The following is a 144179-nucleotide window of genomic DNA, read 5'->3' as shown; positions in this document are numbered from 1 at the left end:
CCCACACTCACCTGGTTTAAATCACTAGACTCCATTATAACTCGCTTCTACTGGAAAAATAAAACGCCAAGGATAAAACTCACTACACTTCAAAAAAGTAAGGTTCAAGGAGGACTAGAAGCACCAAATTTCCAATATTACTCAATGGCTAACCAACTGCAATACATATACAAATGGATTCGCCCCACCCAATCTGATATTGTATGGCTAGATATAGAACAATCATTATGCAAAGAATTAAATATAGCTGACATACCATTCCTCACCAAATCAATTAAACAACACACATGTTTTAAGGCAGTAACTATAGCCACCACTCTGACAGCCTGGTGGAAATTTCACCAAATCACTAATTCTACATTAGCTCCATCTAACCTCACCCCACTGTGGAACAACCGTGACTTTATAAGCAATAAAAAAACATTGAATTTTCACACATGGGCGGAAAAGGGTATCACCCACATTAAGCATATTTTCAAATCTAACACATTTAGACCATTTCCGGAACTGGCTCAGGAGTATGGCATCGGGAACAAAGAATTTTTAAAATACCTACAACTCAAATCTTCTGTTCTGACAAAAATAAACATCAGAGACACAAATTTAGAACTTCCACCGGCAATATCAGACTTGGTCAACATTTCCTCTCCAAAGAAACTTCTCTCTAAAATATACAAAATGATCTCAAATCAACTTCAGACCATATACTTACCAACAATAAAATGGGAAAACGATCTATCAATAGCCCCTGATGCCAACTTCTGGACCCAAATCTGTAAAAACATCTATCACATGTCCAAAAATTCGAATCTTCAGTTAATACAATACAAAATACTTCACAGAACGCATTACACGGGCAATAGATTAGCTAAAATGGGATTCACATCAGAAGTTTGCACACATTGCAATCAAAATTCTACAGATACATACATTCATGCATGCAACCTGGCACTGCACTCCAATCAAACACTTTTGGGAAGAGGTCACACAGGCACTATCAACTATAGTTGGCTGCCACATCCCAATGTCGCCTTCCCTTTGCTTGCTGGGGGACCTCACAATAATAACTGATAAAACCATAAACTCTAAAATACTCCTCACAGCTCTAGCCATCGCCAAGAAAACTATCCTCATGAACTGGAAAACCAGAAATAAATTACACATTAACATCTGGAAAAATCTTATAACAGACTTCATGGCAATGGAACTCGCATCTCCCCTTCATAATAACACATCTGAAACTGATCCCTGCCGTCCAACACTTTCTGACCTCTTACAGCTATGAATCCTTTCTCTGTTTTCAACTCTGACTTCTCTCACCTTCTTACTCAACCCACGAATATTCATATTAGTTGTTTAAACTTGTTTCTGTCATCATTGTTATTGCTATCTTTACTGTTACTGTTATGATTACTATTTTCACTTTTTTTTTTTTTTTTTTTTTTTTTTTTATTGTTGTAATTACTGTTGTTGCTGTCTTTTGCTCTCACCGTTGTGATCACCACTGCCATCATCATTGTAATTTATTATTATTATTAATATTATTATTATTATTATCATCATCAATATTGCCATTGTCAATGCTGTTTTAGAATTAGATATCATTGTCATCACTAGTGCAATAACTTCCCCCTTATCTCTTCATGGGTTTTTAATGCACCACAACGTAGAATAAAAAAAATAAATAAAAAAAAAAGGATTAAGGATATATGGAAAAACCTCACAAACACCAAGGCAGGCTAGACAGGCGAGAAGTGGTTTCAACGGGACAGCATCTCTGTCCCAATTTGAGACACTCTCGCACTGTACTCCCTATTTTAATGCACCTTAGACATTGCACATAATACAAAAAAAAAAAAAAAAAATAGGAAAAGATATGGACTGATGAGATGAGGGGGAAGGTTATCTTATATTTTCTTATATTATATTATCTTATTATATCGTATTTTATGCAGGATTGACAATGGCAATTATTACATAGGAGGAAGGATGGAAGTAAAAAATCTACCAACACAATATTGGCAATATGGTGGTAGTGGGAACTGGGATGGTGATGGTAAAGACAATGGTAATACATAATAAACGGTTACTTTGTTTACGCATACACACACATACACATAACCACACTCACACCCGCACACATACACCAGCCTTTCTCAAACTTTTTTCAGTCGGGGCACCTTTCAAACGTGCATAAAATCTCAAGGCACCCCAGTGTAAAATATAAATTAAAAACACTGCATAACCCAAATGTAAATGCAAATGTCCTGTTTATTTAGACAGAACAGTAATGAACAGAGCATAATACGAACTGTAAATAACAATAACAATAATAATAACAACTTTACAGGGCTATCACTTTTGTGAAAAAATCCTGATCGATTTTTGAGACATAAACGTTCATTGAATCGATTGTAAAATCGAATTTCCATGTCTAAAGACGTTTCCATTTTCAGCGCCAAATATAGGCAAATCCACGGACAACTAACAGGTATTAGGACGAGCGTAAAGAGTGCGCTTGAGACGCACAAGTCAGCAATATTTCTGATGATTTATTGGCATGAAGTTTCGTGCACAATGACAAACAGGAGTGCAAGATTCTCGAAAAACAATAAGCAGAGTGGACTGCCATAACATCAATGAAAAACATTACTGCAGGCTTCGACATGGCTGTGTTTACGATTAGAAATGTCAAACAAATTTCGCCTACGTCGGCGATTGTAGGCCGGATCTGCATGAGACTGTCTGAATACCGGCAGAATTCACATTTTTGTTGTAAAAAGAGACACATTATGCAGAAGTGTAGTATAGTTTGTATGTGTGTTTGTCAGAGCCTGCAGTTGCTGTGTGACGCGCGTCGCGGTCGGTGTTGTTGCTATAACGCGGTGCTATCCCAGATAGCACAAGTCTATTTGATGTTATATTTACATCTGGAAGACGTATTTTTAAGAGTGTTTGCTCATCTGCAAGACGTCTATAGGACGTTTCCTGTCAGATGTCAAATAGACGTTTAGAAGATGTCTTTAAGATGTAATGATTTAGAATGCATGTTAAACTGACATCTTCTAAACGTCTATTTGACATCTGACAGGAAACGTCCTATAGACGTCTTGCAGATGAGCAAACACTCTTAAAAATACGTCTTCCAGATGTAAATATAACATCAAATAGACTTGTGCTATCTGGGATGGGTTGCGTCACTTGCGTCAAGTTGTGTGTGTGTCTTGCTTCGGTCTTGTGAGACGGATTTTTATGGTTAATTTTATATATATATATATTTATCTAAAAGAAATTTACAATTTTATTAATACGTTCATATGTTTAAAAAGAAGAAGAATGTATTTATGTAAATTCAAATATATATATATATATTTTTAGCCTACGTAATTTTTTGGCGGCACCCCTGACAAAGTCAGGGGGCACCCCAGTGTGCCGCGGCACCCACTTTGAGAAAGGCTGACATACACACTTAAACACTTAAATCACTCTTGTCACTGCTGGAAGTATGGATTTACAAGATTGCTCACTACTGCACTATGTTGGTTTGTTTGTATGTATGTCTGATTGTTAAAAAAAAAAAAAAAAAAAAAAAAAAAACATCAATCATACACAAGAATAAAGGCATGGCATTATATTTATAATAAGAAAACTATTTATTTCCTTGTAGCGAGAGTGTCAGGCAACGCGTTATACTCGCAGTATCAGCCGCGACTGACTGCATGAGCGTCCAGCAAGCGTCTGTAATCTGCCAGTCTGATCACGGCCATTTGACTGGTTATATTGGGATAACAGTCCCCAAAACATCAAGCATACTAAAGAACATAATTATATCAACAGATGCATAATAAATGAGCTAGAAAGGGAGGAACACAAAACACAAAAACTGTCAAAAATCAATGGTTTCTGAAACTTGCCAAAGACAGACTGCCAGACAACTAGCCAGCCAATGACAGGTCACGTGACATGCCAGTGGCAGCCCTTGCCAGCCAGCTGAAGATTTAACCCCCACTCTAAGGCCCCGTCCACACTACTGCGTTTTCGTTTAAAAACGGAGACCTTTTGCTACGTTTGCACCTCCCGTCCACACTAAAACGGCAAAAACCGAGACCCAAAACGGAGAAGTTTAGAAACGCTGCCGATCCGTTTTTCGTTTTGAATCTCCGGAGGGCGTTTTAGTGTAGACGGGTCAAGACGGAGGACTTTAGAAACGATGACGTAGTAGAGGCTCACGCTCGGCTCTATGATTGGGTGTCATCAGTCATGGCGTATATCTTTGCTAGCAGCTGTTGTACAAGTAAATTCTGCATTTTACAGCGCTATAACTGCCTACATGCGCCGGAGTCAAGCTATTATTCGAGCGATCTGTGACAATTCCCCGTGTGCAGCGGCGGCGTTGAGCGTACATGGAGCGTAGGTTTGGGGTTAACCCAGAGCATGGTGGGATAATTTTATCAATGAAGTTGTGTTTACACCGGCACGCGCATGCCCAGTGTTGGTGAATGGTCACGTGATCCGCGTTTTCAGTCGTTTTAATGTGGACGGAGATCAATTCTAATACGCAGCTAAAACGCTGGTGTGGACGGAGATCGTATTCGTTTTAATTATCCGTTTCTAAACTAAAACGCAGTAGTGTGGATGGGGCCTGAATTATTGTAATCAATCCACCATAAAAAACATGGTTTCTACACCTTTACAATAATAAAAACCATGGTTAATTTAGCAAATGTCCTTAAAAGAACAGCTTTTAAAGAGAAAAAAAAAGAAGAGTTCTCTCATTATTTAGCCTACTCACCCTCATGTTGAAACTGTATGAGTTTCTTATGTAGAACCATAATTAAGATATCTTGAGAAATGCCTTATTTGTTTTTGTTTTTCTCATGCAATGAAACATACAGTTGTTTTATTCCCAACATTCTTGTGTTTGACAAAAGTAAGTTAGACATTTATTTTTGGGTCAGCTAGGCCTGTAAACTCAAGAAGATAAAACATTGTCTGTCCAGGGTTTGAACGTGTGCCTTGAGCAGAGTGTACATGTTCTGCCTCTATTTCACGTGTATTTTATGACAATACTCACCATCTGAAGATCGTGTGGCTGGGTAATATTTACTCCCAAAATGCCTGGATCATGAAGGAAACACACACAGCAATATTAGCTAGGCCTATTTGTTTTTACTTAAGCTACTAACAGAGACATTTGCAAAAGCTTGCAAAATTGACTCACCAGCTCCATTATTTTGACTGATCGATAACGTTAGCGTTAAATCCCGCGATCAACAATTTAAAAGCCTAGTTTGCAGATTCTTCTAGACTCGAGTAACGTTAAAGGAGTGTGGTTCGAGTTCCTCTGTCTAAAGAGAATGTTCTCAGTTCACTCATTGTAAAGCTCCAATACTGAGTTTTTTTTTTATCATAAACTAAGTTAGCTGACAATCTGTATGCTAGCTCAGCACATAATTAGCCTAATACATTGGAATACCGTACTAATATCAATATTGCTCTAATCGCGTTTAGATTCTCAATTTAATACACTATTTTATTAGAATTTGTATAAAATAAAAAGTTATTTACGTTAACGTTACCTTCCGTAGATTGCAATATGTCTGTTGTTCGTTGTCCATATTCCTTGTTTGTTCTTCATTTACATCCCGCAACTCGCTCAAAATAAACATTTAGCAGTCCGATGTAAAATAATCCATGTTTTAAACAATGTAAAAGCCACAAAACCGAAGTAGGTCCCGAGCAGCAGCACACACACACCCACTCACTTCAACGGACGTATATTCAAACTTGACTCGTAAAGGCGCGCATAGTTGGATCATTCTACGGAAATGTCCATTTTCCTGTCCCTAGCCTTTACAGAAATATTACACTTAAAAAAAACACTTTAGAATTACAATTTCTTTACATTTTAAAATAAAACGATATGTTATTTGAACAATTCCACCTTCTTGAGCCATCAAGTGCAATATTTTATTTTTTATTAATTATATAGAATTCCAAGCACCACAGAAGTGCTTGTCCCCACAGTCATGTACAGAGGGAAATGCTTTATTTTGAGGTCATTAACAGGTTTTTACACCATATAAAATACAATAATGTATACATAACTATCTAATATATTATGTAAATTACATAAAAAAAACTAAATGCAGAATAAATATTATAAAATTTATAATGAAAGTAGTGGTCCCCTGGAGTTGTGTCACTGGTGTTACCGTTAAACAAAAATCTCTTATTTTGAAATAAAAATCACACTGATGACATCACTTCCTTCTTCCAATTTCCTGAATGTCTATGAAGAAAGGCCCATAATAAATCCTCTGTCTCTTTTCAGTTAGCAGAAATTTTCTCATTTATCTCCTGATTTCAAATGAAGCTTTTAGTTGAAGTCACTGGTATGACCTACTTTATTGTTAGGTAATTGTAAAAAAAAAGAGAATACAAATGGATTAAACTACTTAATTTAGTGAGTATACCATGATTGACAACATGTGGTTTGATACCTTGCAGCAGCCATTTTGTAAAATGAAATTTTCATGAAAATTGTCACTGGAGTTACTGTCACTGGTGTCACCTTTCTTATGGGTAACACCAGTAACACCAGTGACTCCCATTTATCAGATAAACTTTATTCAAAGCTATTCATTTAGATTGTATGCCAAATGTAACAAGTCTCATCTACTTAGTTATAGTTGAATAATAATGATATTTGGTCTTATGTCATTGGTGATTCATTGTATCACTGGTGTTACTGTCTTTTTTTTCTGTCACATTAAATACAATGCCACTTGTGACATGATAATAATTTTACATCCATTTAATTCTGCTACACTCAAAAGTTAAGATTTAAAGGATTGCATCATTACTTGATTTTAACTGGATTTCAAATATTTCCATTGTTATAGCAAATACAAGGTTGCGCAAACGAACTAACCTCATTCAAGCACACTTTTAACAAACCTGATTAAAATAAATAAAACATAATCTCCTTATTTGTTGCATTATTATTATTTTTTGCTAACTCTGACTACATGTGCTGAAAAATTTTTGAAAGAATATTTCATAAAAACATTTAATATTGCCAAAGAAGTAAGGTAACACCAGTGACAAAAAAATGGTACACACTGTCTTTAAATAAATATAACAAAAATATAAAAAATCATTAAGCTGTCATTTATGCATATTCATAAATTCAAAGGGTAATCTAATAATGTGGTGTAAGTTTAAATGTTAGAAAAAGAAATACATTTTAAGACATCTTGCCATACCAAAAGTGGACGTTTCTGTAGAATGACCCAGTTGTCATTGGCCAGATTCCTGGATGACAGTCAGAATAACCAATCATGCTCAAAACAACTCGGAGAGACAGCCAATAGTGTGAAAACATTGCAATTACAGGACAAAATGAAATGTTTTAAAAGAAAGAATAGGAAAAAAATATACACGTGCTATTTCTTTAGTTGTATTTGTAGGCTGGCTGTTATATTTAATCAATTGTTTAAATGTGTTTTCATTGCAGTGCATGATTAAAAATGAAAGATAAAAAATGAAAGATAAAAAATGAAAGATTAAAAATGAAAGATTAAATTTACAGTAACTTGTATACCATATATACTAACATTTATTTATCACTGTTCTGATAAACAGCAATTTAGAGCAAACAGTATAATTAAACAGAGCAAACACTGCATATCTATTCATACAATTCTGTATGACCTATGTGAAAAACTAATGGATTGGTATCATGGTGGTGACATTAGAGTTACATTCATGTGACCCATAATGACCCTTTGCACTTTCACAAATTCTTGACCTTTCCTTTAGAAACACTCTAATGCCTAATAAATGTCAACATGCTTTGTGGTACTGTTACACAACATGTTGGTTTAGGGTTAATCCCTCTGTCCAACGCAACACTTTGCTAACATTGGCATAATGAAGTTACAACATAATACCCTGGGTTTCACAGGCAAGGCTTAAGCCTGTAGTCCAGACTAAAATGCACGTTTGAGCTGTATTACCTGAAAGCAACTTGTAGGCTACTGACATTTCTTATGTTAGTGCCATTGTTTTGTCTCAAGATGCACACCAGTAATGTTTTTTTTCTAAGGTACATTTTTAAAAGCTATAATTGAATGCCCAAATTTAACTAAGGCCTAATCCTGGCTTTATATCTAAACCCTGTCTGTGAAACCGGGGGTTAGAAATTAAGGGGTTATTTAACAGCATGGATACTCCAAGGCAGTGTTGCCAGACGTACGATAATTATCGTATTTGTACGATAATTTCGACCCCTGTACGATGTATGATCAATAATGAAAAAAATCCCATAATGTACGATAATTTGGTCGTTGTAATCAGGGCTTCTATACTCATTGATCTAGCTGTGGATTCTACGTCTACCGTGAGAAGAACGTGAACGTGGTGTTACGCATGTCTTCCATCTCATCTCACTTTGTCTTCTCGGCCAATCGTGGAGAATGACTCTCTCATGAGCACAAGTTAATGTTCTTTTTGTATATTGTATACAAAGTTGTATATCATTAACATGTTTTGCAAGAAGAAGAAAAAAGTAAAAATAAATAAAGTTAACGTTCCTTGCGCGGCGCTAAGGTCGATATTTTAGCAATAAAGTCATTTTCATGCCGTTTCAAAAAGTTGTTGGTCAATAAATAGCTGTATTCTGTACGTTTGACTCGTGTACGATAATTTTCTTCCAAATATGATCATTTTGAGCTTCTGGTACGATACTTGGACATTTACAATCTGGCAACAATGCTCCAAGGTGTTGACTGCAGTGGTTAGGTCTTTAGCATTGATAAAGGACAAAGATCTTCTCACTGTGACAGTCTGTAATGTATTTTAGCAATGATTGTTTGTATGGATTGTCCCTAAGCTAGAGCTATTGATGCATTCAAGACATGTCATAAAGATCGTATTTACGAATTGAACACACATGAACGCCACCACAATGATGAAAATAGGAAGTTATTTACTGTAAAATTGTGATTTTTTTTTTTTACAGTGCAGTATGAACATCTGTTCTGAACTAGTTCTGGCTGTCAGTGGACGTTTAGATTATGGCCAGATTGGACATCTTTATTCACGTCATTTATGGACTGTTTCTGGATGTCAACGGACGTCCAGATTATAGACAGTATGAACGTCTTTTCTCAACTAGTTCTGGCTGTCAATGGACGTTTAGATTATGGCCAGATTGGACATAATTTCTCATTGTCATTAATCAACTAATTCTGGATGTCAATGGACGTTCAGATTATGGCCTGGACGGACGGACGTGATATCAACCTGTTTTGTATGTCCACAGACGTCGCTTGCTTATGCCTCTATTTCCACCCGATTGCCTCATAGACAGTAAAGATTGCCTACGAGCTTCTCCTCCTGTCTATACGGTAACTTCTCTACTGTGTGACAGAGAGTCCCGTGGTTATGACGCAATCGTTAGCCTATTTTTACAAAAACGGCTTCTACGGGGCCATAACGTAAGATACAAAGTAATGGAGCCTTTTATACATTGTCGTGTTTCTTTAGAAATAAATGTATCAAGGGGGTAATCCATCCGCCGGAAACTGAAGCCTCCCGGGCGCCGCCATTGTAGCAGACCATCACCCACTGTTAGCATTCCAATGACTCCCATTCATTTTGGCGTCACTTTGACAGCGAATAACTTTACATCTGAGGCGTTTAAAGACTCCATTTGTCCATTATTTATTTCTAAAGAAACACGACAATGTATAAAAGCCTCCATTACCTTGTATCTTACGTTATGGCCCCGTAGAAGCAGTTTTTGTAAAAATAGGCTAACGATTGCGTCATAACACGCGACTCTCTGTCGCACATAGAGAAATTACCGTATAGACAGAAGTAGAAGCTTGCGGGCAATCGGGGGGACGTGGAGGCATAAAGTCAGATAAAGTCAAGGGAGAAGCCCATAGAGAGTCATAAAGTGTCTCCTGCTGCGAGTGCGAACTCATGGACAGCTAATACTCACGCTCTCCGTCTCTGCGAGATTCGGAAGGGAATTATTCAGATTTCACTCGGCACATCTACTAGAAGACATACAGGTTGCTCACGTGACATTACGTCATCAAGCTCAGTTTGAGCCTGCGCAGTACGTCTGGCGATCAGCTTTTAACGGGCTTCAATTTTCTCCGTTGAAATCAATGGGGTCGCTGTGTCCATTTCTTTTGGTCTTTATCAGCTTTGTGGCACCTCCATGTTTACGTACCGTAATTCCACAAATAGACGAGCATCAATATCTAGACGGCGGCTAGCTTGACCGAGCGTTTCCAGATGACGGCTCACTTGACTCACATATTGCCCTTATTTCAGATGTCCTCCAGCAGCACATAAACACGGTTTATAAACCAGCAAACATCTTCAGACTGCTTTAGAAGCTCTTCGGCACAATGATAAAGCTCGGGACACAGAGGGTGAAAATGAGAGAATCCAGAAGATTGGATGAAATAACAAAACAAAAACACTTTGAAAAAGCCTGATGTTGGTGCAGATGCTATTCAAAGATTTGTCCATTTTTGTAAACCAAATACTGATCCTGTAGATAGAAGTTTGTATGACTAAACGAAAGAGCAACAGATATGTTGTTCATTTATATTGAATCACAATAATGCTTAATCACACCAATTGCCATCCTATTTGCTGTATTATGTTTTGTATAACATGACTGTGTGTGTTGTATGGAAATTATATGAAATCAGTTTTATCTAATAGGACACACACTGCTGTCCTTACTCTCTGTCCGCTGTAGAGAGCGGCTTTTAAAATCCTTTACATCACTATAGAAGAGGACTTATATATATATATATATATATATATATATACATACAGTGTACATGGACAAAAGCGGTGTAATGGTGGTTTAAGTCTTACTGTGACAGTAATTGGTGTGGATCTAATCTAATGGACCACAAGTGAGGACACCATTGATGGTTTTGTAGAAACTGTTTTCTTCCACCAACTCATGAACCATTTTATTTTCATTACATCCACAATGAGATATTTTATCTTCATGGCATTTAGGGTGAGATGGTTGTGTTAGCGGGTAACAGTTTTTGGACCTAAGGACCAGATGTTTGAAAGAAGACCCGGAGCCAGAATTATAATACATTTAAGAAAAGTTTTACTGAAGATAGTTTGCAGTTTCATCAGAAGTCAGCTTCAAGACTCACACAGGAGTTTGTAGGTCGCTCCGTTACAGTTACAAAGATCACAGCAGTTATACCCTACAACAAGGTCGCAGATTTGGGTTTCTGGGCGCCAGCCAGAACCACAACTCAGTCAATCTCCAATAATGCCAGTGGTTCCTTAACCTGTAAGCAAGAGGACTAACACACACACCGACACACAGCTTCTTCAAGGTTGGATTTGAACTATAAACAGAAGAGTCTTCTCAAAACATCAAGATAATTACGTTCTTTCTCTGAATTCAAGTAAGCTTTTCGTTTTGTGTTATTTAGTATATCTCAGTGCAAGGGATACAATAATATCTTCTTTACAATAAGATCCCCCTTCCCCATATACTGTATAATACGCCGAAGCACCACCTGAGTCTTCTCCTCCCATTAGTACCAGTGATGCTTGATTCCACTTCCCGCGTCCTGAGCAGACATCAACAGCTCAACTGGGTTGTAGAGTAGGTTGCCAGGCTGAGGTCACATATGGGTTGATATGTGAGAGATGAGTGTGGAATATGGGAGACTCCGGGAAAAAGGTTTTGACTGTGTTGACAGGTATCATCAGGTCATCAGACTTCTTGGTGTTGGTGCTCATTGGGCTGTTTGCTAATGAAAAAGGAAGAGTGGCAAATGGAAAAAGATAAGTGTATACAAGTATTAAAACATTGCAAGTGCACCACAATGGAAAATAAGTTTAAATAAAACCATTTATACATACGTTTGAGCATTCCAAAAACTTTATTTTCAAAGCACTCCACTTGACTCTGACAGGAACTGGACCGTTTTACGATAATAATAAAAAAGAAGAAAAATTATTGTAAATACCACCCCATAAAAATAAAATAAAAAAATCAATTAAAATTAGAAAACTAAATTAGAAAATGTGTTTGTAATACAACAATACTGACAATTAGGAAAATATTTAAATTTCAAGGAAAAAAAAAGTTATTTTTGTTTTACCTATTAGTCATAGGTAATACTTGCCTATTTGATCTCTAGTCATTTCTTCCTCCAACAACAGTACAGGAATATCCCAACTGTGAGTACAGCCAGAACAGGGACAGCAACATATAGCCACATGGGACGACCTGGTTCAGTAACGGCTAGATAGATGGATACATATTATAGATGATAATATGTATATACAATCAAAATAGTCTTAAATGATCCTATATTAAGTGATACAAGGCATTCTTCCTGGTTCTGGAAGCACTGGAACTCAAGTTTGTATAATTTTTGGTGTATGTAAATTTATTCTCTTTTCTTTCTGTTTCTTTTACTTTGTGATATGGACCTAAGGGTCTGGAATAAAAAAAAATGTAAGCCTTTATTTCATATAAACTTCATTAAATAGACATTTTTAAGACCCAATGAATAGTCAAAATAGAGTTTTGTGGCATTTTGGATCACAAAAAAGTGCAAATTCTGTCATCATTTACTCTGCCTTATGTCGTTCCAAACCTGTATGACTTTCTTTCTGTGGAACATAAAAGAAGACATTTATTTATTTTTGTCCATACAATGAAAGCCAATAACAGTTGACACACTCAAAAAAATATAATCTTTTGTGTTCCACATAAAAAAAGTCATACAGGTTTGGAACGACATGGAGGTCAGTAAATGACGGCAGAATTTACATTGTTTGAGTGAACTATCCCTTTATTTACTGAATGAATTTTATATGCATTTAAAATGTAGAATCTTTCTCTTCTGAGAATAGCAGCCTATAAATATTGATTATTGCAATGAGGGGTTCAAATTTCTGTCCAATGAATTGCTATATCTGCAATAAAAACATCAAGTGTCTAATATCAACCTCTAATATCAAGTGAGATATGGTGCATGGCTGAATGTTCAAGAGTCTGAATGTGTCTCATCAGCCTTTTGAACAATCATTGGCCTAATATGAATATATTGAAATTCTATACTCACCATTAACAAAAACATTTAGAAAAGTATTATGTATGGTGTTATTGACACCATAGAACTTCAGTTTATAAAGACCAGAGTCTGTGAGTCTGGTGTTCTTGATGGTGAGAGATCCAGTCTGAGGGTCAAACTGCAGTCTGTCCTTGTATGTTTTATTACATATACCGTCATATATATTGGTGTTGCGCAGCTGAACTGTAGCCGAACAAGTCTTATTAGGTCCAAAATTCTCCCACTTTATTAGATCCGTGGGGTGTTTTAAAGTAACACCAGTCTGTAGAGTGACAGGTTCTCCCTCAGTCGCTGATACTGCCTCCACTCCATCCGCCTCGACAGCAAACACACCTGGAAAAAGAAAGACAAGTGTCTCAGTCACTCAATTTACTCACAACTTCTTCTTTTTTGTATCTTAAAGTAATTATTCTTCCCATTCTCCATTGGGAAGTATTCTATAAATATGCCATCTGCAAAGACCAGGGTAACTTATCCTCAACTAATATAAATATGACCCAAAAATCTCACATAGGCTGCAACATCCCTCCACAATACCCTTCCAGTGACAGTGGAAACATTGATGCTTCACACAAACATCTTCATCTTTGAAGAACAATGTTTCCATTAGGACGGCAGTAAACTCAAAGCAGTTGGAATTGTCTCCAAATGCTAAATAATTTTGAAAAACAAAAAACTTGTCAAAAAACAGGACAATATCATGCCATTGTTATATGCTCAAAGACATACATTTTATTACAATCCTGTTACCCCTTGTAGCCAATAAAGGGCAGCAAGTACACTTAAATTATACATCAAATCTTTATAATTATATTTAAATGGATGTATAATGACAAAATTGACCAATGCTTAAACTTTCTTATCAAGTCTGGTACTGGTTGGATTTTCTTGTGTAATACTATCCAGAGGATTACTTTACTAATCTACTAGGTAGGAGTCATGCATACATGAAACTGTCCGATCCATAGGAATCTGTGGATTATTATTGTGACAAAAGTAAGAGAACTATGACAATTGTTCAATGGAAAAATGTGTCGGTCACATGTGGAAAGAAAGCACAAAAGTGTCTAAACCACAGCAGTGGGCGATGCTTTGCACTCTCTCAAGCACAGATAGACCTTTAACACATTCAGGCCTTTTTTTCCTCTTCTTTTTTTACCTTTCAGTTCTGTCGTGCATATGCCCACACAGAATCTGTTCCTGCAAAACTTCTCAGAGAGCTCTGGAGATTTTATTCAAATAAATATTAGGGATAATTTGAACATGCTTTCAAATATCAATAAGAGTGTATTAACGCGATGTAACTTGTTTTAATCAGCACAGAAAATACAACAAATTGTTAGCTGTGTCTACGCATCCGCAGTGAGTGCATCACCAACATAACACCACAAAACCACAGGACTGAGAAAGTAACACCCACTGGACGGTTGCAGTAATGAGAGTCATTGGCTGAACCTGCTCTTCCTCCACTAAACTTTACAGAGACTCAACTAAAGTGATAGTCAGTCTTATACAATGCCCATGTGGACTGTCATCTTGTTTTTAATCTGTGTCCATGGTGAGTTATTTAATATTACATTTATCATTAGTTATTTTGCCTCTGTTAAGAGTTTTATCCTGATGAGTCTGCTAATGATAAATCATTAATATTTACAACTTGTTGCGGTGAAAGAGGAAATACCTGTGAACATGAAGCGTAAACTGATCATTTATCATTTATTAATATGGCACACAGAGGAGCTAAGTGGAAACAAAATGAAACTATATCCTGTTGCTGAACACTTCCTTTGTGGTTCTTTTGAAAATCAATTAAACAATTCATTTTAACTGCTGTTTCTAACCACCAACCTCTTTGAATGTGTTCCAGATGCTCAGACAGATGAAATGATTTCAGTATCAGTGATGGAGGGAGATTCTATCACTCTGAACTCTGATGTTACTGAAATACTTAGATATGATCGTATTATGTGGTTTTTTGGACCTTCAGAGACTCGTATTACTGACATTTATGATCAGGTCATCACTATATATGACCAAAGTACGAGATTCAAAGACAAACTGCAGCTTGACAGTCAAACGGGATCTCTCACCATAAAGAACATCAGAACCACAAACTCTGGACTTTATAAACTAAATGTTCTCAGCCAACGAGGGGTTTCACACAAAACATTCACAGTTACTGTATTTGGTAAGTGAAATATACCTCCTCTGTTTGGTTTTAGTAATCTTTCAGAAGTGAACTATTCTGGAAATGTGATGCAGTTTGTTCACTCAATAGTTAATGTTAAATGTGTTTTTTTCACTTTGGTGGTTCCTTCATCTTCTTTTTGTTTGTTTTCTTTTTGGTATAAAGCACCTGTTTCAACACCTGTCCTTCAGACAATCCCACAAGTTAGCCATGATCCAGGTGAGTCTCATAGCATTAAAGCATGAAGATTATTTATTTTAAGCTCACTGTGTTAAATATATTTTAATTAAAACGAATAACTGCTGTTTTAATACAATGATTAAAGGAAAAGTAAGCAGAGCCAACAATTCGACAAGAAATTAGCAGGTTACTACTAGAGCTCTGAGCAGCCATAACAGCATGGTAATTCAATTGTATTAATAACAAGTAGCATGCAGACGATTCTACAAACATTTGTGAAAGAATGGGTCGCTCTCGGGAGCTCGGTGAACTCAAGCGTGGTACCGTGAAGTGCAATTCTCACTAATAAATATTCCACGGTCAACTCTTAGTGGTATTATAACAAAGTGGAAGCATTTGGGAACAAAAGCAACTCATCCACTAAGTCAACGCATACTGAGGTGCACAGTGCGGAGAAGTGGCCAACTTTCTACACAGTCAATAGCTACAGACCTCCAAACTTTGTGTATCCTTCAGATTAGCTCAATAACAGTGCATAGAGAGCTTCATGGAATGGGTTTCCATGGCCGAGCAGCTGCATCCAAGCCTTACATCACCAAGTGCAATGCAAAGAGTGATGCAGTGGTGTAAAGCAGCCGCCACTGGACTCTAGAGGAGTGGAGACGTGTTCTCTGGACTGATGAATCACTCTTCTCTGTCTGGCAATCTGGTGGACGAGTCTGGGTTTGGCAGTTTGGAGAACGGTACTTGCCTGACTGCATTGTGCCAAGTGTAGTTTGGTGGAGGGGGGATTATGGTGTGGGGTTGTTTTTAAGGGGTTGGGCTTGACCCCTTAGTTGCAGTGAAAGGAACTCTTAATGCTTCAGCATACCAAGACATTTTGGACAATCTTATATTATTAATTCCATATTAAACCCTAATGGTTAAGAATGGGATGTCATTAAAGTTCATGTGCATGTAAAGGCAGACATCCCAAAACTTTTGCCAATATAGTCTATATCAACATGTTCAGTTCACCTAGTTTTGTCGTGGCTATGACGTATTAAGTTGTAGGAATGTGATTATGGGTGCTTCTCAAACAGTAGGCTGTGTCCTACCCTCTATCCCAATGTCCATACTATTCATCCTAAATAGTATGTGAGATTAAAATAAGTGTGGCCCATAGTATGTTGACTACGGTTGCTTTTCAAAGTGTGGATCCGTGCTCACTATAACGGCTAATATTGCCCACAACCCAATGCGCTTTGGAGGAGGATTCAGTTCAGAACTACAAACACGAATAAAAAGTGTTAAAAAAAAACCTGCGAATGACGGTTTAAGCCACTGGCGTGAACCGGAAGGAGTACCAATTTCACTTCAGTACTTTGACATATTTTCTGAGTGGAATGGTATATTGGTGCTGTCCCAAATGGGATCCCACAATCTTCCTCCAAGTCTACTCTTTTGTAACGTAACGTCGCTTTGACATTTGGGTAGAAGTTTGTTGCGGAGCTCGCAGGATTGTAGGCTCAGCAGAAGTGCACATATCAGCCGCAAAGGGGGGCACTCGCGAGCACCCTTCTGAAACCTTAAATGACAAATGGGACACCCTATGGTCTTGTCACATGCACACGGCGGCCATTTTAAGTCCACAAGATGGTAAGTGCACATGAACTGTGTTATTTGGGACAGGGACAGTGAATGAAAAAAATAAGAGGGAGTGGTTTGTTATTTTTCCTGCTGGAAATTGATTGGATCTTGAAATGTGGGTGCTATGAGATGCTTGCTGCACATTGCAGTAATCTAGATCTAGGTAGATATTAGAATATCATATTAATAAAAGCTGGATGACTTGTGTTGCCAAATGACATGCAATTAATATTAGATATATTGTATAATGGAGAGAAAATGCTGTATTACTGTTACTACAAATGAAGCTCGTTAAGCAATGGTTTATGCACTGTAAAAAACTTAACTCATTATTTTGAGTTATCTTTTTGCATGTTTTTTTTTTTAGTTTAACTTACTTATTTCGATAAGTTGAGGACAAGAAAAACTTAAAATTTCTTGTTGTCTGGACAATCTAGTTATCTCTACACAAAAAAATAAGTTGAAATAACTAAATTGCTAAAATATTTTTTACAGTGTGCCACTTGACAAAATAGTGTTGTCTCTGAGGTTCAAACATGGTACTTGTGGTAAATCAAGAAAACAAGATTCAAACAATAAGACTAACCGTATAGAGCTATATAACAATGATTCATTTTTCACACCTGTCTAATAAAACACATATTAAAGCGTCTTTGGTGTCTGTTTCCATGGTTTCTTTAAAGTAAAACTGGAAATCGAGGGTAACGTGGACATGATGTCATTGACAAGATACCTAATGAAATGGGTTTAAATCCTGAGAAATTCGCTATTTGAACCAATGTAGGGAACATTTGGGATAATGTAAGAACATAAGTCAACAAAATATATAATATTGTTTTTAATGTTTTTTGGATATTTTAATCTAAAAATCTTACATGTGCCTTTAATCTTACATATTGTGCCTTTAATGTTATCCACATCATAATTCATCTGAAACAACAATGTGAACTTTTATAAATATTAATTTGTCCATTAAGCATTTAAAATATGAGGAGAGTTTGCCACAAAAGACCCATACTGGCAGGTCAACGTCCTACATCTTTTGGGGCAATACTTTTTTTTTTTAAATTAGGTAAATTGGGATGCAGCACTAGAAAGCCTTAATTTTAATGCAAATATAGCTATTTTAACAATAATGTAAGCCATTGGGAGACAACAGATGGCTGTCATTCACTGTATTGCATTAAGTGTATTGCATTGCCAGTTGATATAAATAAAGCCAGCAAGCAAGGGATTTAATCCAGCAGGTTTTGTTTTAAACACAAACCACATTAACAATTCTTTCATGGTTAATTTCAAGTCAGACATGACTTGACACACAATGCTATCGGATGTCTTGCGACTGCAGCAGGTTCAACATTTGTGAACATTTTGAGCCCATGAAACCCATTTAGTTCTGCATTTTTCATGGAATTGTTTATGAATAAGAACAAATAAGTGAGATCAAATAAAAAGTTGTACATGAATTACTGTACAGATTTAATATAGAACCCAATAGTATTTTAACTTGTTTCGTACTGAACAATCTTCCCTTCTCTTTTCCAGCTCCTCTGCCCATTCCTGTCATCACCAGTGATTCTTCACAGTGTTCATCATCATCATCATCATCATCATCATCATCAAGATCATCAGTGTCCAGATGTTCACTGGTGTGTTCAGTGTTGAATGTGAGTGATGTGACTCTCTCCTGGTACAAAGGAGTTAGTGTATTGTCCAGCATCAGTGTGTGTGATCTCAGCATCAGTCTCTCTCTGGAGGTGGAATATCAGGATAAAAACACATACAGCTGTGTGCTCAACAATCCTGTCAGAAACCAGACCACACATCTGGACATCACTCAACTCTGTCAACCATGTGAAGGTAAGTGAGGTGTTGCCATATTTATGATAAACAAGTCATTGGCATTATTGCCTTTACTTTAGCGTCTAAGTGCAATAGTCTACGCTTATTACAAAGCACAACTATGTGCACAATGTTTTCTTATTTTTATTTAGACTCTGTCCAGTGTTGTGGTTTCACTGAAGCTGTGATCCGATTGGTCGTCTCTGCTCTGGTGGGCGTGGCTATTGTTGCTGTGCTGATTTATGACATCAAATCTAATCAAATTAATCAGGAGAGGAGAGCACATGAACATCACCATCAGTCCCTCACTGATACAATATAGTACAACAGTTTCATTCATTACCCTCAAATACAATTTACCCTGAAATAATGGGTTATGGTATGTCCTCCTAGTTTAGAACAGCAATAAAGACACAAATACCACATCATTTGGGAAGATATATTAACTAAACAATATCACACAAGCAACAGTGCACACATCCACAGTATCAGATCATCACTTTTTACTTCAGTAACATCAGTGGAATTACAGAATCTCCCTCCATCACTGAAACTACAGTGCATGCGTAATTATTATGCAAGTCGATATTCTGATCATATATTTTAAAAAGTTTTATAGACCGACAGGTTGAGAGTGACTCTTAAAGGACCAGCACATCCTCTTGTACCTCTGCTTGAAGACTTTATCTTCCTGAATCAGTAAGTCCATCTCCTACCCGGACCAGTTTCAGGATCCTTTACCTTAGCAAAATTTCAAACCTAATTCTTCACCTTAATCTTTTGCAGTTAATATATTTGTGCGTGTTTGTGTATGTGTGACCCAATAAGCATGACAATGATCATGCTTTATTTTTGACATTTCTATATTCCTTCCTTCTCATGGACATTTGACATTTTTTGTGTTTTCAGTGCGAGTTAAATCCCTTTTATGGCCCATTACCTATAAACCTGCTGCACATCTGAATAAAAAGGCATTTTTCACTTTAATCCCTAATTAGCAATTATATATCACTTAAATATACCATTTATATATATATACAATTAAGAGTAGTTAAGACTGATGTGGTTTGGAATTGGTAAAATGTGCTTGAAAAAAATATGATCAGAATATAGACTTGCATAATAATTGTGCACGGACTGTATTCCCATTCCTGTCACAGCACATTCATGACAAGTTAATAAACTAGTGCTAGACCTGCCTATTGCAAATAACTCAAACTATACTAAACTTTATGATTATTTCTGTCTCTTTATCTTCACTTTCTACTGCAGTCCCTCTCGTTCACCACCAGAGGTCAGCACTGACACTCTTTTTCTTTTGTACAGCTTGCCTGTTTTCTAGATAGTTTCTTTGCCTAATGGCAATGCCTACTATTTGGACCATTCTACACAGGGTAATTTGTTAATCCCCAATAAAAGTCTTTGTATGAAGATCATTCTGCCTCATCTGTGTCCCCAGTGCACAACCACACAACGAAATGTAAATAGCAAACATAAGTTAACAACACAAAGGAAACAAGCCACAACACAAAAAAATGCACACACAAATATCCTCCTAAGACATAAGGAAAATATACTTTTCACCTCTGTAGCAGACATTATTTTTTAGAGAATTCCTCTGACAGGTCTGTAATTGTATAATAATTATAGCATATGCTGTGTTTTTGTTAGAAAAACTACTTTCTAAACCTGCCAGACTTTATAACTGTGTCCACAACAGTTATCAGTGAAACAAACACCTGATTCACCTCCATATTTGTCAAATATGTTGATCACACATAAGCACAATCTTTTAAGCTTTGTTGTCGCCTACTAAAACCACACCTTTAAAGTAGAGCTTTTTTTGTTGTTGTTTTTTCGATTCGCGTGCCACAAATTCCAAACCACGCCCTTGACTGATTATATTACTGTAACTTGAGAGAAGATGCTTGACAATGCCCATTATTTCTGTATTGTATTGCCTGTGTAAGCAGATTTACATGCTGGTGATGACATGGAAAAAGGGTTGATTGTCCTTTTTTTTTTTTTTTTGCATTTTGCATTTTGTACCGGTTGTAAGATTACAAGTAAAGTAATGTAATATTATTTGTAGGCTTTTAAATGTTGTATTGATCCACAACTACAGTGCACTGTAGGCTGTACAAAAAGTATCTTTAAAATTCATATGTAAAAAAAAACGCTGTGGTTCCCAGAACAGGACAGCAATAAACATTAATTTAACAATATTAGATATAACATAAAACGCTAATGTATAACTGTTAAAAAAATAACCAACACAATCTCATGAGAGTGCGTATATAGGCTACCACGAGTTTGATTTCTCGTGCCATTTAGCCTATACGCCAAAACTGCGTATCATATCGCAAAAAAACGTTAAGGCGCGGGAAGATGTTTTAGAGATGTTGGGGGTGCTGGTTTTTTTTTTTTGGGGGGGGGGGGTCAAAAGCGTATCGGTGAGAACACTCATTTAAACAGCATACACACAAACAAACATACAGCATACAAACATAAACAGGAACTGTCACAATGCCTTGAATCATGGAAAACCTTCTGAAAAAAAAGATTTTATTTTGAGTGTGTCATCCTTTGCCGCGGCGCCAGATAATTTTTAACGCAGGTGCTGAGGGGGTGCTAGATCATTGACAGGGGGAGCTGCGCAATTTATATATATATATATATATATATATATATATATATATATATACACACACACACATACACACTATTATTTAAATGAGCAATATTTATGATGAGATGTGCTCCAGTTCACGTGCAATGCAATCGCGCCTGCGCCTCCATATCATGATCATATTGTCTGCTAAATTTGCTTCCTATTTATTATATCCAAGCAATAGGTTGATGAAAAATGTATTAAAATGAAGATACAATTTATACAAAACGAAATTCACTTTAAAGAAAGGCTTTCTACAAAACAAAACTTAATTTAGTGGTCAAAATCATGTCTGACCCATCATATCTTCCGATATATTGCGCATCTTACTCATGCCGTTCAATTTTCATAATCAACATAGATGTAAAAAAAAAAAAACATTATAATATTTTAACAAATATGAAACTAAATGCGCTTATTTATTGGCTACAACACATATAGGCTAGTGGGCCTACAGACTCTCTAAATATTGAAATTAACATTAACAATGCTGTAGAAGTGCAGTTTATTAATAGTAAATGTTAACTAATCTAATTAAGTGTTACCGACTTTTTATACACGGATTCAGAGGTCTCGTGAGTTCAGTGTTGGACAGGTCAGTTATTTTAACTATTCATTAGAAATACAGCAACAGCCGGCAGTCTTTTACTCCAAAATGCTGGCCGAGGTGTTTGGACACATCCTGGATTCCCCGCCTGAGTGTGAATGGGCGCATCGAATTCCATCTGCCAAACCACAACCAGGTCAGAGACCGCGGGCGGTCATTATCCGGCTCCACAAGTACCTCGTAAAGGAGAAAATTATCCGTGAAGCTCGGGCCAAAAGAGGCCAGTTGAAGTTCCAATCCCATTCGATCTCAGTTTACGAGGATTATCCACCTGAAATTGTGGCGCAACGGAAGGAATATAGAGAGGTGATGTCGGAGCTGTACAAACGCGGACTTAGACCAACGCTTCTATTCCCTGCAAAACTATTTATCAAACTTAAGGAGGGAGGTAGGATGTATTTTTCTTCGGCTTCAGAAGCAAAGCAATATGTTAAGACATTGCCATAAACTGGCTGGTTGGTGACTTGTATTGATATTTGAATAGGCTTGAGAACTGTTTTTTTTTCTCTTTTCTTTTTTCTCTCTTGATGAACAAAAATGATTCATGCATACCCAGTGACTGACTAATTATTTCTACTTATAATGTGGGTGTTGAGATTACCATCATATGGTGCAAGTGCGTTAGTTTGTGCCCTACATAAATCTACTTGTGGTTGTGAGTGGGTGTGGAAGTGTGGGTGTGTGTGGGTTTGGGTGTAAATGGAGTAAGATGCAAAAGAGAGTGCATCTAGGCAAGTGTGTATGTATTCCTTTAAATTTTTTGTTGGATTTAGGATTAAATGCTTTATGTGTATATGCTTTATCATGGATGTTGGATGTAGGACTAGGTCTATCGCTTTTGGATGGGTTTGGATGAATTGGATGATCTTGATGGGGAGGTTCGGCACTGTAGTGACATTGGTGCACATATCACTTGCAAGCAATATGACCTAGAAAATCTGAAATACTTAAGTATGAATAATAACTTCTCGGTGGTCCATATTAATATCAGAAGCCTATAGCTAAACATTATGATCAATTAGTGTCAATGCTATCCATATCAGATCCACTGTAAAAAGTGCTACACCCACCAAGTAGGTTTTATATATTTTAAATATTTGTAATCTAGTTTATTTTATTGGTTTTATACAAAAAAGTATCAAAATACTTCCTCTTTACTCAAAATATATCAGTTTTTATATAACAATATATTTTAAATAAAACCCATGCAATTTATTTGGGTAGTTATTTGTATGTGGTTGATGTGTACAATAAATGTTATAAAAGTGAGTTGACAATGCACAATTTATTTGAGCAGCTGTCGATGTGACAGGTGTGTTCATCAAACGTAAATATTTTAAATTTTATAAGTTGGCATTATCCCTTTTTCACTGGCGGGGACTCCAGGCAGATGCAACATCTTCCTCGTCACTTCAACTGTTTGGTCGCTGCAGCGGATCTGAATTTCAGGGTCTGATTAACACGGTAAGTTGAGCAAATTTAGCCGAATGACTGGTGATGTAAACTAAAGTCACGCAAAATCGCTTACTCCATTAGGGAGCTGAGGTTAGGTTTGCAAATTGTATAGCTAGCTATCCTGCACACATGGTAAGCTAAGATGGCTGCACAGTGTGGTCGATCGGCAGACAACAGCAGTGTTTAAAAACACATACAAGTTATACATGTAATAATTAGTTGCACAAATGCCCTCAGTTATATTTTTAGATTGCACAGATTAAATTTCGGGATCATATGCGATCGAAACGGTCGCAATTTCGAGCCTTAAGGCAATAGTTGTGCGGGCAAATAAGGGAAAGTAAGATGTGGTGTTTTATGGACAACACTTTGTTTTGTGTGTTGTGTGTCTTTGACAGGACTCAGAGATTATGTTATTATACTTTTGCATTACTAAAGCAAATGCACAGATTAGACTGTAGAGATGTATGTTTAGTCTGTCTGTCAAATTTTAGAGATTTGATCCACGTTATTTTAATGCTGCATAGTCAATTAATGACAGATTTTTGGTCTAGATTTTTAAACTACTTCTAGCCTATTACTTAAAGAAGTTACATTTACAGCTGATTTTTTAACCTCATTTCTAACATCTAACATTTTCCTGGTCTTTAGATACCCAAGCACTTTTGTTACCTGGGGTCTTCGAGCTTCACATCCAGGTAAGGATTTCAGAACTTGAGAATAGATTCAATTACAATTTGATCAGATTATACGTGTTCTGTAAGTCCAATAGACGTTCAGGGAACCTCCATACAAGGTTAAAAACTAGTTCAAATGTGGACATATTTTATGTAATTTAATGTCTCATTTAGACAATTTAAACTGTTTCTGGACCAAATAAACACTTTCAGGATGCATTAAATTAAAACTCATGTTTATTTCAACGTAATTTCTAATTGCAAAGCAACTCACAGACAGTGTGTGTTTGTCCAAAAATCATGAAATCATTACTGTCTACTTAGGGCAGGCAGCTTAAGGTCCCTGGTTCGAATCTGATTTCTCTCACGATCCAAATATGTATAAATTACAGATGCTAAGCTGTCTAAAGGTGTCAGTGCGTGTTTGTCCAAAAATCATGAAAAGAACCTTCACTGTCTGTGAATTGCTTTGCAATTACACATGGAAATTACATTGAAATAAATGTGAGTTTTAATGTAATATATCCTGAGAGTGTTTATTTGGTCTAGAATAAGTATAAATTGTCCAAATGAGACCTTAAATGATGTTGAAAATTGTCCACATTGTCCACATCTGAACTAGTTTTCAACCTTGAATGGAGCTTCCGTGAACGTTCATTACAGAACACCTAAAAAAAAGTCGTAAAAACTTTCATTCTGGCTCCTCAGTGGACGTCTTTTCAATGTACGTCATTGTGACAAAGACATTGAAAAGATGTCTTTTGGACATCATTTTGCTTAGTGGGTTTATTAATATTGTGATGATATGGGTTGATTGCGTTTGCTCTTGAACACTTATTTAATATTTATTTAATACAGATATTTAAACTCTGTAGCTTAATTAACAGTAATGTGATGACCAATCAGGTACAGGCAAGGACAATTGCATTTGTTTTATTGTAATGAATGCTTTGAACCAGAAAAATACAACACTCATGCTAGAGTAGATCATGATATTTTAGTACCCACACTCTATGGCATTGTCATGGTAGACTTCACTCTGGTCACATGTTCTAGTCACAGTATCCTTCTTGTATCTACCACCTTTAGCAACAAAAGTACAATTTGGACTTTGTGTCTTATCTCTTCTACCTGTCTGCTAATATTTATCTAATTTCCTATTTGTCTGACCAAACTCTTGTTTCTTTTTTGTCTCCACCAATAGAGTCGGGCTGAAACAGAGGTGCACGCTGAGCTTGGCAGTTGCCCACTGAAAATTTACATGTGCCATCACCCCGACACGATTGGGATTATCATATAAGGACAGCCCGTGGTCAGAGGTGTGCCAAACCTGTCGAAAGCATGCTGCCTCCTGTTTGAACTTACCTATGCTCTCGACCTCAAGTATCCCTCAAAACTGGTGTATACTTGAGAAATATCAGAGGCTTTTTGTAGGATTGGACCCTGTGCGTCCTAAACCATCATCATGTCATTTTTGACATTGCAGTTCCAGTGTGATACAATGTGATGTTATGGCTCACATTTACCTTGATCCAAACATTTCAGATTGGGCAGTTTGGATATTTCACTGTACTGTTCAGAACAGGTTGAAAATACACTTCTACAGTGTTTGTTTTATATTAGAGTGTACATGTGCGGCCACATTTATTTGCTGTTTTGTAGTCACTGTTAAAAGTGACACTGGTTGACATTGAATAAATTATATATTGTCTTCAATCTATCTTCTCATCTTTTTCTTCTTCAATTGAATTTGTAATTGTTATTGACAATTAAAAAAAAATATTAAAATGTTTATTCACATATGATTAAGTTAATTTTACTAAGAAAATAAAGTTCATAAAACCTAATTAAAATGAGTACAGGTTACTTGTAGCAACCCATAAATAAGTTACCTGTACCAAGAAAAGTAGGTTTATCTAACTGAGTAATACTAGTACTATTAGTTAACTCAACTTGATTTTGTTGCGTTTGTATAAAGTAATGTTAAGGTGTTCAATATACTTAAAAAAGGCTGCAAGTTGAATCAACATAAAACATCCAATGCAGCCACTTGCCTCACTTTTTATAAGTTAGATCTAGGTATTACTTTTTACAGTGTCCCAGCAAGCAATTTTGCGTCTAAAAGACGTCTAATAGCCGTCAAAACACAGCCCAGACGTCTAGGCTAAATCAAGGCTAAATTTGGGCTGTCAGTGAAAATCTAATAGACGTCTAACCATAGCCCAAGAATAAGACGTCTAACCATAGCCCAAGAATAGACTAGTCATCAATTAGACGGCTATTGAACGACTACATATATACGTCTAATAGACATAATGCATATGGGTCTAGGCTAAAACAAGGCTGAATTTGGGCTGTCAGTGATAGACGTCTAACCATAGCCCAAGAACTAGTCATCAATTAGACGGCTATTAAACGACTATACATGTAATAGACAACAAAATGATGGCTAAAGGATTCTTTTCACTCAAATATAACAGGTTCTCATAAATGACAATCCATCCAAACAAATTAAATGAAGGTTTTATTTAGAAAAAGAACATTAACAACTTACAAAGATCAAAACATAAAAATAACCAAATCAAATATTAAAAATACAATATAAAATGATAAAAAAAAAAAAAGGAACATCAACACCTTAAGTGGTTTTCAAACTTTTTCAAGAGGGACCCTTTTTTCTTTCTTTTTTTTTAAGCGACCCATAGGCTTGTGCGCAGAGAAAAAAAAATCTCAGCACTTTTTTTACCCACTTATGATGATGATACACGTGCACTTGCTGATCCTTGACGCGATTGCAACGCAAAAAGTAGATTCTGAAATAATTTGATCAAGCTAGGCCTACATACAGGAATTTTAACCAATTAATAGCCGTTTGCTGCATGCTTAAAAAATACACAACATATTCCACAACAAACTCTTTCAATGTAATATTCATTATATAGCCTACAGAACAAGAATAAAAAAAAAAAAAAACTAAACAAACCAAAACGAAATCATTTAAAGCGAAAGTAAAAGGGGCATTATGCTCACGGAACTCTCTCATTAGAATCAAAATGTTTCAACATTCGCGATGTATTTGATAGGCTTTGTAGCAACTTCACTCACGTTGCAATATCGACAGGAAAAAAATCATCCTTTCACATGCGCAAAAATGTGCTTGGAAACAGCACAGTTGAGCGGTGCTTACGCTGAATGGTGCGAATAATATTCTAAATTCGAATATATATTCGAATAGTTTAAAAAAACAAACAGATTTTCGAAGGTGAAAATTAATATTAGAATGTGGAAAAACACGCCCGCGGTATCAGAGGCGCGGCTGTCTGCTTTGCGAGTGGGCGCTGCCTGAGGGATCAGGGACAGGTCACAAGAGTCGCACTGGCACAGCACTGCTGAAAGTTTTTTTTATTTCTTATTCTTATTTATTGCATGAATAAGGTGGGTTAGATACAGCAGTTTCATGCACTGCAGGCTTCCGCTGGTTTGATTATTTACCGTTTCATGTCAAGGAAAAGTTCCATGTTCACCACAGCTCGCTCGGAGCGTTCAATGTCGGTTCTAGCTACTGTAAAACTTCAATTAATGTTAATATTATTTGTTTCAATCACTGAATGAAGTCTGCTTTATTCGGGACAAGAGTCGCGACCTTCAATTGCTTGCGCAAAACTCTTGATCATCACTCAACATTTGTTTATTGTTATTGTTCATTTAAACCGTTATGCGCAGAGAGCGTAAGATGAGGGCGAGAGAGAGAGAGAGCCTGCGAGTAGTTATGTCTCTTTGTATTAATTTGTCCTGTTATTGACGTAATGCGCGTCATTGACAAAATGCACAACCAGATGTTCGAATATAGTTCGAATATGTGTGTTTTATTTAGAGGGAATATTCGAACGTAATTTGAGTAATTTTGACAGCCATAGGAAGGAACGACGAGTGTTTGTGTGTGCTGCCGATTGAGCGAACGTGTGTGTGTTGCGGATGGAGCGAACGAGTGCGTGTTTTGTGTATTAGAAGGGTGGGCCTGCTAATCTGGTCCCAAGCCGGTTCGCAGGACGAGAGGGCAACACGCATGTCAGGAGAAGCAATCAGTTTGTTTCGTTGTTTCATTATTATTAATATTATTAGAAAACGGAATTATTATTTTTTTTTTATCACTCAATGGCGACCCATTTTTTAATAGGGTTTGAAAACCACTTAAGATAATAAAATATAAAACACTGCTGCTGCTGGGAAGTTGGTCATCACGGCATCTGCCAAATAAGAAAAAAATAATTTGCACAATAAAAGCATTGTTGACAGTTTAACCTGAAGTGTGCATGGGCTAATACATTCACCTGTAGAGTGTGTGTGTGTGTGTGTGTGTGTGTGTGTGTGTGTGTGTGTGTGTGTGTGTGTGTGTGTGTGTGTGGTTTAGGTTTTAATGCACATCTGAGCGATTTGCATTATTGATATACTGCTGGATACTTTTTATAATTGCTAATTTTATATAGCCAATCATTTGTATTTGTATGCTGTATTATAAAATTAATTTGAAAGCTTCAAACTTGAATGAATGAAGGCATTTTGAATGAAACTTCATCTTATTGTGCTTGTACAATGACAAATATTATTCTACTCTATTATCTTATGCTATCTCTGTATGTAACAAGCCATTGTTCAGACAAATTCAATATTATAATTCAAATCAATGATGGACTTTGTCAAAGATGAGAGCTTTAGTGAGGAAATGCTATTTTCATAATGATCTAAAGAAAAGAGTGAAATATAATTGTGGCTTTCATAACACTTTATAATAGGTTGCACATGTTTCATGTTTACACCTTTGGATTCATATAATTCGAGTTTAATAAGAGCACATGGAAACATGGGGTTACACTATACACATGATACACTGTTACCCGCTAAAATGTCACGATTCCAACAACACATGATAACAAATAATTTAGCTAAATAATGAGCACATGTCAAAACGAAAACACAGATACTTACAAGACAAAAGTAGGAATGTATTTTACCTGTTCTCTTCGACCGACAGCTGAATGCAATGCTCTGGCTCGTTCAAAATGTAGTGTTACGTCCACCCCTGTCTAGGGTAGAGGATAACGAACAGAAATACGTAAACATAAATAATTGACTTCAGAGCCCCCGTCTCCCATCCCAGTATTGATCCAACACAAAACGATTTTCCAAATCAAAGGAATTTATTCAGGAAACATAAGTAACGAAGAACTCAAGACTTTACAAAGGAAGAAAATTACCTCAGGAGGAGGCTAATGCCAAAATAACAAACAAAACAAGTCTAACTATTTTTAACAACTAAATAACCTAAACACCAAAATAATGATGTAAATAAAAGACAATACTAAACCTAACTTCCTCTCTAAATATAAACAGGAGAAAAACAAGACAAATTAAATGGCGCCTACCTCCCTACACCTTCCTTAACTGAAAAATACTAAAGAAACAATACAACAAAAAACTTGAAGAAAATAACCCACCCTGCACTCAGGGAGTAAACAAAAGAAAAAGAAAACCTATAACAGTCCAAACAACATTGCACTGATCTCTCACCTCAGTAAGAAGGTTTACTTAAGACACAAACACAACATAGGGAGAACTTCAACACATGACTGGAACAGGAGAAAGGGTCTCTGCAGAAGAGAGACGGAGGAGAAAACCTCCCGCCTCTGGAGCACTGCAGAACTGGTCAGCTTTTATACCAAGCACACGCCGGCAAGAGCGAATCAGCATAGGGAGCTACACAGGTGCGCTGATTACCCACAGGTGCCACTACTTAACCTATGGGAGATCAGAAACAGCAAAAAGACAAGCACTCATAACACTGACAAGGATACGTACTTTGACGTAACACCCCCACACTCAAATTTACAATTCCACTGAATTGTAAAAAAAACCACAACAACTCATTAACCCATAGGATTATATACTCTAGATAAGGCATCCGCTACCACATTCTCAGAGCCTTTTTGATGTCGAATATCTAGGTTGTATTCCTGGAGTATTAAAGACCAGCGCATCAACCGTTGGTTAGCGTTGTACATCCTGGACAAAAATATAAGCGGGTTGTGGTCAGTGTACACAATTACAGGAGTGTTGCTACCTCCCACATAAACCTCAAAGTGTTGTAGAGCTAACATTAAAGCCAAAGCCTCCTTCTCGATGGTACTGTAATGAAGCTGACACTTTGAATTTTTTTTTGAATAGTAGGATACAGGATGATCCACACCTCCAGAATCCTCCTGCATCAGCACCGCTCCAGCCCCCGTAGCACTAGCATCCACCTGTAACTTGAAAGGTAGATCGAAATCTGGTGCAGAGAGAACAGGGGCATTACAAAGAACATCTTTAGCTGCTAGAAATGCACATTCACACTCAGGAGTCCACACAAAACTCTTAGAAGCACTGACTAGATCAGTTAGGGGAGACACAATGCAAGCAAAATTTCTACAGAATCCCCTATAATAACCGGTCATTCCCAAAAACCGGCGTAATTGGCGTTTGTTTGTGGGAATAGGGAACTCTAACATGGCAGTAATTTTAGCTTCAATTGGTCGCACTTGTCCCTGACCAACCTTCTTCCCAAGATAGGTCACAACTGCTTTTGTGAACTCACATTTTGTCAAATTCAATGTAAGGGAAGCCTTTTCCAAGCGTTGGAAAACACACTCAAGGGACTTTAGATGTTCTTGCCATCCATCAGAATAGATAACTATGTCATCCAGATACGCTGCACAATTTGGCACGTTAGCCAGTACTTTATGCATCAACCTCTGGAATGTCGCAGGTGCCTTATCTAGAGTATATAATCCTATGGGTTAATGGGATGGCTGCCGCGAAACAGTCGTTCCGAAGCTTTGCGAGATCCCGAAGCGCAGATGTTTCGAAACACTGATTCGAAGCGTGATTCAAAACACCCATGTCACGTGACTATGGCCAAACGAAGCCTCGAAGTGTTTCACTAGTGTTTCATCAGGTGTGATCCGCCGAATCAGCGTTTGATTGACATGGTCGGGAACAACAGACCACACAATCGCACATCTGCATAAAAGTGAAATCAACGCATATTGACCTCGTGGGTTTTTGTGAGAGGAGTTTGATTTTGAGATAGCGGATTTTTGGTGATAGTGACATTTATAGTGCGATTTGTTTAGTTATATTTAGGCTTAAATGTATACAACACATTGACTGATAGGCTAGAGACACAGAGTATAGTGACACATTAATAGATACATAGCTTTTAATGCTAGATTAATAGATAGATAGATACAGATAGATTAAAGATAGGCTACATAATATAAATACATTGATAGATTATAGATACATATTATACATATCTAATTACATACAGTGGTGTGAATAAGTTATTACCCCCCATGCTAAAGTTGCCTAAAAAGAGGAATAAAAAATCATCTTTTGGAAATTGATCTTAATGCCTTAATTAGAAAAATGAGGAAAAATCCAACCTTTAAGGACACCAATTTTCTTTGTGTATGAATAATGTATCATAAATAAATAACTGTTCTTCCTTAAAATACAGGGTGCATAAGTCAGGCCCCCCCTATGTTAAATTCCCATAGAGTCAGGCAGATTATTATTTTTAAAGGCCAGTTATTTCATGGATCCAGGATAATATGCATCCTGATAAAGTACCCTTGGCCTTTGGAATTAAAATAGACCCACATCATCACATTCCCTTCACCATACCTAGAGATTGGCATGGGGTACTTTCCATAAGATCATCTTTCAATGCAAATCAAACCAGCTATTAGGCTAACTGAAATAACACCATGCCAATCTCTAGGTATGGTGAAGGGAATGTGATGATGTGGGATATTTTATTTCCAAAGGCCAAGGGAACTTTATCAGGATGCATATTATCCTGGATCCATGAAATAACTGGCCTTTAAAAATAATAATCTGCCTGACTCTATGGGAATTTAACATAGGGGGGGCCTGACTTATGCACCCTGTATTTTAAGGAAGAACAGTTATTTATTTATGATACATTATTCATACACAAAGAAAATTGGTGTCCTTAAAGGTTGGATTTTTCCTCATTTTTCTAATTAAGGCATTAAGATCAATTTCCAAAAGATGATTTTTTATTCCTCTTTTTAGGCAACTTTAGCATGGGGGTAATAACTTATTCACACCACTGTATGTAATTAGATATGTATAATATGTATCTATAATCTATCAATGTATTTATATTATGTAGCCTATCTTTAATCTATCTGTATCTATCTATCTATTAATCTAGCATTAAAAGCTATGTATCTATTAATGTGTCACTATACTCTGTGTCTCTAGCCTATCAGTCAATGTGTTGTATACATTTAAGCCTAAATATAACTAAACAAATCGCACTATAAATGTCACTATCACCAAAAATCCGCTATCTCAAAATCAAACTCCTCTCACAAAAACCCACGAGGTCAATATGCGTTGATTTCACTTTTATGCAGATGTGCGATTGTGTGGTCTGTTGTTCCCGACCATGTCAATCAAACGCTGATTCGGCGGATCACACCTGATGAAACACTAGTGAAACACTTCGAGGCTTCGTTTGGCCATAGTCACGTGACATGGGTGTTTTGAATCACGCTTCGAATCAGTGTTTCGAAACATCTGCGCTTCGGGATCTCGCAAAGCTTCGGAACGACTGTTTCGCGGCAGCCATCCCATTAACCCATAGGATTATATACTCTAGATAAGGCACCTGCGACATTCCAGAGGTTGATGCATAAAGTACTGGCTAACGTGCCAAATTGTGCAGCGTATCTGGATGACATAGTTATCTATTCTGATGGATGGCAAGAACATCTAAAGTCCCTTGAGTGTGTTTTCCAACGCTTGGAAAAGGCTTCCCTTACATTGAATTTGACAAAATGTGAGTTCACAAAAGCAGTTGTGACCTATCTTGGGAAGAAGGTTGGTCAGGGACAAGTGCGACCAATTGAAGCTAAAATTACTGCCATGTTAGAGTTCCCTATTCCCACAAACAAACGCCAATTACGCCGGTTTTTGGGAATGACCGGTTATTATAGGGGATTCTGTAGAAATTTTGCTTGCATTGTGTCTCCCCTAACTGATCTAGTCAGTGCTTCTAAGAGTTTTGTGTGGACTCCTGAGTGTGAATGTGCATTTCTAGCAGCTAAAGATGTTCTTTGTAATGCCCCTGTTCTCTCTGCACCAGATTTCGATCTACCTTTCAAGTTACAGGTGGATGCTAGTGCTACGGGGGCTGGAGCGGTGCTGATGCAGGAGGATTCTGGAGGTGTGGATCATCCTGTATCCTACTATTCAAAAAAAAATTCAAAGTGTCAGCTTCATTACAGTACCATCGAGAAGGAGGCTTTGGCTTTAATGTTAGCTCTACAACACTTTGAGGTTTATGTGGGAGGTAGCAACACTCCTGTAATTGTGTACACTGACCACAACCCGCTTATATTTTTGTCCAGGATGTACAACGCTAACCAACGGTTGATGCGCTGGTCTTTAATACTCCAGGAATACAACCTAGATATTCGACATCAAAAAGGCTCTGAGAATGTGGTAGCGGATGCCTTATCTAGAGTATATAATCCTATGGGTTAATGAGTTGTTGTGGTTTTTTTTTACAATTCAGTGGAATTGTAAATTTGAGTGTGGGGGTGTTACGTCAAAGTACGTATCCTTGTCAGTGTTATGAGTGCTTGTCTTTTTGTTGTTTCTGATCTCCCATAGGTTAAGTAGTGGCACCTGTGGGTAATCAGCGCACCTGTGTAGCTCCCTATGCTGATTCGCTCTTGCCGGCGTGTGCTTGGTATAAAAGCTGACCAGTTCTGCAGTGCTCCAGAGGCGGGAGGTTTTCTCCTCCGTCTCTCTTCTGAAGAGACCCTTTCTCCTGTTCCAGTCATGTGTTGAAGTTCTCCCTATGTTGTGTTTGTGTCTTAAGTAAACCTTCTTACTGAGGTGAGAGATCAGTGCAATGTTGTTTGGACTGTTATAGGTTTTCTTTTTCTTTTGTTTACTCCCTGAGTGCAGGGTGGGTTATTTTCTTCAAGTTTTTTGTTGTATTGTTTCTTTAGTATTTTTCAGTTAAGGAAGGTGTAGGGAGGTAGGCGCCATTTAATTTGTCTTGTTTTTCTCCTGTTTATATTTAGAGAGGAAGTTAGGTTTAGTATTGTCTTTTATTTACATCATTATTTTGGTGTTTAGGTTATTTAGTTGTTAAAAATAGTTAGACTTGTTTTGTTTGTTATTTTGGCATTAGCCTCCTCCTGAGGTAATTTTCTTCCTTTGTAAAGTCTTGAGTTCTTCGTTACTTATGTTTCCTGAATAAATTCCTTTGATTTGGAAAATCGTTTTGTGTTGGATCAATACTGGGATGGGAGACGGGGGCTCTGAAGTCAATTATTTATGTTTACGTATTTCTGTTCGTTATCCTCTACCCTAGACAGGGGTGGACGTAACACTACATTTTGAACGAGCCAGAGCATTGCATTCAGCTGTCGGTCGAAGAGAACAGGTCAAATACATTCCTACTTTTGTCTTGTAAGTATCTGTGTTTTCGTTTTGACATGTGCTCATTATTTAGCTAAATTATTTGTTATCATGTGTTGTTGGAATCGTGACATTTTAGCGGGTAACAGTGTATCATGGTAACATGCACGTGTAGCCTAGTGTAACCCCATGTTTCCATGTGCTCTTATTAAACTCGAATTATATGAATCCAAAGGTGTAAACATGAAACATGTGCAACCTATTATAAAGTGTTATGAAAGCCACAATTATATTTCACTCTTTTCTTTAGATCATTATGAAAATAGCATTTCCTCACTAAAGCTCTCATCTTTGACAAAGTCCATCATTGATTTGAATTATAATATTGAATTTGTCTGAACAATGGCTTGTTACATACAGAGATAGCATAAGATAATAGAGTAGAATAATATTTGTCATTATACAAGCACAATAAGATGAAGTTTCATTCAAAATGCCTTCATTCATTCAAGTTTGAAGCTTTCAAATTAATTTTATAATACAGCATACAAATACAAATGATTGGCTATATAAAATTAGCAATTATAAAAAGTATCCAGATATCAATAATGCAAATCGCTCAGATGTGCATTAAAACCTAAACAACACACACACACACACACACACTACAGGTGAATGTATTAGCCCATGCACACTTCAGGTTAAACTGTCAACAATGCTTTTATTGTGCAAATTATTTTTTTCTTATTTGGCAGATGCCGTGATGACCAACTTCCCAGCAGCAGCAGTGTTTTATATTTTATTATCTTAAGTGGTTTTCAAACCCTATTAAAAAATGGGTCGCCATTGAGTGATAAAAAAAAAAAAAAGAATTCCGTTTTCTAATAATATTAATAATAATGAAACAACGAAACCAACTGATTGCTTCTCCTGACATGCGTGTTGCCCTCTCGTCCTGCGAACCGGCTTGGGACCAGATTAGCAGGCCCACCCTTCTAATACACAAAACACGCACTCGTTCGCTCCATCCGCAACACACACACGTTCGCTCAATCGGCAGCACACACAAACACTCGTCGTTCCTTCCTATGGCTGTCAAAATTACTCAAATTACGTTCGAATATTCCCTCTAAATAAAACACACATATTCGAACTATATTCGAACATCTGGTTGTGCATTTTGTCAATGACGCGCATTACGTCAATAACAGGACAAATTAATACAAAGAGACATAACTACTCGCAGGCTCTCTCTCTCTCTCGCCCTCATCTTACGCTCTCTGCGCATAACGGTTTAAATGAACAATAACAATAAACAAATGTTGAGTGATGATCAAGAGTTTTGCGCAAGCAATTGAAGGTCGCGACTCTTGTCCCGAATAAAGCAGACTTCATTCAGTGATTGAAACAAATAATATTAACATTAATTGAAGTTTTACAGTAGCTAGAACCGACATTGAACGCTCCGAGCGAGCTGTGGTGAACATGGAACTTTTCCTTGACATGAAACGGTAAATAATCAAACCAGCGGAAGCCTGCAGTGCATGGAACTGCTGTATCTAACCCACCTTATTCATGCAATAAATAAGAATAAGAAATAAAAAAAACTTTCAGCAGTGCTGTGCCAGTGCGACTCTTGTGACCTGTCCCTGATCCCTCAGGCAGCGCCCACTCGCAAAGCAGACAGCCGCGCCTCTGATACCGCGGGCGTGTTTTTCCACATTCTAATATTAATTTTCACCTTCGAAAATCTGTTTGTTTTTTTAAACTATTCGAATATATATTCGAATTTAGAATATTATTCGCACCATTCAGCGTAAGCACCGCTCAACTATGCTGTTTCCAAGCACATTTTTGCGCATGTGAAAGGATGATTTTTTTCCTGTCGATATTGCAACGTGAGTGAAGTTGCTACAAAGCCTATCAAATACATCGCGAATGTTGAAACATTTTGATTCTAATGAGAGAGTTCCGTGAGCATAATGCCCCTTTTACTTTCGCTTTAAATGATTTCGTTTTGGTTTGTTTAGTTTTTTTTTTTTTTATTCTTGTTCTGTAGGCTATATAATGAATATTACATTGAAAGAGTTTGTTGTGGAATATGTTGTGTATTTTTTAAGCATGCAGCAAACGGCTATTAATTGGTTAAAATTCCTGTATGTAGGCCTAGCTTGATCAAATTATTTCAGAATCTACTTTTTGCGTTGCAATCACGTCAAGGATCAGCAAGTGCACGTGTATCATCATCATAAGTGGGTAAAAAAAGTGCTGAGATTTTTTTTTTTCTGCGCACAAGCCTATGGGTCGCTTAAAAAAAAAGAAAGAAAAAAGGGTCCCTCTTGAAAAAGTTTGAAAACCACTTAAGGTGTTGATGTTCCTTTTTTTTTTTTTAATCATTTTATATTGTATTTTTAATATTTGATTTGGTCATTTTTATGTTTTGATCTTTGTAAGTTGTTAATGTTCTTTTTCTAAATAAAACCTTCATTTAATTTGTTTGGATGGATTGTCATTTATGAGAACCTGTTATATTTGAGTGAAAAGAATCCTTTAGCCATCATTTTGTTGTCTATTACATGTATAGTCGTTTAATAGCCGTCTAATTGATGACTAGTTCTTGGGCTATGGTTAGACGTCTATCACTGACAGCCCAAATTCAGCCTTGTTTTAGCCTAGACCCATATGCATTATGTCTATTAGACGTATATATGTAGTCGTTCAATAGCCGTCTAATTGATGACTAGTCTATTCTTGGGCTATGGTTAGACGTCTTATTCTTGGGCTATGGTTAGACGTCTATTAGATTTTCACTGACAGCCCAAATTTAGCCTTGATTTAGCCTAGACGTCTGGGCTGTGTTTTGACGGCTATTAGACGTCTTTTAGACGCAAAATTGCTTGCTGGGGAGAGTTCCATGTCTTTATTAAACTCACCACAATTGATTATAATGATTTATCTGTCATCCACCCTCGATTTAATGATTTTTTTTTTTTATTGGGCTACTTGGCCCGCTCGACCCGTGTATTATGAAAGGTGTTTGAAGGCCAAACAATTGGATAACAATAGCTTGAAAAAAGTCTGATGTCCATCTACAGAAGCCAATAATAATAAAAATAGGATTATTTTTGTTATTTAGGCTACACACTTGTCATGTTTTATAGCCTACCTGGCTACCTCAATAGCATCCAGGTTTATATAAGCCTAATTGATTTTTCCATAACGTTACTCTTGTATAACGTTAGTGCTGCATATTATGGCCGTTCTAAAAGCTTGGCTTTTGTGATAGACCATATTTACTATTACTTCCGGGTCACGTGGCCAACCTGTCTGTTTAATGTAGATCTTCAAACGGAAAAATGGAAAAAGGAATTTCAAAAAAACAAAATCGGACCGTTATTTGATTTTGGTTTTGTCATTTTTCGTTTTTGGATTCAGAACCAAAAACGGGAGAGAACGGCTCTTTTTTTTTACCGTTTCTTTGTTTTTGGTTTGAAACGACAAACGAAAAAAAGGTGGTTTCTCGTTATTTTGTTTTGTGGTTCAAACGAAAAAAACAAACTATCAAAACGTACACGGACCCGGCAAGCAGAAGAGCAAAGTTTTTTCACCGCAGTGAAAATGTTGTTTTTGAAAGTCTAAATGCCAACAAATATGGATTAAAGCAGAATATGTAGGCTAGTTAGATCAAAAACATGTTCAGAATTTTGGAAATGATTACATCTATCTTTTTTTCAATACATTTTGGACTTTACAACGCTCTGGAGTTTTAGGAAATGTTTGAATCACACGAATCGAAACAATTATGCAGCCACCACTGGAATCAAAACCAATGAATACATTGATCTGTTTTGTGAGGATAGGTAATAACAAACGTGAGGCTATTAAGGAGGCTATTTCATCAACATTGAAGTAGGCTGTTATTGATAACCGCCAGGCTATAACGGAATGACAGCAGTTGTCGAATTGGAGTTGTCCTTTTTACGAACGAGAATTATTTCTAAATCCCTCTCCAAGTCGCAGTCTCAGAGTCAGTGTCATATGAAGAGGTGTAAAGTCCAGGGGTCAGGAAGTAAAAGTCCTGCTGTATGTTTATTGAACTCAGCCAGCTGATTTCACTAATTAGTTCTACCTACTGACTGAAAAACTGTGCTAATTAGCAAATCCAGGTGATTGGAACAAAATAGCCTACTGAGGAGGACTTTTACTTTCTGAACCTGGACTTAATCATCCCCTCATCTCATTCACGCTGCCAGCTAAAGCTAGGTTTTAGTTTAGCAATAGCACATTTAAACAACTAAGAAAATAAGTTTCTAATGGAAAAACCCCGGGAAAAAATAGCAAACGCTGAAACGATACCGTCTGCAATTCGTGCTGTCAATTTGACCATTATGGCCATTCAAGGTAGAAATAATCAGAGCTCTTTTGTTTTGTAATTTAAATGAAATAACAATGTTAGAATAAAATATACATAGGCTACATAAAAAAACAAACAAAAAAAAAACAGGTATAGTCTAGTTAAATGGGTGTTATTTCAACAAACACTTTTTTTTTATTACATTGCAAAATATAAAGACTATCTAAATGACTGCTTTATTAGGATAGTTTAAGTGACCAACCCGGTGCGCATTCATCAATCGGAATGAATTCAGCCCGTTTGAAACAAAAGTTGTGCATGTAAACAGCCACTGCACTGTTAGTAATATGAATTATTCAATCATGAACTGTAAATTCCCCTACACTGTGAATAAAGCATTGCCCTCCGCTAATTGAGGTATACACTCTTAAAAATATGGGGGGGGGGGAAATGTTCTCTAGACACGCCCCTGGTCGGTATCAACTAAAATATCAGTAAACACTCTCAGCAGAGCAGACTCAGTGCTATGACAAGATTTAAAACTTGACTGAAAATTTTCAGAATTATGGTTTGTGTTTTGTAAAGACTGTTGGCACAACACAACCTTTAGTAGGCTTAGAAATAGAATAATTTTTTTTTTGTGCCAAAAAGGACGAAGAAATTTCTTTACAAGTAAATAAATATTAAACAAATATTTAGGCCTATATTAGGGTACTAAATATTTTTTTATTAAATCTAAAATAATAGATGCAACACATCAAACGAAAATAGGGAAATTATTATAATATTAGGCTACTAAATATTATTTATAAAATTAAAAAAAATTATTTAAAGCTTTTAAGACCACACCCATGACCCACGAGTGAAGTTTAGGTTGAAGCTTTTGTAACCCAACCACCCTTGATGAAACCAGTCTGGATTGTTTGGCTTGAGGAAGCTGTCATTTATTTCTGGATTTCCTCTATCGGCAGATCCAGAACTCGATTTCAGCCGCATTCTGAGTCTGACATTCGTTTCTATCCAAGGAAAGTGTTATTAGCTTGGGGAAATATATATTGTATTGAAATCTTAAGTTCATGTCCAACTCTAAATTGTAAGGAATTTATATCTTTGATTTTATAGTAACACTTTACAATAAGGTTAATTTGTTCATTATTCATTATTAAATTAACTATCATGAGCAACACATTTGTTACTGTATTTGTTAATAATACACATGTTAATTGTTGGTTTGTGTTATTTCACATTCAGTGCATTAACTAATGTTAACAAATACAACTTTTGATTTTAATAATGTTTTAGTTAATGCTGAAATTACTATTAACTAAGATTAATAAATGCTGTAGAAGTGCAGTTCATTATTAGTTCATGTTAACACATTTAACTAATAAAACCTTATTGTAAAGTTGTACTGATTTCATGATAGCTAACACATGCATATAATACATACATAAAATTTACAACATCAACATGAATTCCTCATATTCTTGATTCTCACTGTTTTGTTTGGTAAAGTAAATAATATTTAGTATTATTATAATAATTTCCCTATTTTCGTTTGATATGTTATGCATTCTAATTGTATCAACATCTTTTCATATGCCAAGGAAATAAAGGATAAAGAGAAAAAGAAACCAAGAAACTCTTCTTTTTTGTGCCCTTTTTGGTCCTTCCGCCGGTCTGTGCATGCCACTGTGTAAGTTGTGTTTATCAAGAGTACCATGCAGGGGCGGAGCTAGACTCTCAGTACAGTGGGGGCGGAGCTTCATCATGGGGCCCCCTGCTACCAAGTCATTTTAAAATTAAAACCGTAAAAAAACCCGTAAAATATCAGATGAATGCATATGTAATAATGTGTCACTTGTTGAGCCAAGTAAGCTTATATGTTAAATAAAACACAAAGACTATCTCCTTATTTTCTTTTTAATGCGCCCGATTTATATTTTCTCTCCATTTTCGTAACTATCTACATTACATTCGCACCTCACGCCACCCACTGTAGGCTACTCCCTGGATAAATATTGCCTAATTTTTGGAAAAAACGAAAAACCTATTTGAGAAAGAAACAGACAGCAGGGGTTGCATTATGCATTTGGAGGTTAATCTGTCAAACTGACTCAAGAACGAAATAACGAGGTGAAAAAATAAAGAGAGCGTGGCTCATTGGCTTGTCAATTCCCATTATGCATATAGTTGTTAAATTTTGCTGATAAGTTTGCTGTTTGTTTGACTGAAATACAAAATGTAACTTCATACATTTAATTTGTTTTAATGTGTCTGCTTAGAATGTAGTGTTTTGTTGCCTGGATTTCTAAAATATAAAACAAAAGACAGTCTTTCTTGACCTCACTCCAAATGTTTCTTCAAATTTGACGTAGTGTTTTTGTAAAGATTGTCCCACTATAGCACAGTGTACAACAAACCATTGCCATCTTTAGCTGACACAAACTCAAAATAGTGACGGGGGTGATGCGGTGGTGACGCGTTCATGTAAGGTGGCGCTGCCAATAAAGCACATAAAGCTGTCACAAAAGTAGTGATTATGAATGTCAAATATAGCAAGGAGACATTTTAATTCTTTATTAATAAACAAGTGTTTAATGTGTGTCGGCTGCAAAGATGAACTTTTCATATACGGATTACATAAGCAGAGAGCAGGGCCGGGTTTCCCGATAACGATGTATCTTAGCTCTTAAGAGCGCTCTCTACGTGCAAGTTTACGAACGCTCGCCGCAATTCCACGCGCGTTTCCCAAAAATGCACTTAACATGAACGCGCGAGAACGCGTTCGTGCTACTTAAGCGTCGCTGTCCATTCGCGAAGTGCTGAAATATAACCTTATGGAATCGTATTCTGAACGTTTAACCTAATAATCGTCATTTGTTGTGGATTAGAAATCAAGACAAGTCTATATGGATATAAAACACCTATACAGGCTGACAAAATGGCTGAACAAAAACGAAAAAAACAAGAAAAGAGACCTTTCAAAAAGATAAAATGAATGTCCTTTTAGAGGAGATAGAGGGAAACAAAGATTTCATTTTTAACAGTTTTAACCCTTTGATGCGCAAGCTATGGATACCCCTTCTAATGCGCAACATGGGTCTAAAAAGACCCGTATTCATTTCCTATGTTATTTCAGTCATGGCTGAATGTTTCTTTGCTGAATCTTTAAAATATATGTATTTTATCATTTGTTATTCCAGGTATTGATTAAATATCTTGTTTTTGATTTCCACAAATCATTATGTTTATGTTTCCTTTCTTACTTTATAAACAAACACAGTTTTTGTATTTCTACATCAATTTTACATACACGGGTCTAAAATGACCCGTATTCATTTCCTATGTTATTTCAATCATGGCTGAGTGTTTCTTTGCTGAATCTTTAAAATATATGTATTTTATCATTTGTTATTCCAGGTATTCATTAATATCTTTGTTTTTGATTTCCACAAATCATTATGTTTATGTTTTCTTTCTTACTTTATAAACAAACACAGTTTTTGTATTTCTACATCAATTTTACATACACGGGTCTAAAATGACCGTATTCATTTCCTATGTTATTTCAGGTGGCTTTGACAGTTACAGATTTTAAAATCAAAAGGCGGGGAAAAAAGGACCCTAAACTCTTAACACATCGAACCATTTCAGCATAATGGCTTATTCAAGACTTGTAAATGTACATGTAAATAAGCTTTAAAGGGGCATTTGGCAACTATTTCAACTTAATGAAACCGTTTAGAAATCATTTGGATGGTTTAATAATTGTTCTGGTGAAAATGGTGACTTTCCCTGCTCCCCCCAACGTTCCTAGGCGGAAAACCAACCTTGCAACATGGGGACTAACGTCCCAGTAAGTTGGAAACAGGAAGTCTTGTGAGAAGCGAGAACGAGTGAGAAACACAAAATGCTTTATGGCAATTCGACATAAACACACGCTCCGCCCTCAATGTGTATGATGTATTACCCACCTCGGTATAGCTCCACACGATAAAGTTGGCCGGCTCCGATAATAACAAATGCACATGAGCAGCGGTAGAAAGGGGGAGGAGGGGCCGTAAGTGAGTTTTTTTACAACATTGTTGTGAAATATACGTCCCACAGCTGTAGGGGGAGCTCGTTGAGAAAACATGCGACAACAAAAGTGAAAATCAGCGAAGAAATAGCTAGAGTTGCTGAGTTCCCCTTTAAAAACCCATCTTTTTTTAGTGTAGCTAACATTAGCTAGCTAGAATAGAATATGTCGACAGCTAGCTAGCTCATAGTATTGGATATGTTTCTCTTTCTCACAAGTAATTTCTCACTAGGATTTCATGGTCAAGTAACCATATTCAAATATTATGTCCAGTTATCTTTTACAAAATATCAAATATTTTCTGTGGTTAAAATAAAATAAGACTTGCATCAAATATACAAAAGCAGCAGTGTTGAGTTGTGAAATGTGTGGCAGGTGAATAGTATTATGTAACAATACTATAGTAATAGTATTTATGCAGTAAATATGTCCCTACTTGCAAATATGTGCAAATATCAAAGGTTTCTATATGGGTCATTTTTGACCCATGTATGTAAAATGTATGTAGAAATACAAAAACTCTGTTTGTATATAAAGTAAGAAAGAAAACATAAATATCAATATTTAATGAATATCTGGAATAACAAATGATAAAATGCATATATTTTAAAGATTCAGCAAAAAAACACTCAGCCATGATTGAAATAACATAGGAAATGATACGGGTCATTTTAGACCCATGTATGTAAAATTGATGTAGAAATACAAAAACTGTGTTTGTTTATAAAGTAAGAAAGGAAACATAAACATAATGATTTGTGGAAATCAAAAACAAGATATTTAATGAATACCTGGAATAACAAATGATAAAATACATATATTTTAAAGATTCAGCAAAGAAAACACTCAGCCATCACTGAAATAACATAGGAAATGAATACGGGTCTTTTTAGACCCATGTTGCGCATTAGAAGGGTTGTGATACAAAAACTATTTTTATTCAAAAAGTAAGAAAGTAAAAATAAAAATAAGGATTTGTGATGATCAAAAACAAGTTAATTGAGGAATACCTGGAATACTGAATGATGAAATTAATTTCTTGCAAAGATATAGAAAATTAAAACTCAGTCGGGTCTATTTAGACCCATGTTGTGCATCAAAGGGTTAAAGGACACCATACAAATAAGGAAAAACAAAACATCTGGAAGGACATTGTCACATTGCAAACTAACTGCAACCGTGTTCAAAGATCAGGGAAGGAGGTCCGCAAGAAATGCCCAATACATGGCTGGTTTTCGTGCACGTCAGCAAGTCATTGACAGATTTTTTGAATGCATCCCTATTTTGCCCAGTCTTTAAAGCATATTTCCCAGATTACTTATTTTATGATTTTTTGTTTTTTGTTCATTCGTTTAGATGTGTATTTCTATTTTTTCTTCCCTTTTTAATTATTTCATTTATTCATTTAAACAAAACACGAGTACAACAAAGTGTACAATAAAGTACAATCAAAACCTAGGCTATACTCACGTTGCAGTGTAATCTGTTGAATCTCGATAAAAGTGTAATCTGCCGGTTGTCCTGCAGGTGAGCTCATAACTATGTCCTCTTACGATGCACTTGGGGATTTACGATTACTCCAGAGCACTCGTAGTTCTAAGAAGATTTTCAAGTGCTACTTAAGTGACGATGCTTTTGGGAAACAGACCATAATATTAAGATCAGTCGTACGATCGTTTTTACGATCAATTTAGGCTTACGATGCTTTTGGGAAACGCAGCCCAGTCTGTTTTCTTTCGTTTTGAATTGTTCTGTTTAAAAGTAGACATTTCATACAATATAGATCAGGTGTGTGAAGCAAGTAGGCTACCTTATACGCTGTGTTTCGGTTCATTTATGACTCACAAGACGAGCTCCAGTTCACACGCCGACGAGCTCCAGTTCACACGCCGGCGCCCTCCGTGTCGTGATTATTGTCTGCTATATTTACTACTTATTTATTAAATATATTTGGTTGCAATTGGTTGATGAAACATTGATTAAAATTGAGATACAATTAATACAAAACGAAATTCACCTTAATGAAAGGCTTTGTGCTTTTGTTTGATGTCTCTGAAAGTTTTAAAGCAAGTCTTTCAGTGCCGCGGCGCTTCCAGAGCGGTCGCGTCCGTAACGAACTGTCACGTAACATTGTTTTTCCCTCATAAATGCGTACATGAAAAATAAGACAAATTGAATATTTTATGTTCTGTGGAGAGCCAAGCCTTCTTCATCCGGTGGGTAGTAGCCTATTACTTTTTGCACTTTTTTTGCCACCTAAAAGTAAAAGTTTTTTGTGTCACGTCCGTTATGGATGTGCATTTCCCTCATATTGAATATAAAACGCACGTGTAGACTGATATTTTTCTAATGTCTGGAAAAACATAACGCATTACCGGCATCACTGCTTGCAAGGGCCCCGTTCCTGTCCAGTGACGCAAGATCGGCTGCGTTTGAGGGCCCCCTAATTGGCACGGGGCCCTGGGGCGGCCGCACCCATGCACCCACGCTATCTCCGCTACAGGTACCATGATTATAATCAATTAATCAACGTTTATGATCACTCATGGAAATGCAATTTTGTTGTTTTTATTTCTCTCTCTCTTTCTCTCACACACACCTTTTGTATAACAAAGCAGAATGAAACAAAGAAAAAGAGAGGAGCACCAAGCAGGCAAATCAAAAATGATGCATTTAATTATGAAAAACATTTCCCATATAATAATAGGAAGTACTGTTTTATTAATTTATATTACTATGCAGAATAAAAAGCAGAGACATGGAAAAGGTGTATCTCGCGACGCGAATGGAAGTCAAAAGTGTGTCTGTTCCTAAACCTGTAACGCCGTTTTCACATGACATTAGTTTACAAGCCGACTAGAAAATCACAATGAATGGATATCACTGAGCGGAAAGCTGTTCTCAGTTGTGTGGCCATATTTTAACTGGGTTCTCACCTCGCCTATCTTGTTCTGTTACTTAGTTATCAATAGTTAGATATATCCATCACACACTCGCTTATTCTGCATCTGTTCCTCACTCTCACATTTCCTGACAGTTTCACCCTCGAAACTTCTTGAATGGCAATAGCCTAAACACACCCTCAGCCACACTTAAATCAACCAAATCAGCACTTCTAAAATAAACAAAGTCACAAATCTTACACACCTCTTTCTCTCTGCATCACTCACCCTGTTCACTTTAAATAAGGATTTTGGGTGATGCGGTTTACAAATGCGAAACAAGTAAGCTATACTCACTTTGGACAAGTAAATCGAATGACAGCAGAAATAACCAAGACAGAGTGTCCATTTTCATCTGATCGAGTATTAAATCCGTGTGCAGCTTTCCTTTCAGTGAACGCGACTGCTTGCCTGTCTGTGGCTCGGTGTCTCTGCTTGAGAAGAGGGAGAAAGGGGGAGGGGGAGTCTACATGCACGTCAGCATCCTGACACTATAGCACACTTTTACTGCTGCCTGCTGCCTGCTGGTGATGACTAAATGAGCCGGACATTCCATTCGCTTCTCAAAGAGTCAAAGGCTTATTTCATGCTTTTGTCTGCTGCAGTTTGTATTTTAGCAAATCCGTTGTTCTGTTTTTTTCATGAATGACTTTGCCAACACATTGCTTGTGTCATTCGTTGAACATTTCAGTAAGTTGTATGGCCCAGAATTTGTAGTGTACAATATACATGGATTGATTCACCTTAGTGGAGATGTCAGACTTCATGGTCATTTCTTTTAGACCTAATATCTGCATTTCCTTTTGAAAATTACTTGCAAAAAAAAAAAAAGATCAGAAAACCACACAGCAGTAATTCGAAGGGTGTCTGAAATGGATGCTATAGACTCAAAAAGCAGCAGTGAAGTATCCTACAACGATTGAAAACACAGACAAAATTCATGCACATGGGCCAGTACCACAGATGTTTGATGGAACTATTGGGCAGTTCAGAGAATTAAGTGGGGATTGTGTGCTCATTAAAATTTCAGAAGGTGATACCTGTATTGACATTAACAATGTTGTTCTGGTACAAAACATTATTTTGTTTAAAGGTAGCACATTTGTTGTTTTTAGGGAGTATTCAAAGAAAGAAAGCTTGTTTGACTAGCTACTAGATTCCTGTGAATAAGGAATTTTTGTTGTTTCAGATCTGTCATTGGAGCTGAAATGTTCTAGCTTAGGCAAAATAATGAAAATATACATACGTATGTGAGGTTGCCGCTTGAGCGACAGGGCAGTTTGCTGTTTTCCCCCTTCTACATTTCAGATGAAGTGTAAGTGTGTGTGTGTGTGTGTTCTTCTTCTTTTTCCCCAGAATTGTAATAAGAGATGTTGTGCTATGCTTGGACACAATCTAAGGAAGGTTTGACAGAGTCATAATTGACTTTCTGTATTTGCCTTTGTCTTTTTAAAATAACTTATCCATGTTTGTGTTTTGCTTGCAGAAATGATGTTTTATTAACAAAGTTCGGGAGGAGCACGTTCAGATAATTAAACCTAATTAAACACACGTGGAGCACATTCAGATAATCAAACCTAATTAGACACGAGTGGTGCTTAATCAACGAGTTAAGCGCTGTGTATATATACAGCAAACTTACCTCCGTTCATTGACAGTTTAACAGCATTTGGCCCCGCAGTACCTTCCTAACATGCCCGAATCGAGCGCTTCCCGTTTGATGAAGAATCTTTCGTCCTTCAGGATTAGGAATCTTTGCCACAATCCTCTGGTATTATCTCGTGGGCGTCAGGCCAAACAAATGGGTCCTCGCCACCGCGGGCGAAACATCAGCAATCTACTTCCGCGTATTTCTTTAAACTGTCCCATTCAATAATTCCTGCCATAGAGAAATGGTCATAAGGCAATGCCGCCCTCTTAATTCGAAGGAACGGGTCTTCCTCCAGCGTCAGGCCGCCCCAGCAGGCCCTAAGTAAGCCGCGCTGCAGATTCAGTCCCGGTCAGTCCACACTCAACATCTGCCGGGTCAACTCTGTGAGTGCTTGGCTCAAAACCTTTTCGCTTTCTGTCCCTAATTGAACTTCGTATCACTTCAGTTGTTGAATCACATTTTGATCGGGGGAACGCGCGTTTTAAATAGTTTCCGTACAAATGATTTGCCGTTCATTAACGCGATGCTTCTTTTTGGTAAACTCACACGTAAACAATAGGTCGCACATTACGTGCAGATTGCACACAGAATCATTAAGAACCTTTCGTTAACACTGTCCTGCAATTTATTTACAAAAATCGCTTAGAAACTTAAAGTTATAGCATAAATGCATTTTTATTTTTATTTTTATTTTTTTGAAGTAGGTAGGCTAGTTTAAAGCCACAGTTTCACTATTGGTTTTTCTGATTCAGAACGAACAAATCGGCAGGTAATATGACCCATAGAAATGATCAAAATAAACGAAATAAACGGAGAAAATAAGAACATTTTCGTACGTTTAATAATCGATCTCTCAGCCCCGCACAGTTTCTGCTGAGCTCGGGATTCCAATTGCACAGGTTAAAACCATGGGTTCAGCCTCGTCCATTTGAATTCTGGGCATTAACTTGGATACAGTTGTTTTCCAGGCCTCACTGCACAAGAAAAAATCGATAGGATATTTTGATCTCGCCCACCTTCCCACTGTTCTAAAACGCGAACTGCTATCTTTGCTCGGCCACTTAAACTTCAGATGCGCATAATCCTGCAAGGATTTAATCTCTCACCACCTCTTCGCGTTTTTGATTAACGCGCAAGAAGACGAGCATCGGCCCACCAGGCCCCAACCTACTCCTCCCTTTGCTCAGCCTCACACCAGAGGAACTCAATTTGTCCAGGTAAATTTCTCCACTGCCGCAGCAGTGATGTCTTCTCCGCTCCCGCAGGAGCTCATTTCTCCAGGTAAGTTTTCTGCTCCCGCAGGAGCTCTGTTTCTCTGGACACAAGTTTGACCCATGCTTTTTGCTTAAAGTTGAAGACCCAACTTTGTGTATGTTTTGTAAAATTCCCTTATCTGTCAAACATGTTTTATTAGATTGTTCTGCCCTTCATGCAAGCAGAATGCTCTTTTATGAAGTTTCTTCATTGAAGGACATATTTAATGAGATTATGCCTGAAAAGGTTTTAGATTTTTTATCATGTTAATTTAAATATATATATTATATAATATGACTTGTTGTTTATATTTGCTTTGTTTTTATTGTATTTATATGATATTTGTATTTTTGTGATTGAATTTTTGCCATGAAAATAGCTCTGGATGCCGACATGGCATTAAATAAAATAATCTGATCTGTTTCTCTGGCTATTTTCTCCACTGCCGCTGCAGTGATGTCTCCTCTGCTCCCGCAGGAGCTCTTTTTTTCTCCAGGTAAGTTTCTCCACTGCCACAGCAGTGATGTCTCCTCTGCTCCCGCAGGAGCTCTGTTTCCCTGGCTATTTTCTCCACTGCCGCAGCAGTGATGTCTCCTCTGCTCCCGCAGGAGTTCTGTTTCTCTGGCTATTTTCTCCACTGCCGCAGCAGTGATGTCTCCTCTGCTCCCGCAGGAGCTCTGTTTCCCTGGCTATTTTCTCCACTGCCACAGTAGTGACGTCTCCTCTGCTCCCGCAGGAGCTCTGTTTCCCTGGCTATTTTCTCCACTGCCGCAGCAGTGATGTCTCCTCTGCTCCCGCAGAAGCTATGTTTCCCTGGCTATTTTCTCCACTGCCGCAGCAGTGATGTCTCTGCTCCCGCAGGAGCTCTGTTTCCCTGGCTATTTTCTCCACTGCCACAGCAGTGATGTCTCTGCTCCCGCAGGAGCTCTGTTTCCCTGGCTATTTTCTCCACTGCCGCAGCAGTGATGTCTCCTCTGCTCCCGCAGGAGCTCTTTTTTTCTCCAGGTAAGTTTCTCCACTGCCACAGTAGTGACGTCTCCTCTGCTCCCGCAGGAGCTCTGTTTCTCTGGCTATTTTCTCCACTGCTGCAGCAGTGATGTCTCCTCTGCTCCCGCAGGAGCTCTGTTTCTCTGGCTATTTTTCCACTGCCGCAGCAGTGATGTCTCCTCTCCAGTACCTCACTATTCAGAATTAATATTCCTGTTAAAACCCCTACGTGATGCCTCTTTCTCTGTCCAGCGAGCATTGGTCTCCCAGCGGACGTTGCATGCATCTATGTTTCCTCTTTCTCTGTCCAGCGAGCATTGGTCTCCCAGCGGACGTTGCATGCATCTATGTTTCCTCTTTCTCTGTCCAGCGAGCATTGGTCTCCCAGCGGACGTTGCATGCATCTATGTTTCTCTTTCTCTGTCCAGCGAGCATTGGTCTCCCAGCGGACGTCGTATGCATCTATGTTTCCTCTTCCTCTGTCCAGCGAGCATTGGTCTCCCAGCGGACATTGCAAGCATCTATGTTTTCTCCTTTTTCTGTCCAGCGAGCATTGGTCTCCCAGCGGACATTGCAAGCATCTATGTTTCCTCTTTTCTGTCCAGCGAGCATTGGTCTCCCAGCGGACATTGCATAATTCTGTCCAGCGAGCATTGGTCTCCCAGCGGACATTGCATAATTCTGTCCAGCGAGCATTGGTCTCCCAGCGGACATTGCAAGCATCTATGTTTCCCCTTTTTTTCTGTCCAGCGAGCATTGGTCTCCCAGCGGACTTTGCATGCATCTGTTTTCTCTTTTTCTGTCCAGCGAGCATTGGTCTCCCAGCGGACTTTGCATGCATCTATGTTTTCTCTTTTTCTGTCCAGCGAGCATTGGTCTCCCAGCGGACTTTGCATGCATCTATGTTTTCTCTTTCCCATCCAACAGGTATCGATTTCCCAGCGGACAGCAAGAAATCTCCAGTCCGGGCTTCCAAAAAAACGCGCCACTCCACCGTCAGCCGGTAGGGCCCATCAGCCCGACGCTGTGAGCTGCTCCCGTCGGAAGCTACATGGGCCCTCCTGGTTGGGCATTCCCAAATCTTGTCAACCAGTAGCGCCCGTCCGCCCAGCGCAGTGAGCTGCTCCCGCCAGAGGCAACACGGGCCCTCCTGGTCAGGCGGCATAAATCACGCTGTTCATCGGCCGGTAGAGCTCGCCTGTCTGACGCTGTGAGCTGCTCCCGTCGAGAAACGGTGCGAGCCCTCCCAACTGTTGTTCCAAATTACGACTGCTCCCCGTTCGTGAGCCAGCAGGCCCTCCTGGTCAAGCAACCAGGCTTATTCTCAAAACGCCAGCCCGCCAAATTCTCTGCGTTTTGGGGGGTCTTTAGTCTGGCGGCTGTCCTTTGCTCTTTTTGCCTTTTGGGGGAGTACTCTGGGTTCGGGCAAAATTCCGAGCTCGGAGCCCTCCCCCCGGACAGCACGCCAAATACGCATAATCTTTACTCTGTTTAATTGATGTAAGTGTGAACTCGTGAAATGATGTTTTATTAACAAAGTTCGGGAGGAGCACGTTCAGATAATTAAACCTAATTAAACACACGTGGAGCACATTCAGATAATCAAACCTAATTAGACACGAGTGGTGCTTAATCAACGAGTTAAGCGCTGTGTATATATACAGCAAACTTACCTCCGTTCATTGACAGTTTAACAGCATCCCTCCACCACCCCATCTCCTCACTTATAGTCCTAATACTCTTACAACAACGGGGGGAGTACTCTGGGTTCGGGCAAAATTCCGAGCTCGGAGCCCTCCCCCCGGACAGCACGCCAAATACGCATAATCTTTACTCTGTTTAATTGATGTAAGTGTGAACTCGTGAAATCATGTATATAGGCCTACTGAGGAAGTGGAGGTTGTGGCAAACATGGGTGAAAAATGTTGTGTGTGTGTGTGGGAGGCTCCTTACAAGGGTAAAGGAATTCAAAGGGCAAACAAGTGTTAGGAGCAACCCCATGAGTCTTTGTCTTTATATTAAGTTAAAATTCTGTATACTGCAAGTATGTATAAATCCTTTTTCAATACAATACATTCAGTTAAAAAGTTTAAATAGTAAACAACTTTTTGTTTAGATGTTTGAATTCTGTTTTTCATGGAAAATTATAGTTAAGCACGTCGGAAGCTGCCTCTTGCTGAACAACAGACCCATGGGCGTAGGTTTGGTCTCAGCTTTGGTGGGGACATCCCCCCCCCCCCCACCTTTTTTTTTTTTTTTTTTTTTTTTTTTTCTGTCTTTCCTGCATACAAAATGGTTAATTAATTTTGTAGTCTATCCTATGGCTAGCAAGTTTAACCCTCCTACCAGATATTGTTATTTGGATATTATCAACCAAATAATGATTCATTATATTTGAATAACCAACAGTGTTAACTTGCCTTTTTAACATTGCCAACATGTTTTTCCAGCACATGCGTCTAGCAAGTAGGCTACACTCACAAATACATTACATAAACAGAATGTAGAAACGAAAAATGTCTCAGATGATCCACTGTTTATGTTGACTGCAAGATTCTAAGTTAAGGTAGGCTAATTAACATTCAGTGACTTGCTAACGTAGCATTCTATCATGATAGCGCGACTTCTATGAGTCTATCTGTGCTGCACACCCCTAATTAATGCTCCTAACCTTGAAAGATTGCAGAAGCTAGGTTTAACTGTAATAATATCCTGGGTAACCAGGATCACCAGTTAATACTATTTTCCACAGTAGAATCTGCATTTGAAAGCCTGGTCAGTCACTACTACTGCTAGTTATTTGTGTGGCTAGTTATTTTTCCTAGCGCTACTTACACTCTGCTTTATGAAAAAGCTTCGTATGTCCCCTTTCTTCTTCTTGGGTGACATAGCTGATCTACAAAGTACAAAAAGGCGAAAAAAAAACGGAATATTAAAATGTTTTACTCTGGCCTTTGTATATGGCAGGCAGAGAGACAGCCCTGGTAACTTACCGTCGGCGTCGTCACGCACACACGCACACACCACCCGCTCGGGCGCTCGCTGCCAGTGAGTGCAAGCACAAAAAGTAGTCCCGGCCCGCGCGTGTAGCCTGTCAGATACCCCGCCGCCAATCAAATTACGGCGTATCTTGTACTGTCGTCGTCCTGGCCGTTGGAATCGATCCAAATAGCAGCGCAAATATCCAAATGCAGCGCAAATATCAAAATAGTAGTTCAAAGGAGCTTGCTAAATATTGGTGGGGACAAATTTGTCATCTCAAAATATTGATTGGGACTAGTACCTAGCGTCCCCCCCCTAAACCTACGCCCAGACCGATCTCCAGTCAGAGGCTGAGCCTGACTCCCTGAGGTCACCAAAACGGAAGATAAAGTAAGATTGCGTATATTTTGTAATTCATTAACATAGACCTAACGAGTCCTTATATTTTTGTGCAGTGTAAAAAATGAACATGCACATTTCTTTTTGAACTGCAAAAATGAAATTTGTCACTTAATAGTGTCTTTACATGAGCATACCACCCTTTCTTAATCAAATTTAGTGATCCTTAAAAAAAGTCCCCTTTCCTAAAGACGAAACATGCGCCTAATGGATGAATATGACACTGATGAGGAGGCTACACCCATAACAACAATGTGCCACAAGGCCCTAAAATACATCCACTATCCAACAGGATTTGTTCAGCTTCTTATGAGCTACAACCAAGTCCTCAACGACAAAGACAAAACCAGCTCTGTATGGCACCTAAAGTCTCCAGATGTAACACAGATCAAGGAAACTTCAAGACCATCCTTGTTGGATATCAGTCCTGCCTCTGAAATGCATGAAATAACTCTTGGGCCAGCATTACGTCAAGCAATTGACTTGCCTGACTTGCAAGAAATAAAGTTTTTGTCATGATCCTGTTTCTTTCTCACACTCACACTTTTCCGTTATTTTCTCATTTTCGCGCACACACCTCCTCGTTATCCTTGTTCCCCCTCAGCTGTCTCTCGTTTAAAGTGTAAATTGCAGGTAAAGATTTTCACGAAGATAATGCAATGTGCTTACTAAACATAAAGATAAGAACCGCCCACCATTGTTTTTTATACCAAAATGCTGAATATAATATGAAAAGTTGGTACGTTTTACAGTGGTTTTAAGCACGCCCCCTCCCTTCCACTAGGCTGGGCGTGACGTCATAACAGGGACTCCAAGCTTTTACTGTCTATGCTCCAAGCCTAAGCTTACGTTATATTGGAGACCTAGCTAGAAAAAATAGTTAACTATTGTGTTTGTGCGGGATGTACGAATACATCAAAAATGGGGGAGAGGCTCCACAAGTTCTCCAAGGACAAACGGCTGATTCGTGCCTGTAAGTGTTAGCATAACTTACCCAAGGTAGAGCTTAGATCGGGCCCAAAAAAATCAAGCAAGACCCTACCCGAGCCTCCTGTGTGTCCGAGCCCGGTCCGGCCCTGCCCGACACATTGCATTTTAAGACATACATTTTTTAATATATACATATTGAGCACTCTAATTTACACATTAATCGGTTGTGGTGGTTAATGGCTCTCTCCCCTTTTCACCTGAACCCTCTCTTCCTCTGATTAGCGTTCCTATTTATTTTCCCCTCTCTCCACCTTTGCCTGAGTATTGCATTCTCTCATGTGTACAAAGTGCCTACTAATCCTTGTGTCTCTGTTATGTCTTAGTCCTGTCGTGTCGGGAGCTGTTTTTGATAAGAGATCTAAACTGTGCCGGAGAACCACCGCTTGCCTCTACTCTCCTTCAGGAAACGCAAGCCTGCTCCACTTCCCTGTTATACGGAGCTTTAATCTGAGCATATTACATCTCTGAGCATATCACCACCCCTTCTCCACACTCCAAGTTCTAAAAAATCACTTATGGGGGTGGGGGGGTACTCTGGGTTCCGGCCGAATTCTGAGCTCGGAGCCCTCCCTCTGGACAGCACGCCAAATATGCATTAAATCTTACTCCCTCAAAATTATAAGTGTGAACTCGTGAAATTCTTATGGAGCAGCAGAGGAACATTATAAGGATGGTACAAGATCTCAAAGCAAACAATGTTTCGGGAGATCACAAAGACACAGAACCAAAGTCCAGAACTGTTTCCAATGGAAAGTCTTATGGGTTTGGAATGACAAGGGTGAGTAATTGATAACAGAATTTTCATTTCCGGGTGAAATAACCCTTTAAACTGGTCTATGCATGTAGATATCACACCTGAATGTCCCTCAATAAGGCCTTGGTTCAGTTTTAGCAGAACTGTCTTTTAAAGGCACCATTCAGCACTTTGCACTTCCCAAATTGTGTTTCTCTAAGTAAACAATATTGAGGCCCATAGTATTTATTCCAAATAATAATAATAAAAATCATAGTTTTTCCTATCCTCTACTCACCACCTCACCCTTTATCTACCTCCTCCCTCCATTACTTGTCCTTTCTTCCTCTTTTCTATGTTTCTTCTACTAACTAGAACCTGAACTGTCATTTTAAATAGCTCTGGGTGATTCTTAAAAGTAGTATAAAATACTAATGTGCCTAAGACAGTGTGTGGACATTGGACTATTTTTTGTCCTGCACCTGTGCCTAATTTGGGTTGAGGATGTGCTGTACACTTTTTGTAATTGTCATACCGGGTTGGATGTGGTGTTCTTCATCCATTGCTTGCCTAAAACTGTCATCAGTTCTGTGCCTTGCATTTACATCAGGAAATGTCATTCTGTTCGATTTGTTTGTTTGTTTGTTTGATGGCACTTGTCACATCCATGCAGTGTGTGTCTTCACACCTCTGATAAACGCTCGGGCTGGAGTATCACACACAACAGAAACAACATTCATAAAGAAACTTTTCTGCTTGAACAGAAACCCAAAATTTTCAGCTCTTCAACCAGATTATGAAGATACTCAGCCGATGAATTTGGCTTATAACTCAGAAGTACCACAAAACAGTCCAATCAACACTGGTTTCTTAGTGTATCCTTGCAACAAACCAAGAATTGGCCAAAACTGTGTACTAGTACTTTTGAAGAGGGGTAGTCCATCAAAATTCAACAATTGTTTAAAGGCATGTCTGTCTGGCACAGTAGATCACTTTATCTAACAGCGTCATCTTGTGGCAGAAAGTTATAGCAGTCATAAACTCGAGTGAGCATCTCCTGTTTTATCCATTGAGTTGAGTACAAATAAAACCTGACAACGCTAAATGTGTTCCATTTACTCTTAATATAATTCACATATTATAGTGTGTCAAACAAGACAACAAATTTGCAGAACTTGTAGCATGATCGCATAAAAACAGCTGGGAGCTGTTTGTGCAAAAAAAGCTTATTTGTTTATTTTTTGGTATGTACTGCCACCTAGCTGTGAAGATTAGTAATATCTTACCCACAATTTAACATTTATTCTGCTTTTTCACAAATTAAAACACCCATATACATACAATATCACTGTGTAAAAAAAAAAAAAAAACTTTCCTCTCTTCACCAAAACAATACACAAGATACCAGCACTTGTTCTACAAAAAAGTAGCACATCTGTTTATAATGTAGGCTACTTCCTACACATAAAAAAAAAGAAAAGAAAAGAAATACATAGCTAAAATGAAGTAATAAGGTATTAATGAGCATATATTTTTTACTCAAATATAATACACTGGTATATGTTTCGAAGACACTTTTTTTTGTATTTGTAATGTAGGTTACTTGTAACACAAATAAAGTGCACTTTAATATCACTAATCAAGCATGTAAATAGTTCCTACACAGGCATACTTAAAGTATACTAAGTATACTTGAAGTTGTACATAAAAGTATTACACTAAATAGGGGAGAGCGGGGCACAATGTAACGCTTTTTGACTTTCTCAGTTTGTGTAAATCTACTGAGGTATTAGAGTATTTATTTTTATCCCACATCAATTTCACACGTCTAGTACTATTATGTGGTTTTGTTTTATTTATACAGTGTAGGCTATACTTGTTTCTTGATTTACCCTGAAAGAATGGAAGTGAATTGTGACAACATATTATGTTCTTCTGTGGTTGTGTTTATTGTTGTTGTTTGATTAATATATTTGTTACTGCTGGCTGTAATCTAAATGGCCCCTCGGGGATAATAAAGTTACCTTGAACCTTGAACCATAGGTGGGATACATTGTTACATGGCCATATGACAGCTTAAAATGCTATCTGATCTAATTAAAAAAACTAAAGACAAACTAAAATATTTATCTAAAATACCATTATAAACTTTTTTCATATGATGGCATTTTTTTATAATTAAAACTCATTTTTGAGTTTGACAGTGAACACACTTCAAAACATAATAATAATTAATAACTTCTGAACATTGACTCTCAGTCTTTAATCACCATTTTCTCATGTTTTCTCAGTAGAATTCATAAAAGTATAGAATATAATAGCATAGTTATGGGCTCATTGCAACTCAGTGTGACAACATGCCAAAACCTGCGCAACTGCTTAAACCCGGCTAGCATTAAAGAACCATATCAACTGTTAAATAACATATTGGAGATTAAAATAATATCAGATTTGTATAATTCAAAATAAACACCAAAAATAGAGATGAAACATTAACATAAGTAAGAAATTTACTTTTGCTATGGTTAAATAAATGTTCAGCAATATCTTCCAATTATTTCTGAAATTTGGCATAAGTTTTTTTCTCTGGCAACTAGTAAATACACTAAGTTTCGTCATGCTAGCATGTGTGGAAGTGTTCAAAACAGGGTGTTACAACTAAACCCATGTTAGGTTGTGCCCCGCTCTCCCCTACACTTAAAGTTATGCTTTACTACATGCTTAACTAATCATTTATATACTTGTATTAAAGTACTAAATTAGTCTGGCTTTTCTCTTCCACCAGGGGACCCCCTAAGAAAACAGTATTAAACATCATTAAACCCTCATTCAATTGAACTTCTGGGCAGCAGGACAGGTACAGCTGTAGAAAGAAAGAGACATTCCTTCACCATACCTAGTTTGTTGAATTCTTGTTCTGGTTCTGCTCACATCAAGAGGTGAAGATAACAGATGCATAATCCTCTTTTGAGCTGCAGTTTATTTCCTTACAAAACTCGAACTGCCACAACTATAATGATATGATCTACAGAGGAAGCAGGAGTTTGCAGGAAGTAGGAGCAGGATGTTCATGTTACTGGAATGTTTGTGAACGCCCAACCCCGGTTAAGCATTCAATGCGGTTAATTTGTTTACTGGAGTTTTTGTGACTGGCCAAACACATTGAAGCATTCAAACTCGGGACATCTTGTGTTATCAAAAAGTTTTTTTTGTTGATGTCAGAACATGAGGTTTATAATAATTACAGCAGCACATACACACACAACTCTAAAGTCAGATTCAAAATATTCAACAATTTCATGCCAGTTCGTAACTAGTTTATATTTTATTTTAGCAAATTGTTCCCTAAATGAATATGTACAATCAATGAGCCAGTGATATTTAGGGGTGGGGTTAGGTTTGAACAAGGACCTTCATGTTTCCTTTTTTTCCCCCTAACATATCGTACGAATCCATACAAAATCACCCCTCTGTTAACAAGTCTGAGCGCAAGACCATGTTTTAAACAAACAAATATAAGTTTCAATTAGTTTTTTTTTTTTAATGAGTTTCTTTCATGATTGGAACACAACACAATATATTTTGAAGAATGTTGGTAACCAAACAGTTTTGGGTCCCCATTGACCTCCATATGTTTTTTAATGTCAATGGGGACCAGCAAATTTGGTTACCCACATTACTCAAAATATCTTCTTTTGGGTTCAACACACGAAAAAAAATCATACAATGAGTATCGTTTTTAGTCGACCAATATATTGTTTTTAGTCGAATTAACCCTCAAACCGTATTCACATTACAGCCCTTAATCCCGTGTTTGTGGACAAATGTGGGCACAGAGCTCTCAGGTGTGATCCAATTTTTTTTTAAATAAACGTTATATCAATCTCTTCGATAAAATAAAATCTATCAATTTATGGATTTTTTTTTAATTTTGGGGGTATTTTTGAATTTATTTACTCTAAAAGTACCATATTTTCTATGTAATTTATGCTTATTTTTATGTTATATTTAATATTTTTTTAACTTCAGTAAAACAAATCATTCCAGTATGTTCAGATAGCCAAAACCTAAAAATGTGGTGACTTTGGTGTCACCTGGTGTCTTATGTTGGTATAAAATTGAAAGAAAAGCAATAATATCAATAGCCACTATGGCTATACTAAATGGCTGCATAGAGGTTGAACTCTATAAACCACTGTTGCCTATAACGAATTTAACCTCTTTAAGTTTTTGACTTTATCACAAGTTAAAATTGTAATTAAAAAAATATATATCTCTGTGTTAGGTGAGACTATAAAAAAATGCCAAAATATGCTTAGACAAATATGAACATGCTGTAAGGAAAAGACAAAGTAGTAGATCATTTATCATTTATTTCAAACAAAAAACATCATATTTCAATAACTAAAAAAACTAATAGTTACCAACAGGTAAGAATAAACATAATAATAACTCAAAAAAGTAAGTGTTGGGTCAAAATAAACAGGTAAGAACAAACAATAATCATAATTTTACATGCACTTGTGCACATGTGTGTGTGTTTGTGTGTGCGTGCACAGGTGCTTGATTGAAACATAAACATTTAAAAAAGAGGTCAGCCATTGGCTCATTCAATTCTTTGTTTTTGTATGTGTGAGTGACTTTTTATAAAAAATAAAATAAAAATAAAAAGCTTTTATAGGCTAATTGAATGCTTTGTTTGTGTGTGTGTGTATGTGTGTGTGTGTGTGTGTGTGACTGTGAGTGTGAGTGTTTGCAAAATTTAGAGTGTTGTACAGGCTCACCCCTTCATTTGTGTGTATGTATGATATGCATTGTGTTGGATCTATTCATTTTTATTAGACAAAAACAAAACAAAACTGTATTACAGTTTTTCCCATTCATTCCAATGGGTGCCCATTTTTGTCCACAAATACAAGATTAAGGAGTTTTTTTTTTCACACACTTAACATTGTATAGAATCAAGTCAAATAAATGTGTGTGTGTTCAGGTGGATAATTTAGGAAAAGTAGCCAAGTCTTGTACCGCTCAGATTAAGGAAAGTAGGCCTATTTTAAAAAAATATATAAAAATTATTTTGCCCACATTTGTCCACAATACGGTTTTACAGAGAATATAAACTGAATGCAAAAGAGTCACAGCATTTGATTCTATATTAGGATATTAGTAACAGAAATGCAAAATACTTCCTCATTTACCGTCAGCAAATACTGCATTTATATCAAAACAAATCTTTAAATATCTAATAAACATGTCATTTTACAAACATTGCAGACTTGTTCAAATCCAACTGTCAGATTTTCTGAAGAGCGCATTTAACCTGCATGAAAGGCCTATGTGTTCTCTGAGTGTGACGGTCAGTTCAGCTTCACTGGAAACATGATATAAACCCTTAATGTCAAACTATGCTGCGCTATATTCAGTGTTGGGGAAAGTTCATTTTAAAAGTAATGCATTAGGGGAGAGTGCATGGGCACAACGTAACACAGAGCTAAACATTTGTAGCATTTGGACCAATCAGACACTTTTATATTTAATGATTAATCCAGCAAACTCACTCTCCCAATAAAGGTCTATGAAACTTCTCCCAAAACTAACATCCCAAATGAAGCGAACACACTGGCAGAACCCGGAGTCCTGTTACAGGACACATTAAGACTGACAGGAACTTGCAAACTTTGCAAAGAGTTGTGACTCTCACTTAATTATTTCTAAAAAGGAGAAATAAACCATTTTAATCCTATAAATTCTATATAAAATGTATAAACATGTATCTAATTTTCCCATCTCATGATTTTCCTTTTATGTTTGGCGTATGTATTCATTCTCTCATTTAAACTCTTTTGGGTTAATGTTTCAGACTTGCATACTATGGTTAACCAAAATCATATGTGTGGCATAAGTCTCTATAAACTCCAATCTCCGTCCCCCATTTGTTAATTTACATTACATTTAGCTAACTTTGTGACACATTAGTATTATAAGAATCTTGAAGATTATTTTGTTATACACCCAATCAAATTACATATTCAAATGCCCAGCTAGAACACAATGGGTTATAAAAACTTTTGATTGGTTTCACACTTTAAAAATCACTGATCATAAGATCACGTCTCTTAGTCCCTTCCTGAGAAGTCCTAATGTGAAGATGATGCTGAACTAGAAGTCCCCCAAGGACCCCCAAGCTTGTGCCAGGCTGCGGCCTTGTCTTTATATTCACCAAAGATCCTCTGACTCACACTGGCTCTCTCTCATCAAGACTACATTATAAAAGATCGACTGGAGCCTCAACAAATTGCATCAGGACAGTTTAATTCAAATGGGTGAGAAATGCAAGTATCAAACTTAGTCTCATTATTTGATACATTAATATTACCCCTTAGAAGGGTGTGTTAGAACTAAACTGATGGTTTGCTCAAGGCTGTTGAACTGCTTTAAATACTTCCACGCATGCTAGCATGACAAAACTTTGTGTATTTACTAGTTGCCATATCAACGATATAGAGAAAAAATTGTGCCAAAATGCAGAAATCTTTGGAAGATATCACTGAACATTTATTTAACCATAGCAAAAGTCAACACTGTGTTACAATGAGCCCCTATTATAACTGTGCTATTCTATTCTATGAATTCTATTGAGAAAACATGAGAAAAAGGTGAATACAGACTGAGAGTCAATGTTCAGAAGTGATTAAGTATTATTATGTTTTGAAGTATGTGTGTTCATTGTCAAACTCAAAAATTAGTTTTAATTATAAAAAAATGCCATTATATGAAAAAAGTTAATAATGGTATTATATTGAGAAAATAAAATATATATATTTTTAATTAGATCAGATAGCATTTTAAGCTGTCATATGGCCATGTAACAATGTATCCCACCTATGGGGCATGTTGTCACATTTCACTTCTATTCTTTCAGGCTATATCAAGAAACACGTATACACTGTGTTAATAAAACAAAAGCACATAATAGTAGACGTGTGTGAAATTAATGTGGGATCAAATAAATACTCTGAACCCTCAGTAGATTTACACAAACTTATATGTACACCTATGGTAGCAATACCTTTGAGGTACTAGTAGGCTATTAACTCTTTAGGTACAAATGTGTGCCTTTTGAAAGGGTACCGCCCAGTGACAGCTTTGTAAAAAAAAAAGGTTCTGAAAGTGAGCTCAAAACAGTAGAAGTCAAAAACGGACTCAAATTGCTTTCTTAAAGCCGCGACAATAGTGAATCCGAGAAATTCACCATTCAGTTATAATAAAAACTAGTGGTCGGCCGATACTGTTTTCCGATGCTGATATCTTAGAGATTAGAAATAAATAATTAATCAATAAATTAATAAAAAATACTCTCTTTTTGAACTTTTTGATTCTGTACTCATATTCTAGTATTTTTCACAAATAAAGAAAGTGTTTGAAAACAATATGGAAGTAAGGAAGTAAACACTAACCAACATGGCACTCAGTAGCCTAATCTGGTAAGTTTGTGCGCACTGGCAATCATATATTTCAAATAAAGACAAGGTAACACTAATTTTAAAGCGCAAACTCGCAAAGTAAAAATGACATGAATATGACAGTGGGCAACTGAATATAGAAACTAGCCTAACTTGAGTTATGTAATCAGATTACTTTTTCAAGTAACTCAAGAAACAAATTACTTTTAAATTTACAACAAAATATCAGTTACTTTTTCAAATAAGTAACGCAAGTTACTTTGATTTTCCATTTATTGACTGGAAGCTCTCCTGTCTCCATGTTGAGAGAAAACGTAAGTTCACAGTTATTGTGTTCGCTCTGTAAACATTATGGTTATTGTAGTTTTGAATAAATGTGAGCAGCCATTTAATCATCTCAATTGCAAAAAACTAACAAAAACAGATTTAGTATAACTCAAAATTAATAAAAACAGTGAAATGCAATCTCAGAATATTACACAAACCTGCAATAGTTAAATATAATAAATTACACAAATAAACTTTATGTATTTAATTTCACTTTATTAACCAATGCCTTTGCTGCGGACCTTCAGTGATCCACTTCAACCATAACAATAAACAAAAATGATTTTAGATAGGCCTAAACATCACATTTCTGTTTCATTAAAAAAAAAAAAAAAAATTCTTAAGTTGAACTTTCTTCTCTTGCATCCTATTCTTCTTCAATCCAGGCTAAACAGCTGAAGGTTTTTTTAAATTGCGTCCCATCGGGAATTTGCATTTCTTTCAGCCTGAGGCTTATTCATTTCACTTTTGGAGTGAAAGAGACTTTACATTTGCCAAAAATAGAACTTTTTTTGTTGTTAATAAAAAACAAACAAGTTAGCCCAGCCGAGGCGAGAAAAAGTAACACAAAAGTAATGCAACACATTATTTTCCATAAAAAGTAACACAGTTAGTTACTTTTTAAAGAAGTAAGCAATATTGTAGGGGAGAGTGAAGCACAACTTAACGCTTCTTGATTTTCTCCGTTTGTGTAAATCTGTGAACATATTAGTTTTTCTGTATTTTTTATTAATGAGAGTGCAGTAGCCTATTGAGCTACAACTTGGATCAAGACTCAGAGGCAAGCAGAAAGCAGCAACAAACGCATGACATATTCATACCTGTCAAGTTTTGGATTTGAAAATAAGGGAAATTTTCCAGCGCCCACCGCGAGCAGTCCCACCACACCATATATATATATATATATATGTATATATATGTATGGTATATATAGGGTATATATTAAGAGCATTTATTTAAAGGCTTATTTGCCTATTTTCTGTTCATTTAACATTGATGGTTTACATTTACATTTTATTTTCATTCCACACATTATTTTCATTTCATATAGCTTTTCTTTTACAGTTTTTCTTTTCATTTGCAGTTTTTCTTTTCTTTACTCTTTTAGTGAGTTATTGAACAAATTTGTTGCAGACTTTGTATTAACTGTTTTGGAAGGAGTGTATTGTGGACTGGGCCAGAGTGGTTAATTTTACATGAGAGTAGAGCAAACAGTTCTGTTGTCTAACGTCATCCTATTCTCTGTAACAATATTTCGTACCATGCTAAACACCCTTTCTCGTGCTGACATACATCATTCCTTCCCCGTGTGAGATGCTAAAGTAGCAGTTACAAAACTTACAAAACGCGTGACTGTCCCCCACCCTGCTCCTCTTCAGAAAAGTAAATTCGCTATCCCATTGATCGATCGCGGTATTTACTAGTACATGAGGGTTTTGGTTTTGTTTTTTTGACAGGAGTGCCTTGCTCTGTCATAGCGTCCATCATCCGTCCCTGTTTTCCCCGCGTTGTCACTCATGATCTGACCTCACACACTAACCTCGCGACAACTGCCACCTACAGTAACGTTACCTGTAGTTATCGCGAGGCTAGTGACAGAGCTCAGATTGGGAATGTTTTTTTTTTTTTTTACTCCGCCCGGGGTATTATTATTTTTTAATAACGCAGGTTAAAATACGGGAGATTTACGGGAAAATCCTAATACGGGAGGACGGCGGGAAAGAAGGGTAAAATACGGGACTTTCCCGGCCAAAACGGGATACTTGACAGGTATGCATATTTCCACACCAGTCTACTCTTAAAGAAATTATGAAAAAGTGACTTACCTGATATCCAGAGCGCTGTTGCAGTTTACGTGATCCCATTCTCTCTTGTGTTGCTATACTGGTTCCTGCTTCACCTGTGTGACGAATGACAGTTGAGTTGTGTGTTTAAAGGAATGTTGCCTATAGCTGCCGTATAGTGAAAGCGTTTATAACGTCCTTAAACGATAGAGTTGCTATGGGCAAGGGCGTAGGTTTAGGGGGGGACGCTAGGTACTAGTCCCAATCAATATTTTGAGATGACAAATTTGTCCCCACCAATATTTAGCAAGCTCCTTTGAACTGCTATTTTGATATTTGCGCTGCTATTTGGATCGATTCCAACGGCCAGGACGACGACAGTACAAGATACGCCGTAATTTGATTGGCGGCGGGGTATCTGACAGGCAGGCTACACGCGCGGGCCGGGACTACTTTTTGTGCTTGCACTCACTGGCAGCGAGCGGGTGTGTGTGTGTGTGTGTGTGTGTGTGTGTGTGTGTGTGTGTGTGTGTGTGTGTGTGCGCGCGCGCGCGCGTGACGACGCCGACGGTAAGTTCCCAGGGCTGTCTCTCTGCATGCACATATCCATGCACATACAAAGGCCAGGGTAAAACATTTTAATATTCCGTTTTTTGCCCCTTTTTGTACTTTGTAGTAGATCAGCTATGTCACCCAAGAAGTAGAAAGGGGACATACGAAGCTTTTTCATAAAGCAGAGTGTAAGTAGGCAAAAATAACTAGCCACACAAATAACTACCCAGCTAACATGAGTCCAGCGGTCCAGTGGTGGACCACCGGTGGCAAAGTCGGCGGCCCACTGGCGGACGCCGCCGGCGGATCACTGGCGTTTTGCTCATCGTTATTCTAGCGGACCTCCAGCGGCAGACGCCGCTTTCCCGACGGTGGTCCGCTATCGTGCCGCTGGTTTATAATAAGTGTTTTCTGGCGGACCACGGTCGGTCCACGGTTTATAATCAGTTACTCATGCTAACCAAAATGCCCTTACACTATAATGGATAAAAAAATAAGCAATGTACACCAGTCTCAATAGCAGTTGCAAATATATTTTTATTAGATTAATTTTCAGTGAACAGATTAAATTAATACATTTATATTTATCAGATTATTTTACTCAATGTGACTATTAGTAAAGTACATTATAGGATAATTTAAGTATATTTGTAGTACCCTTATGAAAATTAATAGTTTTACCACAGCATTTGCAGTAAAATCATAGTAGCTAACAAAATGAACCATGGTTTCACAACAACCAAGGTTTAAAAACCTATGGTTATAGTGATTGATTACCATAATTTTACAGCAATTATTACAGCAATATTACTAGTTGAACCATGGTTTTGAAAAAAAAACAAAAAAACATGGTTGGTAGTTTTGCCATAGTAAAACCATATAGTGCTTTTCACAACACAAATCGTTTCAAAGAAGCTTTACAGAAAATGCATGTTCATGGTTACAATCGCAAAATATCCTTTAATCAGCCAGAGGCGACTGCTACTCACTGAAGAGCATCTTCTGGCAACAAAGTAATGTCCATAAGATAATACAAGTCATGAGTTTAAAGTCATGTTCAGTTAAACAGACAAATTTTTGCTATCCTTCAACATTTCAAAAGGGCAAGTTTGCAGATTTTCAACCCGCTATTGTTACAATGTTGGTAATATGTAAATGAACAATGTTTACTCTTTCTCCGAGTTACGTGTACTGCAATATTCCTGTTTATGTCATGCAAACCTTCCCTTACCTTTCCCGGTTTCACAGAAAAGGCTTAAGTCCCAGACTAAAATGCATGTTAAAAGTCTTAACTGGAAGCAACTTGCACTGACTAATTTAACTAAGGCCTAATCCTGGCTTAATCTAAGCCCTGCCTTTGAAACCAATAACATGGTTTCAATATAATTGCCAATGCAATATAAGGTTAATATCTGGCAGTTTTGTATGCCATCTGTATATTCCATCTATAGTTGTCATCATCTGAGGTCTTCAAGAGTGTTGGTGTCATCACAAGTGAGGTTGGATCCAAACGGGAGCTGTTGTAATCTCTAGTAAACTTGCTGAGCATCCTGAGATAGAAACAGGGAAACAACAGGAGAAAGATTAGCATCTGCTGTCATATTATTTCAGGCAAAAGATGATCATGTGCAGTTTTTACTATTTCATCACATATAACTGTAGTGCAAGATTATGAGATGTGTTAATTGAATGCTTGGAGAAAGAGATGTGTCTTTAATCTAGATTTAAATTAGGATTGTGTTAAATAGACCCAACATATGTAAATGGTAGTTTACACTACTGTTCAAAAGTTTGGGTTCAATAGAATAATAAATAAAAAAATAATAATATTTTTATTCAGCAAGGATGCATTAAATTGACCAGAAGAGAGAGTAAAGATTTCTGTTTCAAATAAATGCTGCTTTTTTCTTTCTATTCATCAAATAATCCTGAAAAACACAAAAAATTAAGCAGCACAACTGATTTCAACAATTATTTAAATGTTTTAATATTATTTCACAATATTATTGTTTTTACTGTATTTTTAATTAAATAAATGCAGTCTTGGTGAGCACAAGAGACTTCTTTCAACACATAAAAAAATTGTACCAACAACATTAGTGTGTTTAACATTAGTGTATATTTGAAGTTTTAGTTTAGTTCCTTAACTGTCCACAAGTGGAAATTTGTCTTTGGCTTGGTTTTACTTACTAGTCATATGGTTGATGGTGCCTTAGAGATGATGATCAGCTCAACTCTGCTACAGAGGGCATCCGCATTGAAGATCTAGGAACACAACAAACCATTTGTCACAGAGCCAACAATATTATTATACAATAACAGGTTTATTAAAAGGAAAGAAGCTACAGCAGAAGTGAATTGCAGAAAAGAGAAAGAATGTACAGAAAATTATTTCTTAATTAGGATAACAAAATTTATGTTTTTAGGTTTACTTATTCATTGTGTTGTGTTCAAAACCCTATAACACTTGTGGTGTTCCTGGTAAAAAATGACCGGCCTTTAAAGAAATAGCTTATAAATCCCTTGTTATGCTATATTATCACCCAATATTGGATCAAATATTTTTGTCAACTTGTTCTCTTTTAATTAGTACTGGTTTTATATTTCTATTTGCATCTGATTAATCGTAGGTCTCATTTATCTGAGAGTAGGCATCTCATTTTCTTTTGTAAAAAAAGCCTTATTTATAAATAATTTTGAAAATATTAAATAAAATATGAACATCTTCATGTACACATATGTACATGTGTGCTTGCAAACATTGAGCCCTTGGATCTGTGCATGTGTCGATACATGCATACACGCGCTACCCAAACAAACACACACATTAAAACACACAAACTATTTTGAGTATTACACATTCTTTTCCACAGAAAGAAACTTGATCCTACCCTGAACTGCATCTAATATCCATTCATCCATCTGACATTCACTCTCACACTCACACACACACACACGCGCGCGCGCAAACTGGCTTTAGTCTGCAGTGACCCTGTTTCAAAAGAATCTTTCATGTTCTTTGTTTCATCACAGTTTTCAGACAAAATATTATGACATTGTGTTTTGGGACTAGATGTTCTCACACAGAAAAAGATGAAAATGTACAGATATAGATGTTATAGCACAGACACATATAAATGATTCAATGTGTCTTGCTTGTCATTTATTTTGTAGCAGCACAATGGCGAAGAAGCTCTCTGTGCATGATGTTCTTCATCAGATCGTTGATCGAGATTCTAGTGAGGATGAATCTCAGAAGAAAAACTACCTTGCCTCGTGGGGATGAAGACCAGGACAAACTTACATCTTTCGACCAGAATGTAACCGTAGCATCAGCTGGCCCTCATCATCAGAAGATGCTGCTCATCAGTGGTTTCAAGGTCTGTAGCTCAATGGTGGCTTCTTCTTCTGATACATCTTCTAATGCTCCTTCACTGCAAGATTCATCCTGCATTGCCTCCTCCTCACTGGTGTCTCGATCAACGATCTGATGAAGAACATCATGCACAGAGAGCTTATTCGCCATTGTGCTGCTACAAAATGATTGCCAAGCAAGACACTGTGAAGCATTTATATGTGTCTGTGCTATAACATCTATATTTTTACATTTTAGTCCCAAAACACAATGTCATAATATTTTGTCTGAAAACTGTGATGAAACTAAGAACATGAAAGAAAGATTCTTTTGAAACAGGGTCACTGCGCACAAACTGACTAAAACCAGTTTGTGCATAGATATATAACTTAATTATACCCTTTGTGAACAAAGTCACCAAGTTTCAGTCCAATGCGATGACATTAACTAGTATTTTAGGGAAAAATAAAATCTTCTCTGGGTCAAAATGACCCAAACACAAAATGAGGGTTAATATTGCTCATACAGTGTCACTTACGTTTGGATGTCAAAACCTTAAAATAAATTAAACAAATAAAAAATGTAAATATGAGAAATTTAAAAAATGAGAACAGATGCATGGTGTTATAGGTGAAAAATATAGTGAAAAAATGGATATGAGGTTATTTAATGAGCTTCCTCACTTCACCTGTGTTTCCCACTTCTCCAGCAGCAGCTTTCTTCAGAAATGTTGAAGTCGTGGAACTTTCCCTCTGTTGTAGAGGGATTATTTTGTTGCTGCTGAAATCACAGAACAATTTTTATCAATATATATTAACCATTGAACTAGTTTCAGCCGTGTAAGCGACGTCATCGATTAACAGTACTTTTATGTTAAATACATACGTTTATGTTAAATAAATTAGCTCACTTCCAAGCAAAATCTTTACAAAACTATCAAAACTTCTCATCTACACATAAGATGCGATTAAAAGCCAAAACCTTCATAAACAAAAGCTCAAGCTATAAAGTTAGCCTACCTCTTCTGAAAACGGTTGAGATGCTAACGGACTTTCTCGAAGACACTAAACCATTTCTATAAAGTAAATATTCAACAGAAGCGTGTCAATTACAAGTAAGAGCAGTGTCAAGAACAGTTGTGTGTATTATTTGTGTGATTTTAGAGACTAAACTCACCTGAAAGAAGTGAAATCAACAGCGAGAGTCGGAGTTTTGCTGCTTGTCTGTTGCACTGGTGACGCGTCCTGCGCCGTTTCCATGGTAACTAATCTCTGCTCCAGTGTTTGAAGGCGACTCGAATATTCACGCGCACGTCCATTAAAACGCGTCAAGTCACGCAGCATTTACAAACATAAACATCTAGAATTAGAACCTTACTTGAATAAAAATCTCATTATTAAATCATGAATTTAAAACTTATTTTGAAGTTATATGACCCGTTCATAGGTGCAAATTACCACTTTAGCACGTGATAGTGGCCGTGGGACAATTGTGGCACTTTTATAATTTCAGATTTTTTTATTATTGTTTTTACGAACACTCAAGCCCCATATTTCATTTGAAAGCGTGCTAAAAGTGCTTATAGGCAGTATTTTTTATACCACCTACACTTTGCTTTTGATATAGCTACTGCAGCTATGTCAGTTTCACAATTCTTTTATTCAGTGCTTTCAGATTCTTTTTAACTGTAAAAAATAAATTAAAATAAATATACATTTATAAATTAAAGATGTCCTGTAAGTGCTCAGCAACACTGGACCGACTATCGGCTTGCCACTGGTGTGCCGACGGTGGCCCAGCCGCGGAAAACCGCTGGTGGCGTGCCATCCAAAAAACGCTGGCGGACCGACCGCATTTTCAGATTGGTCGTTTTGCCAATGGCGTGCCGCCGGAGGTCCGACCGTGTCAAGCCGCTGACTTTGTGCCGCCCAAAAAACGCTGGTGGACCGCCAGGTCATTGTTAGCTGGGTAGCAGTAGTAGTGACTGACCATGCTTTCAAATGCAGATTCTACTGTGGAAAATAGTATTAACTGGTGATCCTGGTTACCCAGGCCAGGATATTGTTACAGTTAAACCTAGCTTCTGCAATCTTTCAAGGTTAGGAGCATTAATTAGGGGTGTGCAGCACGGACAGACTCATAGAAGTCGCGCTATCATGATAGACGTTAGCAAGTCACTGAATGTTAATTCATACCTGTCAAGTATCCCGTTTTGGCCGGGAAAGTCCCGTATTTTACCCTTCTTTCCCGCCGTCCTCCCGTATTAGGATTTTCCCGTAAATCTCCCGTATTTTAACCTGCGTTATTAAAAAATAATAATACCCCGGGCGGAGTAAAAAAAAAAAAAAACATTCCCAATCTGAGCTCTGTCACTAGCCTCGCGATAACTACAGGTAACGTTACTGTAGGTGGCAGTTGTCGCGAGGTTAGTGTGTGAGGTCAGATCATGAGTGACAACGCGGGGAAAACAGGGACGGATGATGGACGCTATGACAGAGCAAGGCACTCCTGTCAAAAAAACAAAACCAAAACCCTCATGTACTAGTAAATACCGCGATCGATCAATGGGATAGCGAATTTACTTTTCTGAAGAGGAGCAGGGTGGGGGACAGTCACGCGTTTTGTAAGTTTTGTAACTGCTACTTTAGCATCTCACACGGGGAAGGAATGATGTATGTCAGCACGAGAAAGGGTGTTTAGCATGGTACGAAATATTGTTACAGAGAATAGGATGACGTTAGACAACAGAACTGTTTGCTCTACTCTCATGTAAAATTAACCACTCTGGCCCAGTCCACAATACACTCCTTCCAAAACAGTTAATACAAAGTCTGCAACAAATTTGTTCAATAACTCACTAAAAGAGTAAAGAAAAGAAAAACTGCAAATGAAAAGAAAAACTGTAAAAGAAAAGCTATATGAAATGAAAATAATGTGTGGAATGAAAATAAAATGTAAATGTAAACCATCAATGTTAAATGAACAGAAAATAGGCAAATAAGCCTTTAAATAAATGCTCTTAATATATACCCTATATATACCATACATATATATACATATATATATATATATATATGGTGTGGTGGGACTGCTCGCGGTGGGCGCTGGAAAATTTCCCTTATTTTCAAATCCAAAACTTGACAGGTATGTGTTAATTAGCCTACCTTAACTTAGAATCTTGCAGTCATAAACAGTGGATCATCTCAGACATTTTTCGTTTCTACATTCTGTTTATGTATTGTATTTGTTAGTGTAGCCTATACTTGCTAGACACATGTCTGGAAAAACATATTGGCAATGTTAAAAAGGCAAAAGTAAACACTGTTGGTTATTCAAATATAATGAATCATTATTTGTTTGATAATATCCAAATAACAATATCTGGTAGGAGGGTTAAACTTCCTTTTTTTTAAGGATAGAATATATCAATATAATTTGATATAGAATAGAAGATAGATACATAATAATTTATGTTAAATAAAATGTTTGGTTGTTCAGCATTACAGTCTCAGTTTTAATTTTTTGAGAGTGCATTTTTGAGATTATACAGTTATACTAGCTCTTTATTGACAGTATACAGGATGGTGTATCGGGGTCAGGATACAATATAATGAGATGGGGGGAGGTCAGATGGGATGTCAGATGGGATGTCCCCACCAAAGCTGAGACCAAACCTACGCCCATGGCTATGGGGATTTGGTCATTGATGATTTACATAAGAAGGAGGATCATATTTGCATGTCGACGTCAGAGTGTAAAAATAAAACACTTGAACAATCTCTCATTGTGTTTTTGAAAGCTGCTCAAAAACAAAATGGGTGAAGTGTGTCGATCATTTGGGACGGGTGTCTTAGCTAACACCAACTTTTCTGAGTCGTTTATGAGTTTGTTTTGGTTTTGTCTTGTGACCTGTTTGAGCGAAGGTGTGCCGTTCTCTATTGCTAATATTTTAAAGATGCAGAATTCATTATTAAGTGGAAAAATGTCCAAGTGGCAAAAAACCTTTGAGACAGATTTACATATTTAAACAGCTGCTTATCTAACCTCTACCTTTGTGTCCATTTTATTACTAATTCATGATTTGAATGATGTAAATAAAGCTGTTCTGTCCCCCTTGTGGTCCATAAGCAATAACAAAGTTTCACAGACAGGGCTTAGATTAAGACACGCTTAGGCCTTAGTTCAATTAGGGGATTTAAGTAGCTTTTTTAAAAGTGCATTGAAAATGTTTTGCATCTTGAGACCAAACAATGACACTGACTTATTTTAATCAGTGCAAGTTGCTTTCAGTTAAAACATGTCAAACATAAATTTTAGTCTGATACTAGACTCAAGCCTAGTGTGTGAAACCGGGGGCTAGTGTTTTCTTTATGACAATAGTTTTACCTGTCCTGTAACTGTCTATATATGGTGCCTTGAATGCTGTGGAAACGCCTGAGCCGTAAAGGAAACAGTTGTGCAATATTCCATACAAAGAAAGAAATACTAATAATACAAATACAAATATTGTGACAGATACACAGTGAGAGATTCTGAATTAAGACGATGATGAAGAATATTGAACTTTGAATATTGACGATGATGAAGAATATTGTCTGGAGAGCGAGACCAGTTGGCTTTTGATTTAGTAATCTATAATTCTGAAATAACTGCACACTTTAATCATAAGTTGCTCTTCTGTGTGTGAAGTGTCTCTCGGCTGGACGTTTGTGTCTGTCACGATGTCTTCTCATCTGTGTGTTCTGACCCTGTTTGTTCTGAGCGGTGAGAAACACTTAACACTTTTAATCAGCAAATGTGGAGCATTTATTTAAATACAAATGCAATAACATGCATGTTTTACCTTTTAGAAGTGCAGGACTAAACTACAGGAAATTAGATTATATTATGTCTCTGTCTAATAATAATGTATTTGTATGTGTTCTTCAGGTGTGTGTGCTTGACACTGATACGGATGAAATGAAGTCAGTGACTGAGGGAGATTATGTTACACACTGATTTTACTGAAGTATTGAAAGATGATCAGATACTGTGGACGTTTGGACCTCGTGAGACTCGCAGCTGAAATATACAATCAGAACATCAATATGTTTAAGAGTAATGAGACATTTGGAGACAGACTCCAGATGAACAGTCAAACTGGATCTCTGACCATCAGAAACATCAGATCTGAACACACTGGACTTTATGAAGTACAGATTCAGAGGGATCTTCCTCAAGAGATTCAACGTTACTCTCTATAGTAAGTAAATCTATAGGTAGAACCATTAATTTTCCAATTAATTTAAACACACAGTGTCTTAATATCTTGTAACAATTATTCTGGAAAATCTTGATGTTTAAAATTATGAACAATCTTTAGAAATGTATTTTATTAGTAATTGGTAGTCCTAAAATAATATATTTGTTCTTGTGTTTCCTGCTCCTCTTCCCATTCCCGTCATCACCGGTAACTCTTCAAACTGTTCATCATCATCATCATCATCATCATCATCATCATCATCATCATCAGCATCATCATCATCATCATCATCATCATCATCTGGATCATCAAAGTTCAGATGTTCATTGCTGTGTTCAGTGTTGAATGTGAGTCATGTGACTCTCTCCTGGTACGCAGGAATCAGTGTATTGTCCAGCATCAGTGTGTGTGATCTCAGCATCAGTCTCTCTCTACCTCTGGACGTGGAATATCAGGATAACAACACATACAGCTGTGTGATCAACAATACCATCAGAAACCAGACCACACATCTGGACATCACGCAACTCTGTCACTCACACATGTGAAGGTACTTCAATATATGTACCAGGGTAATTTACAGGCAATGGTGCGTGATATAGGAAAATCACATATATATATATTTTTTTATTAATTTATATTTATATAATATATTTTACTTCCTTTTTGCTTTTGGTGAGATCATGAGCTTTTATGAGGTATTAAGCGCACTAATGGTTGAGTGTTTTTATTTTTCTTCTCTCAGACTCTGTCCAGTGTTGTAGTTTTACTGAAGCTGTGATCCGATTGGTCCTCTCTGTTCTGGTGGGCGTGGCTGCTGTTGCTGTATTGGTTGATCATTTCAGATCCATGAAAGTGGAACAGAAAATGAGTAAAAACAGTCTCAGACAGGAGACAGTCAATCACCATCAGTTCCTCAAATGAGTAATCCTATATTCTCCCACTGTAAAAAAATATTTTCATGATTTGTTATCACAACTTTTTATATTCTGTCAAATCAACTTAGATAATTAATGTAGTTACGATAACATAATATTTTGAGTTTCTATTTATTAAACCAATCTCCTTTGTTGTATTAACTCAAAGTTTTAATTTCAATTAACTCAAAATTTTAAGGCAACCAGGTAACTTACTTTAAGTTAATCCAAATTTTTTTTTTTTACAGCATGTGGTCACTAAATGGCGAGGTTAAACAACCCTTACCAATGATACACTGTGAGTAGGTGTTTTTCTCCATGCTTTGCATTTCAGTGTCAATTTGCATATCATATCAATTAAATTTAAAATACTTCTGTACATTAAAGCATTGGTTTGATTTTTTGTGCTGTATTGAGAATTGTATATTGTAGTAGTCTAAGCCTTGTGTTGCAAATATCTTATTCTCTATTAAAGCATATTTTCCTCATTGTGGTTTTCATAAATTTTTTTTTAGATAATGCAAAATACAGAAAACAGAATATTTTAGTATTCTGTTTCCAAAATGTTGTAAATCATTTCATATAATGTTTTTAACTTTTTTTATTTGTGTTTAAAAATAGCCAGTTTACATTAGCCTACAAAACGTAACATTCCAAATAAAAAACGTTCCAAGACACCTTGGTCCAGAATCCCCAGAATCATCAGACTCACCCTGTTTCTGGGACTATAGTATGTATGTCACAAACGCAGATGCAATGTGAAGTTCAACTATCACTGCAACTAGCATTAGAACATTTGAAAATACAGATTCAAATGCAGCTATAATAACCTACTTGAAACCATAAAGTAAATCTCTAGCAGATACTAAGACTCATTTACTAATACTAATATGCAGTTTTTCAACTTGTATGTATTTATTACAATTTATATATTTATTCACTTATGATTATAATGAAATTTAAATTTCATTATAATTATAATACAATTATAGTGATAATTTATTTGAAAATGTATAAATGTATAAAATTAATATGCATTTTTAACCTGCATAATATGTATTGTGTGTGTATATATCGTATTGCTTATTGTTGCTTAAGAACCAAAGAATGAGAAGAAACTGGTCCTGATAAAACACGTCCTCATGTCCCAGACAGCTGCTGTGACGTACGTGGGGCATTGGTGCGGACGTAGATGATCTCGCTCTTGGCCCCGCGGACCTGGTGGTCGTCAGAGGCGGCGAGTTGGGTTTTGACCATGATGGCGTACTGGGTCCAGGGCTTCAGAGGCATGATGAGGTGACCCGGCTCCACCTGGTTGCCCTCGGTGTCGCGTAGTGGAGGCTCCACGTCAGCTATCGCCCAACTGTTGGGGCCACAGGCGTCCTGTCCGTCATATTCAGTCACGTTCCTATAAGGACTGAATGGGACAAGAAACCATATATTTTGATGCTTTCATAGATGATGTAATTTAGGCTATACATACAGCACTTGGAGCTTTTTTAATGAACTAATTACTGTTAAATATAATAATATACAATTATTTTAACATTTTTATTAACTAATTATAATGAAAAATACAAAAATGTTATTAATTGAAGTAATTACATTTTAAGTTTATTAATTGATTATGTAAGGGTTAATGCCCGACGAGGTGTCCATTGTCAGGTTTTAATGGACGACGGCGAGGTGTGAACCGGCCGACGCGCAGCGGATTAACCCGCTTATACCATGGTCACTTTCCAAATAAAACATTTTTAAAACATTAGTTTATATTTTAATTAGGCTAAATCTAGTTTTTACAAATAATAACTTGCCTGACGGTTTATTTAGCAACCGGAGATATTTATAGTCCGCTCAGCTTGTAGAACCCTTCAGGTTCAAAAATGATTTTTTTTTTTCATGAAACACCAAAGGTAGGCATAGTTATTTTTTTATTACACAAAAAACAATTAATCAAACAACAATCAAACAAAAAAAAACAATTAGTTCTGCGCTCCAGCGATTTGCGCTTTTAGAGGGCAATAAATTAATCAGATCAAAGAGAGGGTCATTTGCCTACATGCTAGCTTTTTTATTTACAATTAATTTCAACGTTTCCATTTATAGTGCAATTTGAAAAAGTCGGCCAGTCAGACATAGGGGCCTTTGAAGGAGGATCCACAAAAGCTGGGTACCGCCCATGATGGGCACTTGATGCAGACAGTACGTTGCTCCAGCTTCGTCTCTCACGGACTGACGGAGCCCAGTAAGCCCGCAGACTGCTCTCGCATCGATGTTATCTCCGTGTCGTTTCTCCGTTTTATTTACATTTTTTCTTTCTTCAGCAGCATCCCAGTCGTCAAAGTTGTCATATTCTCCATAAATGTTAAAAGAAATAACGAAGTTGCTCATTGTTGTATTAGTAGGCTATGTAATATCTAACTAACGTTAGATGTTTGTTTTGATAGAGCAAATTGTTAACGGATACTTTGACTGCCTGTTGCTATGGTTACTCACAGCTGTTGTAGGCAGCGCATTTATTTATTCATTTCGAATGGCAAACAGGCAGTTTCACCAGAACTACTTTACTAGGTGTCCTCTATCACTTTTTAACGGACACCCTGCAGCCGATCAGAATCGAGTATTCACCCAGACCATGGTATAATATTAAATGATTACTTTTATTAAGTATTAAAATAGTTAGGTTTTACAGTCTTTCAATGGTTAAAACAATTTACTCAAGATTAAATATTAAATAATTGTACATCTTATATTATATATATATATATATATATATATATATATATATATATTGTATAATATATAATTATATATTTTACTAAGTAATTATAATTAAAATGTGCTTTAATGCTTAATGTAAAAAAAAAAATATGAATCACAATTAAATATATAATAATGAATTTTATTAGCCAATTCTAAAACATTTATTAAAAATAGCAATCTCAATGTTTAAAGCAGTTTACAAAAGGGGGACATGGTAGGCCACAACACTTTTATTAGCGAATTCAAATCTAATATATTAATATATACTTTTACTATTAACTAATAATAATGAATATTTTAATAAATAAAATAATATAATTTTAATAATTTCAATTTCAAAGCAATTCATTTTATTTAAACAAGTATGGCATAAAGTAACATTTTTATTATTTAATAATAGTTAAATAAATAATATATAAATAGTATTTTAATAATACTTTTGAAAACATAAGTAAATTCAACCAAAACTATAACTAGTCATATTCCAAACATACACGTAAATTAATTATATGTATAAATAAAAGTGACAATTCCAACCAAACTGAAAATCAAAATACAACCTCAATTAAAAATGAAAATGTGTGACAATTTCAAAACTATAATAACATTAGCCGCGTTTCCACCGCAGGAACTTTACCCAGGAACTAGGAACTTTGGGCTGGTACTCGGTGTGTTTACACCGCAGGAACCAGGGTCTAAATGAAGTTCCGGGTAGATATTTCCCCCTCCGAAAGTCCCTGCTCGCGAGGTAGTACTTTTTCAAAGTTCAGGAACTTTCGCGGGTGGGGCTTGTGCGCTGAACATGCTGATTGGTTGTGTTCTCGCCGCATTATGATTGGATTTCGCGCAGAATATTATTTTAACCGGTTGTCTGTCTGCAAATAGGGAATTTAATAAAAATAAAAAAAGGCCGCTGGACCGACGACGAGATTCAGGCTTTATTAAGCGTATTTGCTTGCGGAAGAGACACATTTTCTGCGCGTTCGTCCCAGCCTTCTCACGGTCAATGTCCGCAATAGCTGATAACATACGCTGTCTAATTTTAGATCTAACATTAGCATTACGAGCTTTCTGAACACGCTTTAGGATCAGTGCTCGTCTCTTTTCTGCCGTTTTGTTAATTACCTCGTTAGTAAACCAATACATCTCAAACAACTGCAGCACAGTGTGAATCTCTTCCATATTTATTATAAATGTGGAGCTCAAAACTGATTACTGTCTTTTACAGTCTACTGTACGTCACAGGCAAGCAATGAGCAGTCGCGCGCAGTTTACCCGGTTCTTTAGACCGCGCTGTAAACGCAGAAAGCTACCGGTCTGGGGCAAAAAAAGTTCCTCTGAAAAAAGTTCCTGGGACAAATTGTTCCGGGCACTTGCGGTGGAAACGCGGCTATTGTTTCTAATATAGGGTCAGTTTATGGTTAAGTTAACAGTCCAGGAACAACATAGGATGGCTTCAGGTGGTTCAGATGTGACACCTTTTAAATTTCAGGCTTCAGTTGGATCAGATCAATATATAAGAGTATAAAAGAGAAGGAAAAAACTCACGCTTCCTTATAGAAGACCATGAATCCCAGCAGGTCTCTGAAATCTGAGGGCCAGAACGGCTCCCACCTGATGAGGATCTTGTCATGGGATGTGCGGATGTGTGTAAATTTCAGAACTTGGTTTTCATCTGTAAGAAAGGTTCGATATGAGGTCTGGTTTGACATAAAGCTCAAGCTCCAGTGAAACCAAAAGCACTGTGGGTCTTACAGAAGGCTTGGTCTCCATAAGCTGGGATGCTGATGTCGTTTTTAGGGATCCTGTCCTTGGTCCCGGTCACCTCTTCCATCCGGAAGATCTCAGACTTGCAGAGTTTGGAGTTTTGGAGGAAGAACATCCTGCCGTTGAGGATGGTGAGGTTGTGTTTAGACCAGTCCCACAGTTGATGCAAGTTCTGGTTGTCCACGGCGACGAATGAAAAGTTCCTAGAAAGAATGATAGTACACAATGCAAATTACTAGTAGTCGACCAATATACATAGCATTTTTTTAAACCATCGGTATTGGTCGGTATAATTTTTTGTTTGGCCGATGTTCATTTTGACAACGTGCAGGACTTTTATTTTGACAGCGCTGAGAATGCGACATTGACAATTTAAAAAATCGATCACTACAAATGACAAAGTCACTTGTAACTCCAACAACACAGCTCAGCAGTGGCGTCTTACATACCCGGCTTCCAGCGCTTCCCCGCGAATAACACGCAGCTTGCGGAAGAAGGAGAGGGAGACGAGAGCGTAGGCTCTGCGGATGCTCAGGTAACCCGTGATCTCCTCCAGCTGACCCAGACTGGACTCCAGCTCCGCCGCGATATCGTCTGAGGAACAGAACGTGTTTTTATGCGCATGAGACTTCACACTATTTAATTTCACACATACTGCTATTTAGATACATATTACTATGCAAAAACAAACTACTTGTACGGCTATCTGAAATACTTGACTCTAATTGGTCAATTATTTATTACTCTAAACAGACATTTATATAACAGTGAAATAAGAAGAGGTATTTCTCCTGAAGGCAATGACATTGTTAAAGTTTTTAGTAATGCTTGAAGCTCCTGCCAAGTAAACCTGTCTCTAAATTGTCAAAGCACTGCAGAAACAAAATGGAAATAATACCTTGTATATTAGTCAAAATGGAAAAGGAGCTGTGTATGGAAGTGTCAGAGGGTGATTGGCTTTCAATATGTGTGACACAACAGACGTCTAGTTCTAAAAGATGGAGGGAATTTGGGTGGTCAATCTGGTCAGATTTTTCATTACACCTCATATTATTAATAACCAAAGGGGTGAACAACAGCAATGCTGGCGACAGTGTGGACATCGGAACGCCAATCACTCCCATATATTTTGGACATGTTCAAAGTTAGAACAATTCTGGGACAGTATCGTTTTAATTACTGGGAGGATAATGGGTTATGTCATCCCTAAAGACCCTAAGATTTTCTTGTTAGGTCTACTACCTGGTGAGGTGGTCCAAAAAGACGACATTTATCTTTTAAAAATTCTAATGATTGCATGTAAAAAGGCTATCACTCGGTCTTGGTTAAAGATTGACCCTCCTCGGACTGAACAATGGAAAGAAATAGTGGAGGAGATACACTCAATGGAGAAGATGAAATACTTTCTACGTATCAAAGGACAGATATATAATAAGCGCTGGACAAAATGGTTTGCATATAAAGAAGCAGAACAATTTTAATACTTTATTTTGTTATTATACAAAATAAAGTATTTATTGTTCTTTGTATGTTGTGTTGTAAATAAAATAAAAATTAAAAAAATTCTTAGTATTCTGAAAACTGTCAGAAATTTGGCTGAAGGATAAAACAGGCTAAAATAAACCCAGTACAAAGATTTATTTTAAACATTACAAAATATGTAATAATAAAAAAAAAAAACTGACAAATAAAATCTTGTTTTTATCTATAAAAATCATTTTTATATATGTATAAATACATAATATTATAAATAACTTTATTATATAAATATTTTACGTATTTGGATTTAATTTTTACATCCATTTAATTTTATTTTCAGCTATCTAGTTATTAAGGATACATTTTTTATGTTTTTATAATTAATGTGTTTAAAATGTTATGTTACATTATATTATATCATTATAAATATATACAATTATAAATAAACTGTATATTTTAAATTGCATTTTTATTTACAAATATTTTTGTATTTGGATTTATTATTATTCGTAATACAAATTATTATACAAAAAAATAATTATTATTATTAGCCATTTATTTTTATATTCTGTTATCTGAATTATATTTTTTATTCATTATTAATTGCTATTTTCTGTTATTTTTTAACTTAATGAATAATAAATTAAAACTAACAGACAAAAAGTGCAAAGGATTTTGAAGAAACAGACAAAATTCATGTACGTAAATGCAATGAATATGCTTACAAAGACATTTCAAAGTGTCCAGTACTCACTTCCTCCGTTGATCTTGATGATCAGACTGCCGTTGAGGACCGTACAGCCCCGCAGAGCCTGAGCGGCGGTGACCGAGTCCACCGTCTTCACCCCCAGTTGCAGTTCAACCTGAAAGCATGACAGCCGTGTTTTTTATTAAGAGCAAAGACACGTCCTGACTGTTGCTTTAAAAATGCATTCGCGATGATGTCACCAGCTGGCACGACTTTTCACGATTGCGATTGTCTCAGACCCAAACATATTGTTCCCTCATGTCACCTGCGCTGTTGTTGTGTTAGGAATGATCCTAAATACGGTGTAACTGTATCGTGTGCTCCATTCATGCTGCAATGCATCTGAATTGAAAGGGTCACTGAGGGCAAACGTGAAAACACAATCCCACTGAGACAAAACAAAATACCACAGATAGTTGTGTTGGCCTTGAAGTATGCAGGCTCCGCATCCCGGCAAACACCCGCTTTGTCTGTCCCATATAAAGAGACTATGAAGACGAGGCCTTTTGACGCAAGAATCGGCAATTGCACTGAAAGATACAGTGGAGAGAAAAGTTATTAAAGACATCGTTAAAATAGTCCAAGTGACTACAGTGGCTCAATCTTAAGTTTATCAAGCGACGAGAACACTTTTTGTGCGCAAAAACAAACAAAAATAACTACTTTATTTCAACTATTCATTCCCTTCTCTGTGAGCCGCTAGTCAGTTAACGTAGTGTGATCGCGTAGTGCTACGTCACACGTAGGCTCACTATTGGCCGACGCTGGTCATGTGTGTGATGCGTGTGACGTACAAAAACAGAAGCTTACGCTATTACACTAATGAACTGACTAGAGGCCCACCGAGACGGAAATGAATAGTTGAAATAAAGTCGTTATTTTAGGGGTTTTTTGCGCACAAAAAGTATTCTCATCGCTTGATAAACTTAAGATTGAGCCACTGTAGTCACTTGGACTATTTTAATGATGTCTTTAATAACTTTTCGCGGCTGGCAAGTTTCAATCCCTTAAGAAGCCTATGGAGGAGAGATCCAGCTCTCAGATTTAATCAAAATATCTTAATTTGTGTTCCGAAGATGAACGAAGGTCTTACGGGGTTGGAACAACATGAGGGTGAGTAATTAATGACAGAATTTTCATTTTTGGGTGAACTATCCCTTTAACGTGGTAGCAGAAAGGTACCGGTTCAGACAACGAGCTCAACATGTGAGTGAGTCAACGGATCATTACGTAGCTGCTCTTCGCGAGCTAGTTGCTACTTGTGTATTCGGTACATTCGAAAATGAAATGTTTCGTGATCAACTGATTGAGAAGACATCTGTACCGCTTATTCGGGAGAGACTACTGCTTGAATCCGATTTGACTTTTGATAAAGCCCTGGACATTGCCAGGCAAATTGAAACTGCCAGCGCTGAGGCAAAGACGATGTTGGAAGGAGAACACAAACCCGTGAGTGCAGTACAATTCAAAACTACTCAAAAACGAGCGGGACAACGAAAGAAATGTTTCACCACCAGTGAAAACAGATCAACTCATACTTACTGCTATCGTTGTGGCTCTGCCAGTCACATGGGAAATAATGCATCTTGTCCTGCCAAAAATGCTAAATGTAAATCCTGAGCAAAAACTGGCCATTTTGCTAAAGTATGCAAATCCAAAGAAAAAACAGTTAACGAACTTGCGGTGCCAGAAGTAACTATGCTTAGTGTGCAACATAATTCAGGAAAACAGGCAAAGCTAATATGCACTGTTAAAATAACGGCACAACATAATCAGAGCTGTGTTATTGACCTACTTATTGACACAGGCTCAGCAGTGTCCATCCTTCCTGAATGTGTTTACAAGACAACGTTCTTTAAATGTCCTCTCACTAAACCAAGACTGCAGTTAGTAACATATTCGAAAGAACAACTGCCAGTCATTGGATGTCTGAAGGTGGATGTTTCTCATCAGAGTGTGACTGCATCATCAGAGATTTACATTGTTGAAACAGGAACACCCATTCTAGGAATGGACCTGGTGACAACACTGAATCTGCAGATATCTGGTGGTCAACTCTTGCCAGGAAATCAGCCTATCTGTGCGATGCTTCAGTCTGCTGTGGAGCCAGTCGTTGAACCCTCTACTGATTTTGGTTGTGCAAAAGGCTTCATCCATAAAGTGAAGACCCGGCCAGAGGTAAGACCAGTCCAACAAAAACTCAGACCATTACCGCTGTCTGTCCGTGATGCAGTGTCCGCAGAGCTCCGCTACCTAGAACAACATGGAATTATTGAGAAAATTGACTCCTCTGAATGGGTATCACCTATAGTAGTCACCCAAAAGAAAACAGGAGGTATACGCATGTGTGTAGATCTGCGGGAGCCTAATAAAGCGGTAGTGGTAGACAGTTACCCACTTTCTCTGATTGAAGATATTCTATCTGAACTGAGAGGTGCAGTGATGTTCTCCACCTTAGATCTGAAACATGCATATCATCAAGTTGAACTGCACACAAATAGTCGAGATCTGACTGCTTTTGTTACACATGATGGGCTGTACAGATACAAAAGGGTACCATATGGCTTGAGTTCGGCACCAGCAGCTTTCCAGAAAATGATGTGCACTATCCTACAAGGCTTAAAATGCGTACAGTGCTACCTTGATGATGTAATCATTTTTGGCTCCACACAACAGGAGCATGATGAAAACCTGAAAGCTGTCTTGCAGAAAATACACCAATCTGGACTGAAACTGAATGCAGAAAAATGTTGTTTTCAGCAGACTAAACTGCAGTTTTTAGGGCACACTCTATCCCCAGAAGGTCTTCTTCCTGACGATACTCACATCACAGCAATTCTGAAGGCGCCACCACCAAATGATGCACCTAGTCTGCGTTCTTTCCTAGGCCTCACTGCATTATACAGTAAATTTGTGCCAAACTATGCAACAGTGGTTGAGCAACTCCGAGCACTTTTGCGGAAAGACAATGCTTTCTCGTGGCCCACCAATGCTCAAGCTAGTTTTGATAAAGTGAAGCACATGATTGTAAACAGTTCTGCTTTAGCTCTGTTTGACCCCAGACTGCAGACTATTCTTTCCACAGATGCCTCACACTATGGCTTGGGAGCGGTCCTCACACAAGTCACAGAGCAGGGGACAGAACAGACTGTTGCATTCACATCGCGAAGCCTGTCAGAAGCTGAGAGGAAATACTCCATTGTAGAAAAGGAGGCCTTAGCCTGCGTCTGGGCTGCAGAGAAGTGGAGAACCTGGCTGTGAGGAAGAAAGTTCATACTCCGAACAGACCATCAAGCTCTCACAACTCTCCTGACCACAAAAGGTAACAACAGAGCTGGCCTACGGGTGGCGAGATGGTCTGCCCGTTTGCTTGAATTTGATTATGATATTCAGTACAGAAAAGGAACTCTGAACCAGGTCGCTGATTGTCTCTCAAGACTACCGCTCTCTGATGCAGCTGAGAACACTGACAGTACAGTGGAGTCTGTGGCAGCAATATTGACTGAACTCAGTACAGTTTCAAAGGATGATTTCAAAGCTGCATGTCGATCCTGCCCAGAGCTCACAGAACTTCGTACCCAACTGCAGACACAACGGACATCATGGAAGTCAGGTAACCAGAATGTCAGAGCATATTACCTGATCCGAGATGAACTTACTGTGGTGGATGACTTTGTTGTCAGAGGTACTCACCGCCTGATGTGTACTATCCTTGCTCTAATGGTGAAGTGGAAAGATTCAACAGAGTGTTAAAAGATTGCTTACAAACGGCTACTCTTCAGCCATGGAAGCCCTTTACTCATCAGTTCCTCACAGATTACAGGTCCACTCCACATGCCACCACTGGGATTCCTCCATCTAAACTACCTCATGGGAGACAAATGAGAACAAAGCTTCACATAATAAACCTTCCTAAGTCTGATGAGGATGAAAATGACCTGCATGAAAAAGTGAAAATGAAACAAACCAAGGTGAAGGAGTATACAGATAGACACAGGAGTGCTTTGCAGTCTAACTTTCAACCAGGTGATGAAGTGAAAGTGAAAAAACCCTGGATGATCAAGAAAGGTGAGCAGAGATACACCAAACCACAGAAAGTGATGGAAAGGACGGGGCCAAATACTTACCTCCTGGAGGACGGCAGAAACTGGAATGCCTCACGCCTTTCAGCAGTTCCAAACTCTGTTCCTGTGGAAAAATCAGATGAGGCACAGAGAGACCCCCCTTTATCCTCTGAGCATGTGATTGCTGACAATACGGACAGAAGAACCATTAGACAAAGGAACCCTCCTTTATGGATGAAAGACTTTGTGACTTAAAGTTATGAGTACAAAAGAGAAATGTATTATTAGTGAATGTAAAGTGATTTATCCAGTTATTGATAGAGGTAGAGTAACAGCTAATATTAAATGTTCTTCTTTAAGGGTGGTTTTGATGTGGTTAACGCTACAATGTTCACAAGACATGGTAAAAAAAAAAAAAAAAAAAAAGAGGGAAAATGTTATGTTCTGTTTATTGTACTAGCCCTTTAAGAAATGGTACAAGTGCGCGGGTAAAAGAGAGCGTGGTGTACAAGTTACTGGCATGCGCAGAACAGTTCAGTAAAGTGGATTCTGATTCTGGGGGCACAAAATCTGTCAAAAACATCAAATTTAAGAAAATAATAATAAAAAAAAAACCCAAATCATTTTCCTCATTGTCATTCATTTAAAATTTAAATATTATTTTAAATAATTTACTATTTTAATAATTCAATAATTCAATTTTTCATTGAATTGATTTTAATAAATAAATGATACAGTATCACCATTAATAATAACAATTAAAAAAGTGCATTAATATAGAATATAGAGTAAAAATGTGCTTAATTGTCATGAAAATAATGTAAATGCAAAAAAATACTTAAATCATTTTCTTTAATATTATTTTATATTGTGAAATTTTTTCACAATTAAAATATTTTAAATAAATGAATCATTTAATTCAATTTGATTAATAATGATATAACATTATAATTAAATCATATTTGATATATATATATATATACACACACACTCCGTATAACAACTGAGGCAATAAAATTTAGATTTATTTTACATAATTATAAATTTGAAAGAAAATAAAGACTTACATATTCCTTAAAAAGTCTTTATTTTCTTTAAAATTCAGAACAATACTTCTGACTTTTCCTTGTGATTCCACGGTGAAATGTGACCTGTGAACTTCTGAGACTCATTTCTGAATGCTAGACTGATTCTTGCTGTTAACATTCCCTGATATATTCCCTGCCGTGGACAAAAGCGTCTCCTCGAGACCGTCTCGGCCTTTTAATTCAACTCTGTCTTCTCTTGTGTTTTATTTATCTACCTCGGAGTTCCTAAATCTCATTCTGTGCTACTGAAAAGTCTCTGTTCCTCGTCAACATGCGTCGAACGCTGTTTAACGGTTGTCAGTCTTGCTCCTGTAGTTAAAAACAAAAAGCCGGTACGTACGTGGTGGAATTCATTGTGGTGTATCCAGACGGGCATTCTGGGATACAGGCACCGTTGTGGATGACGTACTCGTGGCAGTCGCCGCTCTTGCCTTTGCACTGGTTGTGGAGGTCCTGGCAGAATTTTAAGGACACGCAGCGCCATCCCTTGAAGGTGTAGTATCCCAGCGGGCAACGCTCCACGCACGCCTCGCCGAACAGGAAGTTGCGACAAGCTACGCATTTGGTAGCGTTCCCTGGCAAAGAGCAGCCGCCCAGACACTGATCGTGACAGCACTCCTTATGGGGGGTACAGGCACCGTGAGCACATTCGGAAGGACAAACTGTGATGGGAAAAAGGGAGAAAAGAACAAAGATAACTTATTAGATTAATTTTACTACAGGCAAATACATTGCTTTCCATGCACTGGTCAGAGATATTGGGCTTTCCATAACATGTTTAAAACTAGTGGAAAGAAAACATCCAAAATACACTATTATTGTTTATTTTATTGCACTTTATCTTTTTGCATCAGTAGATTTTAGCTACAATACATTAGTTTAATGTTGCCTATGCTTATGTTTTAATATGCCAATAAAAATACTGCCACTTTCTTCAGGTCTTTATCGCTTTATTAAAATGAACGGACAAAACTAGCCTGGGAAAACCCAGACAACTTCCGGCAAATTTAGATTTGCTCTGCAAGTGGGTCTGGCAAAGAGCTCATTCAAGCCTATTTCCAATCCGTCGATATCGAGGCACCAATCTGAAACGTTGGGGCGGGCTTTACACGATGACGACAGCGCAGCAACACTGAAGCAGATTTTGTACATTACAAAGATGGATGCCGCCGTGGAACATCACTCGTTCGAATCAGCTATCGCGTCTGTTTTAAGCGATTTAAAATGTTCCTTTTCGTTAAAACCCGAGCAAAGTACAACACTCGAATCCTTCATGTCTAAAAAAGATGTTATCGCTGTCTTAACGACTGGATCCGGCAAAAGTCTGATATACCAGTGTGGCGAGCAGGACGAGGCCGAGGGACGTGAGAGAATGGCGCGAGTGATAATGAATGACACCTGTGAGACGCACCGGTCTCGCATCTCTCACGGAGGAGCGGAAGCATAAAAGGAGGAGCGACAACGGTGAAGATCGAGAGAGGACAGGCCTGGATTTTATTTGATGTTTTGTTTTATTATGTGTGGCGGCAGTCGACCGTGGGGGACTGCCGTCTTTACTTTCGTTTTTGTATTTGTTTTATTTTGTTATTAAAATGTGTGAATGTTCGCCGGTTTCCGCCTCCTTCTTCCCATAACAACGAACCCTGTTACAACCAGCTTGCCCAGTTGGTGGCTAAACGAATGGGTGGGTCTTAGCGAGAGCCCTCTGCATATGTCATCTCCTTCATCGCTCTGATTGGTTTTAGGTCTATCCAATTGCGCCAAGAGGCATTTGAGCGACGTCCGTTGGTGACGCCCCTGTGGAAATGATTTGTCTATGGACCTTTGCCAGACCCTAACTCAGTTACAACTGAGAATTGTCTGGTTTTAACCAGGCTAGGACAAAACGTTTTTTTAAAAAGAAATTAACGGTTCAAAGATGGCCGCTGAGTGAAATTACTTGCCTTAAAGGGACTGGTTCAGGCGCTGCCAAAATAAAAGTCACGTTACTGTCAAAATAAAAGCCCACTTCTGACACTTAACGGTCAATGGCAATAATTTTTTTTAAATGCAAAAATCGGCCATGGCGACATATCGGTTCACCACTAGTGATGACCTCTGTAAAAACCTTTGACTTTGACAAGAATTTTGTCTTTACCCAATGTTCAATGTTAGATAATGCCTCATTTGCAAATTGAAACATTTTGTATCAAGTTTTCTGAAATATCAATCAACTGGGGAAGCATGGCAATATCTATTAGTAATATTTGTACCCTATTCACTGGTCTTGCCTTAAGGAAAACAGTATTTCTTGATTTTGACATTTGAAGCTCACACTTTTGCTCTTTCCTATAATGCAATACACTTGACTTTCAATTTCTATTATTCTATTCTATTTCAATTACAAAGTAATTTGTAATTTTTGTTCCCTACACTATTTTTTAAAGAAAATATTGTCCTGTATACAATATATCCTCCTGAGACCCAGAAAAAAAAAGTTTTTTGAATTTAGTTTTTTTCCATGTCATCACACTGTTTAGAGCACAATAAACAAATGGTAAAAAAACATATATATAAAATAATATTTTATTCATACGTTATGCTATGTCCTCTGTAGTGGACGCCAGGACTAAGTTGTTTAAAAAATAAAATGACATGAAATTATATGTATAGGCAAAAACAATGGGATTTTTTTTTCAATCACCAATACATTTTGGGGTTTCAGGATTTTTTCAACCAAAATTTGTATAAAGATTATTCTCAACTATGTTAAGAAAGAAATAATGGAATGAATTGATACACCATTTTACTTTTTGCAATATGTGGGTAAAATGGCCATGAGTTAATATTCCCATTCAATGCAATGTATCTATACACTGTATCTAATTTGCACATTAATGTGTTCTGGGAGCAACATTTAATGAAAGAATAAAGGGTAATAATTGGAGTAATAATTGGCAACATTTTAATAATAATATCTAACATTTCATAGGAATATTGATGTATAATTTATTTCCATATTCACTTGTTGTGTCTCCCAGAATGCCTGATAAACATGATTTTAGTCCTGATGTCCTCTACAGTGGACACGTTTGAAATCAATGCCCTGTTCTGTAACAGAAAGTTTTTTTTTTTTTTAAACCCCTTAACATTTTCCTGAGATGTTGTTTTATGAAATACAATTTGAAAAGTAGTCCAATTTATATTATAATTACACTATATTATCATATTTCCATAAGAATGCTACATTTGATCACTAAATTAATGTCAGACATTTTTAAAGACCAAGGAGAAGTTGTTTTCATGGTGAAACCTCCAAACATTTGGTATCTCTGAAAAGTCCTGAATGCGCTCTTTACAGGACACCCAGGTTGTGTCATGTGACATGTATGATGTCAGAGAAATTCACTAAAATATAATGTCCACTACAGTGGACAAAAGTCTATTCTTGGGTCCCAGGAGGATATACTCCACAGTATGGAAGATATAGAAATGTTTTTTTTTATACTTTATATATAAAAAATAATATTTTAAAATTATTAATAATAAAACAATATTTTTCATTATTAATAAAAAAACAGTGTACTGGTCTACACACATTTAAGATTTCATAAATGGGCTTCCGGTCTGAGCGGCGCCATGTGAGGACGTGGTTTACCGAACTCCTCGCCAACACTAGTAAGAAATATAGAAGTAGCAATTTAATGTAAATACCTTGAGTCACGCTCATTATTGAAGCCAAGACGTCGCACCAGGCTTGACATTTTGACCTAACGCTCGCTGAAAATGTCTAAAAACCCCCGGAAAGCGCCTGATACAAGGGTTAGCTCCAAGGCTAGCCCAGAGGCTAACGCTGCACCGGATGCTGTACCTAACGCCGCATTTGACCACGGACCCGGACATGAGGCCATCCTCCTAGCAATCGCCGAGTTGAGGACTGAATTGCTCACCAAAGCAGAGGCACAATCCGCTGAAATTCGGAACCAGGTTGACCAGCTAAGAGCAGAAATTAAACTAGCCAACGATAATGCTAACGCCAAGAGTGAAGCCCTAGATAAACGGGTGGTCGCACTCAAGACTGCAGCCAACAGCCACTCCGATCTGATTGCTGCTCTGGAGCGGGACATGGCTAACGTGCAGAGGGAGCTTGCTACCCAGAAAGCACGAAATGAGGACTTGGAGGCACGGTCGCGTCGGTCGCAATAACCTGCGTATTACCGGGATAAAGGAAAGACGGGAGGACGGGAAGCGCGCGACGGATTTTATATCTCAGTGCCTGAAGGAGACGCTTGGTCTCGATAAGCCCCCTTTACTGGACCCGGCACACCGTACGCTGCGCGTGAGACCGGGTAACAGTGACCCGCCGAGAGGCTTTGTCATCAGATGCCATTATTACCAGGAGAAGGAGGAAATACTAAGGAAAGCTGGGCAGATGAAACAGCTGACTACGGGGGACGGCGATAAGATCCGCATCCAACCAGACTACACACAGGCAGTGTCCAAGCAGCGGGCAGAGTTCAATGGAGTACGAGGCCTGTTAAGGAGTTGTGAGGGAATCCGCTACGGCCTGTGGTACCCGGCGGAGCTGAGGATAACGACGCCAGATGGTGTACGCACAAGCTTTAAAGACCCAAAGCAGGCCAAGGATTTCATAATGGAAAACCTGAAGCGCGCAACCTATAGATGTGATCGCGTAGATCGAGTGACATACTTTCCGTGGTTTCTTACATCCGATCCAGAGGTATGTTTGACTAACGTTATCCGGACTACCATCCTGATAAAGACTTTGTTTAAGCAAAGGGGGTTTAATATATCCAATCACCAGCTAAAGACCGTCAGCAAAGGCGCAAATTTACGACAAACTTTCTGTTTTGGGCTGATTTGGCCTTGATAACACATAACGGATTGATTTAAAATGTACATTTCCTTAAACCTAGAGCTTCACTGTTCATTGGACGGTACGGTTTTGAAACTCCATCGAAAGTTAATGTTATTCTACTGTGTCCATTTTTTTTTTTTTTAACTGTCGGGCCCTGTTAACGCATGACTGGTTGGCTCGGATATTTTGTTTATGTTGGTTAAGGTTACTCACATAAAGTGTAATATAAATAAGGTGCTAGATTGGACATTTATGGAGTGTGTACTATATTTGATTAACGTTACAGTTAAGATTAGCTGCAACATGTTATTCTGTCATTAATATAGTTTTGGTGGGACTCGGTCTCACAAGGTAAGCTTTATGTTGTGCGATAATGTACGACTGGGGGAGTATGCAGCCTTTTGTTTGGGGAGAGGCCAGCAATGGGGTTATGTGAATGATGTGTTTGATTTTGTATTTTTGTATTTTCTGTTGTTTCTGTTGTTTTTGTGTTTTTTATTATTGGTTTTAATTACACAATGCCTAAAACAGAGATCTGTCACTTGTGAAAAAGCTTTACGATCAGGTTGTTTCTAGGCAGGCTGCTGTCAGGTCATTTCAGATACTAGAATATGGCGAGAAATAAGTTTAGTGGTTCGGGGCGGGCAAACAATACATTTACGAACTGGAATATCAAAGGGCTTAATCACCCAGTAAAGCGTAGTAAGGTGTTTTCTCATTTATCAAAGCTGCAAACAGACATAGCATTCTTAACCGAGACAAACTTGCTTGATAAGGATCACTCCAGACTTAAGAGAGGGGGCATTTTCCCAGATTTTTCACTCCAAATTTAACGCTAAATGCCGTGGTGTGGCCATTCTCATCCACACGGAAGTGCAATTTGTACAGACAAATACGATTCAAGATAAAGACGGTCGGTTTATTATTGTTCAAGGACATTTATTTTATTTACCAGTAGTACTGGCCTGCGTCTATGCTCCAAACTGGGATAATGCTACATTTTTCACTGACTTTTTCTCACTCCTTCCAGAATTAAACAGTCACCAATGGGTCTTCGGGGGAGATTTAAACTGTGTTTTGGATCCCACTATGGACCGGTCTAGGGCTGTACCGAGAACACTTAGTAAATCAGCAGAGACTATTAACGCTTTTCTCCAAGCGTATGGGGTGATTGATGCATGGAGATATAGAAATCCGGTTTCTAGACAGTTCTTTTTTTTCTCCAGTGCATAATTCGTATTCCAGGATAGACTATTTTTTGCTGGACAAGAAACTCCTCCCCCTGCAGAGGTCTAGTGAATATGATAGTATTGTTATCTCTGACCATAGCCCAGTAACAATGGTGCTCTGCTTTCCAGATAACGAGCCTCCACAACGCAACTGGAGACTTAACCCACGTCTTTTGTCTGATGAAGATTTTGTTAACTTATCCGCCCAAATCGACTTCTTTCTAGAAACAAACCAAACACCAGACACGAGCCACTCGAACCTGTGGGAGGCAATGAAAGCATATTTACGTGGTCAGATAATATCTTATAATGTAAGCATGAACAGAAAACGGTCAGCACGCCTTAATGAGTTGATCTCTTTGATAAAGGATGTTGATCATAAAAATTCTGAAGCTCCATCTGCGGCTCTTTGTAAAGAGAGAATAGGTTTGTTAACAGAATTTGATACTCTCGCATCTGGAGTAGCTGAGGAGCTTTTTCTTAAATCTCGTCAAGAATTTTACGAGCATGGGGAACGAGCCAGCAAACTACTAAGCCATCAGCTAAGGCAATCCGCCGAGGCTGGATTTATAGCAGAGATTAACACTCCAGAAGGGATAACCACAGATCAAAAAAGCATAAATAAACAATTCAGAAAATTTTATGAAGACCTCTATGCCACTGAAAATTGTGATAGCACTAAGTTAGCTCAGTTCTTCGATGGTCTCGAGATTCCAACCATAGGCCGACAAGACAGGGCAGATCTCGGTAGTAACATTTCCGCAGCCGAAATTGATCGGGCAATTCAAAAAATGAAGAGCGGTAAAGCTCCAGGCCCAGATGGCTTCCCTATTGAATTTTTTAAGAAATTTTAATTTAAACTAACCCCTCTTTTAAAAAATGTATATAACGAGGCATTGGAGCGTAAGACTCTCCCTCCCACAATGACCCAGGCCACTATCTCAGTCCTTCTTAAGAAAGGAAAGGACCCTCTGAAATGTGAGTCATTTCGGCCTGTGAGTCTACTCTGCTGCGATTACAAAATCTTGACCAAGGTTCTGGCTAGTAGATTGGAGTCTGTTATGCATACAGTGATACATCCAGATCAGACTGTTTTTATTACTGGGCGGCAGCTTTTTGGCAACATACAGAGGCTTTTTAATATTATTTACTCCCCGGAAACTCCACCTACAGCAGAGGTTTTGCTCTCCCTCGATGCTCACAAAGCATTTGACCGGATTGAGTATGAGTATCTTTTTGCAACTCTGGGGAGGTTTGGTTTTGGACTGGGTTTTTGTTTGTGGATAAGGATCCTGTATGCTACCCCGCAGGCCTCCATCCGTACTAATAAAATAATCTCCAACTATTTTCCTATAGGTAGGGGGACAAGACAGGGCTGTCCATTGAGCCCACTTCTGTTTGACCTCGCCATTGAACCACTAGCGGTTGCACTTAGGAGTTCTGAGGAGCTCACGGGTGTTGTCAGGGGGGGGCCAAAATCACAATCTGTCTCTATATGCGGACGATTTGATACTGTATCTGTCCGATCCTTGCACCTCTATTCCTAAGGCATTAGAAATGATCTCTAACTTTGGAGAGATTTCAGGCTACAAAATCAACCTTACTAAGAGTTTGCTCTTCCCTATTAACGACCAGGCTCGACAGATGTCTTTTGAGGCATATCAACTAAAAGAAACTCGCGACACTTTTACTTATCTTGGCGTTTCAGTAACCAGCAAATACAGGGATTTATTCAAGCATAACTTTAAACCAGCCCTGGAAAGGGCCAAACAGGACATTTCCCGTTGGTCAGTGCTGCCTATATCGCTTGCTGGCAGGGTTAATTCTGTCAAGATGATAATTATGCCCAGGTTCTTATTTTTGTTTCATACAATACCTGTTTTTATCCCTAAGTCTTTTTTCAAAGAGCTTGATAAATCTATATCTACCTTTATCTGGAACAAGACCATCCCACGAATAAGGAGGTCACATCTGGAGAAACAGAAAGAGGCGGGAGGCTTGGCACTACCACATTTTTTACAATATTACTGGGCAGCTAATATTTATAAATTAATATATTGGGTCTCTGCGTCTAACGAGGGGGGTGGACTTGTATGGGTTGAAATGGAACAACATTCCACTCATCCGGTGTCCCTACCTTCTTTAGTATGTGCGCCATTGCCACTCAGTAAGCAGCGCCTTACAAATACTCTCATTGTGAGTGGCTCACTTCGAATATGGTCCCAATTCAGGACCCACTTCAAACATAGACAGGCTATGTCCTCTCTCCCAATCTCGGCCAACACACTCTTTCCACCCTCACTCATGGATACAGTATTTAAGTCATGGTTCAGGAATGGTCTGAAACTGGTGAAGGATCTTTTTATGGTGTGTTCATGTCATTTGAGCAGCTGGTAAATGAGTATAATATCCCCAGTTCGCATTATTTCAGGTATCAGCAGGTGCGTGTCTTTGTTCGGAAACATTTCCCTTCCTTTCCATTACTCTCGTCAAATAACTGGATAGAGGAGTGGTTGGAGGGGGATCTAAATCAAAGAGGAGTGAGCAGATTATATGAGGATATTCAGATGATCACCTCGCTGTCACTTAGTCATATTAGGTCAGGATGGGAGGGAGAACTAGGATTTAGACTGTCGGACGACTCCTGGCAAAGCGCAATCAAGAGAATACATTCAACTTCGATTTGCATCAGACCATGGGCGTCAGTTTGGTTTGAAATGTGCTGGGGACAGAGACCCATTCGAAAGTGCATTTTCAAAAGTGCTGGTTAGGCAACATGACACATTAATTTTTTTCTCTCTTTCGCGCAGGTCATGTTTTGAAAGACTATGTCCTGTAGCTTACTGATGTAAATAAATAAAAATGTATACAAAGATGTGATGATGTCCGACCAAAAATGTGATGGGTGGGGGGGTTAAATAGTACTTTGGATTTAATTGGTATTAGATCAGCTTGATGTACGTATGTACTGTAACGGTCCAGTGGCAGAATTTTTGCCAAGCGTGTCGGAGGTTCTCGGTTCTAATCCGCACGCCACTCGTATAGGTTTTTTTTCCCTCATCAAAACCGATAATGTTTATCAGTGGTTGTATATCAAGCAGGAACACGTTTGTTTCCATTTTGTTTTGCGATTTCACCGGAACAAATAGAGAATCTCCGCAACTGATTGAAGCGCGCGTCTGAGTGAAGATTATCAGAGACTATCAGTCTAGAATGCATTTAAAACGGATGAGAAGCCGAAAAAGGAAGAATAAAAAAAAGAAACAAAAAGGCAGAATTCCTGAAATTTAGCAAAATATGTCAATCTGGGGCGTAAAAAACACCCTAAGCATATTAAACCACTGTCTGGCATTATAACCACAAACCAAAATCCTGGCCTTCAAAAATATTTCAGCAAACTAGGGATGTGTAGGAATAATTGCACCAACTAATACTGTGAATACTGTGTCTGATTCATTTAGTAAAACATTATTATACTTTTTTTTCTTTCAATTTTGCTAGTGATATTAATTTCAAATCAGATTAAAAAAACAATGACAAATACAAAAAAGTAGATCACATGTGGCATTTTTAATTTTATTATACTTAAGTTACGTTCCAAAACTTAGTGAGCTGCCTTGGTCTGAGTTGGTCTGCAAAAACATGAGATTCGATTTAAAATGAGTTTCAATATAGTTTAGAATGTTGCCAAGCTTAAACTGGGATTCACTAATAAGCATAATTGATTATTTTTATATGACCATTTCATCTATTCTTTACAGAATAACACAAGTTATAGCAAACATAAGTTTAAAATTTTGAAAAAATGTGATCATATTTTTGGTTGTAATATGTTTATATTTTAGTTATTTTATACACTAATAAGCATAATTTATTAGTTTTTATATAACTAATCATATATTATGATCGCAATAGAACAACAAACAAGTTATATACATTTATTGCCGTATAATTTGAGCTATAATTTTTGGCTGTATTTTTGTTTTTGGGTGTATTTAATTTTTTTACACTAATAAACAATTTCAAATGTAAATAATACAAGTAATATAAGTTACATGCATAAGTTTATAATTGTCATATAATTTGAGCCATTATATTGGTTGTGATATTTAAATATTTTTATAATTTTTTTCAATTATTACTTTTTTGTATCTACACAGTTCAGAATAAAAGAGAAGTTAATAATTTTTTGTTGTAATTTTGTTTTGCGCATCACATTTTTCCAGTAAGCAGAATTTATGATGTTTTTTTATATAATTATTTCAACTATGCTTTTCAGAATAAAATACAACGTCTATACGTTATAAGGTTATAATTGCAGAGTAATGTTGTTACGATGCGGCTGAAGCAGAGCCAGGATCCACGTGCAGTAGTGTCTTTATTTAAATAAACTAGAACCTAAACAAATACAGACTCAGGAACAGGACAGCCAACATTCAAAATTACAACATTAAGAACTCATAAAGACTGAACAAGACACAGGGCTTAAATACATACTGGACTAACAACGAGACAAGGGACACCTGTGAACATTTAAACAATCAACCAATGACAACATGACACAACAGACAGGGGAACACAAGGCAAGATCACATGACTAAAACAGGGGATCACATGACAGACAAGAACCAGGAACAAGAAACAAAACCCAAACCGTGACATAGCCCCCCCTCTATGGGCGGCTCCCGACGCCCATCAAAACAAAACCAAAAACACAAGTTCAGGAGGGTGGTGAGTGGAGGCGGTCTTGGGGGAGGGACGGAGGGCCAGGCTCACACTGGGACCAGGAACCAGGACACAGGGATGGCGAGCCTGGGCCACGGAGCATGGGTGGACCTGGCTCGTGAGCGACCAGGACGGAGCAGGAAGCGCAGGCGGCGGCCGGGGCAGTGAAGAGCCCTCGGGCGGCCACGGCGGTGAAGACCCTTCGGGCGGCCATGACGGAGAAGACCCTTCGGGTGGCCATGGTGGAGAAGACCCCTCGAGCGGCCATGGCAGAGAAGACCCTTCGGGTGGCCAGGGCGGAGCAAACAGTCCATCGGGCGGCCAGGGCGGTGAAGACCCTTCGGGTGGCCACGCCGGTGAAGACTCTTCGGGTGGCCACGGTGGTGAAGACCCTTCAGGTGGCCACGGTGGTGAGGACCCTTCAGGTGGCCACGGTGGTGAAGACCCTTCAGGTGGCCGTGGGTCCTTGGGCGCCCACGGCGAGGGCCCCCCCCCCAAAAAATTTATGGGGAGAGTGACAGAGTCATTACAAGTCTCTGGACTGGACGGAACCAGCGGTGAAGGGGTCTCTGGGCTGGACGGAACCAGCGGTGAAGGGGTCTCTGGGCTGGACGGAACCAGCGGTGAAGGGGTCTCTGGGCTGGACGGGACGTGAACAGTCTCTGGCTGGGCAGACGGGACGTGACGCTCAGTCTCTGGCTGGGCAGACGGGACGTGAAGCTCAGTCTCTGGCTGGGCAGACGGGACGTGAAGCTCAGTCTCTGGCTGGGCAGACGGGACGTGAAGCTCAGTCTCTGGCTGGGCAGACGGGACGTGAAGCTCAGTCTCTGGCTGGGCAGACGGGACGTGAAGCTCAGTCTCTGGCTGGGCAGACGTGACGTGGACGGCGGTCTCTGGCTGGACGGCGGTCTCTGGCTGGACGGCGGTCTCTGGCTGGACGGCGGTCTCTGGCTGGACGGCGGTCTCTGGCTGGACGGCGGTCTCTGGCTGGACGGCGGTCTCTGGCTGGACGGCGGTCTCTGGCTGGAGGGGCATGGGAGTGATGGTTCTCTTGGTAGCACGAGCTGACATCAGCGGGGGGTCAGCCACACTGGAAATAAGTCCTGGATGGCCATAGACCGATCCGATGGCTGGGTTGATGGTTGGCGCGACGTGGGGAAACTCAGGCTCTGCAAGTGCCGAACCGCCCAAGGAAAGGGCCAGATCAACAAACCCTTTCAGGGTCCAGCCACTATGATCATCCGGCATAACTTGAGCGATGTGCCAATCCAGCCCGCTACAAAACAGGTCCACGAGCTGGGCGTCATTTAGCGCTCCCAGATGACAACACGCCAAAAAGTCCCTCACATACCTCTCCCAGGGCTGGCCATCTTGAGACAGAGATGATAGAAATTTCCCTAAGGCCTGATTGCTAACAACTGCTGGATCCATTGGCGATGAGTTCTTCTGTTACGATGCGGCTGAAGCAGAGGCAGAACCAGGATCCACGTGCAGTAGTGTCTTTATTTAAATAAACTAGAACCTAAACAAATACAGACTCAGGAACAGGACAGCCAACATTCAAAATTACAACATTAAGAACTCATAAAGACTGAACAAGACACAGGGCTTAAATACATACTGGACTAACAACGAGACAAGGGACACCTGTGAACATTTAAACAATCAACCAATGACAACATGACACAACAGACAGGGGAACACAAGGCAAGATCACATGACTAAAACAGGGGATCACATGACAGACAAGAACCAGGAACAAGAAACAAAACCCAAACCGTGACAAATGTGAGCTATCATAATTTATATTCTTTTTATAATAATTTAATAAAAAATAAATGTAAATATTTTTTTTATTACATTTTATGTATGTATGCATGTGTATATATATAACATTGAAGGCAGAGAGATTTATAAAAAAAAATCTTCACAGGAAATAAACATTTTCTGAGAAACAGGATGAAGTGTAGGGTTGCCAACCGTTCCGTATAATACGGAATCGTTCCGTATTTGACACATAAAAGGCTTGTTCCGTATTGAACTGATACGGAACGCACTTTGTTCCGTATTTTTGAGAATCAATTCAGTGCAAATCCATGACAGACGCATAGCTTCTAATATATATGTCAGACAGACTATGATGAATGAACGAATTAAGGCCCGCTGCTATAATGGCAAATTCGGGGACTTGGCGCCACCTTGACGGGCTCTGACGTGTAATGACGCCAGACGCTCAATGTGCAAGCTGTGCAGCTGCAAATGCATTTTACAGGCTTCAGTAAATCAAGTAAAATGTGTTTCCGAAGACAATTGTAGGCTATGATAAGAAAAACTACTAAAAAAAATTTTTTTTAAATGTTTTGCGCCGGAAAGAACATTCTAGAGGTCTAGAAGTTCGCACAAGGCTACAGAAAACTGTTGTGTTTATTTTTCTTCAAATGCAGTCTAAGCCGATGAGTTTCGAATGTTATATGTTGTATTTGTTTAAGTTAAAAATAAAACGTATTATAATCTAAACAAATACATGGTTCATTTTTGGCAAAATGATCATGATAGCCTTTATATATCTGTGTGGTTAAGTCTTGTATATTGATTAAGCCTACTTTGCTATTCTATAAATATATAGGCCTAATAAGTTGCATTATAATATGATATAAAATGTATGAATTTCAGGGGGCATGTCACTACCACATACCACATCCCCCCCCCCCCCCCCCCCGTTCCTTATTTTCATTTCAGAAAGTTGGCAACCCTAATGAAGTGTGTCCATTTTTATGCTCTTGTTATCAGCTACACTACCACAAAAGACCAAATAAACCAAACCCTAAACATATCATACTTCAAGCATACTGAGTTTTTTTTTGTCTAGCTAAGAATGGAAAGCGACGCTTACAGAAGAACCTGCACAGATTTTATCTTTCCACTCAACCTCGCGTCTGCATCCTCTATGACACTAAATGCCTGCTTTCACAGAAAACAGTTTAGTGCATTCATAAATGGATCAAGCACTTCGCCACGTTAATTCATTTGGTAAACATTTATACAGTTGAATCAGTGCATCACCAAACAGTTAAGCATTTAAGAGTCAACATGAAACCGAATTAGCAATTTCTTTGGTTTTATCTATTAAAGTCCCCATGTAGTCAATCATTTAATCCCTTAAAACTTATCTTTGATCACCAAAGTGACATATTTAAGTGTTATTTCCTTGAAAAACATTTCTTCATGTCTCATAATAGCTTGAATGTATCTACACCCTTCTCTCATTTAGTAAAGGTGTTCTATGAATATGCAAATGAGCCCCGCCTCCACTCTCACACGTTGATCTGATTGGTTACAAGGTCACGTCAGAAACACCAGCGATTTCAAACCGTGTTTTTGAGACTGTCTTTGGTTCACTGCAGTTTTAAGGACAAAATACTCAGCAATGGTGTTGACTTATGAATTTGCACATGGTTTGTCTTAAAGCATATTAAAAACACCACATAGACATAAAACAACATTAAAAACTGGATTTTCACCACAGGGGGACTTTAAGAATTGATTGGAAAAGTTGTTTGTAGGTGAAGCTTTTGTTTTTGGAATAACAAGTACTGATGAATGAAAATGCAAAAGATCAGAAAAGTAGAGGGTTGCAAAAAAAAAAAAAAAAAAAAAAAAAAAAATCACATAAATAATAATATTATGAAAATGAATCATATAAATACATATTATAATTAAAGTCTCGAAAATAAGTGCAGAAGAAAGTAAAAAAAAAAACTTCCACCACGAACACAAACTTTTTCCTCTCATTATTATTTTGTGGAAAAACAATTTCTTGGAGGAACAGAAAACATGAATGTCAGGCTAAACAAACAAACACGGACAGGTCATGTTTATTTGGCATGACAGAGAGTGCGTGTTTCATTGGGGATATGGGATATGGTATCTTGCTGTAGGGTTACACACTCGCTCACCCCAGCGCTTGCCCAAATACAGCGCCATTGCATCATACTCCAGAAATGGGGTTTCACTTTGACATTATGCCCGACTAAACTTTCACCTATCACATGACAAAACGTTTTTTTATTGATAATTTGGTTACACATCTGGGATTTAATTTGTATATTTAATACCAAACTCTTGTAGTTTCTCTCTAAGCTGCCCTGTAACAAAAAAAAAGAACAATTTAACATATATTAGCAGATTTTAACTAGTATCGAGACAATAATATGTTAATTACACTTAAATAATTAAAATAAATAAATATTTACATACTTATTAAATACAATTGAAGCAGAAATATTTAAAAACCTAGTGTACTTTGGTATTCTAATAAATTCAAATAATTAATCAATTATTTGATGAATTGTCATTATTTGATGAATTTTTATTTCACCCCTTAAGTTTTTAATGCGCTCCTCGATTTTTCAACGTAAGAGCACATGTGCTTCTGTTACTGAACGCATTTAAGGCAGAACGGACTCATCGAGCCCTTACATATCATTTCCCTCCAAAAAGAGGTGGAAGTAAACAAGGTACTTGAGCTGAATCAGGTTGAGAGGGGTGTGAGGTGAATAGCGAGCAGGTGATAGGACGCTGAACCAGGCGGACAAGATTTGTATTGGCACAGACTGTCCTTCAATGTACCAGACTGGCTTCATCCAGCCAAACACAAGCGCCATCTCGCTCACATACACACGGTTCATCTTTGCTATTGGAGCTTTAACTTGTAAATCAGCCAAGCTGTCACCCAAGACCTATGTTTACTAGAACTGGTTTAAAAAAAAAAAATTAGAAAAATATTGATTTCTCGATTTTAATCGATTCTCATTTTAATGAACCGATATCGATTTTTAAATCCCAAGAATCTATCTTTTAGGGTGTGTTCACACTTGGCATGTTTGGTTGGAAAAAGGGGACAGAGAAAAGATGGGTCTCGGTCAGCTTCCAAACAAACTCTGGTGCGGTTCGAATCAAATATGAACGCAACATGGACCAAAGACATGTAAACGCACCAAAAACAGGACATGATGTCACAAGATGCAACCCTAAAAAGGAGTCCTCAAGTCACGATGTTGCCCATCACAGATCCGTACAGGCATTAGAACAGCGTCTTTTTGATCTTGGTTAGTATGTGTGACAAAGGGATTCCTGCTGCGGTTTTGACACCTTTACACATAAGCTCTTCACGAGTTCTCAGCTCCATCATCAGGTACGTTGAAAGATACAGTACAACTTGCCAAAATCCGTATAATGTCACATTTTGCTCAGTGTTTCAACAGCGGAAAGACGTCAATAAAACAGCTTGTAAAAAATTACACGTAATGTTACATTTACCGTTTAGTGACCATAAACTCTTTAGTCAGCTAGAAAAATGAGCTCTTAAGAGGAGCATTTTCCTCAATTGTATTTTTACTTAACCTGTTCTTCAATATTATGTATAGGCCTATTTTGGAATAAATCTGTTGTGTTTTTGGCAACCACAATTTAAATGTTTATATAAAAAAATAAGTATAAACATAATTGTCCATATTAATCCTAATTAATCCATATCAAATCGAATCACTAGTTTGTGAATCGAATCGTGAAATTAGTGTCAATGCCCAGCCCTAATTTTTACTACAGAAATATTCTCCAGTATATTTTTCAGACAACATGTGTCTTAATATATACTTGCTGTGAATCTGAAATGGCTGAATTTTTTTATTTTTATTTTTTTTACCAGTGGAACATTATTTTTTACCAAACACAATACAACAGCAACATTCACAATTGACCCTTCGCGTGGAGCTTGATTGACAGGTAATCTGACCAATCATACTTCGCCATCCGCCATTTTGTCCGACAGAGCAGTCAGGAGAGATAGTAGATTAACATGGGAGGATTTGAACTTGTAAAACGGAGTGTACTGACGCCTTTTCGCGGTTAAAACAACAATCCTTCTTATGTTCATTCATGTTTATTTGATGCTATAAATGAACTAGAAGGAAGAGATGATCGGATCACGAGCAGTTTTAACTGATGCTCTACAGCAGGGGTCTCAAACTCGCGGCCCGCGGGCCATTTGCGGCCCGCGGGGTGATATTTTGTGGCCCCCTACTTGACATTAAAGTGTAATGTTAGTGCGGCCCGTCGTTGCGTGTGCCGCGTTTTAAATGGGCTACCATACGGTGGGTTTGTTGTCAATAGTTGCCATAGACAACCGCTAAGTACAAACGAGCGAACAAAGAGCAACATACTGCGCGCCTGGAAAAAATGAGCGCGTCGCTTCAATTATGAGCGCGCTTGCCGCGCACGCGCACCTACATTTGAAATAACGAACTTGAGCTCGCAAAATATGTGAGCGCGATATGTGAACTGCCCAAGGGCGTAGATTTGGTTTGAACATTGGGGGGGTTGAAGTTTGGGTATGCCTCCTGATATTGTGATCATGGTATAAATAATGGGGGGGTTGTAATGCATAGATTTAAATATTGGGGGGGTTATATCCCCCCCATCCCCCCCACAAATTACGCCCCTGGAACTGCCCCTTGTCGAGCTACCACCAACCAGGCCGCGAGCTACTGGTAGCTCGCGAGCGACGTGTTGGAGAGAGACCCTGCTTTAAAACAATGTGAGAATAATCATTTTGAGCTTGTAATATGTGTCTAACAGGTTGATAAGAAGGTTTGCTTTGATTTGTGCAGTCAGTAATTTGCCTGAGACACTATACATGTGTAGAAAGAATTCAATAAGACGGACATACATGACTGCAAATATTTGTATTTCAAAAGCAATAATTGTTTTTCTAAGTATATGTAACACCCTACTCAGACAGAAGGTTCTTCTTTTCAGAGATATTTAGAGTGATCACACGGGTTCTTTTATTTTGTGTCTCTCGACTAATTTTGGGAACTCTTCTTAAACTCAACTAACAATAGTCTGACCTCTTATTGATATGGAGCACAGAAATAAAACCATCAAAAAGAGTATTTAACAACACCACTACCACTGTTTAACATACAAACCAAAAGTAAGGAAATGAATCTGTTCTTTCACAATAAACAATTACACATTTTATTAAAAGTCCTTTGAATATAGAATGAAAATAAAAATATTCAAATAAGAAAAATTACAACTTCCCTAGGTTATCAAAACACTCCCCGAAATGTCACAAATGTCACTTGAATATTTCAAATGGCAAAATTGCCTATGTAGTTAGGTTTTTAATTACATAAATTAACCCTTCAAATCAACAAATTACAAAAGGATCCTCTTACTCAGATGAACCAAAGTTATAATAAAATAATCGTGGGCCCACACACACACACACACTTTCACACAGTCTCACGTGCGCGCTTTCCCCCCGCGTTGCAGGCCTGTAGCGTTGCTTGTGTGCGTTGTGGCCGTTAAAGCAAACTCAAAATTGGCCCCTTCACTCTAAAGAGCAAAAATAAAATAAAATCAATAATACCTGTAACAAGTCCCAAAGCTGTCCGTTGGGCTCAGCAAACGAGTGTTTCGCTCTCTTGGCTGCTCTCGTGAAATAGTCCGTGGCTCCGCGTGTCCCACGTAGCCAGAGGAACTCTGAACCTCACGGTGATTCAGAGCGCTATCTGGGTAGTCATCATGCTTTAAAATGACTGTCGTTATATCGAATTGCCTCAGACACGCAGCGCTAAACTGCCGTCTCGTCCCAAGAGATCGTGTATCTCACTCTCTCTCACCTATCGCGGCAAAACTGAAAGATGCTGTCTTCGTTTTGAAGTAACGTGGTATCAAACTCAACAAAACATTGGTCTTTCACACCACACTCCTAAACAGTAAAGTAACTTAGTCACAAATCACTTACTAACGGTTAGTTAGTAAAACAAAACAAACGACAATCTAGGAATATCAATCCGATTTGGATTTTTTCTTTCACCGCCTCTCCGCCTGTCATTTCTCTCGTTCCTTTCTCTCACACCCACCAACCACCGTCACGAATAGCTCTCTAGGAGGTGGGCTTTGCAAATCCCTTATCCAATAACACAAAAGAAATGATAAAACTTGCTTGTAAAAACCACATTGTCCAGCAAGTACATTTCAACCAAACAAAATAGCAAAACTAAATTTTAAAGAAACAGTCACATAGGCTGAGATTCATGAATTACATCAAACATAACAAAAAATAAGTACTCTACTTAAACTACATTCAAATGCTCAACTTCACCCAGGTTACACTCTTCCCCTTCTCAAAATCTCATGACCTCATGAGGCTATTAACTGCTGACTTAACTATGTCTGGTAGTTACTGTAGGTGAGGATATATTGAGGTTTTTTTCTTCACAACAGGCACATCGTGCTAATGGATGACACCAAACGGTGCTACAAGAATATCTCTTTTGAGACAGCCCCTCAACTCGTATGAGCATCCCTCCATAAGCAATGGATAAAGGCTGATCTGAAGGCTCTCCCAACTCATCATAGCTCAGCTTTACAACTGGTTTCACCTTTCGCTTTGGACGGCTTTCCATAGTGTTTATCTCCTTTCTAGGAGAATGTCTACGCTGACTCTCTTCAACATCTATTAACAGGTTCTCTCTTGAACCAGGAATTACATGGGACGAATTATCCTCCTCAATCTCTGTTCTTGGATTTTCTTCCATCATTTCTTCAGGAGGATGATTATTTTCAGGACCACGGGCTACAGCTTCCTCCTCTACTACTACAGGCTCAGGGAAATCTAAAGACAATGGTTTAGTCAATGTACTAATCCAATCAGGATTTGCATAATAGTACCCATTCTCTTCATCATCTTCAGAAGACACCTCCAAACTTGGATTCTCTGTTCCAGTTTCTTTCTCTCTTCTTAACTGCTCTTGCTGTGCAGTGTTTGCTCGGGTTACTGGAGGTTTTATCACTTCTCTTTCTGTATCAGGTTTCGGAAATCTCACATCATCTCCAATGGACAGTAAATGATCCCTATGAAGTGTTTTCACCCCTCCCATTCCTGTCTCTGGTTTTAGTTTGTACACTGGTAAGTTCTCTAGTTGCTCGGTCACGATATATGGTAAAGATTTCCATTTATCCTGCAACTTGTGCTTTCCTGTCAGAGCAAGATTCCTAATGAGAACTCGATCTCCTTTCTCCAAGTGCTGATGTTTCACTTTTTTGTCATAGTACCGTTTATTTCTCTGATGGCTTTTCAGAGATCTTTCTTCAGCCAACTGGTATGCTTTTTGCAGTTCACCTTTCATTCTTTGGACATACTGCAAGTGAGTTTTTCCTGCTTCCTCATCCAGTGGCAGGCCAAAACACAGATCAACTGGCAGTCTCGCTTCTCGTCCAAACAAGAGGTAATATGGGGAGTATCCAGTTGACTCATTTTTAGTGCAGTTGTATGCGTGCACCAACTGACTAATATGCTGGCTCCAACGGTTCTTTTGAGCTGGATCAAGGGTACCTAACATAGACAGCAGTGTCCTGTTAAACCTTTCAGGCTGAGGATCACCCTGTGGATGGTAAGGGGAGGTTCGGGACTTTCGAATACCCAGCATTCTGAACAGTTCTTTAATCAGACGACTTTCAAAGTCCCTTCCTTGATCAGAGTGTATTCTGGCCGGTAGACCATAATGCACAAAAAACTTTTCCCATAGAACTTTGGCAACAGTTAGGGCCTTCTGATCTTTTGTAGGAAATGCCTGGGCATATCTGGTAAAATGATCAGTTACGATCAGAACATTTGCGATTCCCCTGGAGTCAGGCTCAATTGAAAGAAAGTCAATGCACACCAAATCTAAGGGCCCATTGCTAGAGATTTGATTTAATGGTGAACATCTCTGAGGCAAAGTCTTTCGGGCAATACACCTGCCACAATTTTTCACATACAACTCAATGTCATTCGTCATTTTAGGCCAGTAGAACCTATCTTTCAGAAGTTCAGTTGTTTTTTCCACTCCGAGGTGTCCACTATCATCATGCAGAGACTTCATCACTTGAAAATGGTATGTATTAGGCAGCACCAACTGTGATTTTTCCCTTCCATCGTCATTTTTAGTCACCCGATATAGAAGCTGGTGTTTGATTATTAGTTTCTTCTCCTGCCTCTGCATCAATACCACATTTGTATCTGAACTTTTCGGCATGGAAAGTAAACTTCCTGACTCTACTGCTTTTTTCACAAGACCAATGACGGTGTCTTGCTCTTGAGCATTCCTAAACTCCTCAAATGTAACTCCAGCCATCTGATCAGGGCCAAGTTGCACAGGACACACATATAGCTGTGGAATGATCTGTGGAGGGACCCCAAGTTGATCAATCAACCTGACGGAAATCTCTGAACAACTGGTCATTTGACACACAGCTTTCACAGCTGACTCTGATACTGCTTTCCATCCATCCAAATCAACTGCACCTGTCGGGTATCGGGATAACACGTCAGCATCCAAATTATGCTTGCCTGGTTTATACTGTAAACTGAAGTCATAGGTAGCCAAGGCAGCTAACCATCTATGTCCAGTTGCAGTCAACTTAGCACTCGTCAAAACATATGTTAGAGGATTATTATCTGTTCGCACAGAGAACTTAGCGCCATACAGATAATCGTGGAATTTGTCCACAACAGCCCATTTCAGCGCAAGAAATTCCAGTTGGTGAATTGGATAGCGCTTCTCAGCAGCATTCAATTTTCTACTGGCATAGGCTACAGGTCTAAGTCCTCCAGGATATTCTTGATTTAGAACAGCCCCTAATCCCTTTAAACTGGCATCCACATGAAGGACATAGGGTTTTTCAGGATCAGCAAAGGCCAAGACTGGAGCATGGGTGAGACAATAGATAATGTTGTCAAATGCATTTGTGCACTCTTGATCCCAACGTTCTCCAAACGGGTCAGTTTCCCTGAAATACATCTTCCCTTCAGAAGTGACCTTCTTTTTCCCCTTCGCAGGCAAGTAACCTCTTGTCAGCTCTGTCAGAGGTCTCACAATGGCAGAATAGTTTTTAATGAACCTGCGGTAAAACCCACAGAAGCCCAGAAAGGATCTTAAGGTTTTCAGGTCTGTCGGCATCTTCCAGCTGGTAATTGCTTTTACCTTTTCAGGATCAGGCGATATTCCTTCAGCAGAAACAATATGCCCCACGTACTTAACTTGTGTCTGGCAGAACTGACATTTGTCAATTGAAACTTTCAACCCAGTCTCTTCCAGCCGATCTAGTACCCTCAGGAGTCGCTCTTCATGCTCTTCCAGCGTCCGACCAAATACAATGATGTCATCCAAATATACAATGACCTGCAGAAGGTGCATGTCTCCGACCGCTCTTTCCATTAACCGCTGAAACGTCGCTGGAGCTCCTGTGATTCCCTGCGGCATGCGTTCAAATTGATAGAACCCCAGCGGACAAATGAATGCGGTCTTTTCTTTGCTTTCTTCTGCCATCTTTATCTGGTAGTACCCACTGCGAAGGTCAAGGACAGAGAACCATTTGCTGCCAACAAGACAATCAAGGGCATCATCAATCCTTGGGGTGGTGTACTGGTCTGGAATTGTTCGTTGGTTAAGTGTCCTATAATCAATACACATCCTCACATTCCCATTCTTCTTGCGAGCTATAACAATGGGAGATGCGTAAGGGCTTCTCGATTCTGTAATAATACCTGCTGCAAGTAAATCTTTTATGTGCCTTCGAACGTCCTCAATGTCTGCAGGCGCAAGACGACGAGACCTCTCTCTAAAAGGTCTGGGATCATGCAGGTTTATGTGATGTTCAACCCCTTTTGCAATTCCTACATCCCATTCCTCAAAGGAAAACACATTTCCTCTGTCCGACAATTTCTGACTTAACCTTTTCTTCCATCCTTCTGGAACACTGGAGTTTCCAAAATTAAACAATTCTGGATTAATGGTAGTAGGAACAGTGTTACTCTTCTGAGCAACAGCCACTGTATCAGTCGAATACACTTGCGCAACTACAGTCCCAGGTGGAAGAGAGATGTCTCTAGAGGTCTCATTGTGTATTGGTACTCGAAGTTGATTCAACTTTTCCTCTTGTAAGGGTAAAACCACAGGAGGAATGAACAGTCCTGAAGGCAACTGATCCTCTGCAGAAGTTTCCACAAGGAAAATGTCCTTCTGTATGGGCTTCTCACACTCTACTTGACATATTGCTTGGAGTTCCCCTTTTGAAGGTACTGTCAGAGAACCGGGTCCCACCCACTTGACTCTTCCCTGTGAACAGTCAGCACTCTCTTTTGGTTTAGGTTTTTGCGGACAACACAGCTCCTGGTAAGGCGAACTGATCCTAAAGCTGTGAGCAATGTTGGAAGAACCAGTCTCTTCTGTTAGCGCCGCCAACCTTGTGAAAAAACTGGCATTTGTCCCAATTATCACTGGGACTGACTGGGGTCCTTGGGGCTCTGGACAGACCAATGCTAGAATGGAAATGGTTTCCTCCACTTTGGTACCGGAGGTGGGGAAAGAAGCATCAACCACAATATATCCCTTGTAAGGATAATTAGATGAACTGAGTCCCCATATAGATAGCCCATGAAGGGGTCGAATTGGCACATCAAGCAAGTATTTAGAATACCAAGAGTCAAACACAATAGTGACTTGGGATCCACTGTCCAAAAGAGCTCTACACGGATGTCCATTGAGCTTCAGGGACACTGTAGAGGTAGGCCCCACCAATCCTTTAGGGAGACATGCTGTTTCTAAGGCATCAATCTGGCTTTTCTTTGAAAAACAATCAGGTTGTCCTGCCTTACTGCTGTCATTTGGCGTTTCACTTCTTTCACTTTTAGCCTTCCTTAGTGAACGGACTAGCTTTTGGATCACTTTTGTGGGATTTTCAGGGGCTTGGCACCTAGTTGCGATGTGTCCATCTTCTCCACATCGATAGCAGAAGAAGTCTTCCTGAATCTGTCTAGACCTGCCTTTGGGTGGCATAGACCAAGTGCTGGGTGGTCTCTGAACTTGCTCTGGCGACTGGCTATGAGTTACACTCATAACACCAATCTTCTGCTGCAATTGCTTTATTTGATCTTTCAGAGATTTCACCTCCAAATCACGGTGGGTATCAACCTGTGTCTTTGAAGAAGTATGCCCAGACTCCAACATCACAGAAGCAGCTGACACATTTGGGGACCCTTGTACTAGCCTGGCTCTCAGATCCTTGATATCTGCTTTTAACTCTTTCACCACAGAAAAGCTAAGTTTCCCTTCGTCATGACACTGAACAGACTTTACAGTGGCTTTTATTTTCTTCCTGGCAGCTTCATTTTCCTCAGCTTCTCTGACCTCATTCAAAAGTGTCAAAAAGGTTGGCGGTTGATTTTTCCTCTCTCTAAGCCTCAGCTGCAGAAGCATTAGGTCTGACTCAACGGCCCCTCGAATTAGTTGCTCAACCCTAACTCGATCCAGCATTTGTGGAGACACTCCACCTTTCTGCACAACTTTGTTTAATGCTTTGTCCACTCTGCGCAGAAAATCTGATAAGGCTTCCCCAGAGCATTGTCTTAAAAGGCGAAAGGCAAAATACAAATCCTCTCCTGACTCCGACGTTCCAAAAGTAGTTTCTAGTGCTTCTATGTATTGTAAAACACTAGCTACAGGATTAGAGAATCGTACTGCCTTGATGATTTCGAGTGCCGGCCCTTTTAGGCTCTCTACTACCCTTCGTCTTTTCTCTCTTTCTGAGCACTCACACTCAGTAATCATCATTCGGGCTTGATCGACCCAGCCCTCCAATGTTTCTTCCCCTTGAGGTGTAGGCACAGTGCCAGAAAAAGTGCGTAATCTCCTATAGACATTATCACTGGGCGGTTTACCGGTTTTCTCTAACAGATCCCCCAACGCACGTATGATAGCTTCTGGAGAACTGGCACTTGGACCTGAAGGAGACACCAAACCTTGTAAATCAGTTAATGACTTTCCCTCTCCTACCAAAAACCTGGCAAGCTTCTCTTCAAAACCTCCAGAGGTAGGTACAGTTCTCTGGACTACAACAACTTTCCAGGGTTCTTCCCCTTTAGCAGACAACAGTTCAGTGGGAACAAGCTCAGGGTTAATGGTCTCACGACACTCGCACAACACCAGTTGTTTAAATGGGCTGGAACCTTCCTTGGTAGCTCTAACTCGCACTCTTCCCCAAGCTTTTACAGATTGTGTGACATCCTCAATATGTGCCACTTCCACCTCTGTTGACACTCCAACCAACAATATGGCATGAGTTTTATCAATCAGAACCTCTTCACACCAATTAGAGAGTTCTGCTTGGAAATCACAAGAGCTAGACAAATCCATCTTAAATTACAAAACAGTCAGTAAGAGGTAAAGTAGTTACGATACCAACAAGAGGAAATTTGAGTTCCCCGTACTGGCCACCATTTTATGTAACACCCTACTCAGACAGAAGGTTCTTCTTTTCAGAGATATTTAGAGTGATCACACGGGTTCTTTTATTTTGTGTCTCTCGACTAATTTTGGGAACTCTTCTTAAACTCAACTAACAATAGTCTGACCTCTTATTGATATGGAGCACAGAAATAAAACCATCAAAAAGAGTATTTAACAACACCACTACCACTGTTTAACATACAAACCAAAAGTAAGGAAATGAATCTGTTCTTTCACAATAAACAATTACACATTTTATTAAAAGTCCTTTGAATATAGAATGAAAATAAAAATATTCAAATAAGAAAAATTACAACTTCCCTAGGTTATCAAAACACTCCCCGAAATGTCACAAATGTCACTTGAATATTTCAAATGGCAAAATTGCCTATGTAGTTAGGTTTTTAATTACATTAAATTAACCCTTCAAATCAACAAATTACAAAAGGATCCTCTTACTCAGATGAACCAAAGTTATAATAAAATAATCGTGGGCCCACACACACACACACACTTTCACACAGTCTCACGTGCGCGCTTTCCCCCCGCGTTGCAGGCCTGTAGCGTTGCTTGTGTGCGTTGTGGCCGTTAAAGCAAACTCAAAATTGGCCCCTTCACTCTAAAGAGCAAAAATAAAATAAAATCAATAATACCTGTAACAAGTCCCAAAGCTGTCCGTTGGGCTCAGCAAACGAGTGTTTCGCTCTCTTGGCTGCTCTCGTGAAATAGTCCGTGGCTCCGCGTGTCCCACGTAGCCAGAGGAACTCTGAACCTCACGGTGATTCAGAGCGCTATCTGGGTAGTCATCATGCTTTAAAATGACTGTCGTTATATCGAATTGCCTCAGACACGCAGCGCTAAACTGCCGTCTCGTCCCAAGAGATCGTGTATCTCACTCTCTCTCACCTATCGCGGCAAAACTGAAAGATGCTGTCTTCGTTTTGAAGTAACGTGGTATCAAACTCAACAAAACATTGGTCTTTCACACCACACTCCTAAACAGTAAAGTAACTTAGTCACAAATCACTTACTAACGGTTAGTTAGTAAAACAAAACAAACGACAATCTAGGAATATCAATCCGATTTGGATTTTTTCTTTCACCGCCTCTCCGCCTGTCATTTCTCTCGTTCCTTTCTCTCACACCCACCAACCACCGTCACGAATAGCTCTCTAGGAGGTGGGCTTTGCAAATCCCTTATCCAATAACACAAAAGAAATGATAAAACTTGCTTGTAAAAACCACATTGTCCAGCAAGTACATTTCAACCAAACAAAATAGCAAAACTAAATTTTAAAGAAACAGTCACATAGGCTGAGATTCATGAATTACATCAAACATAACAAAAAATAAGTACTCTACTTAAACTACATTCAAATGCTCAACTTCACCCAGGTTACATATATAATAAAAGGAAATGTGCCTTCCAAAAAAAACATTCAATATCATTAATGTGTTGTATAAAGAAAATAAAAAGGACATAAGCAAATATAAATATTACAAATATGTGTTATAGACAAAGAAAGTTTGTAAAATGAACTTCAACTGTCAGAAGGACAGCTCATGAAGAACCAATCATGTACAGAAAGGAATGTTCAAATTCAGAGGAACAGTTCAGAAGAAACGTTAATAATAAAGATTGAGAAGATTGGATCAGTTGTGCTCCTTTTTTGGAATACTTGAATACTATTTTTTGTGGAATACTTGATGCGGCCCATCCTGACCCAGACTCTACCTCCAGCGGCCCCCAGTTAAGTTGAGTTTGAGACCCCTGCTCTACAGCGATCTGTCACGACACATTAAAGAGCCACAAAACGGTATTTATTGTTTAAATTTCTTTTAAAAAATGACCAAATTTGAAAGGTGAGACTTTGTTTAATATGTTTAATATCAAAAGTAACTGAAAAGAAACCTGGTCTGTCCTGTCTGTCAGACATAGCGACAGTAACTAAGGGGGGCGGGTCTTTGCGAAGGGTCAATTGTTGCTTAAATTTATAATAACCAGAAAAACCATCGCAAATATATTGTGGATATTCGAAATATCATAAAGCTCGAGCTCCTATGGCCTCGGAGAGCAGGCATACAACTTACATAACATATTTCAGCACTAATTACATCAGTCCACAAGTGACAGTTTCAAGTTTCAGTAACTGGAAAGACCAAGTAAAAGCATCTATGGTGATTCCAAGAGCCCGACAAAGACTTCTGGTTCATTTTAAGCAAAACATGTATATTGTTTCCAAAGAAATGTTGCACAAATGCCTCCTTTTCAGGGTATATATCAATTGTGGACAATGTAATGCTAAAAAAAGCAGCATTGAGAGGCAACTTACTTCTCTGGCAATGGTTTTGGTTCCAGCAACGCTCGCTGAAATTCCCGTTGATGGTGGTCTGTTTGCAGGTTATCGTTCCCTTGATGGTACCCGGGCAAATGTCTCCGCACTCCTGGTCATCCTTGTTTGCCACGATGTAGTTGTCCTCCATCGAGTCCGAGATCTTGGACCAGTCGAGAGTGGACAAATAACAGAGGTCGGGGTTCTTCTCGACGCGTACCGCCCCGCGCGTGATTTTGGTCAAGCTGTGGAGGCCGATCTCCTTCAGCTGGAACATTTCGAAAATGACCAGGGCATAGTTGAAGAAGAGGTTGTTGCCGCGAATGACGGTGAGGTTCGGGAAGAGGTCGCCGAGACTCTCCAGGCCGTAGACGCGGAAGAGGAGCAGGTAGTCCGTAACCACGACTAGCTTTGGGAAACTCAAGCCCCGGAAGTCCTCCGATCTGGTCTTGAACATGATCTGGATCTTCAGGTGGCCCTCGATCACCGTGCAGTTCTCGAGGACGCGCAGGTTGATCGGGTTGTTGTGGATGTCCGTGCTGAGGCAAACTGCAACAACAGAAAAAAACAAGTTATTAGCATGTGAAACTGTTTATTTGGACGCAATTGGCAAAATGCCAACATTATACGTCATGTCTGTTGCAATTTTTATATTGCCGCAATTAGAGATAACTGTGATTCACTGAGCATTTTAAAAACAACAAAGCCACTTGTAGAGTCCAGTGTTGATGTAGTTTATATTAAAGCGGTCTTAAGCTTCTTACATTTTCAACTTTATTTAGTGTGTAATGTTGCAGTTTGAGCATAAAAAAAGTCTGCAAAGTTACAAAGCACAAAGTCACTCCTGAGAGAGTTATTCTCTATAAGTGCACACTGTTTCTGAACTCCCCCCAGACAGCAACATAGTGTCGGCCCAGATCCGGGCCACATCCGGTACATGTGGATTCAGATGCGGGCCGGATCTGGGCCGACACTATGTTGCTGTCTGGGCCTGAAACGCCTCAATTCTTGTACAATGAATGTACACGTCACAATATTCCTCATTTAAATAATTCCCAATTGACCCTTCGCAGGGAGCTCAGGGTATATGCAGGAATCTTGAAGTTAATTTTAATACCTTTTCAAGACTTTTTCAAGACCTTCTCAATATTTTTTAATACCTCACCGCCACTTCAAGCTGTAACCATTTACATCAGTGATACTTTTAACTTAACAGTTTTAGTTTGTGATCAAGACTATAGACCACTCTGATTAAAAAAAAAAATCAAATAGGCTGGGATAGTAAATCAAAGCAAAGTTTATTAAAAAACAAAACAAAACTTTGCTCCACCCTCAACAACAATCATGCTGACATGTGCCTCAGTTCTTAGTTTTTTTTAATAAAAATGACTAAATTCACACACTTTTACAATGTTTTTGGGACTCAAACTGTTGGACAGCTAATTCAGAAAAAATTAGGGCTGTAGCGATACACTAATCTCACGATACGATACGATACGATATATAACACGATCGATATTCAGCCAACGATACGATTCGATATAATTCGATACACTTACATCATTTTCTGAAAGATTTAAAGGGGACAGAGTGATTTTGGTGGCATCTTGTGTTTAATTTACTTGGATTGAATTAATTGAACTGAAAACTAAAAACATCAATTACACAATATATGTATCTGACTGGACAGAGCTACAGCTTGCAAATGCTGGACAAAATGAATCAAAGATGTGTTAATAAAATTAGTTCCATTTATTGAAACAGTGCAAACTGTAGCTTACAAGCCTTTGAAAAGTAAATAAAGTGCAGTATTGCAATTAACAATGGAGAGTTAAAAAGTGCAAATAAAGATTTGAGAAAAAAGGTTTTATAAAAAGATAAACCTCACATATTTCAGCCTTTAAATCATTTTTATAAAAAGAATGAGTCAAAAAAGATAAATTACAGACATTTACAATGCACATTAGCGTATCTTTTATTATTAATAGTAGAATTAGGTCCGATTTTCCCGTAGCGTCTGTCGTTGCTAAGCAACCGTGAACTGCGCTCTCCACAACGACAAAGAAGTTTTAGTAGCTAATGGATTTCCACCACCGAAAAACGCTTGCTGTAGCTCTGCTACTACAAGATTTATCTACGGAGAAGAGAAAAACACCCGTAGTGTTTCATGTTGACTGAGCTTTCAATGTTGTTACGGAAAGGGTGAAGCTGACTGGTTGTTTCTTGTCACATGAACTGCTGTAAAGTTGAGGTGTTTTCATCTCGCTGCGCCTGGGAAAAATGAGCGCGCTTACCGCGCGCCTACATTTGAAATAACGAACTTGAGCGCGCAAAAGACGCGATATGTGAACGGCCCCTTGACGAGCTAAGGTAAACATGGGGGATTTCAATGGGACTTGTGTATCGATACTCGCGGCTTAAAAATCAATACTATCTTGGGGGAAAAAATATCGATTTATATCGCAGAATCGATAAAATTGCTTAGCTCTAGAAAAAATACTTTCAAAATGTAAGACTTTATAAAGCCGTGATAAGACTTTTTAATACTTTTTAAGGGTCTTAATTTTCCCAAAATTGATTTATCACCTTTTAATGCTTTTCAAGACCCCGCGGATACCCTGGAGCTTGATTGACAGGTGATCTGACCAATCATACTTCGCCATCCGCCATTTTGTCCGACAAAGCAGTCAGGAGAGTTAGCAGATTAACATGGGAGGATTTGAACTTGAAAAACGGAGTGTAGGCTACTGACGCCTTTCCGCGGTTGAAACAACATTCCTTCTTATGTTCATTTCATGTTTATTTGATTCTATAAATGAACTAGAAGGAAGAGATGATCGGTTCACGAGCAGCTTTAACTGATGCATACAGCGATCTGTCAGACAGTGACACATTAAAGAGCCACAAAACGGTATTTATTGTTTAAATTTCTTTTTAAAAATGACCAAATTTGAATGGTGAGACTAATATGTTTAATATTAAAAGTAACCAAAAAGTAAGCTGGTCTGTCCTGTCTGTCAGCGTGTTGTCAGTCTCCAAATTCAGCAAGCAAAACACAAACTTTTCAAGATTCAGGTGTTTCCTTCAGAGTAAAGTATAAATAGAAAATGCAGAAACATCTCCAAGTCATATTATACTAAAAAAATAAGAAATTACATTTCACATAAAGAAAGTTTTATTTGTTAAACTCTTTTTACCACACGGTAAAAATTACAATAATAAAATGGTTTGTTTGAAGTTGAAAATAATATATATTATAAACAGTAAAACAAATAGTAACATTATGTCAACAATATTTAAAATTTGATATAATATACAAGTTGTTTTGCAAGATAATGAGAATCATTCACATTGAGGTAATGAGAATTGGCGTGGAAAATTTGCTTAATTTTCATGAAAACAATCCTAAAAAAATAGGCCTAAAAATATAATTGAAATTAAAAGAATGGGGGGATAAAAATATAACTATAAAACAAATAATATCTTGTTACAATCTGGTGCCAAAGCTAAAGGACTTCCAGCAAATAGTCAGCAAAATTGAACTATTCCACACACAAATTTGTTGAAATATTCTACCTTTCCCACAATGATGATGATGTATGAAATTATGTAATGATAAATGAAAGTTTGTGTTCAACCACATATTACATCTGTGTTTTATATTCAATTCAAACTGATGTTATTATTAAAGCGTTTGAATTCGCCACAGTATTAATAACATCGCTGCAAGATCTAATGAGAAGCATTTAAACTTGGCGCTGAATTCTCTGTTATAACAATATATATCAGATTAAATAGTGCTAACATGGAGAGACCAGGAGAAGCATTGTCCCATGAACGAACACGTTATAGAAGGCTTTCCAATCCACAAATCACCAACATTCACCATGGATTTAATTTAGTAACTAACTGTAACCATGGTATGGTGGCAGAAATAGTCAAATGTTTTTACATTATTCATTTCAGGGTTCGTACTACCTTTTGAGAGTGAGATTCAAGGGCTTTTTCCAGCCCTTTAAAGCTCTAAATAATATGATCAAATTTAAATGTTATTTTTAATGTGATGACAAAAAACATTTGTTCATCCTTCATAGATTGTCCCCATCTGTAAAACTTAAAATTTCAATATGTAGAATAACTAACACTTGTTTGCAGATATAGAATCACTATTATACAATATGAAATCAAGAAATACATTTTTGTCAAAGCTTGACACTTTTTTGTGCTGAAGTATGAAAATCAAACTTTCTTCATACTCAAGACTGAATTACACAAAGCAAAAGAGCGCTCCTTTTATAATCACTGAAGCTGTCGGTCAGTTCAGTGTGATACTATAGAAGAACAAATGGTACATTTAATAAGAGTACAATATTAAAACATTTCCTTATAAAATGTGTTTTTTTCTAGGTTACTGATGTTAAAGGGGTCATATAATGCCATTTTCATACAAGTTAATTTGATTCTTTAGGGTCTAAATTAAAAGTTTGTATACTTTAATTAAAAATTATCATTAGTATTGTAAGAAAACACTCATTTTACCTGGTCAAAAACAGCTGTTTTCAGCACGCCGTTTCAGTGCATATGCCTTTAAATGATAATGAGCTTCGCTGACCCCGCCCCTCTGTTCTGCGGGCGTTTTGACACAACCAGAGCCGTTAACGGCTCTGGACACAACGCACGTGGAGTGTTTCCTTGACAACATTTGAGGGGATATTTTAGAGAAAGAATGGCAGCGGGAGTTTCTGAGGATACATCTGTGCAACCTTATCAGTTTGAACCGGAGTCGGACCCAGAACAAGATGACAGCCGCAAAGAAGTTCGACAATTAAGGCTCGAACAGGACGTTTCTGAATGGTTGGTTAACATAATGTCACTTTGATCTATCTTTGTTTACTGGCAGGGTAGAGTAACTTACTGATACGTACTCAGTTTGTAATAGCACAATAACCATAACACGTTGTTCATTATAAACGTGGGATTATGAATTATATTGAGAACGTTGTACATAGAAAACATGCCGTATATACGTTACGTGTAAACCTTAGCCGCATTCATCGTGAAGCGATTTGCAAAGATTAATATAAAGGTTAATAACATTTTACACTTACTTTTTCTGGAGGTGCAGCAGTGACATGAATAGTTGGTAACGATTCTTTATTCAGGAGCAGCTTCTTAGCAAAACCAGATTTATAAGTTACTTCCCTCATTTATAAAGCATTCTGGTGAGAAAAGATTCGCGAATCGCGCAAACCTGAAAGCATTGACGTTGCTCGTGGTGGGAATATTCCCTTCGAAAACAAAACTCAGTCATTGAGTCTTCAGCGGATCGGATTTAGGAACATCAAAATGTCAGCTGTGTTCCTTATTACACCCAATAACCGAACACCACACAATCGCTTAGACGCCATTCTGCTCCAGTGTAAACAATGACGGACTATGATGACAGCTCGCTCAGGGCAGGTGTGTGTTGAAGCGCTGCTGTCAATCAACAATCGTGGGAGGGGCGTCCGTTTTAGTGACGTCAATAAAACGAACGGCTCGATTTGAGGCAGGGGAATACATATAAGGAGATTAAAACAAAACAACTGGATGGATTTTTATCATTATATGATAATTGTGTACAGGCACCAGGGCCGTAGCTAGAGGATTCGGGGCCCCCTGAAAAAATATTGATGTGGGCCCCCACCACCCTCCACCAATATCATATACTGTACAATAGATGAACATGGAGGCCCACATATAACAGAAGATGGTGATGTTGTTGTGAAACCTTAATTTTAAAAGTTAAATGTTTATATAAAAATTACAACTAATAAAAACTAACAAAAAGCAAGAAATTGTTAAATAATAATAAAACCAATTTTTAAAAAGTAATATTTTTTTCCCCCATCAGTCTGTTATAATTCATAAATCAAAAAGTAAACATTTAGAAATTGACAAGAATGCAGTCTAATTAAAAAAATAAAACCATATTGCCTTATTTTTTAATAAAGATAATATGGAACTGGTAATATTATTAAATAAAGCGAATACATTTATTCATCCAAGTGCAGTGTGTTGAATTCGTGTTTTCTCGATGTTTTAAATATCATCAGCCGGCAGGTCAGATGCATAATGCAATGCGTCGTGACTCGTGTAATTTTTTTAAAACTCTATTTACAATAGTGTAAAAAGACAGGAATTTAGACCACGTAATCATTCGGTCTATTGTGGCGCGCACCGATAATAAAAAAATGACTGTACACGGCAGACTGTAGACGAAAGTTTTCTAATTCCCAGCGAAATAACAATACATAACCGGTCTTTAAGAACGTCTTGATCGACTGGGATACAACCACTCTCCTTGCCTCTCTCTCCGTCTTTTCCTGGCATTTCTGGTACCTGATTTCTGTTTTCTTTTCCCCGACATTTTTCAGTCAGTCAGTCTCCTGCTCTTCCACCAAGTTCATCGTTAACTTCAGGCTGCCGCCTCAACTCTGATTGGTTCTGTTCACGAGCTGGGGCGGGACTTACACTTTTATTGGGTCCATCTTGTCACTGACTCTGACTGAATAATTAATAAATACTTTAGGTCGGACTAAACCATTTTTATGGAGGTAAGAGAAGCAGATATTTGGAAAAATATTTACCCAAATTCCACGTTTTTGTGGTTTTCATTTAAATCTCAGGCATACAACTAATATAAATATTAGAATTATTCATACAACAGGGGCCTAAATAGTATAACTGCTGGATTTTGTGGGGCCCCCTGGGCAGCGGGGGCCCCTATAATTGTCACCGACTTTCACCCCACTAGCGACGGCCCTGACAGGCACTGCCAACACACATTTCAGTACAATCAGCACATTTCAGCACCGTCCTTCGGATGAGACGTTAAACCGAGGTCCTGACTCTCTGTGGTCATTAAAAATCCCAGGATGTCTTTCGAAAGAGTAGGGGTGTAACCCCGGCATCCTGGCCAAATTTGCCCAGTGGCCTCTGTCCATCATGGCCTCCTAATAATCCCCATATATATATATACACTGATTGGCTTCATCACTCTGTCTCCTCTCCACCAGTAAGCTGGTGTGTGGTGGGCGTTCTGGCGCACTATGGCTGCCGTCGCACCATCCAAGTGGATGCTGCACATTGGTGGTGGTTGAGGAGATTCCCCCTTCCATGTGAAGCGCTTTGAGTGCCTAGAAAAAGCGCTATATAAATGTAATGAATTATTATTATAATTACAATCAACTTGAAAAAGTGCATGTACCATTATATGACCCCTTTAATAAAACATGATGTTCATTTTATCGGCATCTTAAAGGTGCTTTATGTAACTTTTTCACTCTACTAAGGCATAAAAATACCATATGTTTGCATATATTGAGGAAACATGCTAAGTTCACACTCGTTTATCTGAAAAACACTTCTACAGCCAGTTATTTTACTTTGAAATGGGCATTTCCAGGCTGGAATGTTTGTTATTGTTTTGGTCTGTGATATATTCAATCCAATTTTTATTGTCCATTGCGCTCGTTCCTGTTGCGTGTGCTCAAACTGGCAACCCGTGTGAGCGTCCAGTCTGAGGAGCAAGTGGCGGGAGAAATGACCATCTCCGATATTTTGAATTCGACTGCAGTTCCTATTTCGACCACTAGTTGTCATTCTTACATACTGCACCTTTAACTCAAGCTTAATGCTTTACTGTCAAATGTGCATTTCCAAGAAATAAACGCAATATTATTAGTAACTGCACTTATAATTAATGCAAAACAATTTATTAAAATACCTTTATGATTAAAAATCCCAATAAAGCGCTAACAAATGAGGTGCTAGCACCACCATCTGTAGAACTGAACTTAGTGCTGGTCTCAAATGTTAGTCTGGAGCCCTGGAAGCGCTTAGATCTGAATGAGGACAAGGTTACATTTTATTGAGTTGGTCAACATTTCCAAGGTCGGCTGTAAACAGATATGGAGCTTGTTTGTGTAATAGCATGAGACCTCGTGCGCTTGTCTGTTCACACACTTTCCAAACTTCCCCTTTTCTTGTTCGCTAAACAACTAAAACTGCTCTTCATCCATATGGAGAGAGGGAAGCGTCCTGCCTCAGCCTGACTGAAAGCGGACACCTAGCCGTCATTTAGGACCCTGATTTATAGGTATCACCGCAGTGACATCAGGTTTTAAGTTGCTGCCTGTTTACGCCACGCTCTGGGAATTAACAGGGGGGCTTTTTAGATGCCGAAAATAAGCTGCAGCTGGTCTAGTAATGCTTACTGGGTAATGTGCGACGAAATAATGACAAACTTAATTTAAGCGCAGAAACAGATGGAGCTAATCGACAACAACTCCGAAACAGCATAACAGTTGAGCAAAACTGTATCGCTGTCGTACATGAAATATAAGATCTGCAGTATATACAGGTCACCAGCTAAAATACTTTACAGTCATAGAAAGCAAGCACGCTCATTTTCCTCAGCTGTAGGCAAAGGCAAGCGCGTTTTAAACCAGTGCTTCTCCTGAGAGACTAGCGCTAAATTAATCCCCTATCTTAGCACCATCTACTGTTTTGGAAAAGGAAGTTGCTCAACTGCATTTGTGAGAAAATCTGCCTGGACGCATTTGTGAGAAAATTGAGCTGAGAGATCTCATAAAAGCCACAATCATAATAACAGACATATGCATTTGCATGCACTAGATTTGGTATTTGTTCAAAGGTTACATGCAATTTGTAGGATGGTTTGTATTTATTTGTGAGATATCTAGGCTCATTTATTTATATTTGCAAAACACAATACATAGGCCTATTTGTTACTCCACAGCAGGGACGTGCACAGACATTTTGAGGGGCAGGGGCTCAAGTGAAAAAAAGGGCACTTTAACTTTTTTTTAAACAAAAAAGTATATATATTAACACAACTCTGACTTTTTAAAAAATTTATTAAAAAGGTTAATTAATTTTATCTATGTCTACAAAATAATCAGTTCACACAGAAACCATGGTCTCCTTAGTATTCATATGAGCAGCAAAGGAAACCATGCCACAATGTGCATGTTTTCTACACTGTAAAAAGTAATAAGTTGACTTTACTAAGAAAAGCTGTGAAAACTGATTGCCTCAAATTTTTCAAGCAAATTAGGTCATAAGTTTTGACTTGATACTACTGTCTACTTCTTTGTAGAGTTAACTTGTGTATTTGTAGAGGTTACCATAAAACTTGAGTACAGGTAAATTAATAAACTCAAGTTTAGGCAACTTACAGATTTAAGTTGAGATTTGTAAGCAGAACTTAAACAAAACAGTTAATTTAACATGTCTGCTTGTTCATTTTACTAGAGGAATGTGTGGAAACTGATTGCCTTAAATTTCTCAAGCAAGTTGTACTCAAAATTCTAAGTTGAAAATACAAAGACAGACAACACATTTGGCAAAACACTAGAATGTTTATTTGTTCAACAATAATAATGTTAAAACATTACTGGCCCGCCAACAACATTTTAGAAATAAAGCACAATGCACTCAAGAAAAAACAAAAAAAACTAAAGACAATAAAGACATCAATGTTTCTTTGTTTTTAACATCTTTACAATGTTTCAACAGTGGTTGAAAGCAGAGCGTTTAAGTCACAGAGTTTGGTACAGAATGCCTTTCCTACTACAGTTCTCTTTAAAATTCTCTTCTTATAAAACTCTATTCTAAAACCAAACAAGTAAACTTGAAATTCAAAACATCCTGTTAAATATGGATATTTTTATATTTTTTCATTTTCAACAATTGGAAAACACTGACGTATCTGTAAAACAGTACTGAACAATTTTCTTTAGAGTTCTCTTAAAGGAACACTCCACCGTTTTTTCATATTAAACTATGTTATTCCCTTAACTAAGACGAGTTGATACATAGGCCTACCTCTCTCGTCTCAGTGCGTGCACTCAATCGCTCTGGCGCGTCGCGACACTTTGATAGCACTTAGCTTAGCCCAGTTCATTCATTAGGACTCAAACAGAGAAGCGACCAAACACCTCCACGTTTTCCCTATTTAAATACAGTTACACGAGTAGTTACACGACCGAGAATGGTGTAAGATGATTACACCAGTGTAAAATGGATAACTATAATGTATGGCTGAATAGCACTTGAGAGCACTTCGACTCGGTGCAGTAATATCATCACTCCTAAAAAATCCTCTCATCATCAGGAGTGATGATATTACTGCGCCAAGTCGAAGTGCTCTCAAGTGCTATTCCGCCATACATTATAGTTATCCATTTTACACGCTTAGAAAAGCGCCACGTTTTATTTTGTGTCACCATACTTGGTCGAGTTACACTACTCGTGTAACTGTATTTAAATAGGGAAAACGTGGAGGTGTTTGGTCGCTTTTCTGTTTGGATCCTAATGAATTAACTGGGCTAAGCTAAGTGCTAACAAAGTGTCTAGCGCGCCAGAGCGATTGAGTGCACACACTGAGACGAGAGAGGTATGTATCAACTCGTCTTAGTTAAGGGAATAACATAGTTTAATATGATAAAAAAAGGCGGAGTGTTCCTTTAAAGACAGCTCTATTCACTCAAAGCATCATGGCTATGATCTATTACTGCATCAGGCGATTTTTCAGTGATTGGATTTTAGGTTTGAGTGACTTGTGGCCAAGGGACAAAATCACTCTCTGTATGAAGTCGAATGTGCTCTTCAGTGCTGCAGGTTTCGAGCATAAATTAGTCCAAAGAGCAAACACATTGCTTGTGGAAGATTTTCAAGATCATCCACAACCACTGTACCTTCCAGAACGATTGCTGTTGTTGACGCATCAAGATGCAGGGAGTAGGGTACGGCAGCGGTTGCAGACGACTCGGGAATCACTGTCAGAATACCTATTTCAATGTTGGACATATCTTCATTGTCATCAGTCCTAAAAATGGGAATAGCATATAACAAAAATGAGGTCAAAGAAAGCCACAAAACATATTTTAAAGGAACACTCCCACCGTTTTTTCATATTAAACTATGTTATTCCCTTTACTAAGACGAGTTGATACATACCTCTCTCATCTCAGTGCGTGCATTCAATCGCTCTGACGCGCGGAGACACTTTGTTAGCATTTAGCTTAGCCCAGTTCATTCATTAGGATCCAAACAGAGATGAAGTTAGAAGCGACCAAACACCTCCACGTTTTCCCTATTTAAATACAGTTACACGACCAAGTAAGGTGACACAAAATAAAACGTGGCGCTTTTCTAAGCGGGTAAAATGGATAACTATAATGTATGGCGGAATAGTACTTGGACTCTGTGCAGTAATATCATCACTCCTGAAAAATGATATTACTGCGCTGAGTTGAAGTGCTCTCAAGTGCTATTCCGCCATACATTAGTTATCCATTTTACCCGCTTAGAAAAGAACCACGTTTTATTTTGTGTCATCATACTTGGTCGTGTAACTACTCGTCTAACTGTATTTAAATAGGGAAAACGTGGAGGTTTTTGGTCGCTTCTAACTTCATCTCTGTTTGAATCCTAATGAATGAACTGGGCTAAGCTAAGTGCTAACAAAGTGTCTGCGCGCGCCAGAGCGATTGAGTGCATGCACTGAGACGAGAGAGGAATGTATCAACTCGTCTTAGTAAAGGGAATAACAGTTTAATATGGAAAAACGGTGAAGTGTTGCTTTAAAGGGATAGTTCACCTAAAAATGAAAATCTTGTCATAATTTACTCACCCTCAAGTTGTTCTAAACCTGCATGAGTTTTTTTTCATCTGTTGAACTGAAAAGAAGATATTTTGATGAATGTTGTTAACCAGACAGTTGAGAGTAGCCATTGACTTCCATAGTTAGAAAAAATACTATGGAAGTCAATGGGTAAACTAAACTGTTTCATTACCGACATTCTTCGAAACATATTATTTTGTGTTCAACAGAAGAAAGAAACTCATACAGGTTTGGAACAACATAAGGGTGAGTAAATTACAGAATTTTTATTTTTGGGTGAACTATCCCTTTAAGAGCACATACTCATTAAAATGTGAAACAAACAAATAAATAAAACGTATCTTTCACTTTCTTTTCTCTAACCCTTACTTTGTTTCAATGTCCTGACTGTTTTTCTTGCCTTCATAACTCTTCTTGCCAGATATCAACTGTTTGAAGAACAGTTTGCCTGTTAAATAAGAATCACATCAGAGAAAAAAATACTTACAAAACATGTCTTGTAAAAATCGGTGGGGTCCTCTCCGAGAAGGAGTGGTAGGCCATGAAGAACGGGTGTTTGTTCCGCATTGATGTTGGATTTCTGCAAAGTTATAAAAATGTATATTGAATAGCGCTCGACACTAGCACAACACAGAGCAAAAAAACAACAGCAAAAGCAACATTTGTTTTGCTATCGAAACATAATTGCGATGAGCTTACGTCATTTTAATCTGCTGCAGCCAATGTCTCCACATTAAGTCTTGAAGTTATTGGTGAAACGTTGAGTGAATCTGTCACAAAATAAAAAGACAAAATAAGCTAATACCTGCTTGTTAGTTACACTATTTTAATTAATGCATCGTGTTGTTAATTTCCATGTGAACGACACGTGAGCATCGAACTTTCTAGACAGAATGAAAGTAACGTTAGGCCGCACAGCCAGGATTTACATATTATTATTGATAATCCCCGAACTTATAAACGATTAACACAGCTTACAAACTGTACATAAAACAGTGTTCAGTAAAAATCGATTTTTGCAACCTAACGTTAGCTAGTAAGCCACTTGTCTCAACTGGTCTCATAGGCTTGTTGCATAAACAGAACGTTCGATATTTCCGGGTTGTCACGGTAGGCCGCACAACTTCCGGTTACGTTGACGTTATCTCCTCTCAGAGAGAGCGAGAGAGTGATAGTTTAGTTAGACGGCAATTATGAGTTTCTCAAGACTAAAAGAAAAACGAATTAAATTACAGCGTCAATCCAGACGAACGTCTTTACACTGTTGTGTGCCGATATGTGGAAATTCGTCGAAATACAATGGAACGATTAGTTTTCATCGCTTCCCTGTGGATCTTGAGGTGAGATCAAAGTGGCTAGTCAAGATCCGCAGGGATAGCTTCACTCCAACTGAATGCACTCGAGTCTGCAGTTGTCATTTCCTTTTTGAGGATTTTGTAACGACGACTGGAGGGGAGAAACGACTAAAGAAAGGCAGTGTCCCTTGTTTGTTTGCCTGGAATGAGTTCAGCGTCCCGGCACCTCGGCTTAATGTCTGGCAACGTCGGCCAAGGCCTCCTTCCCCTGACCTACCGATGGCGTCTGACAACGAGGTGGTCACAGAGATGGAAGTTGTACATCGTGATCACGCCTACTGTGTCACCCCCACTACTGCACTTGTCACACATCATCTGGCAGATGAAAACGAAGCCCTGAGGAGAAAGGTAGAGGAGCTCCAACAACAAGTCCAATCACTGCAACTGCTGTCTCGGTTTGGACTCCAACACCTCCAAGGATCTGATGAGGATATTCGTTTTTACACAAGGTTGGTCCATGCTATTATGCAATTGTATGTAGTAGCTAACTCTATGTGTGTCTGGGTTGCAGTGGGGGTTATAGTACTGAAAATCTATACTAAAGTTAAAGTACAATTACTCCCTAAAAAATGTACTCGAGTAAAAGTAAAATTTCCTTTTTGAGAAACTGAAGTAAAATTTAAAAAAGTATGTTGTTCCATCAATAATATGTCAGTCATCATTTTGTATTATTATGAACATAAAGTTCTAAAGTGATTATAATTTCATTGCAGATTTGCATCATACAAGCATTTCCAGGCCTTTTGGCAATTGGTGGAGCCTGCTGCAACAACTAAAATGGTACGGATCACCAGTGTCCATGCTGCCTCCAAAGAACCTAGCCTTCTGAGACCATCAGTAAGTTATGTTGTTAGTCTTAACATTTGTTACAGTTTACTTGACATATCTTGACTGTCAAAGGCTCCATTATTAATCAAGGGTGTTTTCAGATGATTTGTTAGGGCAACACACATTAATACTACAGTACAAGTGATTTCTAGTGTGTTGTGTGTTTTTGTTTTTTAACAGAGACTAGCACCGATAGATGAGTTACTGCTTTTCTTGATGCACCTTTCTGTGGGCCTGCATTTGAGGGACCTAGCCAAACGCTTCAACATCCATACCACCACAGCAAGCAGAATAATTACATCGTGGACACATTTCCTCTATTATCTACTGGGTTCCATCCGCCTGTGGATACCACCAGAGGAATTAAAGGCTCATCTACCACCTGAGTTTGCTTTGTTCCCAGACACACAAGTGGTGCTTGACTGCACAGAAATCTTTTGCCAAACTCCCTCTTCTCTTCTTTTGCACAGCGAAGTCTACTCCCCATACAAGTCACACACCACTTTCAAGGCCATGATTGGCATTGCACCTCATGGTCCCATCACCTTTGTGTCACCTCTGTATGCAGGTTCCATGAGTGACCGGGAAATTTTTAAGCAGTCAGGAATAGCCAAACTCCTCACACCAGAGATGGCCATTATGGTTGACAAAGGCTTTCTTGTGGACAATCTCTTCTCTGGAAAGGTTTACCGACCTGCTTTCCTTGCAAGAAACAAACAGATGACCAAAGAGGATGTCCAGCAGACACAGTCTATTGCCCGTGTGAGAGTGCATGTTGAGAGGTGCATCAGGCGAGTAAAAGAGAACAAACTGTTTGATAAAGTCATTCCTCTGTCAGTGTGTGGGAGCATTGACCAGTTGTTCACCGTCGCTTGTCTCTTGGTGAATTACCAGAATGGACCACTGGTTAAGGCATGGGCAACACAGAAATGAATGGACTAGAATTTTTATGAATCAGTTTACAATCAGTTCCAATTTCTTTGTTCAAGTTTTATTGTTAATTTTTACGAATCTATACAAAACTTGAACTGATACTGTATGTTGTATGTTTACAAACATACACAAATGTAGAGATGTTATTGTTCATTTTTACAAATCTATATATATCTTTGTAAATGCACTCACACACTCTCTCACACACATACTTGCTCATTTGTTATTGCTGTTCAGTTCATTCCATTTTGATGGTCATGTATTTTTACCCAACATGTAATATAATTGTTCATTTCTGTTCATTTTTGTTCTGTTACAGTTAGTAATAGATGATTGAAATAAATAACATCTTAAGAGTCCAACATTTCTCTTTGTAACACTTTGTTCAGATTTGATTCTAAGCATAATGTAAAATTATTGAGAAACGTTTTTTTTGTAGTTTTTTTCTGTACAAAAAATGCTAAATTTTGACATTTTTTTTAAACATTTTATAACATTTAGATATGAATCCAACTTGTGAAAATATATCTTTCAGGTAGTCAAATAGTATAATGGAGCCATGTAGCTGTAATGTTTCAGGCAGCAAACTTAAAGTTTAATATTCAAACAATCCAACAATCGAAACAAGTGTGTATGAACACAAACAATAACCGGCCAGTGAACAGAGAAACAGGGGGAGCTTAAATACACAGAGATAATGACAAAGACAACAGGTGACGATGATGAGTGAAACACAGGTGAAGGCGGGGATGACAACGATGATGAACAGGTGATGATGATGACGGAGGATACTGGGAAGTGTAGTACAGATGAAGACAGACAGTGAATGTGACAATAGCCATCTAGTGGTTAAATTGATTTTTCAAAAATGGGCATAAATGTTACATTAAACCATTTAAAATTATCCATGTTATCCCCATGAATGAAAGTTAGATATCTGGGTCTTTTATAAAGTGAAATTTGCATAAAATACTGTTGTTGTTTTTTTGTTAAAAGCCTATTTAAATAAATATTTTTTAATCTATTCATAGAAATTTACAAGATATTATAAATCCTCCCAAAACTACACAAATGTTGAGGAAAAACATTAACAAACAGAGTAAAATTGCATTTGTAAAAACATTTTTATAATCCTGTTACAAAATTAAATGTTATTGTCTGGGGTATCTGAAGACCCCAAAGATCACAAGTGACAACATAAATGAGGGTTAAACTGATATGTTGTTTGTTTACAAACATTCACAATTTAATAAATACATACAAAAATAGAACTGATTTACTGTAAATTATTCTAAGAGTAACAGTAAATAGTAACAGTATCTATTTCAAACACACAGCCATGTAAAAATAAAAAAAGAAGTGATCCCCCTTCTCCCTAATGATTTGTGCAACCTCTGCATCTTTGTAGATTCTTTGGATGACCATGTCATCCTCTGCAAACACCACAAAGTCACACCACTCCATTCCACTTATTAGAAGCTGGCCTTGGACCTGCCAGTAGTAGCTGTGCTGCCGTTTTAATTGCATTGTGTTGCCATGCAACTTCAAGTACTTGCAATCAACATAGCTCTTGCAATTTGGACATTTAATCTCAACCAAACCATAGGGAGGGTTTTCGGTTGGGTCAAATACAACCCCGTCAGGAGAAGACCCTAACCAGGGGGCATCAGGGTGGATGATAAACCCACAAGGCCAATAGTTTGTGTTCTTGATCCTGCAGTACTCCTCAATGGCAACAGGTTCAAGTACCAGGCCCCTCTTCATGGCAGCAGTTTGAACAGTGCCCTTCCAAATCCTCTGAGCGAGCTGCTGTGCTGTACTCTCACCTCGAACATGGCACAACTCTCTAAAGTGTGAGGACGTTATTCGTGGTCGACGAACCTGATGCCACTCTGCAGACAAGCTCTGGTCCCGTGTGGAAGCCTCCACCTGTCTGGCCATTTCAATACTTGTCTGGAGGGAGACCAGATGAAGTTGTTGTTGTTCACTGCAAACAAATTGACAGGTTGTAGGCTCCAACCTGTAATCAGCCAACGGCAGAAGTGGAGGTGGAGGTGCATCTGAGTGCAACTGGATGGTCCTGGTGGGTGCTACTGGGTGCTGAGAGGCGATGGCACTTCCCTCCTGCACTTCCCCTAGTGCTGACTGGACTAACGGAACATCAGAACTAATGGCCATGGTGGTGATGAGTGGTGCCAAGGTCGCAGGGAAATCACTATACACCTCAGCCACTTTGAGCATGTCCACATCTGGCAGTTCTCCCCTCAGTGCTTTGTAAAGTGTGCTCCTGTGTACATGGTAACATGCTGTGTTTCAGATGTGTTTATTTTCATATTTAAATCATGTTTTATCTAAATTATAGAAATAACATAAAACATTATTACCTTACACCATTTCCAACCGTCTTTTGCTTGGGTTTGGCTGCCAACACGACCATGTCTCTGACCCGGCCTGGCTTCACACCCTGTTGATAGTAATGGTCTTTAATGAAAGCAAGCTTTGCACACATACCAATTCAGCTGACTGACTACACTATGAAACAGTGTGGTAAATAATGCTCTCAGACTTACCATAGACCTTGGCTTGTGCCAGCGTTGCTCTGTTTCAGTGCAACTAAGGACAGGGGGTACAGCACTGATCTGAAGCTGCGAGAAGTGTGCTGTCTGATAGAGCAGTGCAACATTGTGATTGCACAGTGCCTTACCAGCCACACATGAACACACAGCCTCATACAGTTGCACCGGGAATGAGTGCTCAAGTGTAATCTTAAAAAAAAACAAAAAAAAAAAACATTACCAATAACCATTGCCATCTTAAATATAGTACAGGCACAGGAAATGGAACAAAATCAACATTTCAGATTGTTAGTCATGGTAGGCTTAACCATATCATATTAGTTAACAAATGACCAAAAAAGGTCGTTTTTAGTTCTGTTTTTATAAACATTAAAATATGTTAGTATTACATATGTGAGATGTTAGTAGGCTATTACAAGTCAAAAACGTTACATGAATACTGAACATACAGATAACTGAAACTCCAACAAACTTACAACTTAACTTACCATACAAACTTAACTTAAACTTAACTTATAATAAACAACAGCCGTCACAAGCAGTTCCTGGAGTTTTCATGGGGGCTAGGTTAGATATCCGAGTGCTATTTTCTGCCTATGTTACTGATACAGAACCTATCCTAGCAACACAAAATCCCCAGGACATGTTTGGAGCAGAACTGGCTGGAACAACTGAACTATCTTAGATCCTACTCTGAGGTCGTGAGGTTTCTCATTCTTCCTCAGTGACCTATGGCAGGTAGCGCGGACGCTCACTCTCCCTGTCTCTGGCTCTTTGTTTGACACTGAGTTAAGAATAATATCATGTTATGATCAAAACAATTAAAACAATATAATATTCATCAGGCTCATTCAATGTTTAACGTTACCGGTTAGCAAGATAGCTCATAGGCTAGGCTACTAGACTAAAACAAAGCATAGTAAATTAACTTACCTTCGTAATGGTCAATGTAGCTGGAAATATACATTTTAAACCCCTTCTCCCGCTTGCTCTTTGGGGCTGATGTTGAGGATTGTATAATCCTATGTACATCGTTAACGGTAGTCCTTGGCAGGTCCTGCAAGCATCGTGTGTAAAATGCCATCTTCCTCGTTGACTAACTAAAGTTAACGTTAGCGTTCTCGCTCTGACAAGCAGCTGCTCGCTGTCAGACTCGCTCTGACAGGAGTAACCGGAAGTCGTGCGGCCTACCGTTACAACCCGGAAATATCGAACGTTCTGTTTATGCAACAAGCCTATTCGACATAAAACTAACGTAACTTCAGTGTGCCTTTTCCTCTTACTGCACAATGAGCTAAATAAATTCTGTTTTTAAGCAATACAATGACATTAAAGTTGATAAATAGTTGTTCAAGAGGCTAGCATACCTAGTTTTGCTGCCGCATCCCGATCCCGAACACGAGATGAAGTTCTTCGTCGATGTCGTCTTCTTCAAGTTCAACCGTCCAATTGGGCAAATGCGCATGCGCGAGATGAAAAAAACCCCGAGTTGTTTCGTCTCATGCTGAAACTTCATAACCAATGACCAGTAAATATATAAAGCTCTGTAATACAAATAAGTACTGTGAAGCAGTAGCAGCCGATGGCTTATTAATAAATAAATACACACGCACGTGTGTGTGTGTGTGCGCGCGTATGTATATATATATATAGCTATAGCTATCATCAAACCGTTTCTAATTGTATGGTATTTACTAAAAATGTTATTAATTTCATTATTATTATTATTATTATATGCAAATTCTGTGCTCCAGATATTTGCAACAGTGTGAACATGCCTTTAGTACAATACACTTACCAATCTTAAGTACAATGTACTAGATTTGTTTAGTTTCACCTAAAAGTTCACAGTACACAGTGTAATCAAGTTAAATCAACTGAGTTTTCAAAGTAAGTTAAATTCACTAGTTTTTCTTAAGTAGAATCAACAATTACTTTTTACAGTGTATGATAGGCTACTAGTTTCAATCAAGTATATATTTGATACACCTGATGGTGACATGGACTTAGTTTCACATTTGAGGGAGGACTGTATCATCGTCATCAAATAAAACCTTCAAAATCAACATTTAGATGGAGTTTGTTTTAAACCTACTATCCTCCATCTGTTTGCATCTGTAGATTTCTTCTAAATTCACCAATTTAGATTTCTACATTTCAGGGGGAAAGATTTTTGATGTAAGTCATTAACTTTAATAATAAGAATCTTAGGCCATAAAAAGTCATAAAAACGTCCGGATTTTCCATACAAGGTCATAAATTACATTTAATCTTAAATTGATATGCTCATTCATTCATTATCGCGATGTAATTTTTCTCGATAAAACGATATCAAGTTCGAGTCAATATCGTCAATACTCGATATCAATATCGAGTCAATACTCGATATCAATATCGAGTTCGATAAATGTTCGATAATGTTTATGTGCCAAAAGCGGAACGAAACTCATTTAAACTGCGCGCGCCTCCCGGACTGTTTATCGCTCGGCTCAAAGTCCAAACGGCAGCGCAGTGCGAGCTTACTAGAGCAGACGGGACATTCTAAAACGCTTAACGTGAAAAACGCTTAACGTGGCTTACTGCACTAAGACAGTGATATTAAAAGACCAAACTCAGTACACATCATATTAATAAACCATACTATGTATAAAATAATAAGATGAGTCCAAAATATGAACGCAACGCGTTTAATTACACGTTAAGCATTTTCTTCCCATAGAAAACCGTTATAAGAAAACGCTTAACGTGGCTTACTGTACTAAGACAGTGATATTGAAAAACCAAACTCAGTACACATCATATTAATAAACCATACTATGTATAAAAAAATAAGATAAGTCCAAAATATGAACGCAACGCGTTTAATTACACATTAAGCATTTTCTTCCTATAGAAACCCGTTATAAGAAAACGCTTAAGGTGGCTTACTGTACTAAGACAGTGATATTGAAAGACCAAACTCAGTACACATCATATTAATAAACCATACTATGTATAAAAAAATAAGATGAGTCCAAAATATGAACGCAACGCGTTTAATTTCACGTTAAGCATTTTCTTCCCATAGAAAACCGTTATAAGAAAACGCTTGGTTTATTAATATGATGTGTCTTAGTACAGTAAGCCACGTTAAGCGTTTTCTTATAACGGTTTTCTATGGGAAGAAAATGCTTAACGTGTAATTACATAATAGTTATAATATTAATCCCATGATAGTAATCGTGTTAATTAAACGTGTAATTAAACGCGTTGCGTTCATATTTTGGACTCATCTTATTTTTTTATACATAGTATGGTTTATTAATATGATGTGTACTGAGTTTGGTCTTTTAATATCACTGTCTTAGTACAGTAAGCCACGTTAAGCGTTTTCTTAGTTATAACGGTTTTCTATGGGAAGAAAATGCTTAACGTGAAATTACATAATAGTTATAATATTAATCCCATGATAGTAATCGCCATATATTGTAAAACAAATGCACTGAAAAACTTTTGTACTAATTTCTATATTGAAAGATATAAGCACATGATGACATGTTTCATGGGCCGGTGTGTCAGAAAAACACTAACGCTGACTTTTTTTGACCAATGCATTACACCGGCACTTAACCCAGCGCCGCCAATTAAGCAAAAAAAAAAAAAAAAAAAAAAATGGGCCGCCGATGTACGAGTTTTATGGGCCGTTAAGACAAAAAAAAAAAAAAAAAGTATGAGATGTATTGGGCGAAAAAGCACGTCGGCCCACCGGGAATCTCCCGGTAGTCCCGATGGCCACAGAGGTACAGATAGCCTGCATGCCTGGATGTCACACTTGAAATCCTACCTGTTGGCTTTCATCATGCACTTATTTAGCTGCTGTCGCATCAATTGACATGCCATCTCCTTTTCCCTCTTTCCTTTTCTATTTTTAGCCCCCCAGCATTTTGTTTTATCCGTCTTTTTCGATGGATACTCACTAGGCCTCTATATACTATATACTATACTCACTTGATTTTTGAAACGCACAACAGCAGCTACATATAGAAAATACAATATATATATCTTTTAATTTTTTTTTTTTTTTTTTTTTTTTTACCATCGCTTTGGCGCCCCCCATTGTGCTGCCCCCCTTTGCGCCGCATATAGCGCATACCCACTTTTTGCGCCACTGGGAATGAGGTAGGCTACCTCCACCAGTAAACATGTACTGCCAGTCAGCTGGGGTAGAGCAGCGGCGAGGCCCAAAACATGGAGCGGAACACAACGGCTAGTTACTGCTGGAATGGAGTCTGTTACATATACCCACATAAAGAGAAAGCAAGAGTCATGAATTAAATAGATTGGCGCTTTTCCATGTATATAAGGCTTAAGACTGAGAATTGTGGTGCTTGAAATCTGAATCCATGAAGTATTTTAAACGTAAAAATTGATTAATTTATTTTAAAATTATTATTAAATTATTATATAAATTAAATTAAAATAATTGAAATATAGTTTATATGTATTTTATATTCTATATTATTTTATGTTATTATTTTATTTATCAATCAAAGTATATGTATTTAATGTTTGTTGACAAATAATATTAAAAAAATTAAACAAAAATAGGGCAGGGAGTATAGAATAGAATATAATTGAATAGAATTAATATAATATAATAATGCTTTCAAATTGATTAATCATCTAAAATAAAAGTTTGTAAATATATAAAATATATAGAAATATTATTTATAATATAATTTAATACATAGTTATTGCTCTCAAATTGATGAATCATCTAACATAAAAGTTTGTAAATATATAAAATATATAGAAATATTATTTATAATAACAGATAATATAATATAATGAATATAATATATAATATTTGTGTAATGTCTTCTACACTGGCTTTCATCGCTCATGCATGTGTTACTTTAGTATCACTTATCATAGTTTTTACTAGTATTTAGAATTATTTTTTATTTTTATCATTTCCGTTTTCATTTTAATTTTACTGAAAGTTTTAGTAGACTTTTTTTTGTTTTTAATGTCTATATAGTTTTTATTCATTTATATTTTGGTTTTAGTTTTAATTATTTTAGTATTTAGTTTAATTATTTTGATTATTTATTTATCAATTTAAATTAAAATTCTAAACTTTTCTTTGGCAACTAGATTAAATAAAATAAGTTAAAACAAATAAGATTTAATTTGTTTATTATATTTTAAGTATTTAAATGTTTTAATGTTTGCCAAAAAATTATTGAATTTTTTTTTTTTTAGTTTTAGTATTAACCTAAAGTCTCTGGGAGACTGTAATGTGACTTGTTTGAACAGAAATTATGTCTGTTAAGGTACTATGTAACCCAGGTTACTAAAGAGACATTGTTGACGTAAGGGAAAAAAAGAAAAAAAAGAAGACACTGACATTTAACATGAATATATGTAAAGTTATTTTATTAAATATCTTGAAAGAGGAAAAATGAGAAAATGCATGAATTTAGATTCATTTAGATTTTTATTCTAAATTGATGAGCAGAGAATGAGCCCCGCCTTAATGGGTGGAGCCAAAACGTAAGATGATGAAACACTCCTTGCGAGAGAGAGAGCAGATGGCGCGATCTTGAGAAGCGGATGGTGCGATTCTGAAGAGAGAAGAAATTTTAATTAGAACCGAGAATAACTATCAGTTGTATTGGAGAAATAACTTTTGAGAGACTTTGAAACTGAAGTAAGGATTGAGTTTCATCGGTGAATGAGTACGGGTGAACGTGTGACTGATTGCACGTTAGGCTGCAGAGGATTTGGGCCTAAAGTAGGAGTTTGCCTTTGAAAACCTTCATAATCGAAAAATTGAGTTCTCTTGGTAAGCAAAATAATTATATTTTCTATCACAAAGAGTTTTCCTTGTTTAAATGTCGATTAAATAGTGTTTAAATATTAAATGCTAGTGTTATATGCATTCGTATGTAAAAGAGATTATAAGAGTTAATATTTTGTCTAAAATGTGAAGAAATATTGCGTGAATGGGTCAAATAATTAATGTTTCCGAGCTAAAAGTACTTTGGACAGTTAACAGATATTATTCTGGCGACATTTTGTCGTGTATTCGAGCTATGAGTTAATGGCCGATTGTGACGCACATTTAATACGAGCAGATGAGGCCTAAGCGCGTCATTTGAAACTTGCTCTCAGTGCATTTATGTGAATTTAATGTGCTAAAAAGTTAAACGAAATTGAAGTCAGAGATGTTTAATGTGTTTATATTTAGGTTAAATGTTGTAATGATGTATATTTTTGAGAGAAATGACTAATTGTATCTTTGGCCTTGTCTTTTGCAAGGTTGGGTTTTTTTTTCCCTCCCTTTCCCTTGTTTTCTTTTTGGACACTTTTATTATATTTCCCCTTTCCATGTTCATTTGCTGAGACGGACGTTGCACATTCCTGGATGCTGAACGAGTTTGACGAAGATTTCGCACGTGTATTGTCCCCGTTGCACATCAGAAAGGAAGCCATTGTGAGCGGGAACTGGCGAGCCATGCCCATATAAGGACTGAGTCTTGAATCAAGGAAATGAGCTGAGTGGTAGGATTGTGCACACGTTTCTTTTCTGTATTGACTAAGCCTGAATTGCGGAAGAAGGATCTCGCGGAAGGATCATCAGACTGAAGCTGAAATTCGGTAACCTGATATAACTGACACTGTTGGTTGAGCACTAAATTGGACTTAGTGTGATTTCAAATTTTCCCCGTTGCTGTTATTTCTTTTTGATTGTTTCAAGTCCTTTTGTATTTTTATTATATTTTCATTTTTATATTTTTTTATTCTGATTGAATATTGTATTGTTTTTTCTCATTTGTTTCCTATTTTGTTTCTAAGGTAACGAGAGTTGAAAGGAGAATTTAAAGGGTAATTGGGTGAAAAAGTTGTAGCTAGAATTAGATTTAAACATAGCTAAAATTAGGTTTAACTGTAATTAGAATTAAATTATTCTATTAACTAAATTATTATACTATAAATAGGTCAAATTAGCTTTATATATATATATATATATATATAATAAAAATAAAAAAAATAAAAGAAAGGGAAAATAAATTAGATTTATTAGCTTGAACCTAAATAGGACTTAACTCTAGTGTAAAGAAGTCACACTTTCACTTGTCCAGAACAAAACTTTTGCCGTCTTCCTGATTATTTATTATTTTTCCTCTTTTGAGTTATGTGACAATGTTTTGAAATTTTACTGCCTTGTCCTATTATCATTCTTCTATTTCTTTATTTTATTTACTAATTCCTCGAAATATACTTACCTGTTCTAACGCAGTTCAAGTGTGTCCTTGATTCTTTCCCCTTGTTGTTCACACGGTCTCTTGAGCGAGTCTAGTCTTCTGATCGCTGGTCCAAATCTTAGAGCGGTGCACCTTCTTCATGCTCATCTGCATATTTCGTAGTTTGAGAGTGGGGGTTGTGTTCTAGCCGCGAGGCGTGTTACAGAAAGTTGGCGAGCCAGCCAGGAGACCTTTGCTTAGCAACAAGTTAGCAACCGGTAAGGGAGGCAGGAAACAAGCAGATTTGTGACGTGAAATCAGTTTTTTCCGAGTGTTGTCTTTACATCGTGGTTATGGAGATCATAGAGAAAGAGAACGTGAACGTGGGAAATGCGATCATAGTCAAAGGCCTCACGTTGACCGAGGTAGACGAAGAGCTAGTAAACTTTTTGCAAAAGTACGGCTCAATTAAGAGCAATCTGATAATTGATGACCAAACTTCCGAGTTCCATCAGCAGGCTATTGTAGAGTATGCTCACAACTCTGCGATGCTGAACTTAACGCCGATGTTACCCTTAACTCTGGGATGCCTTTCGGACCCAAGCGTTATGTTCCAGGTACGAGCTCTGGCTAGCGTCTGTAACCAGACGACTAGTGAAAAGCCTCTCTCAAATGTGTCTCAGGAGGAGTTGGACGAACTCCAAGAAGTTCACTCCACTAACTGTACTCCAGAAAGAGCGCGAAAAGTGAGCTGTGATGATTTCAGCAATACAGAAGCAGTAGGGATGCGAATTTTAGAATCCAAAAGCCCAACCAAGAGACGGATGGCCCATATGGCCTCCCCAGATCCAGAGACCACTGTTGATGGTGTCACAGTGACTACTAGCCCTGGTTTCCCCATGAACGTTGTAGACCCACCGGGTATTCAAAGGATGGTAGTAGAGCACATAGTGAAGTCGGCTGATGCTGCGATGTTTCAGCAAACCTCAGTTCGCCTTAGGAATTTCTCAGGGAGGTGCCCGCGCCCTCCAAATGAACCTGATTTTGACACTTGGCGAGTAAGTGTAGAGCTCCTGTTAAGTGATCCGGCCATTTCCGATTTACAAAGGGTACGTAGGATCTTAGATAGCTTATTGCCTCCTGCCGCAGACGTAGTGAAGCATGTGCGACCTCCAGCTTTGCCTGCGGTATACCTTGAGTTACTAGAATCAGTGTATGGTTCAGTAGAGGATGGTGACGAACTGTTGGCCAAGTTTATGGGCACTTTACAGAACCAAGGTGAAAAGTCGTCAGATTTCTTGCACCGGTTGCAAGTTCTTCTAAGTTCGACGATTAAGAGGGGAGGCATCGCGGAGGGAGATCATGACCGTTGTCTTTTGAAACAGTTTATGAGGGGATGTTGGGATAATGGTCTCATTGACAGCCTTCAGTTAGGGAAGAGCGGAACCCGGCCACCCACTTTTGCTGAATTGGTTGTGTTAATACGAGCAGAGGAGAGTAAGCGTACCTCTAAAGAAGAGCGAATGAGAAAGCATCTTGGGTTGTCGAAAACTCCTGTTGCTTACCCGAAACCACGAGCGGCCACTCAGCAAGTGTCAGTATATTCACATGAGGCACCAAATGCTAGCACTTCTGAAAGCGATTCTCTAAGACAACAACTTGCAGATGTTCAGGTTCAACTTGCTACTCTAAGTCGAAATCCAGATCAGAAACGCCAGAGCGGATGCTCTGAGAAAGCAGAATTGAACGTTTTGAGGGGAGTAGTGGAAGAGTTGCGCGCTCAGGTAGCCGCCATGAGAGTTTCCATGACCCAAGAAGTAAAGCGCGAACATTCAGATAGTTCAGAAGTCGCTAACTTAAGACGACAGGTAGCTGAGCTGCAAGCTCAGAGTGCTGTTCAAAGGAATTCTAGAGATCACTTTCGGGCGACCGGTAGTCCTCAAATTTTTCCGCCTCAGAATTTGTTGAAAACCGATACTGGCCGAGATGTTAGAAGGGCCCAACCAATGACTAATCGACCTCGTCCCGGATATTGCTTTCGATGCGGAGAGGATGGCCATTTGGCTGTTGCCTGCGATAATCCGGTAAATCGCCTGAAAGTTGAGGAAAAGCGCTGTAAGTTGAGAGAGCAACAGGCTCAGTGGGACTCTATGCATGGGAATTCCTCTTTGCCTTTAAACTAAGGGACGTCTCTGTAGTGGGGCATACGGAGATGAGATGTAAAAGAACCCGCCCTAAGTGTGGTAAGCAAGCACCTGTCGCGAACAATCAGCATAAAATACCTTTAAGGAACCTGCCGGAGGGGTTAGTGGGAGTAAAGTGCACTGCGCAGATCGTTATCGGCGGTAAAGTAGTAAATTGTCTCCTAGACACAGGATCTCAAGTTACTACAGTTCCTCAGTCGTTCTACGAGTCACATCTATCTGATCACCCGCTGAAGTCGTTGGAAAATTTGTTGGAGGTAGAGGGGGCCAATGGGCAAGCCGTGCCGTATTTGGGTTACATCGAGCTGGCTTTGAAGTTCCCGAAAGAGTTTGTAGGCGCAGAAGTCGAAGTCCCTACCTTAGCTTTGGTAGTTCCGGATCTAAAGAGTCTGTCGCAAGTTCTGGTAGGTACCAACTCCCTGGATGTACTTTATGGCCACTGCATTAGAGAAAAGCAGAATAATCCTTGTTCAAATCTCCATGGGTATCAGGCAGTGCTTAATGTTCTTGAAGCAAGATGGAGACAAGCTAGCAGTGAGCCATTGGGGCATGTGAAATTGATGGGGAGTATCCCTGAGGTTGTGCCTGCCGGGAGCACAGTAGTCCTGAATGGTTATGTTCAGCTTTGGGAGCCTTGTATGGAGAAATGGGTAACTCTTGAACCACCGTCAACCCCATCACTAAGCGGTCTTTCAGTTGCAAGCTGTGTACACGCATTGCCGTCTAGACGATTTTCTCAGCTGTCAGTTTTGCTTAAGAATGACACTCAGACAGACATAACGATCCCTCCTAAAGCTGTACTTGCGGAGATACACGCTGTAGAGAAAGTGATAGAGAACGCAGCCCAGAATCCTAGCGGAGTAGAATCACCAGCACCCACCTCTGCTAATCTTACCTTTGATTTCGGAGATTCTCCTTTGTCTTCAGACTGGAAGGAGCGAATTTCAAACCGTTTGAATTCCATGCGTGAAGTTTTCTCTTTACACGATCTTGATTTTGGTCGTACGGGTCAAGTGAAGCACCAAATCAGACTAACTGACGAGACACCTTTCAAGCATAGGGCACGTCCGATTCACCCCCAAGACATCGATGCTGTTCGAAAGCATCTTCAGGAGTTAATGACTGCTGGAGTTATTCGTGAGTCCGAATCTCCTTTTTCTTCGCCTATAGTGGTAGTCCGAAAGAAAGACGGCTCGGTACGGCTCTGCATCGATTTTCGTAAACTGAATTCCCAGACGATCAAGGACGCGTACGCTCTACCCAACTTAGAGGAAGTCTTTTCGGTACTTACGGGTTCAAAGTGGTTCTCAGTGCTTGACTTAAAGTCTGGGTTCTACCAAATTGAGATGAATGAGGCCGATAAGTGCAAGACTGCTTTCGTGTGCCCTCTTGGTTTCTGGGAATTCAATAGGATGCCTCAGGGAATCACAAATGCACCAAGTACGTTCCAAAGATTAATGGAGCGATGTATGGGTGATCTCCACCGGAAGCAGGTATTAGTCTTTATTGATGACTTGATAGTCTTTTCAAAGACCTTGGAAGAGCATGAGTCGCGGTTGGTACAGGTCCTCGATCGGCTTAAAGAGTATGGGTTGAAGTTGGCACCTGAGAAATGCTGTTTCTTCCAGACATCAGTAAAATATTTGGGGCATGTTGTCTCGAGGGATGGGGTAAAGACTGACCCGGCTAAGATCGAAGCTCTAAAGACTTGGCCAAGGCCCACAAATTTGAAAGAGTTGAGAGCTTTCTTAGGCTTTGCAGGGTACTACAGAAGGTTCGTGTGCGATTACTCGAAGATAGTCAAACCTCTCACGGGACTCACTGAAGGGTACCCTCCACTTCGTAGGGGCCGCAGTGGAAAACGAGAGGGGGGTGAGTACTTTAACACTAAAGAGCAGTTCGGTGATCGTTGGACTATTGCATGTCAGAATGCCTTTGATGTTATCATTTCTAAACTGACCTCTGCTCCTATCTTGGGATTTGCTGACCCTAAGCTTCCGTATACGCTCCACACCGACGCCAGTACTACAGGGCTTGGCGCGGCACTTTACCAGGAGCAAGATGGGCAGATGCGAGTGATAGCGTTCGCCAGTAGGGGACTGACAAAAAGTGAGGCAAAATACCCAGCACATAAGCTTGAATTTTTGGCACTAAAGTGGGCTGTAACAGCCAAATTCAATGATTATTTGTATGGTGTAGACTTCATGGTTGTAACAGACAGCAATCCCCTAACGTACGTGTTGACTTCCGCGAAACTTGACGCTACCAGTTACCGTTGGTTGTCTAGTTTGTCGACCTACACATTTAAGCTCCAATATAGGGCTGGGAGTCAGAATCAAGACGCAGACGGGCTTTCTCGGCGTCCGCACGGTGAGCTTTTAGATGACCTAGTCTCCCAGAAAGAAAGGGAGAGGATCAGGCAGTTTACACTTCACCACCTCGCGGAGTCTGGAAACAGCTCTGATGTTCTCATGGCCGATGTGGTAAAAGCCATATGTGAGCGACATCAAGTGATTGGTTTACCCGAAGGTTTGGGGTTGACACACTCTTCAATTGCGTTGGTTGAGTCCCTCACTCATTGTGTCGATGCTTTGCCGAATGAGTTAAGACACGAAGCTGAGCATGGTCTACCTGACCTTCCCAATCTCTCAGAGGCGGAGTTAGCAGAGTGGCAAGGGAAAGATCCAGAGATTAAAGTAATAATTGAGTGGATGAAGAGTGGGACTAAGCCAGTTACTTTGAGGGGTCAAACACCTGAAATGGTATTGTGGTTGAGGGAATGGAGTCGACTTGAACTAAGGAATGGAGTGCTGTACAGGAGAAGACAGGAACAAGGAGTCTCTCAATATCAGTTAGTGTTGCCAGCTGGATTCAGGAAGTTAGTGTTGTGCAGCCTTCATGATGACATGGGGCATTTAGGTATTGAGAGAACTCTAGACTTGGTGAGGTCCAGATTCTTCTGGCCCAGGATGTCTCAGACTGTTGAAAAGAAGATTAAGACGTGTGAGCGTTGCGTTCGCAGAAAAAGACCCCCAGACAGAGCAGCT

The 144179-nt window shown here is 38.3% G+C and overlaps 3 protein-coding genes and 1 pseudogene across 3 annotated transcripts in view; 3 read left to right on the top strand and 1 right to left on the bottom strand.

Annotated features, from left to right (window-relative positions):
• The window catches only part of LOC130078197 (uncharacterized), a 22566-nt gene extending 3248 nt beyond the window's left edge, over positions 1-19318 (top strand). The window contains exons 2-5 of the mRNA XM_056243720.1: positions 15025-15345; positions 15511-15564; positions 18700-19014; positions 19149-19318. Of these exons, the coding sequence (XP_056099695.1) occupies positions 15025-15345; positions 15511-15564; positions 18700-19014; positions 19149-19318 (860 nt within the window). The remainder of the gene's footprint in view (positions 1-15024; positions 15346-15510; positions 15565-18699; positions 19015-19148) is intronic.
• A 10711-nt stretch (positions 19319-30029) lies between these two features.
• On the top strand, positions 30030-74553 carry LOC130078196 (uncharacterized; annotated as a pseudogene).
• A 1509-nt stretch (positions 74554-76062) lies between these two features.
• Positions 76063-127626, bottom strand: LOC130078195 (insulin receptor-like). Its single transcript, XM_056243718.1, has 12 exons — positions 127608-127626; positions 126377-126455; positions 125079-125209; positions 114316-114864; positions 87172-87493; positions 84737-84754; positions 84445-84469; positions 81686-81794; positions 79902-80046; positions 79441-79655; positions 79234-79360; positions 76063-76339 (listed from the first exon to the last, which is right to left on the bottom strand). The coding sequence occupies exons 1-12, from the start codon at positions 127624-127626 to the stop codon at positions 76063-76065; spliced, it is 2016 nt and encodes a 671-aa protein (XP_056099693.1).
• Positions 127627-128025: 399 nt separating this feature from the next.
• LOC130078190 (uncharacterized) lies at positions 128026-129173 on the top strand. The gene is made up of 2 exons (XM_056243714.1): positions 128026-128199; positions 128371-129173. Exons 1-2 carry the CDS (start codon positions 128140-128142, stop codon positions 129121-129123), a joined length of 813 nt encoding a protein of 270 aa, XP_056099689.1. The 5' UTR covers positions 128026-128139; the 3' UTR covers positions 129124-129173.
• Positions 129174-144179: the final 15006 nt, after the last annotated feature.

The sequence above is a fragment of the Rhinichthys klamathensis genome, unplaced genomic scaffold (genome assembly GCF_029890125.1).
Source record: "Rhinichthys klamathensis goyatoka isolate OS25496 unplaced genomic scaffold, OSU_Roscu_1.1 h1tg000830l_1, whole genome shotgun sequence".
Lineage (NCBI taxonomy): Eukaryota > Metazoa > Chordata > Actinopteri > Cypriniformes > Leuciscidae > Rhinichthys > Rhinichthys klamathensis.
The sequence above is the reverse complement of the archived record's forward strand: the minus strand, read 5'-3'. Positions and strand labels throughout refer to the sequence as shown.

What these genes read in the sequence shown, in the direction of transcription:
- LOC130078190 (XM_056243714.1), top strand. Translation starts at nt 128,140, where the DNA reads ATGGTACGGATCACCAGTGTCCATGCTGCCTCCAAAGAACCTAGCCTT. An exon ending in CTAGCCTTCTGAGACCATCA is followed by an intron (nt 128,200 to 128,370) that starts GTAAGTTATGTT and finishes GTTTTTTAACAG; the next exon opens with AGACTAGCACCGATAGATGA.
- LOC130078195 (XM_056243718.1), bottom strand. An exon ending in AACAGCAATCGTTCTGGAAG is followed by an intron (nt 114,865 to 125,078) that starts GTACAGTGGTTG and finishes CTGTTGTTGCAG; the next exon opens with TTTGCCTCAGCACGGACATC. An exon ending in GGGGAAGCGCTGGAAGCCGG is followed by an intron (nt 79,656 to 79,901) that starts GTATGTAAGACG and finishes CATTCTTTCTAG; the next exon opens with GAACTTTTCATTCGTCGCCG.